Raw genomic sequence first — 113,839 nt, forward strand, 5'->3', positions numbered from 1 at the left:
ACACCTATAATGTGTTTGTTGGTCAGAAGCAGTTGATCGCTGGAATGGACAAAGCTTTAGTGGGCATGTGTGTTAATGAACGATGGATGATCAAAATCCCTCCACATCTTGCCTACGGAAAGGACGGTTATGGTAAAAACACAGCTCTCTGTTTACCACTTCATGCATGAATGTCTATCAGTGTAGGCGCCATCAGCACATTTAAAATTAAATAGGCACATACCACTAGGTAGTATGCTATGTGTTAAACTCACTGAGGCCTACAATGCCCATGATCCTCCTGAACTCCTGCTGAGTCAGAGGAGCATGCATGGCATCTCCATTTGGTGAGAGAGGAGGGGGGTGGGGATTGAACAGAAGAATGTTGAGCCGTGTCCACTTGTCAGAACTAGTTAGAATATAGTGTGTGTCTGCCCAATTCAGCTGCAAGAAAAACAAACAGATGTGTATAGTTAACTGCTCATATATACAACAGACTTACATCATAAGTAATCTCAGACACATTCATCTCATAATCAACTCTTTCAGTGAAATACACTTCCCTTGCACATTTTTATTGTGGTGAGTTGAGCAAACAACAACTAATAATGCAGCCTTTATAGTAAACACAAACAATAAAGCATTTATTGTCCTTTAGAGTAGCTGGTTTTAATCAGGCTTCAATGGGCAGATTTTAAAGCTCCCGAGCTGGTTTGGTTTTTATTTCTCAGAGTATTTTTATGTCATTCCTTGTCAGGTGACATCATCCCTGCAGATTCCATCCTTCACTTTGATGTGTTGATGTTGGACATTTGGAACAAAGAGGACAAGGTGCAGATAAAGACCTACCACAAGCCAGAGAGCTGTGTCCGCACTGTACAAGTGTCTGATTATGTCCGTTACCACTACAATGGTACACTGCTCGATGGCACGCTATTCGACTCCAGGTAAGATGAGTCATGTGGACCTAAAAAATAGATAGATAGATAGATAGATAGATAGATAGATAGATAGATAGATAGATAGATAGATAGATAGATAGATAGATAGATAGATAGATAGATAGATAGATATTGTTAGTAACTCACATTTAATATTGAATATCCCAACAACAATAGTTCCACAGCCGCTGTGTTACAATAGCGAGGGAATGATCAGATGTTTATGAACAAATCAGTTAGCCCAATGATTCAATGACTCCTTCAGTTGAAGTTATATTAATCAACGTTTATAACAAGTCCTTGTTCAAGACGCTCACACGTCGCCACCTACTGGTGTAACCATGTAACATCTAGGAAGAGCCACAAAGAAAGTCCTATCACTAATGACAGCCTGTAACAGAGGTTTATTTGTTTATTAAAATATAAAAACTATTAAATTAAAATAAAAATAGGATTAAAATAAATAAATAGGTTAAAGTAGATTACAATAAATTTATTTAAAAAATAGATTAAAATAACGCTTACATCTAACAGTAATATACAGAGTATAAAAAAATAATAATATAAGTTAGGAACAAAATTTATTTATAATATTTTTTTTTATAGAATTAAAAGAACATTTTTCTGAATTTTATGCATTTCCCGATGAGTAATTCTGAATCTTTCATTTGCAGTCACACACGTATGCGCACCTATGACACTTACGTGGGGATTGGCTGGCTCATTGCGGGAATGGACCAGGGGCTTTTGGGAATGTGTGTGGGAGAAAAACGCATCATCACCATGCCACCTTTCCTTGGCTATGGAGAGAATGGGGATGGTGAGAGTCATTTTATTAGTAATATATACTAACGGTGCATGCAACATAAGCATTACAACATCCAATTATCTCCACTCACAGGAAGTGACATCCCCGGTCAAGCCTCTCTGGTGTTTGATGTGATTCTGCTGGACCTTCATAACCCCAAAGATGAAGTCACAGTAGAAGTGCAAAGCCTTCCAGATCCCTGTCCACGCAAGAGTGAAGTAGGAGACTTCATGCGTTACCATTATAATGGATCCCTGCTGGACGGCACATTCTTTGACTCTAGGTAAAAACCCTTAATTTGAATAGAAACTGTTTTTAAAGTGATATACAGTGAACTTATGCTTTCATTTGTTTTTATGTTTCAGTTATTCAAGGAATCGCACATATGACACTTACATCGGTAAAGGCTATGTGATCGCAGGAATGGACCAAGGACTCCTGGGGGTGTGTGTTGGAGAGCACAGGAGGATTGTTATACCACCTCACCTGGCATATGGAGAAGAGGGAACAGGTGTGTGCTAATCATGCCTTTTATAGTCAAAATAACATTATCTTTGTATTAATCTCTTCTATCTCCTCATACAGGAACTAAGATCCCTGGCTCAGCTGTACTGGTGTTTGATGTCCACATTATTGATTTCCATAACCCATCTGATATAGTTGAGGTCACCGGTGTGAAGCCAGAGAATTGCACCCACAATGCAAAACGTGGGGACTTTGTCAAATACCACTACAACGCCACTCTCATGGATGGCACTCACATCGGCTCCACGTGCGTTGCATTCATTTGTGTATCATGTTGTTTTGGCATGTAGGCTAACTTAACATTATAAGTATTTGATCATGTTATTGCTAAGAAATGGGAATCAAAATGAATGGTTTATATTTTTAAAAAATGGTTTCTAACTAATTGGTGTTTTCCACTGCGTCTGTGTGTATCTGCAGGCACGCCTTTGGTAAGACATACGATGTGGTTCTAGGGGCCGGACAGGTGGTCATAGGCATGGAACAAGGGCTTATAGGAATGTGTGTTGGAGAGAAGCGCAAGCTAGTCATTCCACCTCACCTTGCCTACGGAGAGAGGGGAGTAGGTAAGACATCCTCTCACAAACACACACACACTTTAATATACATGAATATTCATTTGAAAGATTTACGTTAAATAATTATATAATGATAAATACATATCTACATACAATGTTAATGAAATATTTAAATATATTAATATATAAGCAAATATGTTTCACAAACTTTAAGTACACTACTTGCTTTACGGTTGACATATGGTTTACTAAAAGTAAAGGATTTTACTAAAAGTGAACAGTGAATCTTACTGATTAGTGAAGGACAGTTAGTGTAGGATTCGTCTGACTGATTCAAAATGGTTAACTACTAGTTTGTAATACACCTACCAGAGGGAGCCAGAGTTAATTCTTCTAAAAACTACTCGCCTAAACAAACGATTTTAGGTGCTGAGATATAGATTTTTTTTTTGCTGAACACATGTAGTTATATTAATGTAGTTCAAACCTCCATATTTCCAACAAAAAAGAGATTATTAAGTACTATTTCTTGCTCAGATGGCGAGGTCCCTGGCAGTGCTGTGCTGGTGTTTGATGTTGAGTTGGTGGACCTGGAGGACGGTCTTCCTGAAGGCTACATGTTTGTGTGGAACGGCGATGTCTCACCCAACCTATTCAGTGAGATGGACAAGAACAAAGACGCACAAGTGGACACTACAGAGGTATAATGTTTTATACCACGAGTGCGTGCTTAGCAATACATCTCCAAAATGTTTATTAAGTTAATTGCTCCACTGTCTGTCTCTTCCATACAGTTTTCAGATTACATCCTGCAGCAGGTAGAAGAGGGCAAAGGTCGCCTGGCTCCAGGTTTTGAGCCGCAACGCATCATACAGAACATGTACGATAACCAGGATCGCAACAAGGATGGACGAATCACAGAGGATGAGTTTAAACTCAAGGCAGATGAAGCAGGCCCTCATGATGAGTTATGAGGCTGGACTCAGGGATTAAGGGTTTTGATTGGTCGTTTTGTGGTTGAGTATTATAAATGGGAAGGGTATAAAGATACTGAATTTTTCAGTGGAGTGTAACTCAGTGATGTTGTTTATTTTAGATGTTTGTCTGAGAGGTGTGTGCATGTATGAGTGTGCATAACTGTGTTTATATATGATTTTTTCTTTTTTTTTGTATGGGTCTTTGAATGTTTGTAGGAGTCTGGAGTGATACAAATGTGCAAAACATTACTTTGTAAAAAAAAAAAATCCCTTAAATAAACACATTCCAATCCCCAAAGTATCGTTATTTTACTAAATCACAATTTTATTAGTACCTGGAAAACATTGCTTTTCACATGTGCATTTTACTATGACTGATGTTCTTTTACCTCAAGTGTTTCTTCAACCTAATCAAAGTCAACAGAAGTTAGGTAAAGACTCATAGCTTCCTCTTAAAAGTGAACAGCTGCAAAACAACATTTGTTACATAATTTAAGGTTTTAGCTTGTGGATTGACAAAATGCTACATGCTGATATTGATGAACTTTTGAACTTTAAATGTCTTCTTCATGATTGAGCAAGTCCATTCTGACATGTTTCTGATAATGTTCTTTCAGAATTAGCAAATAGGAATAGCACTAAAACAGTCACTATATGGCTCAATGAACAATGCTTGAGTATAAAACAAGAGTCATGAGTGTCTGTGTCTGTCTGTTTTTATAATCCTTTGAACGTGTGTCAGTGTGTTAAGTAGTTGTGAAATGATAGAGACTCCAAAGTGGCATTGATTGTAACCTATATAAGCAAAATACATACACAGATTAAACTTAAAAAAAGGAGTAAATTGAGAACAAAATACATAAGCATTGCTGTCCCCAATTTCAAAGTTAATTTACTGCTAGTTAACTTTTAGTGTTAAAAAGTCGAAGGCTTAACCCTGCGTTTTTTTAAAGTGAGAAATGCTATTACTATCACTACATTACATCACTTACAGTCCACATCTTCACACACCAAAATCCATTTAAACGTGAATTAAAAAAAAAGGTAATCATATGTGCCCCAAAATACATTTTTATTTGAAAAGCGATAAACCTGTATGTTCAAATACAGCCTGCTGACAAGAGAGAGATTACATTTTGGTCTGTAAAGATGAAATTTTGGTCTGTAAAGAAATATTCTATATTGGGTGAAACAAAAACTCATGTTTTTAGTTAAAGTAAAACAAATCTTTAAAAAAAGCATTAGAAATTTCTAATGATTAGAAAGCATTAGAAATCTCTAATGATGTTATTAATGTAACAGTACTTGTTCTTGTGGAATCAATAACAATAAAAAAATAAATATCAAAGAGTATCAGTGGGCTGTTCATATGCCTATGTCATTTTTCCTTGTTTTAGGGAATTTTCTTTTTAACCAGATGTGATCATTGTGCCTGTAATGGAAGGGGAACCTTTACTAGATCTGTGTCGCCTGACTGAGGTGGAGCAGAACGTAGTTCTCAATGTTCTGCAGTGAGATGCTGAACTACGCAATAAAGACGAAGGGAGAATACGGTCAGTCTTTGTACAATATTGAACCTATTTGGCAAAAATAAGTCATATGAGCAATGCAAGATGAACTGATTGTGTTTTCAGGAAGCTTCAGCAGACTGTGTTAGACCCTGTCCACCTGCGCTCTCCCTCTGGAGCGTGGTTTCATAAAGAGCGTGCTAAGAGATATCAGAAGGGTGGAACTGTTGTTCATGCCTCTATACGCCATAAGAAACGTGAAACAGATCACATGATCTCGTAGTGTAGTGTTTATGTATTTGTGTGTGATATACATTTGTTGTCTCTGCACTTAATACTCTGTTCTTTGTTTTATTTTTGTAGTTATACCTCTGACAGCAATATTTGATAAAGAAAATTGTAACTCTTCTCAATTACATGAGCAAAAAGAAGACAACAAAAGTACAGAGACAAAATTGCAGGAAAATATAAGTGTAAGCGAGGAGGACAAGGGTCAAGAACTGAAGGAAAGAGAAAAGGATGATGGGGAAAGGTTGGTGCAACTTTTGGTGACATCTCAATATAGGACTGAACAAGCTGAATGCATCTAAACAGTCTGTGTATTATTATGATGATACATACAAATCATGTGAATGAGAAACAGGAAATTTCATATATGTTTAAAATGCTGTTTAAACATGTAATATGGTTGAACTCTCTGGGTCTCATTCTCTAGTTTTGTACTCAAGTATATGTGCATAAAGCATGTGTATGAACATGTTAGCATGCAGATCATGGTTCATTAATATGTATGAAAACAGTAATCTTGAATGTTTTTTTTTCTCTGTGCAGATATCACTTGTAATCAATTATTAGTCTAAATATGATCCACTCTCTTATATTGTGATATTTCCTTTTAAGACCCATTCCTGTGGTAACAACAAAAATCCAGCACAAGACACATCTCAAAGGTCAACTTACATTTTAGATTATATTATTTATAGGCTACTGTATGTGAGACATTTCTAATGTTCTTGCTTTGAACAGAATAATGCAGCAGAAGAACAATATCTTAAAAGTAAAATAAAATATAATGACGGTTGTCAAAATATACATTAAATGATTCTGAACTCTACTCTTCTCACTTCACTTTTCCTTTGCGCCCCAGAAAGTGTTGGAGAGAGAATACAAAATCAAACTTACAGTACTCAACTATGAAATGTTGCCTGTAACAGTACAAAGTGCGGAGACTGGACCTCCAGGCTCGTGTGCTGAGTATGTCAGTGTGGCACATGAGGAGGAGGAACCTCTTCCTGGCAGAGGTGGAAGTGAGGCTAGGTCAGTGATAATCTGATATATTTAGTCAACTAAACCTGTGATAGTCAGATTCTCATCATGAGTCTTTCTCTTAATGTACTGTAGGTTAAGTTAAGTCCAGATGACATTATCAACAGAGGAACCATTCTGTTCTCAATTAAGTTTGTACCTCCAGGTTCAGAGGGTGAGTCTGAACAGGCACTTCATATTTACAATCTCTATATCTGCATTTATATGCAGGACGATTGATCAATTACATGTGGCTCATTATCAGTCTATCTTTGATCAGGTATCTCTGCTGATATAAAATATAAATATAATATTTTTTTTTGGAAACACACTCTTTTAAGTCTGCATGGTTGAAATCCCCAGCTAGACGAGAAAAGCATCAGCTAGTTAAAGCTAGTTGGCAAAAATCAGAGCCAGTCTGCAAATTGTGGACGGTTGGAGTTGACAAATTTGGGGTTTGAAAACTCAGGGGTTGAGTTTCAGTGTAAACAGAGCAAAAAAGAGAGTTTTGAAAACAATGGCGTGGCTGCCCATATTCGCTCTGTGTATCCTTGTCAACATGACATCATGCTCATTGCTGTACCTGCATGAATGGTCATGTGACATGCATTTTCAGTTGGGTAGTGTGGACAGAGTACATTTCAGAAATGCAGTGAAAACGCAAGTGTAGATGAGGATCTACTAGTGTAAACAGGGCCTTAGCTTCAAACTTTGATTCCATCGGGTCTGAGGATATCAAACACGTTTTTACATTTTAAGCCAATTCTAGAACACGTGGTGGTGTATGACGTGACCTAACTGACTCCATTCACCTCCAACTAGTCATGAAATCTGGGGGAGGGAATGAAAATTCATTGTCTAACAACTTAAAGTTGTTAAAAGTTTTTAAGAATAGTATTTTCTTCTTTCTTCTTTCTGCTTGTGGTCTCATGGTGAACAACAACATAAAAAAAAGCAATCTATCTATCTATCTATCTATCTATCTATCTATCTATCTATCTATCTATCTATCTATCTATCTATCTATCTATCTATATTATTTTTCTTTTTATTATTAAATAATGTTTTTTTGCAACCAGTGTTTATTTTTACTTGCATTAGAGTGAACTAAAAATAAATTTCTAAAATAATCGAGACATTCTTGTAATACATGTTAAATGTTATTGCATTTATTGTCTTCTTTCTTTAACTTTGCCTACATTTTTTCCGCTACGGCAGTATGCAGCGTTACTTCCCATCTCCCATTTCAGTTTCGTTTCCCCACTGGGTGTGCCTGAACATTTCGAGCATGGCGGAGAAGAGAACCAGTGGCTGTAAGGTTTCATTTATTTTACTCATCTCATGCTACATTGTACATCTACTCTTGCCTTTACGGTCTTGTATTACGTATATAAATATCGATTTGATGGTCAGGGTATATTCTGGCAAACCGTTTACCAATCTCAATCGGCAAAGCAATCCGTGGTAGGCTACACGCCTCTACCAACACACGATGGGTAACTCGCGAAGCACAAAGTTCCTCCGTGTTTTCTCAGCACTGTATCATAGAAAAGTAGAACATTTAAAATATTTCAAAGTTAAAGTTCATGCAAACAGATTTTAATAGACAAGTTTCAGTCAAATATTTATGGTTTATGCCTATAACAAAACCCAGTGTTAAAGCAGAGCGCAAACAATTATATCTGGAACATTAGAATACTGTAGTAGACTATCCAATATGCGCTCACTTCTGCGTATCCATCGCGGGCATAAAGAACACGATTTTTTTAACGATCACAGGTATATGATCATATGTATGTATATATATATATATATACATATATAAATATATATAAGTTATATAAATAAATTACAATATCGTATTTAAGATTTGGTTTTAGGACAGCTTTGATTAAAGGATTTGATCCACTTCAAACGTTGACTACTGTATACACAGACACACACACACACACACACACACACACACACACACACACACACACACACACACACACACACACACACACACACACACAAATAAAACAAGTAGTTAGAATATAAATATTTAGAATATATAAAGAAAGTGTTTTCTTTATGAAAAACAAGTAGCCTAGATAGAAAACGAACAGAGAGCAGGTAGAGGGTCAAGAGTTTTCTTTATTTAAATGCAAACATGTAAACAAATATGTACAGAATTATGTGAAGTTACATATTTACATTATTTTTACAGTTACATTGTGTGACATAGGTAAGTAGTAGTTTTCAGATGTGAATGGGTGGGGGGTATTTTCTTGACGTCATCAAACCAAAGTCACAGTAAGTGTATAGACTATAGAGTGATGTATCATTCCTCAATCCTGATATGAATCAGTCTTTGAAAGACCCATTATTATAGACAATTCAGTGACAAATTATTAAACACAGACACTTGAATTTATTCCTGAAAGAATCTGAATCTTGGACGAATAGATTGAATAAAAGGCTTCTTCATTAACACAGTGACACCGACACCTAGTGGCGATATTACTTTCATAAGTATCATAAAGTAGGCCTATCATTTCATTTCGTCATTACATATTTCTGTGTTAAAAATGTTGTATTAAAAATTAATCTCATTTCATTATACAGTAGTAATTGCTATGTAAAGGCATGTACAGCCGCCTGATCAGCATTAAACTGTAAACAGGCCTACTACATCTAAAATCAACTTCAGACGCAGCTTCTATCTCTGAAGGCTTAATTAATACTGATTTAATTATTACATGTATTTCAATTTAACATTATTATTTAAGAATTTAACATTAAGGATGACATAAATACAAACCCGATTCCCAAAAAGTTGGGATGCTGTACAAATTGTGAGTAAAAAAGGAATGGAATAATTTACAAATCTGATAAACTTATATTTTATTCACAGTAGAATATAGATAATATATCAAATGTTGAAAGTGAGACATTTTGAAATGTCATGCCCAATATTGGCTCCTTTTGGTTTCATGAGAGCTACACATTCCAAAAAAGTGGGGACAGGTAGCAATAAGAGGCCGGAAAAGTTAAATGTACATATAAGGAACAACTGGAGGACCAATTTGCAACTTATTAGGTCAATTGGCAACATGATTGGGTTATAAAAAGAGCCGCTCAGAGTGGCAGTGTCTCTCAGAAGTCAAGATGGGCAGAGGATCACCAATTCCCCCAATGCTGCGGCGAAAAATAGTGGAGCAATATCAGAAAGAAGTTTCTCAGAGAAAAATTGCAAAGAGTTTGAAGTTATCATCATCTACATTGTATAATATCATCCAAAGATTCAGAGAATCTGGAACAATCTCTGTGTGTAAGGGTCAATGCCACACACTCAATGCCTGTGATCCTCGGGCCCTTAGAGGGCACTGCATCACATACAGGAATCCTACTGTAATGGAAATCACAACATGGGCTCAGGAATACTTCCAGAAAACATTGTCGTGAACCCCACCGTTTATTCACAATGTCCCAATTGTTTTGGAATCGGGTTTTATATTTAGGCCATATTATTTTATATATACGACATTCTGTTTAAATGGTTAATAAAAATGATTTACCCCTAATAGGAAAGAACATTTCTGACACTGATAGAATCATTTCTGGTGAGTGCAGGTTTTAAGTAAATTAATTTCATTTTTCAGATTTCAAAATTAAATAAAAAAACGATTGGGATGAAACCCTGATTTTAAGCTGATTCTTCACAAAAACAACAGTTTTCTGTTGCTATTCATTTATTTTATGTGAGAATTAAGAATAAAAAAATTCTGCTGGCAGAATTTGGAAGAATACAAATCATTAAAGCACCAAAATCTGCATTTATCTTAAAGTAATTAGTTATTTTCCTATCAATACATAGCTGCTAAATATAATTTTTCACTTGCTGCCTTTCCAACCTAAGGAAATAGGGAGCAGAATTCTGCTTACTTGTTGCCAATTCAGACGAGATCTGATAAAGCCATGGATTTACAGTAGGCCTACTAAGTGTAGTTACTTCCAACCTTGATACTACATCAATAATTTGATAACTGAAGAACAGCACACAGCAGTGGATAAGCTGATGCTAGGTTTAGACATAACACAAGGAATAAATTAATTTGTTTTATTTGTACAGATTGCAATGTAACTGTAAAATAATGTAAATATGTAACTTCGTAGTTCTGTGCATACAGTATTTGTTTACATGTGCACTAGAACTGTTTGTAAGTGTGTATTGCTACTAGAACTTAAATTTCAAAGTACATCTGTGCAATAAAGGTGTTCTATTCTATAAATTCAGTATAATGAAAGTGTGTAATATATTTAACTGATACAGTAATTGTCAGGTAGAATGCTATTACAAACATTATTACAGTATGTCAACCATTGCCTTTTTAATTACATTGTATCTTTAAAATTGTTATATTGCAAAGCTAAATATATATATATTACATGCAGTACATGCATCTTCAAGAAACATCTAAAAACACATCTCTTTCATCTTTGACCCTCGAACTCTAACACTGTCTATTCTAATTATATTTTATCTATTTTTTTTATTTATTCTAACTGCTAGTTTTTCATCCAACACTAGCTTTCTGTATTCTTTTTCAATTCTTTCTATTTGTTTTTTTTTGTATTGTATGTATGTATTTATGGATGTGTGTTGTATATATATATATATATATATAGATAGATAGATAGATAGATAGAGATATATATAGTATTTAATAATTAATGATCTACTTAAAATGCCCCACATACTAAAACAAGTGGTGAGTGTGATTTCAAAAGACATTTAAACCATCTCTGAGTTTTATTATATCGTTATTGGACATACTGTAACTATGCCTGTGATCCTTAAAAAAATCGTGTTCTCTTACGAGAGTTCTCTCGTACTGCGTGTTAGCTAAGACGCTACGGGAAAAGTCTCTTTTCACGATACACTGAAGCAAAAAATTATCCTTAATTTTGAATTATTGTAAAGCGCATTTGCAGCATCACACAGCCATAGGCGAGACAGCTCGCTCGCTCATTGGCTGCTCTGCGGCAACTGCACAAGCCTATCAAGCGCAGGCTGATGCAACATCAGACCAATGAGGGCGCTCGCGCCCTCCATGCCACTTCCCGCCGAAACGGGTGTGGCCTAGCCCTATAAAGGGAGCTCGAAAAGGCTGACTCACCTGATTTTTCATCTCTTCAGTGAAGCTCACGCATCGTTGGATCACGAGAGGAAGCAAGCGTCGTCAGATAGCATCTCAGCGGGACAAGCCATTCCTGAAGCCGCTGGCCTACGCCGCCTTCCACTGCCATTCCTGCTGCCCGTTCCGGCGCCTATATCCTTTTTCGTATCCTCGTGTGTGTTCGCCCTGCGACACACACTCGTAAAAGAGCTGCGTCTTTTTAAAGATGCCCTCGTGCGGCTCGTGCAGAGCCCCGCTAAGCGAAGGAGACCGTCACGTCATCTGTGTCTCCTGCCTGGGTGAGGATCATGCAGCGCTCGCGCTCGCTGACGGCGGCTGCCCTCACTGCGAGCTACTGCCAATGGTGACTCTGAGGACTCGCTTGGCATTCTTCTCCGAGCCTGCATTGCCCGCTGCGCCGCAGCGCCGTAAAAAGCGCCGCTCCCAGCGGATTCCGGAACCGTCTCCAGCTCAACCGAGCTCGCCGGTTCACCCTGCTTCACTGGCCTCCCCTGCATCGCTTCCCGATGGTCAGCGCCCGCTGTCTGCTGCCGCGTCTTCCGAGGAAGTGGATCTCAGGGCCGCTTCGGAGGAAGAGGACACGTGCTCTCTGCTAGCTTCGGGCAGTGAAGGTTGGGTGTGGCCGAGCTCTCACCCAAGCGCGCCGCTGTTTCAGTTCCAGGAATTGTGACTGTCTCAGCGTTTTCTGCAACGCGCAAGCCTGTACAGTTGCCCGCTTGCCTGCACACAAAAGCCGTTATCACGGCTACCCAGATATTTCCCGAAAAGAGTGTAATTTCTGGTGTCCCGGCCACGGCCGATGGTGCTATAAATGTAGTGACGATGCCCACTGCTCAGTGCCCATCTCCACATATAAGCACAGCCCTTCACACAGGGCTTGCGCCCATAAAAGCGACTCAGGTCGTTCGCGCGCACTACATAGTAAACGTGCCCACTCCTCAGTGCCCACAAACACTATGTCACACACGACGTGTGGTTTCTGTAAAAACGAAACCCGTGCACATGCGTTCTGCCCAGGCAGACAGCGAGTCGAAAGCAGTAAATGTGCACGCTTACAGCCCACAATTACTCACAGACAGCACGAGTCCCACGGGACCCGCTCAGCCCTCCCTCACTCGGTTAAGCACCGTGGCGGGGTCGAGGAGGAGCGATCTGCCCGCTGTGATCAGCGCGCTCCCCGCCTCAAATGTCACAGGCATAACGCCCATGTTACAGCACATCGAAGCGCTGCCGTTGCCCAGCCAACAGAGCATGCTTCGCATCCAACCCTTAGCCATTCATGCAGAGGCATGGTCAGCGCTTCCAGGGGTTTCGGATTGGGTGCTAGACATTATAAAGAGAGGCTACTCGCTACAGTTTTTTCGACGCCCTCTGCGCTTTTTAGCGCGCGTTGAATCTACGGTCAAAACAGAAGTAGCACACCTACTTCGGGCCGAAATATCAAAACTGTTGAGCAAAGGCAAGCTCAAAGCGAAGGGGGGCTGTACAGCAGATACTTTCTAGTGCCCAAGAAAGACGGGGGTTTCAGGCCCATACTGGATCTAAGACAGCTGAACAAGGCATTGGTGAAACACAGTTTCAAAATGCTTACGACCAGGAAACTCCTCACGCATATTCGCAGAGGAGAAGGGTTCATGTCGATAGACCTGAAGGACGCGTATTTTCAAATACAGATAGCGTCACGTCACAGGCGATACTTGAGATTCGCCTTCGAGGGCCAGACATACCAGTATACAGTCCTGCCGTTCGGCTTGTCCACGGCTCCTCGTACGTTTACGAGGTGCATGGACGCAGCGCTTGCTTCTCTCAGACTCAGCGGCATGCGAGTGCTGAACTATTTGGACGACTGGCTGATTCTGGCGCAATCACGATCAGAGCTCGTGGAGCACAGGGCCATTTTACTCGATCACCTCGAGAAACTCTGTCTCAGTGTCAACTGGACGAAGAGTTCGCTGAACCCCAGTCAGACGATACTGTTCTTGGGAATAGCTCTGGACTCACGCTCCATGACGGCGCGGCTGTCGCCACAGTGCACGTTGAGCATTCAGCGAGCTCTTTCCGCTGCGGCGCAACCTTTTCGCTCAGAGAATTTCAGAAGATGCTAGGTCTCATGGCCTCAGCATCACCAGTTCTTCAGTTGGGCCTGCTCCGCATGTGCCCCTTGCAGTTCTGGCTGAGCGTGGATATCCGGTCAGTTGCTTCTCAAGGTCAATCAGAGCTGTGTCACAGCCTTGAAACCCTGAACAGCGAACGACTGGTACCAATCAGGTGTAAGCCTGGGCAGACCGTTCTTTGGCCTGTGGTCAGAACGGGAAAAGCTCCAACATATCAACTGTCTGGAAATGCTGGCAGTGGAAAACGCGCCGACGCGTTTTTGTCCCCGAATCAAGGGCCACCACGTCTTAGTCCGTTCGGACAACATGTCTGTGGTGTCCTACATAAATCGCCAGGGCAGTCTCAGGTCCCGAAACCTGTACAGGTTGGCGGAACGCCTCCTGGTTTGGGCTCAGCGCAACTTGTGCTCGCTGAGAGCAGTTCATGTGCCTGGGCTACAGAATCTGGGTCCGGACAGACTGTCCAGGAGCAACATTCCAACGGGCGAATGGTCTCTACACCCACAAACAGTCCAGCTGCTGTGGGAGAGATACGGCAGGGCGGAAGTGGACCTCTTCGCGTCCCACGAAAACGCTCACTGCCCCGCGTTCTTTTCCAAGAACGAGAGCGCGGTGTCACAAAGGTGGCCGTGCCGCCCGCTCTATGCCTTTCCAGGAAGCCTTTCGCAGGTGATAGAACGGGTGAGGGAAACGAAATGCTCAGTACTGCTGGTAGCCAGGCCCGGTTCTAGAACCAAATCACTGAGGGTGCTTCTGATTATAGTGAGGGTGCTGCTTACATAATCGTAGGAAATAGCTCAGTCATCAGTCAGAAACATATTATCTCAAAATTGGGGATGTTGTATACAACAATACTACTGTAATTGCTGTTATGTTAAACAATATACGATCTGGCAGTAAATTATAGAATAGCATGTAAACAAGCAGCAATCTACACTTTGCAAAACATTAAAACATGCCACACATAGCCTACCTATTGTGGTGATACCCTTGTTGTAACCAGCTTCAACTTCAATTGAACACTCTTAGAAAGCACTGCTGCAGTAACGTTATTACACCAAGGTATTGCTGCTATATTCTTTATGACAACTCCAATAACAACGATAAGCAGTTCAAAACAATTGACAGCAAAAGACCAAGAAGCTGCGCTAGATTAATGTTACACAACACACATAACGTTACACAAAATACTTATTGTTCATGCTACAATTATTAATAATAATACTTACAGGTTGTGATTCGGAGGAGGAGGAAGAAGCTAATCCAAATATATTCAGTACTGTAACCTTCCTTCAAACGGCTTGCGAATCCAGTCTTGAAAGCATTTATGTTGGAGAACATTATGTTGGAGAAACGTCATTAAAATGACGCGAGGTTCGAGCTAAACTTCTGTGTTAGTAAATATGAACTGTAGCCACTGACTCTTCACATGCTTGTCCCTGGGCAGTGGAAAAAAAAGGTCACAGAACACAGCGCGTCTTGTCGACATGATGTTTATCAGCTGAGGTATTTTGAATGTTTTTACGTTTTCTGAGCGGGAAGCACGCACGCAAGCAAAGTGGGCAATTAAAGAGACAGCTTCAACTTTTGCGTATCGCGATCACGAAAGAACAACTACAATGCATTAAACATGAAAGCATAACGAAATAATTTATTTAATATATATATATATATATTTGTTTAATTTTATTAATTTATTTATTTTGTGTAGGCTATCCTATTATAGGCAAGAGTGTGAAATCCGTCTGTGTTTTATTTTCGGCAAAATCTCGTTTATGTGTGCTATTAATAATTTTTCATCTGAGGGTGCTTTCACTTTTATTTGAGGGTGCTTAGCACCCTCAAGCACCCCCGTAGAACCGGGCCTGCTGGTAGCACCACTTTGGAAGAACCAACCATGGTTTCCAGATTTGATGCAGTTAGCAGACACTGCCCCGTGGCCAGTGCCGTTGAGGAGGGACCTCCTCTCGCAGGCCAGGGGCTCGATTTGGCACCCTCAACCGGAGTTGTGGTCCATCCATGTGTGGGCACTCAACGGTTACCCGCTGATCTCTCAGTGGGAGTGCTAAACACTATCGCTCAGGCTAGAGCTCCGTCGACTCGACGGCTGTATGCCTCGAAGTGGTCAGTATTCTCCAGCTGGTGCACAGCTCGGGGACGTTCACTCCTTAGTTGTGAGGTGACGGAGGTTCTCTCCTTCCTACAGGAGCTGTTGGATAAGGGCAGAGCCCGATCCACGCTCAAAGTTTACGTGGCAGCTATCGCAGCGTTTTCTGAGACAACGCTCGGTCAGTCAATAGGAAGGAACGACTTGGTCATCTGCTTCCTTAGAGGAGCTAGGAGGCTGAATCCTCCCAGACCTCCGTCAGTCCCTGTATGGGACCTCTTGACGGTTTTGGAGGCCATGAAGGGTTCTCCTTTCGAGCCTATCCAAACGATTAGCCTCAAATGTCTGTCATTCAAGACAGTGTTCTTGTTGGCAGTGTTCTTGTTGTTCTAGATATGGGACGGAGGGTTCCCCCCTCCTGTTCTAGGACTCTCTGTGAGTCCCTCTGGTGATTGTGCACTGTAAATCCTGGGCGTCGCTTCCAGGTTTATTGGTGTGTGATCTCAGCACGCACGGCGCTTTACATTGGGTTCCCGTAGCATCTTAGCTAAGACGCAGTACGAGAGAACTCTCGTAAGAGAACGTACTCGGTTACTAACGTAACCTCGGTTCTCTCTAGAAGAGGGAACGAGTACTGCGTTCTCTGCCATGCGTACGATTCACTCTGGTTCGCTTCAGCGATGAAATAAATCAGGTCAGTCAGCCTTTTCGAGCTCCCTTTATAGGGCTAGGCCACACCCGTTTCGGTGGGAAGTGGCATGGAGGGCGCGAGCGCCCTCATTGGTCTGATGTTGCATCAGCCTGCGCTCGATAGGCTTGTGCAGTTGCCGCAGAGCAGCCAATGAGCGAGCGAGCCGTCTCGCCTATGGCTGTGTGCTGCTGCAAATGCGCTTTACAATAATTCAAAATTAAGGATAATTTTTTGCTTCAGTGTATCGTGAAAAGAGACTTTTCCCGTAGCGTCTTAGCTAAGACGCAGTACTCGTTCCCTCTTCTAGAGAGAACCGAGGTTACGTTAGTAACCGATTACGTTCTTTATGCCCGCCATGGATACGCAGAAGTGAGCGCATATTGGATAGTCTACAGTATTCTAATGTTCCAGATATAATTGTTTGCGCTCTGCTTTGACACTGGGTTTTGTTATAGGCATACACCATAAATATTCGACTGAAACTTGTCTATTAAAATCTGTTTGCATGAACTTTAACTTTGAAATATTTTAAATGTTGCCCCGCCTTCTACTTTTCTATGATATAGTGCTGAGAAAACACGAGGAACTTTGTGTTTCGCGAGTTACCCATCGTGTGTTGGTAGAGGCGTGTAGCACAGATTGCTTTGACGATTGAGAAACGTGATTGGTAAACGGTTTGCCAGAATATACCCTGACCTTTGATGCTTACTGTATGTATATTACACCGTTAAAATATCATTTTATTTGACCGAAATTCCGGAATCGTCAGCAAGTTATGGTTTAGAGGATGAAGTCAGTGCAGTGAATGTTTTTTGCCACTGAATTGGACGCTCCATTTTATTCAAAGTTCGATAGATATTGATTAAATATTTCATAAACATTTTGGCTTTAATAAGATAGCACTTAAACGAAATGAGTTCGTTAGGACCCATAATTTCCTATTTCAATCTGAATGATCTGAATACTGGCTGAATAAATAAGCTTTCCATTGATGTATGGTTTGTTAGGATAGGACAATATTTGGCTAAAATACAAGTATTTGAAAATCTGGAATCTGAGGGTGCAAAAAATCTAAATATTGAGACTGCATTTAAAGTTGTCCAAATGAGGTCCTTAGTTACATGTTACTAATATAGCCTATTTACGTTATGAAATTTACAAAATGTATTCATAGAACATAATCTTTAATTAATATCTTAATGATTTTTGGCTTAAAAGAAAAATCTATAATTTTGACCCATACAATGTATTTTTGGCTATTGCTACAAATTTACCCGTGCTACTTATGACTGGTTTTGTGGTCCAGGGTCACATATATCTGCTTAATTGCACAGTAGGCCTACATCCCAGTCCATTTACACAACTACACCAGACAGACAGAGTGAGTCAGTGTACCTGCGAACCGTGACAGTCACTGTACCCTCCTCCTAGAAGCGCTCCCAGAAGAACTAACCTGTCGATTGTAATTATCAATAAGAGGGTGATCCAATATGTCCCTATCAGGAACCCAACTTCTCTCCTCTGGACCATAACCTTCCCAGTCCACCAGGTAACTGGAAACCAGGGCTTGAAAACGAAAAATTCAATCGGTTCACTCCGAGCAGAATCGATATTTTAACGTTTCTGTTCCTGCGTTCTTCTGATATTATTACCGTTCCAAAACCGGTTCGGGTGGAAGAAAAACCGGTTAATAAAGTAATTTTTTTAAAACAATATTCTTTGACTATACAAAGCATAATGGGTAATTTCGCGTTCCATGAAAAAGGTCTATAGAACATTAATTTTAAATCTTAAATTTCACTCCCTACAATAATAGTAATATAATAATAATAATAATAAAGTAAAGCGTTTTCTTTACTCAAAAAGAAAAGGAAAAAATAGAGATCTAACGTTAGTCAATAACCCGTTGCGGTTAGTCGAATGCAATGCATCATTTCTAGATTTTGGCCAAATGTAGGGTACTAAAAAAAAAAAAAAAAAAAAAAAAAATTCTATCACCACTTTAAAGACATCAAAGTATTTTAAGATATTTACAAATGTTTGCTGCATTGTTAAAAAAAAACTACAACAACAACACTTGTAGCCTAACATTGTGTTTTGAGAGTGAAAAAAAAACTTTAAGTCGCGGCTCACGTCGCATTTTATTAAATGCTTGTATACTAAATGCTTGTAGTCTAAATCAAAATGTTAACAAACATTATAAAAACAGTACTTTACATTAGTTTCTCTCCAAAACAAATCATCTAAAGGCTATAAAAACGTCAATCCAAAAACAAATGAATTTACTGTGAAGTTGATGCCTACCTCTCTCATTCAGCATGAATCCAGATGTTTCCATGTTCCCGATGAATCCGGATGCTAAAATATGATTTATTATATAGTATTTGTATTTTCATCAACATAAAACATTATTCTTCACATTGGCTTTATCATCACAGTGAGGCAGTCACGCTGAATGGAGTAGTGTAACTATTTATTTGTTTCTATTATTATTTTGTTTTGATAATGAACAGGCTTCAATAGCAAAATGATGTTGCGTCGGCATGATGGTCATACCAAAGCTGGTTGGTTATACAGATATTATTCAAAGCTTTCAAGCTTTTGCAAAATAATTAAAATAAAGAAAACTACTCTCTGCTGTTTAGTTTTCACATTGCACATTTTTTGTTTTCGTTTCGTTAATCTGTCAATATGATTTAAGTGAAATATATTTAGTGTATATGCCTATATTCCTCTTTATGTAAGCCTATAGGGGTTTGTTTTTCTATGTTCTTCCATTCACAGAAGCGCTGCAGGTGCATGTGATCTGTTGAATTCATCTCAAACTATCCTCAAATAAACTCAAACTCAAGATAAACTAAGGGCGGTGCATTGCCATTGCGACTTACCTATGATGAGATCACAGCTAAGCGACATTTCACTAGTTGGCTTCAGCGTCACATTTCCATATGCATACTACTGGAATTCGTGATTGGTTGACAGCAAATTTTTTAAATATTAAATGGAACGATAAAATAACAATATTAGCCGGTTAATGGCCATTTCAAATTTTCGATTCTGTTCGGAACTATAAAATTTGATTTCGTTTCTGGTTCTGTTACTGTCAAAATTTCGTTTTCGTTCCTTGAACCGGTTCAGAGCCTTGCTGGAAACTGCATCCTCTCTGTCTCGAGTCCAGAATACAATTGACTGAAATAGACAGGTTCCACATATATAAGGTGTGGTTGGGGGGGTAACTGGAGTGGGGGACTAATAGACGAATAAAAGGGAGTTTGAGGTGGACTGCCACAAAATTAAGGATCTTAGTGACAGTGAAAGGGCTGCTAAATTTGGGAGCAAGTTTACTACAAATGGAGCAGAATGGAATGTTCTTGGAAGAAAGCCACACTTTTTGACCCATTGCGTAGACAGGAGACTTTGACTGGGGGCGATCCTCCTCCAGAACTAGGAAACCTAAACTGCACTCAAATGGAGAGAGGCCTGTGGACAACACTGGCAACTAGTTATGTGCAAATTCAACCCATGAGAGTTGCTGACTCCAGGAGGATGGATTCTGAAACACCAAACATTGCAACACCCGCTCCAAGTCTTGGTTAGCCCACTCAGTCTGGCCGTTGCTCTATGGATGTAAACCAGAAGAAAGACTGACACTCGCCCCCAGCAACCAACCCAAAAAATTATTTCCAGAATTTTGAAAACAATTGGGGTCCTCTGTCAGAGATCATGTCTGTTGGCCATGAATGCAAAAGACGTGATCAATGACAGTACAAATAAACAACCTAGTGGGCAAACGGACAGAGGCGTTATCCCTTGCAAGGCTGTAAAACGGCTAAACATAAATCTTACTCGGTAGTATGCACTACCACATATTCTAATTATAGTAATGCCATTAAAGAAATAATTAAGAAACATTGGTGTATACTCTAGTGATTTGGTGGGCAAAACGATTTTTGCAGATCTGCTCCTTTTTTCTCACTACAGAGAGAGTAATATTAGGGACTTTCTTAGTCAGATCAGATACTTATGTATCGATGTATCTCTTCCGGTAGTTTAAAGTTAATTTAATTCTTAAAAATTCTAATGGACTTTTTTCCAGACAGACGAGAGCTTATTAATAGTGAATGTCTGACTGGTTTCTTTAGATTATTCTATGTGGCTTCTTCTAGCTGGGATCATACTGCTGGTGTGTGCTGCAGGTAAAGTGTTGTCTATGTAAAAGAGAAAACCGCACACAACAGGAAGGAAATGCAGAAGTATATTTTGCTTTGTGTTTTTTAGTTAGAAAGAAGTTGATTAAATGAATTGTGTGATTTCTATTTATTTTCTTCTTAAGATGCCAGACCAGTTGGCGGCAGAACAGTTCCCGATTTTGGAAAGATGTATCATGCCAAAGGTATTGTTGTCTAATTACATACAGTACATCTCAGTACAGGAGAGTTAATTTTACAGCTGCATATCACTTTTATGTAGGTGAACTCTCTCTGCCACATTCTGAGATAAAAGAACAGTTTGAAGCTTGGTACGACCTTGAAAGGAACAGAAGTCGAATCGACTATCATAATGGTCAGTGATCTTCTCAAGATAAAGTCACACAGTATTGAAATCAAAATAGATTTTGTATGTAGTTTTTCATCATTGATGCTGTCTATACAGGCAAAGTGTGTACCTATCTGATTGGAAATGACTTGGACTATGGTGCCATTTATAAGATCACACCAGTCACCAATGAAACCGAAATCCAAGCTATTAAGTTTTTCCAGCTTAATGGTACCAAGGAGAATCCAATACGTCCACAGGCAGCACTGCCTGATCTGGAGGGTTTTGAAGTATGTACTACTTAATGGCCTAGTTCACATAAAAATGAAAATGTCATGAAATCATGTCATTCATACCTAAATGACTTTCTTCTGTTGCAGTTTGAGAAGATGGAGAATTATAAAGATGTTCTGTGTGAAGTCTGGAAAAAAGTCACACAGGTTGGCCATAAGAAGAACACGTACCATCTGTGGGTCACACGTCCAGAGGGAAGTGAATCTCCAGCCACCCCACACCGCTTTGAGATGGTGGGCTTCAACACTCTTTTGGAGTCCCACAATGACAAATACACTATTGACTACAGTGACTTCAGCCCACAAACTGAGTCTGACATTTTCACACCACCTGGAGGTAACTGGAAAATAAACATTCAGTGAAATGCTTTTGGCTAACCACACATATTTCAAGATTTTAACTAAATTCAAATTATTGGGGTGTATAGCCTAATTTGAGGCTTTTCACAAATTAAATTTATTTAACTGCTCCTGATCGAGATGGAGCATCCCCAAACTCAAACATGTTTAATATTTATTACTGACTCGATGACATGATACCTGCGATAGCCAATGAGAGTGAGCAAGCAGAGTCACCTACTGGTTGTTGTGTGTTCCATAGCTAAAATTTGCCTAGCAAAAACATGCCACGAAAGTAGAGTACTGAGAAGAACATCACCCTGTTCTTTTTTTTTCTATTTTGTTTTTTGTTGTACAACAGAACATACGCCAGAAGAGCTAGCTGACAGCCTCAGTTGTCCTACATCTTTCTTCTCTAGTAACGTTTGATCTCACAAGTGTCTTTGAGATTTTGTGTCACAGTGAAATCATTCCTACAATCAACAAGTGTGTGGTCTTGCGGTCTGGCCAAATCATCTAGTGTGCACGTTTAGAGAATTATAAGGCTAAACATTTGTTGAAACTGTCTTCATTTCAGTGGTCTCCCATTGTTTTAAAATCGGTTAAGATTTGAAAATAATCTAGTGTGTTCCAAGCCTTTGTCTGCTTCTTTTGAACTTAGAGATCACCCAATCAGAGATTCATAGTAGGGATGGGCGAATCAATCCTGAATTATCGATATATAAATATTGATGCAAGTATCGAAAGTATCGATACTCAAAAAAAATATCGATACTCAGGTGTTTTTTTTTACCAGTGATTTTGTTTATTAAACAAAAAATAATGCCAACAATATGCCTTAAATTGGATGAATAACCTATGTTAGCAAATAATGTAAGGGAATGTGTGGAAGGGATTTTCCTGCTCATCTGAACACACGCAAATGTTGCAAGGCAATCAATTACAGAGAGCGTTCACTCACTTCTGACAGTGCATTTGAATAGAGCTGCGTTTCACAAGAGTAGCCTATAATAAAAAGCATTTATGTTTTTTGAAAAGGCAGCCCAGAATAATACAGAAAAAACATAGGCTTATGTTTGAGTTATTTCAAAATAAACCTATTGAAATTGAATATTGCTCATGTTCTATTCTGTATTGTTAATATAAATCATACACTCTCCGAATAAAAAGGTTGCATTTTGTGCATGCAACAGTATATTACTGGCAGTCCCTTATGACAATGAACCGTGGTAAAGTGAACATAGTTTAACTATAGTATTTGTAGATTTCCTTGGTTACCACTACAGTAAACATATTTTAACAATGTGTAAACAAATATATAACCTAATAGGTTGCAATTAAGGCGTATTGAATGTTAAAATGCATTCCAAAAATAAAGTTCAGTAGGTATTGTTACCCATTGTACTCATAATAATTAAATAAATTTCATAATCTAAAAATTCAGTTTAGAAGTATCGTATCAGTATCGATATTTACCATACTGGCCATTAAAAGTATCGGTATCATATCGAAAACAAAATATGTGGAATAGCCCATCCCTTATTCACAGAGGTATTATGTGTTTAGGAATGACCTGGGGAGAGTTTCCTGATCCTGTTGAGGAGCATCAAATATTGGCCAACCCCCTTCAAGACCATGTCAACACCTCCCCTGTTAGCCATGCCCATCGTCTGTTTGGCCCCTTTAAGGAGAAGTTTAATCGTCAGTATGAAAGTGAGAAGGAGCACGAGGAGCGTGAGAACTACTTTATACATTCTCTTCGGTGAGGAAAAACAACAAATATTGCAATGTAGAAGTACTAAACAATATGTGAACTTGTCAAATTTAAGATGCATTTTATTTTGCATCCTCTTCCTCCTCAGGTTTGTGCACTCTATGAACAGAGCTGGTCTTACATACAGTCTAGGTATCAATCACTTCTCTGATTGGTCAAAAGCAGAGTTGGCCAGGATGACCGGAGGTTTACGGATTCCAGATCAGCAAAAGGATGATACAGAATATTAGTTTGTCATGCAAATGTAACAGGAAGGGGGGGGGGGGGGGGGGGGGGGGGTCCTTATAATATGCATAAAACAAGTTGAAATCATCTTTTCTTCCCTCTAACTATTTTGGTTGGGACTTTTTTGTTTTCCCATTCAGAAATTGTTGGGACATTGTTATCTGCTAGTGCTATGAGCTCATGTTACTGGTTTCAGCAGACAAAAACTCAATTAAACAGTTTTGAAATCTGTGAGTAGTGAAAATGTATTTGATTAAGGACATTATTCCATTCAACGTGCACATTAAAAGCCGGAAAAAAACATGTAGCCTAATCAAAGCAGAAGATTTGTTCCGCTATGGCAGAATCAAACATTTCTGGATTACTTCCCATCAGTGGTGGACGAAGTACACAAATCAAGTACTTGAGTAAAAGTACAGATACGTATAGTAAAATATTACTCCAGTAAAAGTACTCCTTTTCCAATTTTACTCAAGTAAAAGTACAAAAGTACTAATTTTTTTTATGTACTTAAGTAAAAAAAATACTGAAAGATAGATGTTTGCAATTTTATATAGGCTACTTAATTTAATTTTATATTAGCACATATTTTTTTATAATCCTACTGCTCAAAATACCTGGGATTTTTTCCAAAATAACCACTACATGGAGTCAAGATATATTTTTGTTGTTGATATGGACTAAGCTGATGAGAGTGAAGTTTACACTGTGATGTACCTGAGAGAAAACAGAGATGACCATATGATTTTCACTAGTAAGAAAAAAGTATTTTAAAGTTTGTTGTTTTACAGAACATCACAGTTACATATGACATGATAATAAGGCCTGAAGTTAGGAAGAACATTTTAAAGAAAATATAATTATATTTTCATAATGATTTTTTCCGTCTCAAACCTTGTCTGTGGTGTAAAAACACCCCTGGCCAAACGGGGTGCATCTCTTCCCACTTTGATAATTACTGTAGTTACCATGTTCTGAACATCACATCCTTTCTTTTCTCCCCAGATGTAATCTATATATATATATATATATATATATATATGTATATATATATATATATATATATATATATATATATATATATATATATATATATAGGTGGTTGAATAAAAATATTTGGACATAATTTATAAAAATTACCTCAACTTAGCACCAGCAAGCTTGTTAGCTAGACAGTTAGCATCAGCTAACAATATTTACTTATTTTCAGTACGGTTATGAATAAACATTCATGTCTGTCTACTCGTCTAGTTAATCCAAACAATATAACCTTACTGTTGATAAACAATATAAAAACAGACATCACATAGGACATGGTAGCATTTTAATAAAACTGTTAATATTACGGCAGCGGGGAATTTGAACATGCATGAGTTATTTTATTTAATGTGTTAGTTTAATGGTTAATTAATTTTTTTTTAACCTAAAACACAGAGATGCTGATTGATGTGTCTGCATCTTCTGCACTCGAGCATTTCAGTGGGCTTAAATAGATCACTCTTTACAGCGGATTTAGTTCCCAAACAACTGACAATTTTGACCTAAATATGATTTTCAGTTACAATAATTAATCCTACATTTCGACATTGATAACTTACTTTTAGCAACATCAGACGCACGCGCACTCACAAGATCTCCCTACTTCTGTAGACTCGCACTAAACGGTTCATTTGAATTAGTGAGTGGTCGACTCCAGAACAGCTGCAATCCAGGCGGCAAGGAAGTCGACCGGAAGTTGAAGTCGGCCTGGTGCTGCCATCTTGTAGCAGAACTTCACTTGCGTTAGCATCCCACTGACTCCCATTCATTTTGGCGTCACTTTGACAGTGAATAACTTTACATCTGAGGCGTTTAAAGACTCCATTTGTCCATTATTTATTTCTAAAGATACACGACAATGTATAAAGGGCTCCATTACCTTCTATGTTACATTATGGCCCCGTAGAAACAGTTTTTGTAAAAATAGGCTAACGATTGCGTCATAACTACTCGACTCTCTGTCGCATTACCGTACAGACAGGAGGAGAAGCTCGCAGGCAATTAACTTAATATAGCGTACTGGCGTTACATTTTAAAATACTATACAAAATAATTAATCAGAATACTTACTCCTGCTCACTCACGCCAAAGAACTCCCCGCTCAAGCTCGCCGTCTCTGCAAGATTAACGATGGCAGTTTTCACGCACAGCCACTTTTGACAAAGATTTACATCTGTCAGACAGGTTGCTGACGTCATCAAGCTTAGTTTGAGTCTGCGCATCAGAAACGGAAGTGCTAAAAATTGCTAAAAATGGGCTTCACTTGTCTCAATTGAGTTTCAACGGGGGTCGCTGTGTCCATTTCTTTTACTGTCTATGCTGCAATCGGATAATTCTAATTCGTAAACGAATCGTTTGGTGCGATTTGCGATCCGATTTAAACGTTTATTTTGAAAAGACTCAGTTCGTTCATGATGAATCAGACACCGCTTCTGCGTGTCGGAGCACGTGATATAGGGAGTAACGATATGTTGTATGAAATGAAGTGAAGTTAAAAGTAGGCTACGATCTTATGCTTTGGAATGTAGTGAAGTAAAAGTAAAAGTTACTCAAAATAAAACTACTCTTAAAGTACAGATACTTGAAAAATTTACTTAAGTACATTAACGAAGTAAAGCTACTCCGTTACTGTCCACCACTGCTTCCCATCTCCCATTATAGATTTGTTTTCCCACTGGGTGTGCCTCTACATTTCAAGCATGGTTGAGAAGAGAGTTTTATGTTTTATTTTGTTTACCCATCTCATCTATATTGCTTTCTCTTGCCTTTACGGTCATGTTTTACGTATATAAATAACCACCTTATGCTTATTGTATATTACGCAGTGAAAATAGCATTTATTTGACCGAAACGATGGTAATTAGGGGGGAGGCAGCCGACTCATCTGTAACTGGTGTGAAGTGCATCTATTGATCCATCTGTAAAAATTTACTATGTACCTGTATATCCACCTTTTCCTTCAATGCAGAAGTAAGCCTATGGGTGAGAGTACCATAAATAACGAGGAGAATAACAATGTGCAGTAAACCGTAAAACTGTTTGCACTACAAACCACTTTGTTCATAATTAAGATAATACATTAAAATAATATAATAAGACACCAATTTTCAATAACAAGCAGCAAAACAAACTTTTTTAACCATTTCCAGCTCCCCACGTCACTCCTCCCTCCACTGATCAGAAACACAACTCAGCAGCTAAATTATTTCACTATGCTTGAAAAATCAGTTTTGTTCATAAATTATATTAAACGAAAAATACATGCATATTACTAGAAAATAGTTTTAACATGGTTTATTGGAACACTGCAATTAGCCCAAGTCCATATTAAATGATTAATTGACTCCTCTCAAAAACGTCTCTCTCTACTATGGCAAAGCTGAAGGTAGTCACATCAGAAACTATGCTGTAACTTGTCAGTTTTTCTTCATTCTTAAATGTATGCACGCGATCTGTAGGCTACTTATGTGCAAGCTTGTGTGCTCCGTCCATGTGCAGAAATGTAGCAGCAAATTAGTTTCATGCGGAGAATAACAAATTTACAAAATGCTTTAACCTCGCACACTCGTCCCTAAGTATGTTGTTTATTGTGTGAGTTGGCATAATTTGTGCTTGTGACGTAGCGGTAGTGGAGCATTCTCGGAGCGAATGAAAACCTCAACGGTCAGACTTTCAAAAAATCCGCTCATAGCTCCAGACAACATCACGTCACTCCGCTCACATTCTCTGTCTCGCACACTTCAGTGCACTTTGAATGGAACATATAGCCTACCGTATGTTTGCGTCAAAAGAGCTACATTCATATAATTAATTAATTAATATATTCATTTGAATAATTCCCTTAGCACTATTTTACAACCTCCCAGCTTTTCCGTCCTGTTTCAACTTAAAACGAAACTCTGCTGTGTGCACCTGAGACTGTTACTGAAAACTGTGCTTTATGCTGGACCATATTCATTTATCGCCAGTTGTTCAAATCGCGGTAATCTAATACAGTTTTAATTATAATAACGGTAATACTAACCGTGGGGAATTTTATCATGATTTATCGTCAAACTGGTAAGCATTACATCCCTACTGCAGTATCCAATCGACTGGGAAAGATATGGCCTAAAGGTCCTGGTCAAGCCCATCCAAATCGACCCACACCTCGTTCCCGTGGAAGGCCTCGGCGTAGATCTACCCCCTCGCTTCCAGAGCCACTCACAGGGGAAGTCCTCTGTCTTGAATCAGACCGATGGTCACCATAGGGCACCCTCACCCAAGTATTATTAACCTTCACCCCGGACTCCATTTCCCATAATCCTGTACTGGACTGATTACCTGCACAGGTGTTGCGCATTACTGGCCTATTTAACCAGCATTCTCACTCACACTCACTGCAAAGTCTTGTTTTGCCCCGGCTGACATTTCTGAGTATTTTCCCTGAGTTTATTCCTTTACATGACCCTGGACAGTTTGACTATTCTGATTCTCTGTCTCCTGCCCTTGTGATCTTGCCTACTGGAACTCTGAATGTTTGCTGGTTGCCCTGACTTCTGTCCGGTATAGTTTCTGTTCCCGTCTTGCCTCTGACATTCTGGCCACTGTTGATTAACTATTGACTGTTGTTGACCTTTATTTATTCAATAAAGTGCTGCAAATGGATCCACATGCTTCTGACCAATCATTACACATACATTTACACAAACTGACCATCAACTTTCAGACACCATCTATATTTTTAGCTCAGCTGTCAGGAATGGAACACATCTGTCCCTGCGTTAGCAGCATCACACGCATGCGCCGTGGTCTCTTGTGAAAGCATGGTGGAGACTGACACGGAACAGAAGAAATGGTTGAATGAGGTCATTATTTTTGTTTTCTTTGTGCACAAAGTATTCTCATAGCTCCATAACATTACGGTTGAACCACTGATTTCACTAGAGCCTAACCGATATTGTTTTTTTTGGGGGGGGGGTCAATACCGATATTAGGGAGTAAAAAAACATTTCAGATATCGATTATATCGGCCGATATTCTTTTTGTATATTATACTTGTTTAATGGATCACAAATCTCACAGTTTTTGACCCACGGATCGGATAATTTTTTCGGATCAGCAAGAAAACAAAAATATTTAAATTTAACTTGCTTTTTATTAATTAAAGCAAGTACTTCTTTGATACCACAGCAAATTCTACTTGATTAACTAAGAAAGTTTAAACATGATTAAAGAGACAAGTGAACAGCCAGTAAAAATGAGAACAAATACACAAATTAGAAGCATAGATAAATACAACACAATATGTTACAAATAAAATAAGGTTGGTAGTATTCAAATATAGAAATGTAATAATTAGGGAAAATAACACTGCATAGTGTTTGCTGTATAAATAAAATATAGACTTTTTATTATAGCTTTTTTGTTGTTTGATGGTCATTAATGACAGCAGCAGTATTTATAGACCGCTGTCCCTTTAAGACCTGATGCACTGATCTGATATAATGATTCACATCATATCCCATTTCTTTCGCAGTTGTTTTTATTCACTTGGGATATAACTGACTGCGTTTGAATGATTTAGACAGGGTCAATTTTCACAAAATCAGAACCCCGAAGGCATTTTGTGATTATTTATATTGTACAACATTTCTAATAGTATTAAGGGGTGCTGAATCCAAATCTGCTGTATATGAAGCTCAAAAATGTTCCAGAATGCCTCAAAATTAAGAAATTTTAAATGGCCGCCACCGCCAGGCTGGAATCTATTTTTCAGTGTATGTTTTTGACTAAACAAGGTACAAACATGAAATAAATGTGCTTTTGTAAGTTTTCAGATTTGAGATGTCATGTGAAGAAACTGCTTAGATATTGCAAAAATAGTTGTTTTTAACTATGAACTATTATTAACTTAATAAGTAAGTTATTATTATTAACATTATTATTACTATTTTTGTTGATATTATCAGGCTACATTTACTTACTTTGTATTTTGTTTTGAGGTCAAATGTACAAATAAATAAAGTTACAAAAAGTTACAACCTTTATTTAAATGTTTACAGGTTTTCACACATGGGGAATTTAACATCTTGTCCTGATTTAGATCAAGTGTCAATAATCAGCTTGAAAATCACACAAGTATAGAGAAAAAGGTGGTCATTAGTGATAAAGAAGTTGTCAACCAAATAAGATCCAAAAGCAGGAAGATCCATGGGTCATGGTGATATTTATTGAACAGTATGCCAGTAGAAGTTACAGTGACCGCTTATTCGCAGTCCTCTTCAATGTTCTGGCAAGTGTTGTCAAATTTCCTGCAGTTGCATGCATATATACATTCCATGCGACTCTTTCTGAATAATAGAAGATTAGAATAGATAGATTACAACCAGTACAAGTCCAGGTACATTTGAATACTCTACCAGTCTATCATATTTGTAGATTCTTGTACACAATTATCAACATCAGCAAATTTCCTATACACTTACCTGCAGCTGCAGTGTTGGCTGAGGCATCCCTTGGTACACCCACATGAGTTGAACTCCCTGCAGGCTTTAGGCATAGGTGGCAGAGACATTAGCTGTGGCACTAATTGACCTCCCTTGTGCATCCATCCCATTTCATCCACCGGAGGAAGATCAGGATGTGGCAGGTGAGCTTGGTTCCACTTTACTTCATCTGAGGTTGGAGGCAGAGTCTCTTGCAAAACAACTTCACTCTTGCTTTGGTGCATGTATCAACTTCGGGCACATCATACATCTTACAGATGAAATTTCTCTGTTGAATTCACAATATCTTCTGTGAGAGGACCCTTCCCAAGGCCAGTAAGATCAGTGTGATGTTGCTCGAACACCTGCCAGGCTGTTTTTCTTTCCATGACCGCTGAACTGAGACACACTATCACAGCCAGTGATAGCATGGAAGGCAAGGAGTGTGTCCACTTGATCATCAGAGAGTAACTTGCGAATGTCATGTTCTGGAAAATACTTTGGATCCTTTGATGTCCCAGCTTTCATGTAGAGATGGGTACATCCAATTCTGTCATGATGTGCTAGAAGTAGAAGAAGCACGTCTGTGTCACGCACTGACACCACTATTGTGTCCATAGGAGCCTGGATGCAGTGCAAAATCAGTCATGTATCAGCCTTCTCGTGGTCAGCACTCAGAGAGGAGATTTCAAGTTCTGGATCTGATGACTTGACAGTGGCCGCTTAAGCAAACCCACCTGATACTACAACCACTGGCTCATATTCTGGTGTTCTATCAGATGGTTTGGGAGTAGTTGAGCGAGATCTGCTTTGTTCTCTTCCAGTGCCATGAAGCTCGACCAGTCTGCTGGAAGTGAAACAGAGTCATTCACAATATCTCTGCGTACTGGTCGGTGGCGCTGTTTACGCTTTTTTCTTGTGCCTGTTTTGATGGATTCGTCATGGTACCTGTCGAAAACTACATCAACCCTCTGGTACTTCTCTGCCATATTCAACACTGTGTCAGCAAACTTGTTAGCATAGTTGCCGAATGTTGTGATGTCAGGCGGCTTCCCAAGTGCCATTACAAGTGCTTGGCCATCAATAATAAAGCAGCTGGGTTCCTGAAGGGGCACATCTGCAGGGGTTTGGATATGTTTTGTCAGTATATTTGCTAAAACAGATTTGTTGGTGGAATGTAGACTGCCGTTAGTTGCGGCCAGAGATGGTGGTATGGGCATGAGTTCATGCTGGAGAATATTTTCCAGGTCTACCTTGCGACCTGCTCTGTAAACTGTGATGAGCCTTTGTAGAATCTGCCTGTCCACTTTGCTGCTTGTAGGATTCTGCTGCTGAATTTCATTTCTTGTATGAGATGTAGTTTTTCTTTCTGATCTTCTTGGCAAAAGACACACTGCTTCCAATCGATTGGAGGTATTTTGCTCCGTAGAGTAACATTTTGCAGAGTTGGGGTGGATGAAGATGAACTTGGTTTGGTATCTTTTTTCAATTCTGCCTTCAATTTCCTTTCTATTTCACATTTATTCATGTATTTTGCTCGGCAGTCCTTATGCCATTAGAGTTGCTGAGGCAAGTCTCCTTGAAGTATCTCAGTAAGTCGATTGGTTGCATCTCAGAAATTGTCATGGTGTAATTTCATCCGGAGCTGTCTTACAGTGTCAGCTGAAGGGAGGCCGTCCTTACTAACTGTCATGAGATTTTTCTTATTGTCTTCCTGGCATATGAGGCATAACCGTGGCTGAGATGACATTAAGCTTTCTTGGGTATGGTCTATTTCTTCAGCCATGGTTTTTGTCACTAATTGACTAATTCAAACCTACAAGAAAGAGTCGGTTCCCAACCTGTCATTTTTCCTTTTTTATTCAAAAGCATTCACACATTTGTTAGCTATGGAATGAAATATCTGATAATCCGATTTTCAAATATATGCAATTGGAAGTGTTTGGTTGTTTAAACACCTTTATAAAAATCACGTTAGTTGAGCTGTATGTGCAATGGGCATGTTAGTTTGTGCCCCAGACGCAGTTCAGAGAATCAGATCTGTTGGATTTACAACACGTGAATTCATCCACTTCTCCCGAAATACATAAAAGTAAGTGGCAGGTGAACTGGGAGAAGAATAGATTAAACTTTGAAGTTACTTACACAATGTGTATCTGATATGAATAATTGTATTGTTTTTTTAGTACTTATGTGAATTTACATGTCTGAAACCTAAAATAAACATTATGTGGTTGAAAACACTGAAAAGTTTTGATATATGACAGCTCTGAGCGCGCCTGTCTCTGGCTCAGTGCAAGCCAACGTGCAAAAGCATTTTTGAATTTACTTGATCACGTGATGCACTAACCGTACTAATCACATTGGTGTGATAGTATGCTCCAGGGACCAGCCTAGACTGATCACACCGGTGTGATCATATGTGCGAAAGGGTTAAATGAAATAAATTTAAAGTCTTTCCTCCAATCAGTCAGTGTAAAAGTAAGTGTGTTAAGTTTACTGACTTTGATGTCATCTATAGCTAATCGCGCTAATAGGCTTTTTTTAGTGATCAAAAATGCTAAAATATATAATGCAATTATTTAAAATATAAACTATATACACTGGACATTACTTTACCTGTTAGCTGTCTTATAATTCCGATCAGCCGTTCTGAGTGTGAGAGTGGAGAGAGGCTAAGAAAGACTAAGCTCGGGGGAGGGGTGGGATGATATTGGGGAGGGCAAATGTTGGGGAGTGCATTACAACACATTTGACACATTTTACCTCAAAACAAAATGCAAACTAAGTAAAAGTAGCCTGATAATATTTTTAATAATAACTTACTTATTAATTAGTTAAAAATAATAATAGTTCATAGTTAAAAACAACTATTTTTGCAATATCTTAGCAGTTTCTTCACATGACATCTCAAATCTGAATATGGCATTGAATTGCCCATGTAGGAAAACTTACAAAAGCACATTTATTTCATGTTTGTACCTTGTTTAGTCAAAAAGATACACTGAAAAATTGATTCCAGCCTGGCGGTGGCGGCCATTTTGATTTGCTTAATTTTGAGGCATTTTGGGACATTCAGATTTGGATTCAGCACCCCTTAATACCCCTAGAAGTGTTGTATAATATAAATAATCACAAAATGCCTCCAGCAGTTTAAATAATCATATTTTCAGAAATTCTGCCTAGGCTAATTGTCGAGATGGGAATTATGTCATAATTTTATGTGTATGTGTCTGTTCAGACGATTCAAAAGAGGATTCAGTTCGGTGTTCGCGCGCTTCTGCAATGTTGCATTCTCATATCACTACAAGATTTTTTTTCTCGTTTTGGCACTCAATTTTGATGTAAAGTGATCCGCGTAGTTAGAAACGTGTGATATATGTGAACTTCTAGTTAGAAATGAAGTCAGTAACTTTAACCGCGATAAAGGAAAACAGCTGACCAGGGGCAGACTGGGACCAAAAAGTGGCCCTGGACTTTCTGGCCCACAGCAGCCCACCACATCAAAACGCAAACGCCCCTGTTTTGATGTAATTTATTTATTTGATATTTAAGTATACTGTTTGGGGATTTTAACCAATAGGGCAACTGATCCTCCATTGAAAAAAAAAAAAAAAAAAAGATAACCTGCGTGCTGCAGCTGTTCATTTAGCGACTCCTAGTGAGCGATACATGTTCATCACGAGACAAACATTCTCCTAGAACTCACACTTTGCATTCAGTTAACAGATGCATGAATATGCGGTAATATAAGTTCATGATCCGATTCGTGAACAGATTATTCTCTTGAGTAAATCTTTTAAAATAATCATTTATTTTGTTTAACGAAAACATTGTGGAAACCAGTGGTTCACAAACTGGATAGATCTGAGGTGCAGGGCTCGCAAAATCGCTAGCCCGACGTCCAGGGGCTATCGTGTTTTGCAGTCGGGCTCCAAAATGTATCACTGCTCTTCCCGACGGGCTATCGTGAATAGCGATTTAAAATTCGCGTTGTTCACTCGCTTGGAGGGGTGAAATGTATCGTAGTTGATCGTTTTCACTTGTTTCTAAATCTTGCTGATTCAACTTTTTTAAACAATTTGCGCGCGTTCGAAGCTTGCGCGCACTCGTTCAAAGCACGCGCTGTGAGCAGCATTTCAGACAATGCGCGTACAAAGAATTAATTCATCTTTTGGGTATCGTAACTTCTGAATGAACAAATACACACACAATTATTTCAAAATAATTGTCTCTGCAAGTATTCTCGTAAACACAGTCGGTTATGTTTTAAGTGAACGTATACAGTGGCCTGCTGCTCAGAGAAATTCGCTGTACCAGATGAATCTGTCTCTCTCTAAATTAGACGAAAACGCGCTTGTTGGCTGCGCGATCGACTCACTCATCCATTTGCGTAGAAAAGAGATGTAATATTATGATTTCCGTCAATTAAAAAAAAAAAAAATTATATATATATATATATATATATATATATATATATATATTTGTGTACCGGGTGGGCCGGCCCACATTGGCTAGCGGCCCACCGGGAAAAGTCCCGGTGCTCCAGATGGCCAGTCCGCCCCTGCGAGCTGACTACAGTCATGTGACGGCAATTTACACAGTTTGCTTTAATTCAGTCCCTCCTTCCCGTGTTTTTATTGTAACCTTCTTCTATCGTGCGTCGTCATTTGCGTAAACACTCACGTTAAAGCTCTGCGTGATTTGCTTGTTTTATTTTGGGATTTTTTTTCAGACGGACGAGAGTTTACTGAATGTCTGACTGGTTTCTTTAGATTATACTATGTGGCTTCTTCTAGCTGGGATCGTGTTGCTGGAGTGTGCTGCAGGTAAAGTGTTGTCTATGTAAAAGAGAGAACAGGAAGAAAACAAAAAAGCGTGTGATAATTGATCTCTTGATTTAACGGCTGGGACAGATTTCCTGTGTTGTAAACGTGTTGATGATGCATGCGATAGTATTGGCTCAGTACGTTAGGTTTTGCTTTAGTGCATTTATATTTAGATTAATTAAAGGACAAATTTAATTTGTTTTCTTCCCCAGATGCCACACCAACAATTCCTGATTTTGGAACGCTGTATCATGTTAAAGGTAATGTTTGTTTATATATATATATATATATATATATATATATATATATATATATATATACCCACGCACACAGTACATCTCAGTACAGTATACTTCTTTTTTAAAAAAGTTACTTATCCCTCTTTAATATAGGTCTGCTTTCTTTGCCTTATGCTGAAATAAAGGAGCCATTTGAAGCTTGGTATGACCTCAAGGGGAACAGAAGTCGAATCGATTATTATCATGGTCCGTGATCATGAAATAGTAAAAAGACCGGTTTTAAGCATGTTTGTATGTAGCTGTATGTAGTTTTATGTATGCTGTTTTCCTAATTGCTGTCTATAGGTACAGTGTGCACTTTTTTGATTGGAAATGACTTGGATTATGGTGCCATTTACAAGATCACACCAGTCACCACTGAGACTGAATTGAATACTTTGAAGTGTTTCCAGCTTAATGGTACCAAGGAGGTTCCTATACTTCCACAAACAGCACTGCCTGATCTGCAGGGCTTTGAAGTATGTACTATCTGTATGACTTATTAACTTCTGTGGAGCAAACCAAAGAAACAAGACTTAAGATGTTCATGAAGTTGTTTGATTTGCAGTTTGAAAAGATGGAGTATTACGCAGGCAATCTGTGTGAGGTCTGGAAAAACATCACACAGGTTGGCCATAAGAAGAACACGTATCGTCTGTGGGTCACGCGTCCAGAGGGAAATGATTCCCCAGCCACCCCACACCTCTATGAGGTGATGGGCTTCAACACTCTTTTGGGGTCCCACTACGATAAATACCTTATCGACTACAATGACTTCAGTCCTCGAATTGATTCAGACATTTTCAAACTGCCTAGAGGTAAATACAGTAAATGTATAACATATATTCTATTATTTGACATTTTTCTGACACTTACAAACCATCTAATCAAATGGTCACTTTTGTGCTTAGGAATGACCTGTGGTGACTTTCCTGGTGCTGGACTGGAGCATCATTTATTGGCCAACCCCATCCAAGACTTTGTCCAAACTTTCCCAGTTGGTCATGCCCACCGTATGTTTGGCCACTTTAAGGAGAAATATGAGCATCGTTATGAAAATGAAAAGGAGCATGAGGAGCGTGAACAAAACTTTGTACATAATATTCGGTGAGAAAAAAATAGAAACATTACTAGATATTTGGGGGTATGTATTAAAATAGGAAAAAATACCCTAATTATATTCTTGCACTTTTTTTATTATTATTAAAATTACAGTTTTTGGGGACTGTGTTTTGACTTATTGTGACTGACACTTTTCAGAAGTGTTTTTTATATGTATAAACACAGTAACTAGCCACATGTCCAACATTATTATTATTATTATTATTATTATTTGTATTTTTTACAGCCGCAAATGTATTTGATTTGAAAGAAAACCACCTATAACTCTGAAAAAAAAAAATAGGAAGAAAACTTAACTTGTATATATTAGTATGTATATGTATGTCAACTCCCTAGAAATAAATGGGAGTATGGAGCCATAATAAACTATACAAAATCAAATATTGTGAAGCAGTCTGTTAACTTGTCTGAAGTCATTCTATTCACATACATTCTTCCTCAGGTATGTGCACTCTATGAATAGAGCTGGTCTTTCATTCTCCCTCTCTGTCAATAACCTGGCTGATCGATCACAGGAAGAGGTGGCCATGATGAGAGGATATAAAAGGACTCATGTTCACAGAAACGCTCAGCCTTTTCCTTCTGAAATACGCTCTATAGCCGTCCCTGATTCAATAGACTGGAGGCTGTATGGTCTGTATATCTTGTTTCGAATTTGTTGGATTGCATGTGAAGTCCGAATCGTTCCATGCATGTTTAGCTATTCAGATAACAAACAGACATCTTATGTATTTGCAGGTGCTGTGACACCAGTGAAAGACCAGGGTGTGTGTGGATCCTGCTGGAGCTTTGCCACCACTGGAACACTAGAGGGAGCACTTCTCCTGAAGGTAAATCTAAACCCTGCTAGATTTGAACTAGTTACTTCACTGACATAGATTTGAACTAGTCCTAGTCTTTCTTTCTCTTTTAGACGGGACAGCTGACGCTATTGTCCCAGCAGATGCTGGTAGACTGCACATGGGGATTTGGGAACAATGGTTGTGATGGAGGAGAGGGATGGAGAGCTTTTGAGTGGATCATGAAACATGGTGGCATTTCTACCACCGAGAGCTATGGAGGATATATGGGCATGGTGTGTGTACATACACCACACATTTCCAGCTAACCCAAATGTTTATGATTGATTTAAATGGTTGTTTAAGTCCCAGCTCTGAAAGTTTTTCTGTAATTGACATCTATAATCAGAAACAATATTTTTGGATTGCATGAAAAGGTCTACCTATTATAATTTGCTTTCTAGAAAGTGGAAATTAAGTTTTTGATATACCAGATACTGGTGGTTAAAAAGGGATCACTAATCAGATCACGTTGTGTGTGTTTCAGAATGGTTTGTGTCATTACAATAAGTCCTCCATGGTGGCAAAGTTGAGCGGTTACACTAATGTGACCAGTGGTGATATTGTGGCACTGAAGGCCGCTATCTTTAAATTCGGCCCTGTAGCAGTCGGCGTTGATGCTGCTCATCGTTCCTTCGCCTTCTACAGCAATGGAGTCTACAATGAACCAGCATGCAGTGAGTCTTCACACATTCATAACGTCTCACTAACTTAAATCCTAATGTCACACTTAAACAGTCCTTTCCTCATCATGCCATATACTACATGCTAAGATTTAATGTACAATATTATATAATTTGCTTTGCATAATTTGCATCATTAAATGTACCTTACAAATAAAATGAGTAATATTTTTAATATACATAGTCTTTCCCCCAAAAAGGTGGTTTCCATCTGCAAAACTTTTTGGGAAATAATATTTAACTACAACTATGCATATTTATATACACCGATCAGCCATAACGTTATGACTGCTGATAGGTGAAGTGAATGACATTTGATTAATCTTTTCTTCATGACACCTACTAGTGGGTGGGATATATTAGGCAACAAGTGAACATTTTGTCCTTAACGTTGATGTGTTAGATGCAGGAAAAATGGGCAAGTGGAAGGATTTGAGTTTGACAAGGGCCAAATTGTGATGGCTAAAAGACTGGGTGCAGCTCTTGTGGGGTGTTCCCAGTCTGCAGTGGTCGGTATCTATCAAAAGTGGTCCAAGTAAGGAACAGTGTTGAACCAGCGACAAGTTCATGGGCAGTCAAGGCTTATTGATGCACGTGGGGAGCGAAGGCTGGCCCGTGTGGTCCGATCCAACAGACGAGCTACCGTAGGTCAAACAGTTCAAGAAGTTAATTCTGGTTCTGATGGAAAAGGGTCAGAATACACTTCATCGGCGTTTGTTGCTTATGGGGATGCATAGCTGCAGAGCAGTCAGGGTCCCCATGCTGACTGCTGTTCACCGCTGAAAGCGCCAACAGTGGGCACGTGAGCATCAGAACTGGACCACGGAGCAATGGAAGAAGGTGGTCTGGTCTGATAAATCATGTTTTCTTTTATATCATGTGGATGGCTGGGTGCATGTGTGTCACTTAACTGGGGAACACATGGCACAAGAATGCACTATGGGAAGTTGGCGGAAGCAGTGTCATGCTTTGGGCAATGTTCTGCTGGGAAATCTTAAGTCCTGCCATCCATGTGGATGATACTTTGACACGCCCGACCTTCCTAAGCATTGTTTCAGAACATGTTCACCCTTTCATGGAAACCGTATTCCCTGGTGGCTGTGGCCTCTTTCAAAAGGATAATACGCCCTGCCACAAAGCAAAAATGGTTCAGGAATGGTTTGAGGAGCACTACGAGTTTGAGGTGTTGACTTGGCCTCTAAATTCCCCAGATCTCAATCCAGTTGAGTGTCTGTGGGATTTTTCTGAACAAACACGTCAGATACATGAAGGCTTCACCTCGCAACTTCTAGGACTTACAGGATCTGCCTCTAACTTATTGGTGCCAGATACCACAGCACATCTTCAGGGGTCCAGCCAGTGGAGTCCATGCATCGACGGGTCAAGGCTGTTTTGGCTGCAAATGTTATATATATATCTATCTGATAACATTTTGCATGTTTTTATTTGTAAAACATTTTGGAAAATATGATATTTATATAGTGGATTGATATTATTTCATATTTCAAGTACATACTCATGCATTTTATTTTGAGTACAGCAATGTCTTACAGATTGCTTTATATTAAGTATGCAGTACTCCTTTCTATCGAAACCAATACGCAAGTCATACGTTTTATGTTTCTGCTTCCACAGAAAACGGGACTGATGACTTGGATCATGCTATGCTAGCAGTTGGTTATGGGATAATGGATAATGAACCCTATTGGCTAGTGAAAAACTCCTGGTCCACTTACTGGGGCAATGATGGTTATATTCTGATGTCCATGAAAGACAACAACTGTGGCGTGGCCACTGATGCTACTTATGTGACATTAGCCTAATATACTTTCATTCTTCAAAAAAAATCACACAATGCAATAGAAGAATAGTTTTCAACAATTTTATTGGAGATGCTGGCCAACTGATCAATGTTTTTATTGTGCATCAGTTGGAATGTTAATAAACGGAAAGTCTTAATAATAAAATGCTTGTTCATTGTAAAATCACATCAAGACTTGCATTCCATCACGAAGCAAAAGTAACACACACACACTCATACTTGTTCACAGGCAATGCTCAGTAACTAGCAGGCCTATATGACTGTTTCATTATACCTCAACTGTTTAATTCCTATATTGTCATCGTTTTAAGTTCAAGGACTGTGGTAAACGTCCAGCTTTCTTAATGGTGTTTCCATTGATGGTTCCCTCTTCTGGAAAAAAAAATCTTTATATTTCATCAGGTTACAAGACATCAGTCACTGACACTATCACATAGGCTACAATTAGTTGACTTTATTATTAGTCCAAATTCAACTTAAAATAAAAAGTATGCTACAACCAACTATACGTATTATGCCCAAAAATGTAATTATCTTTTTATTTTTTTTAAAAGATATATGAAAACATTTTAACATAGTTGCTACTGATGCCCCTTGCTATACTGTGAGGCCATGTATCTCAGAGAGCCGAGACAAAAACATTAAAACCAGTTATGAACAAGGCGTTTGTTGCATCCAGTGGGGACATAATTACGGGTTATAATGACAATACCAGCGGTTCTCAATTCCAGTCGTCATGCCCCCCAGCTCTGCATATTTTGCATATTTAAATTCACGTCTCGCACACTTCAATGCATTTTTTAATGGAAAATATACTTTTGCTTCGAATTGGAATCATGGTGGAATATCCTAGGATGTTCACTTCGCAGGTCACTTATGTTTGAATAAAACAAGTCTGAAGCAATAAGAGAAACATACAAAATGTGCAGAGCAGGGGGGTGTGAGGACTGCAATTGAGAACTGCTGACTTATATAATGTCTTTTTACGCATTTCGTTGCGTTGTGCCGTGTAAACAAAACCGTGTCTGCATTTGTGATTGGAGAAATGACAAACAACAAGCTCTGCTCTACACTGCTCAAAACTCGCGCTTGAATCGTCTGTATCAAATCCTTTAAATATGAAAACATACTTCCACACTGAGAGTCAGAACAGCCGGAATCATAGTCTTCTCTCCCAGGATCAGGAAACATTCCTCCATAAAATGTACTGCACAAATCTGAATATTTGGTTTGAACTGTTCTGGAACAGTGTTTTAAATACAACTTAACCACTGATTTCTAGTTGTGTCCTCTCTTGGAAGTCCAAACTAAGTTTTATTTTAAAAATGAAACACACAGCTTCTCCACAACATGGCGGTGGCGGCAACAGAGAGAATAAAAGTTACGTCTTCTTTCTTTGCGTAGAATGAGCCATTCTTTATACTTTTATAAAGAATATCTCTTTGGATTTGATACTTTAGTCTTTGCAACTTTACAGATCTTCTTTATGCACCAAGAGCTTGCAACACTCCAAAGAGAAATTAAAAATTGAAATTGCATCATGACACATTTAAAAAAAAAAAAAATCCATTTGTTTCTTAGTCAAGCACCCAGTTGAGATCGATGTGTGTATTTTTGTCTTCGCTTAATCCCAAGGTGTAAAAAAATAATATCATTAAATGTTTGAAATGGCTGATTAACAAAATGAAATGTAGAGCACCTGTATCCTAATGTTTTATTGTATTTGTTTATGACTTGCCAATGACTCCCAAGGTTCGATACAGCATTTATTCAGCAGCTTTTTTTCTTTTCTTTTTTTTTTAGCAGAATTTCTCTATTTACTGTAGATACAGTGAGACATGGAAGGTTTCAGGTGCCCCATGAACAGAAATGTCTTAGCAGAATTTCTCTATTTACTGTAGATACAGTGAGACATGGAAGGTTTCAGGTGCCCCATGAACAGAAATGTCTTAGCAGAATTTCTCTATTTACTGTAGATACAGTGAGACATGGAAGGTTTCAGGTGCCCCATGAACAGAAATGTCTTAGCAGAATTTCTCTATTTACTGTAGATACAGTGAGACATGGAAGGTTTCAGGTGCCCCATGAACAGAAATGTCTTATGTTAACATGATCATTCTGTGATTTTATCCAATTTAATTTAGTCTCTTTTGATGTGACTTTAGAATCAGTATTTATTTACATTTACATTTACATTTAATCATTTAGCAGACGCTTTTATCCAAAGCGACTTACAAATGAGAACAGTAGAAGCAGTCAGGTCAACAAGAGAACAACAACAGTATACAAGTGCCATGACAAGTCTCAGTCTAGTATAGAACGCATAGTATTTTTTTTTTTTTTTTTTTTATAATTAAAAGACAAGAAAAGGAAAAGTGCTAGTGTTAGTTGGTTAAGTGCAGGCGAAAGCAGGCGAATATTTCTATTTAATTGTTAGAAATAAAAAGTTATCTTTTCAATGTATTATTTCTGTCAACTAGAGCATCATCACCTCAGGTTACCTTTTGCATATTGCAGGAGAGTCATGTGTAACCTGCCATTTAGCAGAAACTTTTTCCTTTGAATTTTCTCTTAGGCTACTCTTTAACTACAAACCAGGCCTACAACTGACCAATGAACTGAAGCTTAATCTAGAGCTGTTCATTGACTTCAGTTCAGCATTCAACACAATCATCCCTCAACAGCTTATTTACAAACTGATCCAACTGGGGCTCAACACTTCGCTGTGCAACTGGCTGTTGGACTTTCTGACTGGAAGACCTCAGGCAGTATGGGTCAGCAGCAACGCATCCAGCACCATCACACTGAACACTGGGGCCCCCCAAGGATGTGTGCTGAGCCCCCTCCTCTTCACTCTGCTGACCCATGACTGCACACCATCACACAACTCTCACCTTTTATTAAGTTTGCAGATGACACGAATGTGGTGGGTCTCATTAGCAACAAAGATTAGACAAACTACAGGAGCGAGGTGAGCCGCCTGGCCGGGTGGTGCAGTGACAACAATCTCTCTCTGAATGTGGAGAAGACGAAGGAGATTGTTGTTTACTTCAGGAGAGCGCACACTCAGCACGTTCCTCTGACCATCAACGGTGCGACTGTGGAGAGAGTGAGCAGCACCAAGTTCCTGGGTGTGCACATCACACAGGACTAGTGTTGTCACGGTACCAAAATTTAAGTATTCGGTACCGATACCAGTGAAAATCCACGGTTCTCGGTACCATTTATTTAACTTTATTTTTAATTTGATCTAGATTTTTAGGCTTTAATGTTAATGTTATCTGTGTGCACCGGGGGTCTGAGAGTAAGGCAATTTAGATTTTCTGTATGTGTGTACTGTACATGTGGAAGATTTGACAATAAAGCAGACTTGACTTGACTTGACTTTAGTCTTGATGACAAGTTGTAGGTCAATCGAGAAGTCGAATACACAGAGAAGTCTAATTGACAAAAGAGTAAAATAACATTTTAGCTACATAAGGACAGCAGTTGTTTGATTTGTCAAGAAGTTAAACAATTAAATGTCAAAATATACCATAATGTTAACCAAGGACTTTACTATACTCAATAAAAAAATACATACATACATACATAGTCAGTTTTCAATTCCACAGTTCCAGAGTTGAAAATGCTCTTCACGGTTTTAGTTTATCAAATAGTTATATTTCTATTTGGAACTAATTTTAAATACTTATTTTTATTATTTATTTATTATTATTTGTTTTAATTATTTTTTACAGTTATTTTTGCTTAGATAAGTAATAGGTGAAATGTTAATTTGATATTTTTATTTATTGATTTAATATTTTTGATTTTAACTTTTTATGATTACTTTTTTTTTATTGCAGAATAGAACATGGTAAACGTGAGACACAACTTAACTATATACAAAACCATGGTTTGCATATGTAAAAAATGAAATAAATAACAAAGATAAATAAATAAATAATAGATAGATAGATAAAAATAAATAAATCTGGGGGGGGGGGGGGGGGTATCTGATTTCTCAACACAACACATTCTAAACCTTAATGAATTACTAGTAATAAACACAACACAATATCCCATAATGCCTAGCGCTTATTACATGGAGCGCATAGTGTTAGCGTCATTTCCGTCAGTTTTGAAAATGGAGGTGAATGGACTGAAGATGAATTTTTGGGAGAACGGACCGAAACCCGGTCAGTTTTATTCATTCCCGGGTAGCAGCAGTGCGGCTCCAGGATGTGGACCCATCAAACACACACTGTAAGTTCATCAAGACTTGTGAGTTTTGTGATTAGCAGTCAGTAAGTTTGTAGTTTCGATTTGCCTTTCTCTGCTGCATCATCATGGAGGAAAGTTGCTGTTTAAAATTCCCACGGGAAATTTTCTCCGATATACATATTAAAATATATTCGATTACTTTTCATATACTCTGTATATAATTGATCTCTTTCTTTTCCCGTTCTGTGAGTAATGAAAAAGAAAGCGTTCAATGGCCGGTGATAAGTTAGCTTGATAGCAATAATGCTAATTATTGCAAATATCAAAATATGGCAAATATCAAAACCAGTGCGTTTTAATAAGACTTATGTACAATATATATGAGGAAGTTTATATGAAGTACAATATATATGTCTTGACATAATTGTGGACATAAATGAGACTAATAAAGACAATTAAAATTCATAAATTTAATTTAAAAATCATACGTGGGATTAATAAATAGAAATGCAAGAACACATCAGATATTACAATATTCAAATGTGAACTTGTATTGCTTTCAGTTTCAAGCACTAATATGAAGGTACATTTTGTAAAAAAAATACTGATGGAGATGTCCATGCATATACTATGCCGTTTAAAACGTTGGGGTCGATCATAGACATTTTTGTATTATTATTATTATTATTATTATTTATTTATATATATATATATTCACTGGAAAAATGGTTTGCTTAAATATTTCACAATATTGCAATTTTACAGCATTTTTGATTAAATAAATGCTGCCTTGGTGAGCATAAGAGACATACAGACCCCAAACTTTTGAATGGTCGTGTATGCATATTTACATTTAAATTAGTCTTTTTTTTTTGTGTGTGTGTAATGCTTAATGTTTCTCAGCAACCCCATGGTAACGGGCACATCAGTGCTGGGTGTGAAGTTCACTGGAGGTGTGATCATTGCTGCTGACATGCTTGGCTCTTATGGCTCTCTGGCACGCTTCCGCAACATCTCCCGACTCATGAAGGTCAACAACAACACCATCCTGGGAGCCTCAGGAGACTATGCTGACTACCAGTACCTTAAACAGATCATTGAGCAGATGGTGTAAGTACACACACATTTGTTTATGATATGGTTGTAAGACTCTCTTTTGGTGCTTTTCCACTGCACTGTACAGTTTGGGATGGTTCACTTTTGGGGGGTTTCCACTGGGTACAGTACTTTTTTTAGTACCACCTCGGTTGAGGTTCCAAGTAAACCGTACCATTACCAAAATGTGATGGGTAAACTCTGCTGATCACTGATTGGCCAGAGAGAATCGTCACTACCTGCGAGAGCTTGATGAGGCGACACGGAATGAAAAAGTTTTTTATGAGTCGTGGCAGTAGAGGCGGCCCAACAATAACAACATGTGAATAATCCCCCCCACTCTAAACGATACTGAACCGCAGTGGAAACACAAACCGAGCCGTTCTGAGCCGAGTCGTACCAAGCAGTGGAAAAGCGCCAACAGTCAGCTTTGAGGCCTCAAATCAGTATATGCTAATAGGTAGAACTTGATCTATGTTTGCTTAGGATTGATGAAGAGCTACTTGGAGATGGACACAGCTACACCCCCAAAGCCATCCACTCTTGGCTCACGCGGGTCATGTACAACCGCCGCAGCAAGATGAACCCCTTGTGGAACACAGTGGTCATTGGTGGATTTTACAATGGAGAGAGGTATCCAGACAAGTACTTTTGATCCTACAAAGTAGTTTATTTGTGTTAGAATGAAAGTCAGCATTAAACAAAATTCACATTCCATTTTTTTTCTGTAATCAGATTTATTTAGGAGTGAAACATAGATAGGGAGAGAGGGACTTGGTTTTATCTTTTGGGTATCACTCTCAAATAACTGACTAAGTTGACTAAGCTTGTTAAGAGGTCAATTTACAATACACAAATTATTACATTTTGGTGAAACATTATAAAGCGCATTATTTTTCTTTGCAATTTCAGTTTCAATGCATCTTTATAGCATATTATGATGTTAATGTTCATAATAATATCCTAATATCGTCATGCCTTATAGTCACATTTAGCAGATTAGAGCTGAGCAGATAGAGAGAGGGAGCAGTGTGATACTACATTAATGTGACATATGTATGCAGGTAAAGTAGGATGTAATTATAATGTATTGTTGGACTATAATATAGGTTATATTTTCAAAAATATAACAATCAAGCAGTTGAGATTTTCTATATTGTACATAGCAGTTATTATAAGTGCAATGTATGTTTCTAGGTAATACATATTTATAGTGGATGTATAATTCATTACTAATTGTTTATTTGTTGAATCATTTGAGTTATTAATTTGGTTAAGATGACAATTATAAAACCTGCGAAAACCTGTTTTGTTCAGTTTACAACAATTATTATTCGGTGATGTGTCTCAATGACACAGTTGTATAGTAAATATGGTCCATTTTGTGACCTAATGAGGACTTTAAGTTTTCTGCTGTTATTTAACTTTCATTGAACACGGTTGTTTTTTTTCGCTCTCTTAAGCTTTCTTGGATATGTGGACAAGTTGGGAGTTGCATATGAAGCCCCAACAGTAGCAACAGGATTTGGTGCTTATTTGGCTCAGGTAAGGTTTTCTTTTTAGTTCATCAGATTATCTTAATTTTTAAGAACCTTATCATATGAAATCATCATATATGTTTGTGTTTTTGCAGCCTTTGATGAGGGAGGTCCTGGACAACAAGGTAGAAATCACAAAGGATGAGGCACGAGCTCTGATAGAGAGATGTCTGAAAGTTCTGTACTACCGTGATGCCCGCTCCTACAACAGGGTGAGACATGATCTTTCATCTCTATGTCCTTCAGATCCTTATTTCAGGTGCAACATTTCATTATATATATGTAAAAAAAAAAAAAACAGAAAATAATAGATTTTCTTGTGGCTTTCTGTAGCATGAAATTGCTATTGTAACAGCTGAAGGCGTTGAGATTTTAGGACCACTGTCATCTGAAACAAACTGGGACATTGCCCATCTGGTCAGGTAGGCTGAAAATCATGATTCATCTAAATAATTCCTCACCATTTATGGTTTAATAGACATTTTCAGAGATTAGTGTAATATAGGTTTCTGCATCATTACTCCAGTCTTCAGTTTCACACGATCCTAAAGAAATCATTCTAATATTCTGATTTGGTGCTCTAGAAACATTTGGTGCTCAGTGCACAATTCAGTTAAAACTGATTGCTGATTCATTGTATTGACCTAATAAATGCTCTTTGTTTTTATTGCAGTGGTTTTGAATGAGTCTTGTTCTGCTGCCCGTTTTGCCACATCATCTTTGGACATGCTCTTAGCACCACCAGATCACTATTGTATTGTCAAGACTACAGTTAGAATTGTTTCTTGCTATTTTGTTAGTACATAAATAAACTTCAACAAATTGTTTGCCACGTGCTCATTAATGTTCTTCTATAATTGGTCAGTCCAATGCATAACAATCTTCTGTGGTATAGGGTATCACATAATCATAATTTGCTTTATCCACCAGGTGTGTGCAAACACACAAGGAATTTTTTTTTTTTTTTGTAAGGTTCTCCTGGTACATACATACATACATGCATACATACTAGAGGTTGACCGATATTGGATTTTGCCGATACTGATAGCTAGGTTGGACCACACTGGCTGATACCGATTAATTAACCGATAGTTTTTAAAATGGATACTGAAGAAAAAAAAACTAAAATAGTGCTTTATTTACAAAAAAGTAGTAGTAGTAATAATAATAATAAATGTTGAAATTACCACTATGAAAACCTATGAAATCTGTTTAATTTGTTCTTAAATTCCATTTTATTTATTTCCAAATTCTGTTTAATTTTTCTGGATTCTGTTTGAGCCTTCACCATGAGTGTTATTGGTTTGTATTTTAATTTGTCTAATTAAACTTTCCTGATATGTCTATACTTGACACTAGATGAAATGATATCTTTTTACAGTGATTGTAAGCGGAAGGAACTAGCTCCTGAAAATAAAGATGATCTTGCTGCCCTGCAATTGTGGGAAAAAAGTGCAAAACTTATGGGCTATCATGAAGACAAATGAAAACACTCAAACAAGTTATATTCATAATACCTCATGCCTATATAGGAATGATTTGTATGCAGCTATCAACGCTCAGATCATCTTTTCCATCTTTGTTTATTTTTTCTATTGTAAATAATTATTTAATTTATGATTATTGATGATTAGTGGTTTAATAAGAAGAAGAAACCAAAATCTGGATGGTGTCTTTGTCTGGACCGGTACTGTAATCCCTGTTTTGTCCATATGAAAGATAGTTGGTTTCATCTGACATTTTGTCTGATTCGTTGAGTCATCATGACCGAATTAGGGTGACCACGGGACAGTCCCGGGAATGGCAGGAGTCCCACATCAATTGTAAATCAATATTTAAATTGTTTAAATATTACTTTTTTATTATTAAATTGTGATCACGGTACATACAAATTCAGTCCTATTAAAATATTTTATGACATGACACCCATATCTGGTAGGCACCCTGCTTAAAAAGACGGGGTTTATAATGTGCTAGATTACAGGCTTCTTTTAGCTTTGCCCTGCAGTTAGTTCATCATCCGCTTTCCAAATAATCTAAATCAATATTTAAATAGTATATTAAATTAGTCAATTTATCTCTCACACACGTGCTCCGCAATGTCCCGCAAATCACATCTACGACCTGCAAAAGAGCAATAATGAGGTGGTCGTCAGACTTACTGAATGAATATTTTAATACTGGTAATTTCTTTTGATGACTAATAAACGTTTGATGAAATCATATTATTGTAAAATTAATTTTTGCAAAATAAAATTCAAACAAATGAATGAATAAAAAAACTTAAGTAGCTGCTACACAGTGAGAGAATGTGGTAGTGATCTCCGTAAGCGAGTTCTTCTGAGTCGAGTAACGTTATTTCAGAAGAATCCGTTCATGAATCCGAACGAATTGGTCCGAGCACTGATTAATTTACTGAACCAGTGTTATTTAAATGTAATATTAATGATATTATAATATTAAATGTATTAAAAATTACCAACATTAAGAGTTATTAATAAAAGTTTAATAAAATTTGAACGTCAAGTAAAATACGGGTATTCATTGTTCATGGTGACGCCTCCCTCGCCCTCACCAATATGGCGTTTTATTTACTCCGCTTTACGTAGCAGCCTTGAATTATGGGATATATTTATGTTCTACGACCTGTTCGCAGATCGGTTCAACTCGTTAATTAAACCTGCAGGACTGGCGTACCGATTGAACTATAACTGTTCCCAAATCAGACGCGGACCGAACGTTCGACTACACCGGAAATAGTTGAAAGCGCAGTGAGTTGTCTCCCATTGTGTATACGTGAGCTTATTGATTAAAAGAGCCCTTTATCGCTCGTTAAACAACTTTAGAACGATCTAATCAGTTGACTCATTCTCACTGACATTTGGAACATAAATTTAAAGACAAAAATGAACGTGACTCTGGCTGTCAAGCAGTACATTTCCAAAATGATAGAGAGCAGCGGACCCGGGATGAAGGTGCTGCTGATGGACAAGGAAACAGTAAGCGAATTCAAATGAGAGGACAGTTAGATGCTTTGAAAGTTAAGACAACGCAGATGTTCTTTAAGCCACATATAGTCTAATTTCGTGTGCAGGATTTTGTTGATCTGTTACATATCACGTATCTTAACCAAATGCAACTGAACTGTTCATTTGTTTTTGAAGTATGGCTCTTTCTGAACTTATAATCATCAGTCTACCTAGAAAGGTGTTGAGACTGATCTGCCACCAGCTCAGACAGTGATTTAAAACATTACTTTTTTGTTCTCTTTTCCTCTGTTCATAAATAGACCAGTATCGTGAGTGTAGTGTACACACAGTCTGAGATCCTTCAGAAAGAAGTCTTCCTTTTTGAGCGCATCGACTCACAAAACAGGGACAATATGAAGCACCTCAAGGCAATCTGCTTTCTTCGGCCAACCAAGGTAAATATGCATAGATTTAGACTGATTATTCAAATTACGAAATCATTTATTTATACTTGAATGTCTCTGATTTCAGGAGAATGTAGGGCACCTGATTCAAGAGCTTCGTCGGCCCAAGTATAGTGTTTACTTCATCTGTGAGTGCCAGTAATATATCAAAAGACACACTGCATCAGTTTTATCTCTCATTCATATGAGTTTGCATATTTATAAGGGTGGTGAGAAGATGCAGATTTAACCAACTTTAGGACTAATGAATTATTTTGTGCAGATTTCAGTAACGTGATCAGTAAGAGTGAAATAAAGGCTTTGGCTGAGGCAGATGAACAGGAAGTAGTGGCAGAAGTGCAGGTGGGTGAAGGCTTCTTCATAATTAATATATAAATATATTTGTTCAAATAGAATTCATTATTCTTTTTTAACTACATCTCTGGTCTGTCTCTCTATCTATCCATCCAATCCAAAAAAATGAGTAAATTTAAATCAGTGTTCACATAATGTTATCAAACTTTATCAGTCTTGTTTCTCGTCAACCAACTAGATTTTGTGTTATTCTAGGAGTTCTATGGAGATTTCATTGCTGTGAACCCTCATCTCTTCTCCCTAAACCTTCAAGGAGTATCCAGGGTAAGAGAGAAAGTGGCCTTTTGCCACATTTGAGCAGCCTTAACACTTTTTTTTTAGGGAACTTAGTGCTTGCATTTTGTTGCTTTGAGTGGATTGACTTGCATTTAATTATTCCTGTATGTATGTAGCAAAAATACACAAAACCACACAAAACTTTACATAGTTGCTTAAAAATGTATTTTGTCATTATTTATTAATGGTAAAGGACAAGGTATGTATGATACTGAACAGAAAACTGGTGATCACAAGGTCTTAAAAACTAACTATCATTTTTTCTTCATATCTTTACTTTATGGCTATCTGACACAGAATTTTCTGTTTTAGGCTCACTGTGAATGTTTCTGTGAATGTTTATAGGGTCGCAGTTGGGAGCCCAGTGTATTGCCTCGTGTTACTCAGGGTCTGACATCAGTGTTGCTGGCCCTGAAGAAATGCCCCATGATCCGCTACCAGCTCTCTTCTGACATGTCCAAAAGGCTGGCAGAGTGCATCAAAGTAAGACTTTACTTAAAAATTCTATCAAAGATCTGTAATGTGCATTATTAGTCATTTGATTTAATTTATGCATGTTATATCATATATATATATGATAACACCGATACAAATGTATAAATATATGATCTGTTGTGTTTTCCACAGCAAATCATTACTAAGGAGTATGAACTGTTTGACTTCAGAAAAACAGAAGTTCCTCCTCTTCTCCTAATTTTAGACAGAAGTGATGATGCCATTACTCCCCTTCTCAATCAGGTAGAAAACACTGTCTTTTAGCAATGTTACATCTGAATTTGGTATTACACAACAAGTTCAGCATGCTGAATCCCAGTCCTGACCACCAGAGGGAGACCTGGTTTTATTCTGGATTATATTAAAAACTGCTAAAACAGTTTGCTTTAGTGGTAAACATTGCATTTAGTGTTAGACATTAATAGCATGCTTTTTATTATTTTTATTATTTTTCTCTACTGGGAGATTTACAGCAGCCAGCATGTCCTGCTTGCTTTTTCTGAAAACAGTATTACTGCAGCAAAATATATGTTACATAATGATTTAGTGTGCTGATATCGCAGCAAATTCTACACATGCATGCGTTTACTTCTTCTAGTGGACATATCAGGCCATGGTTCATGAGCTACTGGGCCTCAATAACAACCGCATAGACCTGTCAAAAGTTCCTGGAATCAGTAAGGAACTACGGGAGGTGGTCTTGTCTGCAGAAAATGATGAGTTTTATGCAAATGTGAGTAGCCTATTGTTTAAAATATTATTGTTAGGTAGATCACATTAAAGAGTAATACATCCTGAAATTACATGCTAATTAGATTTTATTTCCAAATAAATAAATATAAGTTAATAATGTAAAAAAAAGATTTAAAAGAAGAAAGACTGTATGTTGTTTTCTATTTCTTTCTCTTAATAAGAATTTATACCTGAATTTTGGTGAGATTGGAACAAACATCAAGAACCTGATGGAGGATTTCCAGAAGAAAAAGCCCAAGGACAAACAAAAATTAGAGTCCATATCTGACATGAAGGTAAGTGGACCACTGCTGAAGCCAGTTAATATTGTTCTTTGTAGGAGTGAACCATGAAGACCCCTGATCCAGAACTTTTATTATTATATTACACAGGTCAGTTTTTAATCACCATTTTCTGTCCCTTTTGTAGGCTTTCGTGGATAATTACCCACAGTTTAAGAAAATGTCAGGCACAGTCTCAAAACACGTAACTGTGGTTGGGGAGCTGTCTCGCCTGGTCAGTGAAAGACAGCTGATGGAGGTGTCAGAGGTGGAGCAGGAGCTGGCCTGCCAGAATGACCACTCCAGTGCACAACAGGTCAGAGTGCAGACATTGATGATAATATGAAATCTTTCTTGAGCACCAGATCAGCATATTAGAATGATTTCTGAAAGATCATGGGATACTGAAGACTGGAGTAATGACTGCTAAAAATTCAGATTTGCATTTTAAATGAAATTGTATTGCTTAAATGAATTTATCATGTAAATTACATTTGGAAAAAAAAAAATATTTTAATTGTTATAATATTTCTTAATATTACTGTTTTGTATTGTATTGTTCATCTAATAATTGCAGAATTGGTTAGTATAAGTAAGTCTTTTTGAAAATATATATCTAAAATCTTACCAAGGTTTTGAAAGGTAGTGAATGTCAATCCACAAAGTCCCTTGCGATTGTTTAAAATATTTTAAGATGAGATCTTGCACTATTGCAAAAGATTACTCATTCGTCTTTCTGCAGAACGTGAGGCGATTATTGCAGAATCCTCGGCTTTCTGAAATTGATGCTGTGCGGCTGGTGATGCTGTACGCGCTTCGCTATGAGAAACACAACAGCAGTATTCTCCCCAGCCTTATGGAGGAGCTCAACCGCAAAGGGGCGTTAGAGAGACACCGCAAGGTGAGAGCCATCGGATCTGTCCTGTAGCACAATGACAGATCCAGATGAATCTGATCAAATCTAGTCGTTTTATTACTAAAAAGGAAAGTGAGCTCAACTTGGCCTCCATCTGTGCTGCAGATGATACAAGCCGTGGTGGAATATGGTGGCAAACGAGTCAGAGGAAGTGACCTCATGGCTCCTACAGATGCTGTGGCCATAACCAAACAGTTTTTCAAAGGACTTAAGGTAGATCATCTGTTAACATGTCGTATTGCTGTAGGCACATACTCAGAACTTGTTTATGTATTTGAATAGGGAGTTGAGAATGTGTACGCGCAGCATCAGCCGCTACTACATGACACGCTGGATCAGCTGATCAAGGGTCGTTTGAAGGACAGCCAGTTCCCCTACCTCGGGCCAAGTTCTCTTAGAGACAGGTGACATGGAGACATTAATAGTCTGGCATGGACAATCATGCATTAATGATACATGGCCACACTTACAGACGTTTAATGTGAGCGTTTTGATGTTGCTTTAAAGGTGAAGTGTATGATTTCTATAATAACGGAATGACTGGTTTCAAACATCCTAAATTAGTTTTAAATAGTCTGTTTAATGTGCAATACAGAAACTTTTAGCTTGGATTGAAAAACATGGACTGCAGTTATATAAATGTACTCACTTCACACTGTCTCGACCCTTCAGACCTCAAGACATTATTGTCTTTATTATTGGTGGGGCCACTTACGAGGAGGCATTGACTGTTTATAACCTGAACCGCACAATGCCGGGGGTCCGCATCGTACTCGGGGGCACAACCATTCACAACACTAAGAGGTCAGTGTCTTTAAATGCTCTCAATGTAGTCGTCTCTTTTCACCATCTCACTATCCATTTGCCCTCTGGCACACAAGCCTTTATGCCTTATTCAAAAAGGATTCCAGTTACAGAGTGACATCAGCCCTAGAATGGCATTATGTAAAGAACATACAATTGTGCTGCTCGTATGACTTAACTGAATCATTCACTGATGATCTAGAATATATACATTAGATTACTTATTTAATATATTAATTAAATATTTTATATATACACTACTACTGAAAAGTTTTGGGTCAGCAAGATTTATGTTGAAAGAAATGAATACTTTTGTTTAGCAAGGATGTGTTAAACTAATCAAAAGTGACAGTAAAGATTTTGATAATGTTACAGAGGACAAGTAAATGCTGTTCTTTTGAAATTTTCCATTCATCGAAAAATCCTGAAAAAACCAAATCTACAAAATATATTGAGCAGCACAGCTGTTTTCAAGATTTCTAATAATAAGAAATGTTTCCTGAACACCAAATCAGCATATTAGAATGATTTCATGTGACACTGAACACTGGAGTAATGGCTGCTGAAAATTCAGCTTTGTCTTCATTTTAAAATATTTTCAAATAGAAAGCAGATATTTTAAATTGTAATAATATTTCACAATATTACTGTTTTTACTCTGATTCTTTTTAAATAAATGCAGCCTTGGTGAGCTGATGACTTTCAAAAACATAAAAATGTTATCATGCCAAACCTTTGATCCATCATTTTATAGTCACATATGATGATGTGTGAAATAAACACTGTATGAATCTTAATATTTTCAACCAAAAACATTTAGTTTAAGCTAAATGTATGAATAAAGCTTTAGCTTTTTTACATCTAATTTAACTACAGCTGTGTCTATTATATGCTATAGCCATTAGATACTGCTTAACTCACTTGAAACTTTATAAACTTCCTAAAGCAAAATATTTATTTTCAGTCTGTGAGGGTGAGCATGTTGCTTTCTGTACCAGGTAATGTATCAGTATTTGGATTGTCAAATTGTTCAATCAAACGTTCCAAACAAGACTAGAAAAATCAATAAAATCAGTTTGTTTCAAAATTCTAAAACATTCAGGTTTTAGAAAAAAAGGGATACAGCATATTCTTTATTGTTATTGTTACCCACAAGTGGGTTGTGTAAACCTGACAATGTCAAATACAGTGCTGACTGTACTCCTGTATTATAAGCCACATATGTTCCCCTGATACAGCTTTCTGGAGGAAGTGATGCTTTCAGTAGGTTCAGGTGGTGACAGAACACGAGGCGGAGGCCGTCAGCTGAGCCGACGTTGAGCTGTTATCAGCATATTAATGTGTGCTTACACTCGCAGCGCTGTCTGTCCTCTGAACCCTGAGCTGAGCATGTTTTTCTTCTGTTTCTTACCTGATATTCCTTGAAAATGTTTTGGATATTTAAGTTAAGGAAATTGTAGCATTGCACGATAAGGTTTAATTCATTAACATTATTGAACAATTAATAACAATTTGAACAGCATTTATTCATCTAAGTTCATGTTAATTGTAATAATGAATTGTTAAAAATGTATCAACATTAACCTAGATTAATAAATATTGTAATATCATTCATCTTTTTTAGTTCAACTTGTTAACTAATGTAAATGATTTGAAACGTATCGTAAAGTGTTATTAAAAAAATATAGAAGCCGAAGTGTTGATGATGTGTGAAACACTGTAAATGTGCATAACTTTTGTGATCATATGTAAATAATGTTTTAGATGACCCAAAAATGTTCACAGTGTCAGCATTTTGTATTTATTTGCTTGGTGTTGCAGCGTTTGATTGTTTCTGGACAGATGACTACTGTATGTTTCACTAAAAAATGTATATATACATATCTTATGAACAAAAATGTAACCGGCTGTTTTGTGTATATATCTAACTTGAATTACAATAATGTCAAAATTGTTGAATCAAATGATTCCAACAAGGCTAGAAAAATCTAACAAAATCCGTTTGTTTCAAAACTAAGCAAAATTCTAAAACATTTGGATTTTAGAAAAAAAATTGGTGCACCGTATTCTTTGTTATTATTACTAACATCCCTATCCAGCTAAATTAAAAGACATGCTGCAGATATCCAGACATGTATAAACTTGTCTTCTCGTAATTAGCAAGAGCTTATTAATTCAATCATTGCACAATAATATTAATATCTAATATCAAAGTCTTTTAACAACTTATATGGCCTTTCATTTATAAAATGTTTTATGGCAGTTCTTGGTAGATAAATTGCAACACACCATCTTTGTACAGGTGCATCTCAATAAATTTTAATGTTGTGGAAAAGTTCATTTATTTCAGTAATTTAACTCAAATTGTGAAACTCGTGTATTAAATTAATTCAGTGCACACAGACTGAAGTAGTTAAAGTCTTAGGTTCTTTTAATTGTGATGATTTTGGCTCACATTCTAACAAAAGCCCACCAAATTCACTATCTCAGCAAATTAGAATACTTCATAAGACCAATAATAAAAAAAAAAATTAGTGAATTGTTGGCCATCAGGAAAGTATGTTCATTTACTGTACATGTACTCAATACTTGGTAGAGGCTCTTTTTGCTTTAATTACTGCCTCAATTCAGCGTGGCATGGAGGTGATCAGTTTGTGGCACTGCTGAGGTGGTGTGGAAGCCCAGGTTTCTTTGACAGTGGCCTTCAGCTCATCTACATTTTTTGGTCACTTGTTTCTCATTTTTCTCTTGACAATAGCCCATAGATTCTTTATGGGGTTCAGGTCTGGTGAGTTTGGTGCTTTTGGCAGTTTGGGCAGGTGCCAAATCCTGCTGGAAAATGAAATCAGCATTTAAAAAAAAACAATGGACCGACACCAGCAGATGACATTGCACCCCAAATCATCGCCTCCTAAGTTTGTCTGTGATTCAGCAAATTCCTTGACACGTCTGTGTGTGGTGGCTCTTGATGCCTTGACCCCAGCCTCAGTCCATTCCTTGTGAAGTTCACTCAAATTCTAGAATCGATTTCGCTTGACAATCCTCATAAGGCTGTGGTTCTCTCAGTTGGTTGTGCATCTTTTTCTTCCACACTTTTTCCATCCACTCAACTTTCTGTTAACATGCTTGGATACAGCACTCTGTGAACAGCCAGCTTCTTTGGCAATGAATGTTTGTGGCTTATCCTCCTTGTGAAGGGTGTCAATGATTGTCTTCGGGACAACTGTCAGATCAGCAGTCTTCCCGATGGTGGTAACCTAGTGAACCAAACTGAGAGACCATTTTGTAGGCTCAGGAAACCGTTGCATGTGTTTTGAGTTGATTAGCTGATTGGCATGTCACCATATTCTAATTTGTTGAGTGAATTGGTGGGTTTTTGTTAAATGTGAGCCAAAATCATCACAATTAAAAGAACCAAAGACTTAAACTACTTCAGTCTGTGTGCATTGAATTTATTTAATACACAAATTTCACAATTTGAGATGAATTACTGAAATAAACGAACTTTTCCACGACATTCTAATTTATTGAGATGCACCTGTATAGTCTAAATTGGCTAACATTTTAGCTTTGTATAAAACCGCTTTATTTTTTATATCTTGGTGTCTGTTTTCATATGTCCTACTAATTTCTTTGCCCTTAAAGAAATGGACAACATACATGACAATATTTTACAGTGCTCTTCAATAAATGAACAGAAAAATTGGTATCAACAGATTGTTGGAGTTGTTTATCCAATAACCTCAGACCAACACATTTTCAAGTTTTTTTGTTATCACCAAAGCCTTCGTTCACAGTCATGTAATCCCTCAGAGATTATTTACTGAAGAAACTGTATTAAGTAGACTGAGTTTAGCCCTGAGGGCCCTGACCTCCAGAGCTTAACCCCCAAGACACATTCAAGTTGCTCCACTGTTAAGTCCCCTTCCTCAATCCTAAATCACATCCATTAATCCCCACCATCAACCAGAGTACCAGCAGACCTGAACCACTTAATGGCTTTACTGCATCAAGCACACAATTTGCTGTGTATGGATAAAGAGGAAAAAAAATAAAGAATAAAACGTTAAAGGTTGCTTATGATGAGTCAGTAAAGGGCCTGGTAGGTTTCCAGAGAGATTATATCACACCTGATCTGTTGAACTGAAATTCACATAAATACATTGGAACAAAAATCAGGTAAAAGATCCATTTGTTATTTACAGATTTGGGTAAAATAAATCTCTTAAACTATTCTAGGCAAATGTACAATGCTTTGTCAACTCGAGGGAAACATTTCTTGCTCTGTTTTAGAATAATGTGGTCAGTTTATGTAGACAGAGAAGAAGCATAGAAAACATTCTGAATATGTTTTTTTCAGACCTTAGAAGGGAATATCCAAATCCCATATGTGCTTGAGCTACATAAGATTATGTATTTTGTTTTTATTTGTAATATTCAAATCTATGCTCTCATTTGTTGTCATTTTTTACTTTTGCCACAACTGGCACACATTTCTATTTAGATTTACTGAAACAAAACTGCTGCGTGAGAGTTTAGTAAGGGTTTAGTAAAGAACTTGTCACATCTCTCTCAAGGTAGATCAGTGAAACGTGCATTTATTATGTATTTCAGCAGAATTTAAAGTTAATCAGTTATGTAGAAAAGTGATGCATAAAACATCAAAAAAAGATTAAATTTAATATTTTTAAACTCGCCCTGCCTGCAATTTAAGAAAAATATATTTTCCTCAATATGACAATGTTGTTTCATTGAGTTCACCTGCTACCTAACAGTTATTATAAAATAATGATTTTGACATTTTAATTAACAAAAATGTTCTAACATATGGATAAATATTAATATCTAAAAGTGTCAAACTATGGGCAACCTTTGTTTGTGATACAATAGCCCCACTTTCCTCCACACTGTTTCTGAATGCAAGTTATTCACTTCTAGCTTTGTACCAAAACATGAAACACATGGCCTATGAATTCATTAGGTTACAAATAAGCAGTTATATTGATTATCACTGAAAATAATATATTTTGCTATACACACTGATTTGCATTGTGTTTAGCTTGTCGAGGGGGAAAAAGCCACTGAAATTCAATATGCAGCGACAGCTGTGCTCGTTCAATAGATGGAGCAATCGAGCTCTACAACCGAGAGAAGCACAGCAGCTCAGGGACTCACCCAAGCCAATGGAGAGAGAGAGTCTGTGCCCGCGGTTTGCAAACCGTCAGTGTAGAAACTGGCAGTCAACCAGCACCTCATCCCAATAGCACCTGCACGCGGCAAATCACAGCTGAAGATAAACAAAAACATCTCCGTTTCTTCTAGAAAGCGGGACAGATCGCGGAATATACTTCGTAAAAGACACATTTTACGAACAGAATGAAGAAAAGCCATTTGGTCAAAAGGGTGAGAATTTCATCCGTCAATGATGGTGGAAATTTAGATTTTGAATGCTGATCATTTAAAAGTTAAATTGAACAGTGACTGAATGTACAGCACAATTGTTTGTGTTCTGTTTAACGTTAGTATTCTGTGCTTCCGTAAATTAATTTAACAATGACTCCTTTGTTATGAAACGCCGAATGTGAGACCGTTACACTTCATTATATGCTGTTGTCACTCATTTAATTGACACATCTTTTATTCTATTTAACAGAATATTTAATTAGCCACACCCTTAATTGACTATCTGACAGTAAATCTTTTTGGGATATATATACCCCTTATATCCCATATACCCCCTTAAATGATAGACGGCGGTAGAGTAAAATTTGACTTTTATTAGGATGCAATATATCAGGCCGTTTTAATATCACAGACTACAAAAACAGATTCATATTTATTTCTTTAATCAATTTTTTTATATTATTATTATTATTGTTACTAGTAAGTAATCCAATACTACTACTCTGTCTTTTTAAATGTAGGCTACTTTTAGTGCTTATTACAATAGTGAGTCCAATTTAATTAGACATTCGGCACTAGTCTATTTCTTAGTTACAAGTCACTCATTAGTTACTAGGGTATCTATTCCAGTTTTAGTAGTACTTATTAGATAATATTAACTATTCAAGACACTAATATGTAATCCAGCGTAATATGACACTAATATGAATTTCAATTGTGTAACATTTTTCACTAGTCACAATTGTTTTTTGCTTGCATATGACAGCAAATGGTTCAGTTAAAAATCTTTTCTAGATTAAAAATGTTACTAGTAAAACATTTTATATGCACTAATAAAGCTACTGACAAAACTAGTAACTAGTAAGAGTGCTAAGTGTTTGAATATGTCACGAGACCTACTAGGACTTATTAGTTAAAATACTAGTGAGAAATAGGCCAGTTAATATTGGAAGAGTTACTTATAGTTATATTAATAAAAATAAGTATTAATATAACAGATATGGAATAAATGTTATGATGATTTAGCACAGTGCAGTGTGACAGAGGTCTATTTGAACTCAAATTCTATATTGTAAGAAGGGCGACACATTAACCGGGTCATTGTTGACTTCAGGATCTCAACCAGCCATCATCCCAACCAGACAAAGTAGGCTGGATCCGCAGGTTCAGTGGCAAAGGAATATTTAGGGAAATATGGCGAAATCGCTTTGTGATGCTTAAAGGAGATCATCTGTACATCTTTGAAAAAGAGGTAAGTTATTAAGATTTTAGTGTCAAAACATGCATAATCATAATGATTTCATGCTTAAAATGATCCATCAAAACAATGAGGGACATTTTCCAAAAGTGTCAGATTTCCAAAAGTATACCATGTCAAATATAGTGATTATATAGTGAGTTATGAATGTTAATAATTAATGTTTGCCAAAACCTCCTGCCCTTGATTTAAAAGTAATCAAAGTAGTCCTTTTGACATGCTATCATTTTCTAAAGAGTATTATATAAACACTGAAAATTTAAACTAAGCTGTGGCCTCAAACCACAAACAGCATGTGAACCTGTGCTTGTGTCATGGACTTTGTGTCAGCGCCTGTACCAAAGATCCCTGAAGGTTCTGGAAGTTGCTTACAGATATTCAATTGAATTTAATTTCCTGTTCATTGTAGGAGCAACAAATCTTTGCAATTGAATCATTTAATCACTTGAAGCATGTGTAGAGGAATGGTTGTAATTTTCATGGAAGTGTAGCAGCTTGTTTCTGTCACTGCCTGTAGGCTTTCATCAGTTTCACAGAACCATCACATAACAGCATACCATGATGGAAAACTATACAGCTGTGCCCTGGTTTTTGACATAAGCGATATATGCCGCATATGCTTTATTCGCACAGCTGCTGTCTTTTGGATGACATTGTTATTTACACTAAAGGATTCAAGACCCAGCTGCTTCCAAGCATCCCCAGTGAGCGAGAGAGACACTAAATCCAGTGTCACACCATCATAAGATACTGGCCATGAAAAAAACACTCTCAGGCCATCCAAGATGTTGATGAGTTTGTTTTATTAATCAGAACAGATTTGGAGAAATTACATCTAGCTCACCAATGGATCCTTTTCAGTGAATAAGTGTTATAATGAGAGTCCAAACGGCTGATAAATACATCACAATAATTCTGACTCCAGTCCAGCAATTAATCTTATTAAAACAGTCTTATCGGTGCACATTTTCACTGGAGAAAGCAACATTTTGGATAGTCGGATGGAACCATCTAAACCAAATACGTTAACAAATTTATTGATGCGTTTGTTTCTAAAAACAGAGCTTTTCACTTAAAAAGATGTTAATTATCTTGAACTCAAGTTGTGTGGATTACTTGTGGGTCATTGGGATGTTTTTATCAGCTGTTTGGTCTCTCACTTTGATGGCTCCCATTCACTGCACAGGATCCATTGGTGAGCAAGTGATGTTCATCATATTTTCTTCATATTTTCACAGTGTATCCCCATTATTCAGTGGAATTTAAGTTGTAAAATGAGACCGAACAGATTATTAGCATTCTGTGTACCTACTTCAGCCTTGTGAATTCTTCCTCCGGTCAGGCAAGCAAGGTTATTTATATAAAACCAGAATACAATGGCAGCAGGTTGCATTAGTCTGAGTATGTGCACTACAGGTCTGTCCTCTAGTGACTGCTGCTTGCCTTAAGGCTGTGTGTATTGTGTGCCCTGGCTGTCTATAGTACTGATGGCATTATGAGCCGCTGAACTTGACTTTCCTTCAGTGCTCTAGGTAGACCTGTTCTTTCCAGAATAATGACACTTGACATAACTCTTCAATTGATCTCACTCATATAGCATAGTGAGGCACACCTCATGCAACATGAGTCGTAAAGGGTCCGATCCTTTCTGACTCCCAAGTGAATCATTTGAAGTGTAGATGTAGATATGTAGACAGCTGAGCATCTAGAACTGTGTTCAAATTGCTTCTTTTCAAGTTCTCTCTATATATGTGGTGTAAATAATTGATGCTCTAGTCTAGTATTCACTATATTCAGGCTGATCAGTCCTGGTTAAGAGTGCATCATGTGCAAATGGATCATATGTAAACGTGCTGAGGATTTACCCATAAACACTGTAGATTCACAGACATCTGTAGATGAGTCTGTTTTGCCCAAAACATCATATTTTCAAGATACTGTAGTGTTCAACAATAAGGATTTGTTTGTAGTGTCGTTCATAAAATGTATAGTATTATCACATTTTTAGCAGTGTTTTTACATCAGCTTGTACAGCTTTTACAGTTCACATTGCCTTGAAAACCAACTCTACTCTGAGGTAGCATCAGGATAATGTAATATTCATAGGAGTACTCTTTACAGAGGCTGCATTTTAGTCCTTACATCTTGTTGTGGATGGAGTTACCTTCTTCAGAATGAAGATGGTTGGTTAGTGGGTTATTTTTGGAGGTGGTTAATCCAGAGATCAGGATGGCCCCCTGCCGGGAACGTGCTGTGCCAACACTGGGGGAGTGAAATATTTATGTGGTGAAGAGAGGCCAGGCTTTTTTCCACCAGGGGTCTTTTGCCCCATATTAGCATTACTAGTACGCTCTTTCTCAGAGTGTGCGCTCACTCACATTAAAATGTGTGACCCCAGGAGGCCATCTGGAGGCATACGGTTACACAGATTTACCTACATTTCACTCATTATTGTAAAACTGGTTGATTTGTAAATTACTTTAGTAAACATGACCTAAATATGATATTGTAGAGTCATATAATGAACAGGCTGGTTTGCTTGTGCTTGCTGTTTGATCTATGATCACGGATCACTTTGATCTTTGCACTTTAATCTCAAGCTCACTGACATCAAATTCCTTTGTTACATATTTCCGTTGTATTGGTGAATGCTTGGTAACCATGACATTAAGTCTTTTTTTTTTTTTTTTTGCTCTGTGTGACATAACATAGTGCATGCCAATATCTAACATTGCGTTTTTGTGTTTGTCTCAGCAAAAACCCTTGTGACCCTCATTGTGGCTCTGTGGAATTTAAAGTCCTACTGTGGGTTTTTCTTCCCTCGGGTTCAGTGAAATTTAAATATTTTCGACAACAGTCAGCTATAATGAGGACTGACCTGTCTTAAAATGAGGCATTTTAACAGATGGGTCACTGGTTGAATTAACAGAGGAAGAGCTGAACTAACTGAAAACAGTTTGGGACATCTGTCTTGATTTCTGATGAAAAAGAACACCAGTCACAATTCTTTTCCTTTAATATTTGGCATGTGTGATGTTTGTTTTGTTCTTGACGTTTCATTTTTCATCAAATATAAGAAACCTTGGTGATCATAAGAACTGAAAAAAAAAACATTAAAAAATCTTACTGATCCAAAGTCACATTTTATTATGTTAAGCCACCATTAGACCTAAAATAATTTGCATAAATTAGCAATTATGAGCAATTAAGTTGTCAATGAGAGGTATAATTTGATATACAAAATATATTTAGTCGTATAGGCTATGTTCTATCTATTGTTCATATATCCTTAAATACGAGTACAAATTTTTTATGATTTAGTGTTCTGTCAGCATATATTGAGCCCATAATGATCTCACAGCAGTGTTCTGTTGAACTAATTAATGCTGTCCTTGGAGCTGTCCATAATTCACTGTTGTCTGCACAGTTGGCCTGGAAAAGGACTGCTGATGATTTCAATTATTGATAGCTATTGTTTGTAGCTTCAGGCCTGGTGATGGCCTGTGTCTGTGTGCTGATGCTGCTGTTCTTGTGTCCAGATGAAGAATGATGGGAAGACTCATGAAGTGTTTGACCTGGCACAGTACGAGCGCTCAGAGGAACTGCGAAATGTCAAGAGCCACAGTAAGAAGAATCACAGTAAATTTACCCTGCTCCGGTGCCAACATCCTGGAAACAAGGTAAGAACAAAACATTGTGATGTTATGGGTTAACAGTGTACAATTCATTCTGTGCCTCTTTTACTTTTGTGAGGTCTGATTTTAACCAGTTTCTTAATTTATTGCAAAGATGAATCTGTGTCAGTCAACATCAAAGTTCTTTTCGATGAAAATTTGAAAGGATCATATCCTGCATAACTTCACAAACATTAAGATTTTGCAATAAGGAACTGATTCCTTAAAGAAAAGATCAAGGAAAATTTGTCTTTTTATTTTTTCAAAGACCCTTAAAATTCATGTCTAAAAATTCTAAGTACCACCATCATTCATTTCAGAATCTTTGATAGTCAATATTTTCATATATTTTTACTCCATTAGAGCCCCAGTCTTGTATTTCTGGCCGTCAGTCCAGAGGAGAAGGAATCTTGGATCAATGTATTAAACACTGCTATTACCAGAACTAAGAATCGTGTGCTGGATGAGGTGACTACAGACATTTCATATATTCTTTATTTATTCTTTGCTGTTTAATGCTCTTCCTCCCACCTATATTTTAGCTTTCCACTCCTTCAGTCTCTTCCCACATTCTTCCCTTTCATTAGTCATTTTCCTGCCATTATTTTGGTTTTGAACTTTTAGAAAACTTTAAATGTAATTATTTCACAAAAGTAATAAATGTAGAAAATATTATTATATTATTATTATAATTTTTTTTCTTCAGATACCCATGAAAAACATTTCAGCTAAGCACTGTTAAACCAACTATATCATTATACTGTATTGTATATTATTATATGTTATTATTATACACAAAACTCTGTATATGTATATATATATATGTATATATAAGATTGGGTTCAGTAAGTTTTTTTATACATACACATTATAAAGCACAATAAAGTTTTCTAAACTATATTTTAAGTGTTCTGAAGCCATCTCACAGTTTAATGTGAGGTACAGGTAAATATTTAAGTCAAGTTCACATCAACTCTTCTCTTCGCTGCTGCTGTCAGTCATCCTCCACTCAGCATTCAAACTGCGTAACGCGTTCGGTAATGACAGTCAAGATGATGAAACTCTTTCCAAGATGATTAAATGTTCAGTATGCTGCAGTATATTTGATCTTTAAATAAAGATAAGTGGTTTTGCATAAAAGGAATTTATCTTGCTGGAGTTTTGTACTGTTTCTAAATAGTGTAAATTTCTCCCAGATATCTGGTTAGATTACAAGACTGGAGTAGAGAGCACTATGAATTATTTGTCACGAGCACAGTAACTGAAATTTAAACTGTTAAAAAGACAAGGCAAACGCACATATTTAATACACTACTTATCTATATCTCTTCACTTTGTTCTTTGAACCTCGTTGCGCATAAGCGTTTTGCGCCGCTCTGTATTTGGAGCATTTATTATTATAATACTTTTGCACAATTGCTCATTTTTCTAGAGTAACTTTTGCTACTGGATTATCCATTTACCTAGTTTATATCGGTATTGGCAGATACTCAGAATCTTTGGTATCGGATCATTATTGGTTTTGAAAAAGTGGTATTGAACCAGCCCCTAATTATTATATTTTATTATTGTACACACAACTTTGTATATATATATATATATATATATATATATATATAAAGATTGGGTTCAGTAAGATTTTTTATGTAAGAAATTTTTTTCATTAAGAATTTGTAACGAGTCAGCTGGAGGTAAGTTGAAGAACCCATGTGCAGTTTATTTAGACTTGACTAATGGACTGGCACACAAACTCACCAGATGCAGCAGATTACACTGAACAAAGCCAGACAATAAAACATGAGGGCTATATACAGTGGGTACGGAAAGTATTCAGACCCCCTTAAATTTTTCACTGTTATATTGCAGCCATTTGCTAAAATCATTAAAGTTCTTTTTTTTTCTCATTAAATGTACACACAGCACCCCATATTGACAGAGAAAACACAGAATTGTTGAAATTTTTGCACATTTATTAAAAAAGAGATACTGAAATATCACATGGTCCTAAGTATTCAGACCCTTTGCTCAGTATTTAGTAGAAGCACCCTTTTGATTGAATACAGCCATGAGTCTTTTTGGGAAAGATGCAACAATTTTTTCACACCTGGATTTGGGGATCCTCTGCCATTCCTCCTTGCAGATCCTCTACAGTTCTGTCAGGTTGGATGGTAAACGTTGGTGGACAGCCATTTTCAGGTCTCTCCAGATATGCTCAATTGGGTTTAAGTCAGGGCTCTGGCTGGGCCAGTCAAGAACAGTCACAGAGTTGTTGTGAAGCCACTCCTTTATTTTAGCTGTGTGCTTAGGGTCATTGTCTTGTTGGAAGGTAAACCTTCGGCCCAGTCTGAGGTCCTGAGCACTCTGGAGAAGGTTTTCGTCTAGGATATCCCTGTACATGGCTGCATTCATCTTTACCTCGATTGCAACCAGTCGTCCTGTCCCTGCAGCTGAAAAACACCCCCACAGCATGATGCTGCCACCACCATGCTTCACTGTTGTATTGCTTAGAATTAAGGCCAAAATGTTCTATCTTGGTCTCATCAGAACAGAGAATCCTTCAGGTGTTTTTTAGCAAACTCCATGGGGCTTTCATGCGTCTTGCACTGAGGAGAGGCTTCTGTCGGGCCACTCTGCCATAAAGCCCCGACTGGTGGAGGGCTGCAGTGATGGTTGACTTTCTACAACTTTCTCCCACCTCCCGACTGCATCTCTGGAGCTCAGCCACAGTGATCTGTGGGTTCTTCTTTACCTCTCTCACCAAGGCTCTTCTCCCCCGATAGCTCAGTTTGGCTGGACGGCCAGCTCTAGGAAGGGTTCTGGTCATCCCAAACTTCTTCCATTTAAGGATTATGGAGGCCACTGTGCTCTTAGGAACCTTAAGTGCAGCAGAATTTTTTTTGTAACCTTGGCCAGATCTGTGCCTTGCCACAATTCTGTCTCTGAGCTCTTCAGGCAGTTCCTTTGACCTCATGATTCTCATTTGCTCTGACATGCACTGTGAGCTGTAAGGTTTTATATAGACAAGTGTGTGGCTTTCCTAATCAAGTCCAATCAGTATAATCAAACACAGCTGGACTCAAATGTAGGTGTAGAACCATCTCAAGGATGATCAGAAGAAATGGACAGCACCTGAGTTAAATATATGAGTGTCACAGCAAAGGGTCTGAATACTTAGGACCATGTGATATTTCAGTTTTTCTTTTTTAATAAATCTGCAAAAATGTCAAAAATTCTATGTTTTTCTGTCAATATGGGGTGCTGTGTGTACATTTAATGAGGAAAAAAATGTACTTAAATGATTTTAGCAAATGGCTGCAATATAACAAAGAGTAAAACATTTAAGGGGGTCTGAATACGTTCCGTACCAAGTGTATACAAAGAGACTAATGACAAAAAAGGAACACCTGGAATAATCAAGACAACAAACCAGTAGGTGTGTTCAACTTGAAGCAGCGCTGAGCAGACCCTCAAATTAGATGTCCTACACAGATAGTTCAATGCAGCGCTGCTTCAAGACGAACACACCTAATGACAGAACAGAGAACCCAGATGACCAAATCAACCAATGACAACATGACACATTCACAAGGGGAACACATGGCAAGATCACATGAGAGAACAAGGGAAACACATGACAGGAACATGAAACATGGATAAATATCAAAATAAATGACATGGAAAACAATGAACATGAAACAAAACCCAAAACCAACATTACAGAAATGAAAGGTGGAATAGGTGATTGTCTTCAGAAACATTTTTGTTATGATTGGTTAAAGTCTCTTCACATCCCAATAGCAATCATTAAGTTAAGTGGTAAAAATGTGACACATGATGTATTGAAGTAATGCTGTCTCTGGTCATCTAGTCTGTGTGCATTCATATGTTCAGGAGGCGTGGCTTTGGACAGCTATTTGCGGGGAGGGTGGGATGTATGCCTTCAGTGCTATCAGGCTAAAGTTAGCATTTTCCAAGAAGTCCTACTGAACCTTTAACATTTGTATTCAGCAAGAATGTATTAAATTGATCAAGACTTACAGTAAAGATTTTCACATAAAAAAATTTGCTATTTCAAATACATGCTATTCTTTTGAGCTTTCTATTTATCAAAGCACAATGGTTTTAAAGATTGATAATAATAAGAAATGTTTCTTGATCACCAAATCAGCATATTAGATTTCTGATGGACCGTTTGACAATGAAGACTGAAGTATTGACTGCTGAAAGTTCAGCCACCATCAAAAGTAATAAATTACATTTTAAAACATATTAAAATAGAAAACTTTTTTCACAATATTACTATTTTTACTGTATATTTTATGCAGCCTTGAGCATAAGATACTTATTTTCAAAGTCTTCTTTATAAACCACAAACATTCAAATGAGCTTCTTGTATTTCACTGAAACTGAACAACTTTATTTGTAGGAAAATATTTCACAAGGTCTTGTTTTCACTTGTAAAATCACTGCATTTCATATACCAGAAACCACTGTGAATTTAACATCATCAGCATATAGCACATTCTATTTATAAATCTGCAAATTCATTTTCATACCAACAACTGCTGGATTAAACAGAGATTAAAGGGAGACTAATTAACACTCATATAGTTAATTTTTGTTGTGTAAATTAGAATCCAAATAAGGCCGCTGAAAAGGACTGTGTTAATATAGTAAAAGTGATCTCAGCTCCAGTTTTGTCTCGTTTTCTTCTGCAGGTGATGTTTGAGGAGAAGAGTCTTCTGGATCACCCTACACGCGATAGGGCCAAGATCCCACTTGGGCGCCGTTTGCCCACGCGGGGTCATCTCATGTCTGTGGTGGGTGGCTTTCTTGTTTTGACTTTGATTCAGATGACTGTTGTTGTATACTATTGTGCGCCAGTGGAAATGTACGGACTTCATGGCACTAGGTATAGTTTGGTGCAGTATTGATGAAACTTATATGCAGCTATTTATAACTTGCCTGCATAACAGATAATCCAGAAAACTCTACTGAAACTATTTAAAAGTATTTTTCCTTATTTAACAAGTTTTACACACAAACCTTTAATGTGAATGTGTACTGTATATGTGAGTGAGTGTGTTATCTTTCAGCTGTATCGCTCTGACTGGGATTCTGTTATTTGATTTATCTGCCGTTTTGCATCTAAATTGTCAAAATACGTTTTATGACCCCCCTAATAAACATTTGGATTTTTTTAATTTTATTTTTTAAAGAAATTAGTTTTTATTATTTGTCTTTATTCTGTAAGGATTCGTTAAACTCAAACAAATGCTGCTCTTTTGAACCTTTTATTAATCAAAGAGTCCTTTTTAATGTACTCAACCATTCAAAAGTTTGGGTATGTAATGTGTTTAAAGAAATTAATACTTTTATTCAGCAAAGAGCAAATATGCATTAAAGTTGATTAGAAGTGCCACTAAAGACTTAAATAATTTTACAAATGATTTTTATAAATAAATTATGTTCTTCAGATTTTTCTAAAAATATTATGCAGCACGACTTTTTTCAACATTGATAATAATATGTGATGATAATGTTTCTTGAGCAGCAAATCAGTAGAATGATTTCTGAAGGATTAGAATACAACTTTATCACAGGAATAAATTAAAATTTTGAATATATTTAAATAGTGAACATTTCTTTTAAATTGTAATATGTAACAGTATTTTTTGTTTACTGTATTTTTGAAATTCAGCCTTGCTGAGATACTTAAAAAAAAAACATGTAAAAAAAAAAAATCTTACTTATCCCAATCCTTTTACATTTACAGAAATTTGGTTTAATATTTTTACATTAATACATACATTTTTTGAATGAATCAGTTATAACGGACTTAGGGTTGCAAAATTCTGGGAAGTTTCAAGACTGCAAACTTTCCATGGGAATTAACAGGAATATATGGGAATTAATGGGAATAAACTGGAAATTAGCAAAATTGCAGGAACTGGAGACTTAAATGTAGTTGATAAAAAAAATCTTGCAGCATAATCTTGGTTAAAACAACCTGATTTAATGCAATTTCAGTTAAATTTCTACCCTACACACTGCTCAATCACATGCACACAGCACACTGCTTACTGCAGGGCTATTGAGGCCACACCCCCTACATGCACTGTGCTTTCCTATATAACATGAACAGATCATTTCTTGAATCCTGCACACAAAATATCAAAATGTCCATCTTGGTACGTATTTATGTAAATTACACTAATATAAAAAAAAAAAAAAAAAAAAAATATATATATATATATATATTTCTTGTGCTGTGTGTAATGTACTGTGCAACTAAATTATGCTATACCATTGTTAAAACAAACCAGACTGGAACAAACATTTAGGTGAGATAATAATAAAACAATTATTTTTATCAATTTATTTGATCAAAAACACTGAACACAATAGTTATATTGCACAGTATTTCTGGTATTACAATTTAAAATAATATTTTTTCAGTTTTAATATATTTTAAAATGTAATGTTTTTTCTGTGATGGTTTAATATTTTGAATTTTGAATATCCTCCAGTCTGCTTCTTTAACAGAAAATATATATATATGTTTCTTGCTTTCCTATTTTAGACCTCTGCCTCCTCTGATGGAATGCTGACACTGGACTTGGTGAATGAGGTGGACACTGGTTTGCTTGATGATGATCTCAGACTGGAAAAGCTGGCACCCAGCCATCGACGCGCTGGCACTGATGTGTCCAGGCCGTCGGCCTCTGTTACAGATGGCAAGGTGAAAACCAGCAGCTTGCCACGCAGGAGCGAGTTCTCTTGGAGCTGTGAAAACCACCCTTACACACCTCAAAATGAGAAGAAGTTAGCTCAGGGTCGTAACCGATGTGCTTCCATGGATGACACTCTGTCCCGAGGAGAGAGAAAACCAAATAAGAAGAATGGGCTCCAGGCAACGCTGTCCCAGAGTCCCACGAGCCACCTGCAGGATCTGATAAGCCAGCGGCTGCAGAAGACTCAAGAGCTGTTAGCTGAGATTCAGGAACAGGAACCCCATCGGAGCAGGATGGGATCTTACCCCTACTTAAGAGGCATTGACTCCCCTCGTCTGCGCAACCTCAAGGGCTCTGACTCACCTCACTCCAAGGGCTCAAGCTCACATAATTCACCCCACAACAAAGGCACAGACTCACCCTCAGTAAGGGCAAAAGATTCACCTGGTTCCAAAGGGAAAGAATCTGCACATGTGAAGTCCAAGGACTCGCCCCATTTTAAGTCATTCAAATCCCCTCATTACAAGAGCGCACTTCGCTCAAAGAGCATTGATTCACCTGATTCAAAAGAATCAAGTTCACCCCACTGGAAATGCATCGATCTGACGGACAATAAAGGTTCAGACTCACCTTTGTCCACTGGCTCAAACTCGCCCTATATGAAGTCTACAGACCCTGCTTTTTTTCAGATCTCTTACTCGCACCATTTGAGGAAGGGTACTGATTCTCCCCTCAGTGAAGCTGTGGACTGGGACAGCAGGAGGCCAGCAGCTGAGCGGCTCTTACAAGAGGCCATTTCATCCTGGCGAGAAGCGAGAGAGGTTCTGGCTGAGGTAAAGGAGCTACAAGCCAGACAGCAACGGGTAGGGCACCGAAAAACTGGAATACCCACAACACCCTCACAGAATCGCTAGCAGAAAAGCCCCTGACCGAATCTTCAGTCAGTCATTATGCTTTCTAATACTTGTGAGCCTTTACAATGAATGCAAGGAAGGGGAACAATAGATGGAACTTTCCAGTGCAAACCAGTGTTCTGTTTTATCTCAGTCTATTGTTTATATATTAACTGTTGTTCCTCTAACACCTCAACCCTTTGTCTTTGCACTTTGACTCTTTCAGGGCTGTACTTCTTCTATTTGCATCGGTACTGTATAATGTTACTCATGAATAAACTGGTTTATGATCTGCTTTTTGCAAAAAAAAAAAGCTCAGGTGAAAAAAAAATGTTTGCGAGGAGTGGAATGTTAAGCTTTGTGTGGGGAAAAAGTGTTTCAGGTAAAGGTTAAAAGTGGACTTAAGACCCAAATGCATTTTGAAAAGTCGATACTGCGCAGGTAGATTAATTATCATTTTTATTAGCATTTAAAAATATTTATATATTTTCCCCCAAAATTACTAAATGGACACATTTAAAAATGTTATTGATAGCGGTGGATAATGATACAATTTTCAATATACAAGCTTTTGATTCCATAAAGTTTTTGATTCGATATCAATTAATTTGGTCCATTTTGCTTGCAGATTATTATATTATTATTATATTATATATATACTGTTCCAATTCTTATGGAGGGCACTGTATATATATATATATATATATATATATATATATATATATATATATATATATATATATATATATATATATATATATATATATATATATATATAAATATATAAATTCTCTCTCTGCTAATGATGTAAATTGTACAGCAACTTAAGACTGATTCAATGGTTAAGTCTTTTTGAACTGTTTATTGAAAGAATGACTCATAAGAGTTATTTTTCGACTTGGGAATTTGGCTACACTGGTTAGAAAGATAAACGGAAAGATAAATCTTTTTTTTTTCAGTCACGCAAATGTATATGCCTAAGAAACAGGCTTTGCTTGGTGAATCTAGCAAGTAACCGCTCTTACACTTAAATTGCATCATTCTAAGTTAAATTTTTCATAAAGCAGGTTGGCCCCTCATTTTAGAGGCCTGGTGTTGTTTTGAATAATTACTGTACTGCATTCCATCAAAGAATACCTATGAATAGGCTACATTGTGATTTTTAAGAAGCTACTTATTAACATATTTTGTCTGTCTGGAGGAATAGTAATTATGAGGTCATAATTACAGACCTGATCATCATTTTCTGATATGGTTTTGTGCCATCTAAAATAACTTAGTCTATTATTGTAACAGAAAATGCTCTATGATTAAAGCTTTTATTAGGAAACGCAAGTATTAGATTATGACTGTTCTGAAAGCCCAGAGCTCATATTAGATAGACAAAATGAGCATAAATCATACACCACTAAATTAATGACTCAGCTATCCAAAGCAGGCTTGACGTCAGCATGCCAGGTTTAACATGAAAAGCTTATTCACATCAGTGAATATGGCTAATTAAACTGGTTTAAAGCCAAGTGAGGTGTAGTGTACAGCTTTTAACTTCATCTACCACCTGCTTCTCCTCACATGCTCTTTAACATTAAAGACATTTACTGATCCAGCATAACACAATTTCTATAAAAGTGACATATTATGATAATGTGACAAAACTAAAAAAAATTTTTTAATCTTTATTCACTGCTCTGTATACATTCAAACTACCAGTCAAAGTTTGAAATAATCATAAGTAACATTTTTTATGTTTCAGAAAGAAGTCTCTTATGCTCACCAAGCTGCATTTATTTGATTTAAAAAATACAATAAAAACAGAAAAATCATGAAACATTATTCAATTTTATCCTAAATATATTTAAAAATGAAATTTATTCAGCAAGGAAGCATTATTTAATAAAAAAAAATGACAGTAAAGACATTGATAATGTTACAAAGAAAAAAAGAGGACAGTTTCGAATAAATGCTGTTTTTAAACTTTCTATTCATCAAATAATCCTGAGAAGAAATGTATCACAGTCTCCACAAACATAAAGCAGTAAAAACAGTTTTCAGCACTGATAATAACCATTATTAATAAATGAGCACCAGTAATAATTAATAATAATTGAGCTCCAAATCAGAATATTGTAATGATTTCTAAAAGATTATTTGGCACTGTGTTTTTGATCTATTAATTGCAGGCTGTGTGTTATTAATTCAAAAACAATATTTTAAACCTTTGACCTGTAATTCATTATATTATTTTATATTATATTATATTATATATAGCAAATTAATGCAGCACATCCTTTACCACTTCTGTTCAGTGAAGCAGTAAATGCATTCAGTCTTGAGTAACAGCCTGTATACACTATACATGTTAGTATTCATAGTGTACTCATGTGAAACATCACTGACACACTTTAGGGTATGATACAAAAACGAGTCATCCTCTCGGCCCTACTCCAATCCAGGATGAATCCAGTTCATTATGTGGAGCTTGAAAGTCTTATCATCAATATCTGTGGTATGGCTGAATGCAAAATTAAACTTTTATAAAGGGAAACTAATGGTTAAAATTTCTCCAAAATCTACTCAATGACTCGCAATAGCTTGCAAACATTTCTAAAATGCATTTAGTATTCTTAATTTCATGTTGCAATATTACATTTCTTTTTTTTCTAATGCACTATATGAATTGCATCATAAAATTTTTTTTATGTTTGCCTTGTAACAATTAACAGGCAAATCTAATCAATGAGCACTACTTGAAACACATTTTCTAATGTGTGTGAACGGATTCTGCTGCATGACTAGAATAAATGATTTATATCCCACTCCCCTTTGTTTCTCAATTCTCACCATTCTTAAGAAGCTTGTGGGCCTGCGAGGATCAGCACTACATTTCCTCACAGAAAAACTGTTTAGTTTTGTAATCAAACAGAGATTATGTAGCATCCAACATGGCATGAAGGACTGGTGTACATTTAAAGGACTGCTTTGCTTTTTTATTGGGCTCATGCTAACATTGTTACAGAAGCATTCTGAAGGGTTATTCTGTATGAAGGGCTCGTACTTCAGCAGATGAGCAAATGATCAGCAACACCTGATTTACACTGAGGCAACCTCTTCATCTGAGCAATGAGAGCGTGTATGGTAGAAGAGAAGGGGGTGGGGTGTTGCTTTGTGACTCCTTAGCCTTGCAGCATTTGGTTTTGGTGCACATCTACTGATTCAAATAGATTACTAGAGACATGCCAGAGACGTTATTATTTGGTTTGAAGCCTGAAGCAAATGGTATAGTCTTGCTCACCCTAAAATTGTATTTCTGCTTAGGAGAAAGGCTTAGAAAGAATGGCTGTTGAATGTGACCTATATTCACAAATAGAACAGACACAGTGCCAGCACAGCGTGGGATTCATATGGTATTTGTTTGTGCATGCGTTTAATAAGTATGATGTATGCTCAGTTAATCAAATTAAACAAGTTCGCTTCATTAAGGTGGCTCGGATGAATTTAGTTTAATTTACATATTTAGGTATTAATATTTTTTCCAGATAACAGTGCATTAGAGCAGGGTCTCCCGAACTTGGGTTCATGAAGAAAGTCAAGGTAAACATGCATTTGGGAATGCGAAGTGTGCTAGGTTTACTTCATTTGCATAATTTCCAACATTTTGTGGACAGACGTTTACAGCATTACAAGCTTGAGGATTTGGAATATAATAAATAATAAAAATGACTAAATTAATGATTAAATATATTTTACAGTGCCATTGTAATTTACAAAAGTTATATAATTACAGGTAAAGTGGTTTGATTCTAACTGAAGGTCTAACTGTAAAAACAACACTTACTAATAAAAGATTAAAGATTATTGGTGTGTCATGTGACCATGATATCAGAAATCATGAACATGTGAATGTGTACTTTGAATCTGTAGCTTTCCAAGCTACAAGATATAAAATAGTTACACTACAGTCATTAAAGATACTTAAGGTGCAGTATGTGAAGAAAAAAAAAGTAAAATGTCATTTTAATTTGACTGTCCAAAGCAAAATATAGCCTAAGGGTCTGATTCACTAAAATTAATCCGACTTTTCATTGCTACAAAGAGAGATGAAGGTTTAGGTAAGTACATTTGATTACAAAAGCGATTTAAAAACTATGACTAATGTAACATGAATACATTATCAGGCACATCCATGTGCCAGTAACTCCTAGCAGAATACATTCAGCTAAAAATATATGTCTCGGTCACTGGTTTTATTTCCAGTTCCAAATTGCATCTCTGTTTCCACCTTTCAACAATAACATTGCTTCCTCCTTTTGAGAGCGGATTTTCCCCAGTGCGAGTGTTGTGTGGATGCTAGCAACAGAGCTAAAAATACATGCAGTTTTAATAATACCACATGATAAAACACAAACATGCTATATAGCGCTCTGGGAGAGCAAAGGCCTAAACCTAATGTGTCATTTCTCTCAGACCAGCGCACAGTGCACATGGCCACTTATAAAAATAACATGACAACAGAGAGCTTTTAGAGAGATGCTGGGCTTTGCATATTTAAGGGATGAGCCACGCCACATGTAAACACTTGGACAGTCAACTCTGGGAGGTTAATGCAAAAGTTACTCTTTTCATGATACTAGTGTATCAGTCTTAATATAAAATATTTAGTTTAACATGCATTTTAAAATTTCAGTTTCTAGTTTGCTTTTTTCTTATTTTGCATTAATGAACAACCAGTCTTACCTGTACTTTTGTGCTGTACATCCTCTTTAACAAACCATTTCCTCTTAAATACTTCCTTCAACCTTTTTGTTGGTCAGATAAAAAGTAAAGGGGATTCAGCTGTAATTGCAGGTTGCTTCTGTCCCAATCACTTGAACCCTGGGTTTATAACAGATGGTGCTGTGTGCCCTCTCATGTTTAATTAATGAAGCACACTGTAAAGATAATTATAGCTTTGTAAAATGAATAAAGACCCTAAATTAGTGATCATGTTAATGGGTATGCCGCTAGTTTAGTGTCTCCATCCAAATACGCTTTGTTTGTCTCGGTTCAATGATGTCAATGACCTCCATTTAATGTAGAGTGCTGGCAGTTTGCAAAATCAGTAAAAATGACTTCAACCCCCATGATTTTGATGAAATAATGATTGATTGCTCTGAGGTTAAAGCAAACTACATGTCGTTATGTGAGGTCTACAGATGCCTTATGTGGTTTGATTTCAGAGTAACAGCTGTTTATTGTCATCTGCATTCTTCTGGGCCTAAGCAGTATTTCATTTCAAAATCATATTTAGGTATATAAACATGCTTATCAAAAAGATTTCCCAGTCACCTGACTAAACATTAATGTTTTTATTGCTGCTGGCTGCTGTACAGCAAAACAGATAAAAACATTAAAAATCATATCATAGTGGTCCAAATGTTTCAAGCTCTATACAAGAAAATAACTATCGACTGATAAAATTTAATCAGTTTCACATTTTAAACAAGGAATGAATGTGTCTCTATTGATCATAAATACAACAGAACACCTCAACTGACAAAGCCAAGTTAAAAGCATTATACAGGAACTTGGATTGCATTTTTTTAAATGTCCATTTACTGTCTGAACAAACCAATTCACTATTATAAATCTGAATTTTTTATTCTAAATATGAGAGCGAGAGGACCTTTAAGGATGAACTGATTCACTGTAATGATTCAGACTTTTCAGTGCTACAAATGTGAGGGTTAGAAAAATGCTTTAAAGTCAGCATAGAATGGAAATTCATCACTTTTTATTTTCTAAATGCATATTACATATCTTACTATGAATGATTCATTAATTTTTTACCTTGTAATTTTTATATCAAAATGTCATAATTACATCTTTCTCTAAAAAGGACAAACCTTTTTTTTTTTTTTTACGAATCAAAGTCTGCCCCAGAATACAGATTATACCGTTATTTTGCCATAAATATGCTTCTCGAAGTACAGATTGGAGTGATTACATTTCTGTGCAGTGTATTTGCATGCCACTTTTCTTTTATTCATTCACCTCTGGCCCCTTGCAGATTTCATGATTTTATTAAATATCTGATGTAAGGTGCATAAAAAGATTTGTTAATATAAAAGTTTCCCCTGGGAGCAGTGGAGATGTTGTATCATATAACAAAAGCTGCTCATCGTAACTGCTCATCAGATCTTGGCCATTCACTGCATTGACTCCATTTAAGGCTTAAAGAAGCTCGGACATCCTGATTGGATGTTCCAACTCATCAGCTGCTGTGGGGGTTGAGGAGGTCTGCACATGGATGAGCTGTAAGCTGTGTGTGTGTGTGTGTGTGTGTGTGTGTTATACAATGTACATCACAAACAAACTCTGCTTTTAGACATAAAACATCACTGTCCTCTGTGCCAATAACTATGTTCACAGAGATATATTAACATGGCTAAAGCTTCTTAAAGCCTCCTGGGTTATTGGTATATTATCATAATTTGGGGATGATTATGTGCCCAAGACAAAACACGCAATACTAGTAAATTAGCTCCCCCAAGTGGTCTTAAGGCCATGTTACAGTGACAGAATAAGATTTGAGTTCATTTTGGATGTCGGTTCAGAAGAATAAAGTTTCAAGTTCATTTAACTCTTTGACACTTAGTGTGGCATGTTGTCATATTATTTGGGGTAAGTTGTCACAATGGAGCCTGTCATTGGGCTTTTCCCAATAGTAAAAAAATACAATTAATGGAACAAAAAACATTTTGGACCAACAAGAATTGAAATACGTTGTCTGAATGTATAGCATTTAAAGTATTTGACTGTTTGGCTAAATCTGTTATTTATGAAAAATATATTTCTGAGAAGAAGAAAAAAAGAAGCTCTTCTGTGAATATCTCTTAAAAGATAAATAAACGTTCAAGGGTGTTAAACTTAACAATTTATCACGTTGAATTGGTGATTTTTTTTTTTTTTTTTTTGTGCGTGTGTGTGCCAAAAATAGAAAATGAAAGCAATAAAGGAAACGAATAAAGACAAATATTTCAACAAAGTTCATGTTACATTCTGATCTCAAATAAAATAGTTATTTCTTTCTTTCTTAGTAGCCATTGAAATAAAAGATCGTTGCATTTACTGCCATTGATTATATGGATTTAAATTCACATACAAATGAATATGTTCTATAAATATTTGATTTTGTCAAAGTACAGTTAGTATTGTTTAATAGCTATATATATATATTTCTCATAATTAGTAATAGTCACCTTGTGAAACACTCACTTATAAAATCAATGATTTATTAATACGCATCACAGTGACTCCACCCTTCCATTGTTGTAGCTGGATTTCTATTGGCCGGATAGTGATCGCTATACTCCTGATTAATTAATGATAACTCTTAGTAACTCCGTCTGTTGATCACATGCCACACCCCTTCCCACTATGCTCCGCTGATTAAAGATTGTGTAACTCATAAATAATAAATAATCTGTACTATGCTTTACAGATGGCAGTCTAGTATAAAATTAAACTCTGCAGGCTTGTGGGGCTCAAACTAAAAGAAAAAGTCAAGTTACACTTGAGCTGGGATTTCTGAAATTATTTTTTATTTTAATTTAGTTGACTTCATTTTTCCTTTTGCAAGAACACAAAATTAAAAGATATATATAAAAACTAAACCACAAGAACATTATGGTGAAAGGTTTCTCCTTTATTTTCCACATCAAACTTACACCAGGTTGCATTCATTGCAAGGGTTTTATAACTCTTTCAAATTTATCTAAAAATGATTGAAAGATCACTGCAGTTTTTATCAGAACACATTTTTCTATCAACTCCGGAGACATTAAAAACAGTGCTGCTTCTCCCATATTTGAGGCTTCCAGACAATTCATGGGTCTCCGTTTGAAAAAAAAAATCCCAAATTGTGTAATCAAATTACAGAAATGTTTAGCAGACAAAGCTACATCATTTGAACAACATCCCATGTCATTTTTATAATTTAAAAGAACAATTCACTCATTCATTACAACTAACTCACATGGAGCTCATTATCAGATAAAGGAGCTTGCAAACTAAAAAAAAAAAAAAACCTAAACAACCCATTAAAACAAAACACCAAAATCCAACAAAACTAAAATCCTTTTAGAGAGAGGTTTACAGCACATAAAACTCGATACAACATACACACAACAACCAACTTGGAATTTAAACAGGTGTCCTTTGACATGTGCTTTGTATTAAAAGAACTGACCAAACAGATTAGTTAAAAAAAGGAAAATAAAACACCCTATTGAAATAGATTCTATATACATATTGCCATACGAACATTAGATTAAAAGGTATTACTCTGTAAAATACCTCAACAAAAGGTAGAAACTAACCTGTTTCCACAGCAAGACAAAAAGGTAGAAAGGTATTCAAGGGTACGGTTTAATCTTACAAAGCTGTTTAACCCGAACATCATGAGAAATTTCCAGCAATGGCATTTCCCTTGAAAATGAACAAATCTCAAATTTTAACGTCTAAGATCACATCTAGTCAAAAATAAGTGACTTCTGCATAAAATGGGAGAAAGGGCGAACTGCTCATATGTTACACATGATTGATCTCTTTATTAAAAAACTACTTTGAGATTAAAATTTAAATTCGATTTTGCCAACCTACAGCTTGACTCTCCCATCTTTGCTGTATTTACATACATCACACTTTAAAATTCACATGATCCCATACCATCTGGTCTGCCTACATGAGCCTGATCTACAAGAAAAGCTGAATCAAGCGGAGACCATCCCATATAAAGAGTGTGACACAAGATCCTTGGCAGCACTTGGTTGATGGTGGAACAAAGGGGTTGACGGTTGGAGATGATTGGCTTGCTGCTCCGTGTTGGGCTGAGAATGAGACCTGGAGAGGTAGATGAGGAGCAGAAAACACTCTGCCTCCTCACAGAGGTCTTGGGGATCTGCGGTTTGGACAAATGTATGCTGAGGTCTCCTCTCAGTGGTGAATCCTAGTGCTGTCTTGAATGGGCTTGTCCAAAAGCTTATTTACATTAAAGAAATCTCACGCCCCCTTGCCACCTCCCCACACCCAACCCCTGATGTCACCAAATTATGCATTGGGAATAAACTTGGAATGGCTATAAATGAATTATCAATAAACCCCTTTTATATAGTGTAATATATAATGTATTTATAAAAGAAAACACTTAGCCTCTACAGTGATTTATCTATGGTTTTACAAAGAGAAAAACAATCTGCAAGATCACGGTCTTTTTCAGGGTTGATCTACACCTTGGATATTGTTTCCAAGAAGTCAAACAAAGGGTTAGTCGTCGTCCTCATCGTCATCTTCGCCTTCATCTTCTGCGTCCCTCTTTCGCTTCTCTCCTCGAACATCAGCCTCCTCTTCTGCACAAAATAAAAAGTTCAGTCATTGAAAAATCACATAAAAGTGACAATTTCACAATGATTGGTTGCGTAATTAATGCTTACCCTCTCCTTCTTCCTCTTCTACATAATCACCATCATCTTCTTCATCCTGTTACGGAAGGAACCCATCATTATCAAGAAGTGACATCTGGAAAACTGGTTGTGAATGTTAAAAACAGGTGAAAGATACATCACCTGAATGTTCTCCTTCATTAGATAGGACAGCCCAACTTCTCCACCCTCTGAGCCTTCCTCATCCTCCTCCTCTTCCTCATAATCTCCCAGCTGTCCTGCTACTTCCTCGCCATCCTCATCATCATCTGCATAAAAGTAATAGAAATAATGACTTGATGTAACATACTTTTATCTCATTTACTTTGCACCATATGTATGGTTTTTACAATTATCTATGCATCCATTGGACGAGGACCATAACTGTCTGCACCAAAAAAAGGACTCGACTGTATAACCAAACTCAATCGTTATTTGTGGTTCTTACCATCATCATCATCAGCCTCAGAGTCTGGAGCTTCATTGTCTTCTGCATCAAAGCCATCCAGGTATGTGACCTGAGGCAGCAGCTCAAAGATGCTTTCCCTGTATTCCTCCAACGTGGTGATCTCACAGTTGAACAGATCCAAACTCTTCAGATTCTTTAAGTTTTGCTGAGGGAAGAGCATGACATGCATCAATCAAGACTGATAAACGATGCTTAGGATAATGACTGTCTGACTCTGGAATAACTGTACCCTCGCTAAAGAAAAGGACTGACGAATAGCATGTACAAAATATATTTAGTCAGAAATATGTTGAGGTGTTGTAAATCTGTATCCGTGTTTTTACCAGGGCCTCCAATGTGCGGAGTTCTTTGATTTTGTTGCCACTCAAATTAAGGTAAGTCAGGTTGGTGCATTTCTCTGCAAGTGTCTCTAGTGACCCGGAGATGTTATTATCGCTCAGCTCCAACTGTAAAAGAGAGAATTGCTTTTAAAATAAACAATATATAAAGGAAAGGTTGAAACAAATATTAACAAGATAATTAAAGCAACTTATACACTCAAACTACTTTTGCTGTTACAGCATAATTAGACATACACTAAGTAATACTAATCAACACAAATGTATATACATATTTATGTGCTTATAAAACTATTTTACAATTACAATTATTCAACATGGATTTTTTGCTAACGTCACACTTTGGGCATTGTCCATCCATTTTAGCAGACTTTAATAATACAAAGTGTCTACATCAATATGCAAACAGTGTTACAGTATCCATTTTCTGCATGGCTGGAACATTAAAGTTAAAGCACAAGCGGTCTTGTTAAAGGCACTTTGCCTAGCGTACTGAACAGAATGCTTGATCTTTTGACTCACCTTCCTCAATTTTGGTAGTGTGGGTAGTTTGGCCAGGGAGGTGAGACCCACGTTGACCATGCTGAGGAACTCCAGCTCCTTAAACTCATCTGTCAGGCCTTCGATCTCACCATCACTTGAGCGGCAATTATCTACCACCAGCTCTGCTACCTGCAGGAGAGATGAACATAATAGGTCACTGGTAAACAAAGAATCGTACTATGGACATGATGTACCACAAGGATGAAAGTTGCAACATCTGACAACTGCTGATGTAACTGACAGCAGCTTTCCATCTAGTGGCAGCCCATTCAATTCCCAAAATGTTAAGATTTATTACACACTGAGGTGGAGTCGTCCACTAATGAGTCTGACGCACCTAGTTGGACCAAACGTTACTGCAAAAACGATGTGCATTTTCAAAAAGGTTTCTCAAAGCACTCACCCCTTTGCTATTGGATCGGGCAAACATAGTCCCGCCTTCAAACACACACAATTGGTTGAACCAGTTTTGCTATTTTTTATTAATCTCATTAATAATATAAATTAGGGACACCAGAGAAAAACTATTCATCTTTAAGGCAGAGGTGTCAAGTAACGAAGTACAAATACTTTGTTACATTACTTATGTATAAATTTTGGGTATCTATACTTTACTTGAGTAATTATTTTTCAGCCGACTTTTTACTTCTACTCCTTACATTTTCACACAAGTATCTGTACTTACTACTCCTTAAATTTTAAAAATAGGTTCGTTACTGCAATTTCATTTCGGCTTGTTTTGGCATCATAAAAAAAAAAAAAAAAACTATCCAGATAAGTCGCGCCATCCGGATGGAGTGAATTTGATTGTGGTTGGATGAGAAGTATAAACGTATACCATTCCGACACCCTATTGGTTTGTACGCGATCCATCGCACCTGCACATGACACAAATCACATCACACTCCAGCCAGGACATAGACAGTTTTGGGTTCGTTTATTCAATCCGCAGACCGTGAGCGGAGCAGCATGAGCTCAAACAGAGACAGAGGACAAAAGATGTGTGTGTTTATCGATAGATTGTTAGAATATCCGTATCTGTGCTGTTCTTTGTCACAGTTTGGCCAGTTATTTCTATATTATGCTGTAGTGTGTCAGTATAAAATATCAGTTTACATTTCCAAACATTCATTTTGCCGTTGTCAGACTGCTTGTGCATTAAAAATCGCACTAGATTATTATTAAAATTAATGGCAAACTAATTCCTACTGACTAACCACAGCAAAAGATATAAATAACTGGCGTAAAACCCTTTTTTGGGGTGAAAATACTAATATGCCCAAGACTTTTGCACAGTAATGTATTTTAAAAACGACATTGTTGCTACTTTATAAAGAATGAGCATACAGTGATTCACAGAAGTGATTAAAGACAGTGACAGACAGCACTCATTTTACAGAGATACAGTAGAAACATTATGTGTGGTTTTGTATTAAATAATGACCCAGATTGTGAAATACATTTATTAGCCTTAGATTAAGGGAAGCACAACTTGGGAAAAAAGAGCATCTAAGGTAAAAGCTATGGATTTATTTTAAATATTTGTAATGTTCTTTAATATTGTGGTTCTTTTTTTTGAAAGTATCGGTTCAGGTACCGTTTAGGCGCCGGTACCGTTTTAAAAGTATCGAAAAGGCTCTGGACCGTACTTAAAAGTTATTATTTCTCACTGGCTCATTTACCAAATGGGTGCTTTCTCTTCGTCCTCCACAAATTAAGCTACTGTAGGTAGTTCGGTAGCGAGACGTTTTAATAAATTATCGTTTGCGATTGACGGCGCGATTGACAATGTTGTGATAAGTAGGCTATGCCAACTTTGTAACTCGTTCCCCCCCGAACACTGGACATAGCAGACGTATGTAGCGAATACAGGAAGCTTTCAATCAAGAAGGTATCAGGATTATGAGTTATTTTTCATTTTTAGTTTTTGATTAATCACTTGGATTAATAATTCATTTTGACAGCACTATAATGTTTATTGTATATAGACATCCATACAAGAGTAATTGTTACTAAGCCTGCACCAATGTTCTTGTCCATTGCCCTCGCAGATTCCTGCAGCTAAGCTTGGATGTACATTTACATTCCATTAAAGGTTATTGATGACATGCCTCTGAAGTTTGACTTTTTGCACCATAACAATACTTATAGGCAACTAGTCATCATATCTAGTTCTTTAATGTATCTGCATTGTACTAAAGTGTGTTCTTTTTCAATGGGCATATATGCGGCTGAAAGAGGTAGCCTAGTGCATCCCAAAATTTTTCAACATTAACATTTTAATATAACATTATAGTCATTATGGCCTATGGCCTTTAGAAAAATGTTTTTTTGAGGTAGTGCACAATAGGCCCCTGTGGCGCGGCCTAAGCTTTTATTCTTAATGGCATTTTTTTTCCTTACATTACTTTTACTCTTATACTTTAAGTAGTTTTTTAAACCAGTATTTTTACACTTTTACTTGAGTAAAAAGCTTGAGTTGATACTTCAATTTCTCACAAAAGTCTTTTTAAACCCTAGTATCTATACTTCTACTTGAGTAATGAATGCCAATACTTTTGACACCACTGCTTTAAGGATATTGTAAACATGCATTGATGTTTATCTGCCTAAAAGAGTTAAATTATTAAGTTTAGAAACTTTTTTAAAAAAGTGTTTACAATAAATAAAAAAACTGTTTATGGGCTTTAAGTAACGTGTTGGTCTTAAAACGCACTCACAGAAGTGCAATGCAGACATTAAATTTAAATATTCAATAACTTGTCGCCCTTGTGGATAGATACGACATTTTTAAGCACATGATGTGTTTGTAATGTAGCCTTGGTAATGTTTCCATTCCTCTCATCACTTAGGATTTGCAATGAATTTACAATTAACGTTTCACAAGAAGATTTTCAGGACGCTCGCTTCTATGCGCGGGATGCATTAATATTTTGCTACAATTCTTGTACTGGTGACGCAAGATACACCCGAGTTAAAAGCCACGTATCTTTTATAAAAGTCCGCTAAGACAGAGCATTAACTCGATCTCGGGTAAAAGATCCCATCTAGAGCTGAAGATCTTTGCCCGAACCCGACGGGACCCGACGGGTTCGGGCTTAATTTATATCATCTTACGCGGGCTCGGGTCGGGCTCGCGCTCCGGTTTGCGAGGTTTCGATTAGCGCGAGAAAGATGCGAAAATGGATGCTGAGTAGGTGTAACGGAGGCTTGCCTCTGGTGATTAGTGAGCGTTCCTGCGCTCACTGATGGTGCGTCATTATTCACTCATTATTCTCATTATAAACATGGTCAAAACTTTTCCACACCTCAGACTTTGCTTTAGTTGCTGGTGCAGCCAAAACAAAGTCTGAGGTGTGGAAAAGTTTTGACCATGTTTATAATGAGAATAATGAGTGAATAATGACGCACCATCAGTGAGCGCAGGAACGCGCTGAAGACATCTACAGTGGATTCAATAATTTTCCTCCACAAAAACATGTAGGCTTAGCCTAATCTCTGTGAGTAAAGGTTTGTCAAATGATAACTAAATATTCATTGAGTCTTAAATGCATAATGTGGACAGAGTATTTACGCTAATGTTGGCATTATTCTTTTACTAAATATCATCTGCTAGTGCGAAGCAAATCCGGCGGAGCCTTTATCTTAATTTCGTTATTGCCAAATACCCATCTTAATTTAAAATTTATCTTAATTTAATTTGTTAAAAATGACTCGTTTTTATTGGTGCGTTGGTCTATTTATAGGCTAAATGAGCCTATGTCTAGAATGCTGAGCTGTTACGATGTCACAAGAGGACTTATTTTATTTCTTTATTCCAACTTCCAAGTGATCTAGTCTACGTTATGAATAAATTATGTTAAAACATGTATATGACTCCATGACTCATAATGACTAATTCTTGACAAAAGGCAAAAGAGCTGTGTGCATGCGCATATTTGAATGTCGGGCTGTAAACGGGTTCTGGCTTTAAAAAAAACTGTCAATCAAAATGTACTTGTCGGGCTCGGACCGAAACCTGTCGGGCTCGGGTCCTGTCGGGCCTAACTTTTAAGGCCCGATTACAGCTCTAATCCCATCCCTCAGAAACCCACATTTAAAAGAAGCGTGCCTCTCTACATCGCTTCAGACAAGCCTACAATAATCTACTGAAATCGGAGGGAGGGGGCTCGCCCCTTCACCATCTGCCACATTCCTTCAATAAATAAAACACTTATGGGTGTGCTTCATAAAGCTGAAGCCATATTGTTTAACGTCAGTGATAAATAATGTTACAGAAGGTTACATAATTAAGCCATTAACGTAACAACGGAGGAAAATGGCAACTTGTTTTTTTAAACGGTCCGCATCCGTCGAGCGACTGTTTCTGGCTCTACGCGCCAATTAGTCCGTTCAGCACCGCACGTAAGGACAGTGAATCAGAAATCACTCGACTCGGGTTAATAAAAACACAGTAAAAGCCACAAAACACCGTCATTTGCGTCTCAAATATTGATGCAACAAAATGACTTCCACTCGCCGCCCGTAAACACGGAGCTTTTACACACACACACACACACACACTCCTCACCACACACACTGCGAGGCGCTGTAGAAGCCATGAACACTTAATTATACAGTTTGACCCGACATTCGCTTGATATGTGCTTGTGCTCTCTAACCCTGAACTTAAATGGCTTTGAGGGTCTTAGGAGGAAGACCGAAGGAAAGCGCCCTGAATGTGTAATATCGAAGAGTTGGAGAGTAAGATGTCCGCCTTTGGAAGACGAAACTGCTCGTTTTATTTGCTTAGAGAACCCATTGTAAGGTACGCATAAGTGATGTTTACCTACAATAAACTTTTTATACGACAAGACGTTCAGTCGCGTTATGTTTTGCTCGGTATTTTGGATTTACGGACGCTCGCTCGGACTGAGATCGGATAACAACACTGACGTTTTGCTTTAACTGCTTCCCGTTGAAAGAGAGAATATTGTCGCATCGGGCGACTATTACGTCGTAACAGAATTGGACGTCACTTGTTGAGTAATAAAATAGTTTCTGAACCATCAAATAAAAAAATGGGTCTTAAAAATTAAAGTACTTTATTCTGAGGTTTCGTTGGGACGCCCACAACGACAACAAGTCTAATGCAATGGCGAAGGAGACGTTAACGTAACGAGTTCACAAAAGATTCACTAATGGTTTCGCGCACTCACATAACGATGACTACTTGTTTTTAAATAATCGTGTATAGATGTGTACATGCATTCATTCATGGCTAAAATTATCCTTTTAAACGCCCATGTGGTCTTACAGTCGTGCTGCCATTTAGCGGAGTCTATAACGTGCAGGATAACGTTAGACAGGTTTCGAACTAACATTATTTCACGTTTCCGTGAAAAATAAATAATTAAAGCGCTCACCTCCGCTGGGGATCTGTTCCTCAGTTCTAAACTGATCCTCTTCTTCATCTCCATTTTGTTTGTGATTGCTGCAGTGGTTTAGATCGTTTAAAGAAATGAAAATCCAGAAACTCCGGAGCACGGACCTACAGCTCGGCTTTCTTCAATGGCTGCCGTATTCCAACTGATCCTCCATGATACCTCGCACCCAACCCCCTTTCTGAGGTCCCGCCCGCTCTGCGCTATGATTGGAGTGTTGTTATTTTTGAACGCGTGAGTGGTGGATCACACTTATCAACATAAGCGGTCTTTGTAAACACACGTGATTGGTTGGAAATACGCGCGCAGTAGATTTTAGACGGGTCGTTCAGAACGTCAGTATGAAGTAGAGGTCTTCACGGGTCCACTTGGATCCGAAAACCCGAGGTCCGACCCGAGACCCGAGCGGGTTCGGGTCCAAAACTCCAACGAGTACCTCGGACACGGGTCGGATTCGGTATTAGTGGTCTCGGGTAATTTAAAATAAATATGCCTTTTCCAAATGGACCCGAGAAGACCCGAATTCTTTTAAACTATGTTGGGCATTTAACAAAATTGCATTATTTAAAACAACTATGACACCGTTCTCTCATTTTTTCTAAGTGTGAGAGCAAATCAGCGCTTCTACGTGCAACGGGCTATAAGCACGGTTGCCTCGCAACGCATTTATTTACTCAGTTCCACATTAACCAACCCCCCTCCCTTTGCCAAGAACTAGTGCGCCATCATGTGGATGGATGTTTGACTAAATGCAAGTACCGGTATTTGAATTGTCGTTAAGCCAGGCCTGTCAATCAATTTGAAAAATACGCGACACTGTCAGAAAAGCATGGAGGCGATAACAGACATTGCGAAAAAGGTGAGGGAAAACGAATATGTAGAACAGAAACATCCAGGGTCGTCATCGGTGTTTAGTCAAAATCAATGACTGGGAGACTTTGTATATTTTATTGAAAATCTGTTATTCTGTAATCTGAAAAGTTATATTTGAGAAACAGCCATCGGTAAATTTGATCCTGTGGTGGTTCTAATGTTAATCATCGTATGGTCCGGTAAATAACATTATGCCAACTTTTAAAGGACGTAATGGGTTACATGTGTGATTGACATTTCAGCACTTCAGCGCGTAGGCTACTCCTACTGCCGCGTCTATGTTAAGTGCATTTTTGAGAAACGCATGGTTGCAGGCTGTGCACATGTAAATGCCGTTTACGTTCGGGTCCAGTCGGGTTCTAAAGGAAATGCCGTCAGGTCGGGTCGGACTCGGGTCTAATTTTATCGGGTCTGTCTCGGGTCGGGTTTTTCTTTAAAAATAAATAATGTATGCATGTCGGGTTCGGGTAAGTAGTGATTCGGGTCGATTCGGGTCGGGTACAGTTTTTAGGACCCGAGAAGACCTCTAGTATGAAGCTCTCAAACTGTTAATCCGCCTATTCTTTGTTCTCATTGGAAGCGTCCAGTAAATCGAAATCAATTTGGAGACCAGATTAAAATTTTTCATTTTAAAGTCTAAAGTGAACACTAACGTATTAGACAAAAATAAATATAACAAATGTTTTATCTGGGTAGGACTATACAATTTCTTTGCGAACAAATACAACGTATTACATTGTTTTAAACAAGTTATCTCATAATACTCTAAAACATCTTCCATACAATAATTCTACAAAATGGCTGACCATAAACCCAGACAGTCATGGTGGCTTAAAAGGCTGCGCGCACACCACGCCATCTGTCCAATGTAATGTGCTTCTCCACAAGAACTCACACAGGCCCATTTGGTGTAGAGCACCGTCAGGCTATTCGCTATTATTATAAATTGATAAAAAAAAATGTATCTAAATGACCTTCAAAAAATGTCTAAATTAATTTAAAAATAGCTTACAGACCACTGTCCCCACCTTAGAAGGAAATAAACTGATGCAAAATTTTCAACGATGTGCATTAGTGCAGTACACCAAGGTGACCGCTAGGGCTTCATGGCACACTGACCCTGAAATGAACGAGACCCCACAACAGATCTCCTAAAGCTGATTTATCTATGCTGCCAGAGAAGTGAATAATATCTTGTATAAAACAGTCATTAGGATTACGTTTGTTTGTCACATGTGATGAGAATATCTCAAACAGTAGCACAAATTAACTTTTTTTTTCTCTAAAGAAACTAGATTTTTAGAGGCATTTTTTCTGTACAGGGGAATATTTTCTAACTAAACAAAATACTGCATTTATATAATATATCAAATATATATTTTTTTATCCTTAATTCCTAGGGCCATTTATATTATTTTTGCAGGGTTTTTTCCTCCCTGCCTCCAAATACTAATTAACACAGCAGATGAAAAACCTAACGTATCAGGTTGATAGATAAGCTGTGTAACGTGATAACACATAACATCATGTGATTAAGATATCCCTCAGCTGTTGCTGTTGTTTTTGACAGCTCATGGCTCAGCCCAGTATTAAGATGTTGAAGCGCATTTAAGACATACTGCAGACAGGAAACAGGAAATGCTCTAGCAAAGTGGAAACGGATAAGATGCAGAAAAAGTCTGCTCGGAATGACACAAATCAACGCTGTATTTATATATTAATTGGATTTGTTTATTAAAAGTTAATTTAATAAGGTTTGATTTATATAAGGTTTTGATTATACTAATATTTATACTATTTTAGACAGAGCTTGAAAGTTAAGTGTTTTATCATGCATTAGAACTTTCTCAGGAGGCAAATTAGATAAATGCTAAGCAACAACGTAGGTAAATCTCCACTAGATGGCAGACAGTGTAAAGACACGGCCAAAACCAGTTAGGACTGGTTAGGATTGCTTGTGTACCCAGGCGGGAAGGAAGTCGACCGGAAGTTGAAGTTGGCCGCGTGCCGCCATCTTGTAGCAGAACTTCACTTGCGTTAGCACCCCATTGACTCCCATTCATTTTGGCGTCACTTTGACAGCGAATAACTTTACATCTGAGGCGTTTAAAGACTCCATTTGTCCATTATTTATTTCTAAAGATACACAACAATGTATAAAGGGATCCATTACCTTCTATGTTACATTATGGCCCCATAGAAACAGTTTTTGTAAAAATAGGCTAACGATTGCATCATAACCACTCGACTCTCTGTTGCACAGTAGAGAAATTACCGTACGGACAGGAGGAGAAGCTCGCAGGCAATCGGGGAGACGTCAAGAGAGAAGCCCATAGATACAAGCCCTGGCGTACATTTTAAAATACTATACAAAATAATTAATCAGAATACTTACTCCTGCTCACTCACGCCAAAGAACTCCCCGCTCAAGCTCGCCGTCTCTGCAAGATTAACGATGGCAGTTTGCACGCACAGCTACTAGAAGATTTACATCTGTCAGACAGGTTGCTGACGTCATCAAGCTTAGTTTGAGTCTGCGCGTCAGAAACGGAAGTTCTAAAAATCGCTAAAAATGGGCTTTACTTGTCTCAATTGAGTTCCAATGGGGTCGCTGTGTCCATTTCTTTTACTGTCTATGTGTGTATCTAGTGACCTTATAGGAAGCGGTCGCTAGCGGCTAGATAGTACACTAGAGCTTTGCACAGACATGTTTAAATGTACACTGCAAATCATACTTCACATTTTAACATGTTAATAGAATTGTTAATAGAATTTTGTTTTTTTCAGTTGTAAGACTGAGACTTGTGTTGGACCAAGTTAACTGATGACTAGTAAAATTCATTGTGCTTGAACCCTGAAACTTCTCTTGACCTTGTTTGAGGGCCATTGTCAGGTCTTCTCAATGTTTCCTGCAGCCTTTGTCCTCTGGACCGGCTGCATGGTGGCCTGCTGTGGGGTAGACAGATGGAAGAAAGGGTTTCACATTCAGACAAGAATAATGGGAGACACACACTAGTGTATTCTCATGCAAAAAAACACAATGAGCCAAAGGCAATCAGGCAGCCTTGGGAATCCCTAACAAGTGTGTTAACCTGGAGTGATTGAAAGAAATACACCGCCAAACACAAAAGACAGATGCAAGAGGCTCAAGACAGACAATTAGACTACAAGTGTGAGGACTGTTTAGAACGATTAGTCAGTCATTAAAATGGAGAACATTAAATGTTCTGATCTAAATGCTGTCTCGTGCACTCTTGTCAAATAAAATATGCAGATTAAAGTTTGTTGTAAAGGGTATTATTAGATTCAGATTATTTATTTGAATTACTTGAACTTGTATAAACAGGTCACACAAACAATGTTGCCCTAATAAAACTAGCAAAACAATTATACGAAGTTCTGGACTTAAAGTACAAAAAGGATGTGAGAGTTGTTAATTAGATCCAGGTGTAACAGCTAGCTCACATGAACAAGGTCAAGTGTGCGTGGTTTTGTGGGATTTGAGGATGTTGGCTCAAGTGGTTTGGGATATGGATACCAAATCCTGGGAAAATGCTGTCTTATTTAGGACAACCCAGTGTACATCACAAGCACAGATGGAAAAAGTGACAAAAGGTTTTCTTATAATGAAAACAGAAACTCATAATGTGCTAAGATTAACTGTAAAACGAGTTGTATTGGTAAACAAGAAGACATTATCACATTATTTTCAGACATGAAAATGAGCCAGCGAGCTTGTACTATTTTTTTTTGTTGTAAGCTGTTGGATTCAACACTGTTCATTAATCATTGTACAAATGCTACAGCCCAAGAGGCAGACTTATTTTATGTGGCTGCAAGTCTTCTATGCTTTGTGAATGAACATATTACATTATAAAATGAGGGCCTGTTTCTAAAACACTGTGTTAACAAAGGGTTTATTTGTGCATATGCCTCAGTTTCACACCCTGTAGTATATCATGTAAAGGCTCTGAGGGTGTGTTTGTGAGTGTGTCAGGGAGCATGGCGTATAACACAATGCCTGACAGTTGGTTTGTTTTTTTCTTCTTCTTGTGAGTTAAATTTAAAGAACTTTGGAGAAAAGAACAAACACACTTTCTACTGTATGCAAATGCAAATGTCCTTTATTAAAAACACTCACAAACGTTTTTCTACCACTGGCTTGTACATTGTGGGACCTCACAGCCAGAGCAGCAGATCCATCCCCGCTCCCACGGGGGGTCCCCAGTGACCCCCGAGACTCCTATTCTCTCTGTTCTCACGTACACTGATCTCATTTGATAAGATGGTCAGCCGTGCCCATGCTGAGATATCACTACACTTCATTACACTTCACTACACTACACTTCACTACAGTAGACTAGACTACACTTCACTTCATTACACTACACTACACTACCTTTCACAACACTTCACTTCATTACACTACACTACACTACACTTCATTACACTACACTTCACTTCACAACACTTCATTACACTTCATTACACTACACTTCATTACACTACACTACACTACACTACATGACATTACACTACACTTCACTTCACCACACTACATTTCACTACACTACACTACACTACATTTCACTACACTACACTACACTTCATTACACTTAACTTCAATTCACGACATGACACGACACGACACTACACTTCATTACACTACACCGCACTACACTACACGACACTACATCACACTGCATTTCACTACACTACATTACACTATACTTCACTACACTAGACTACACTTCACTTCATTACACTTCACTACACGACATTAGATCACATTACATTTCAATACACTACACTACACTTCACTTCACTTCACTTCACTACACTACATCACACTACACTACACTACACTACACTACACTACACTACATCACACTACACTACACTTCATTACACTACACTACACTTCACTACACTAAACTACACTTCACTTCATTACACTTCACTTCACTACACGACACTAGATCACGCTACATTTCAATACACTACATTACACTACACTTCACTACACTTCACTTCATTACACTACACTACACTACACTTCACTTCATTACACTTCACTTCACTTCACTACACGACACTAGATCACACTACATTTCAATACACTACACTACACTACACTTCACTACACTTCACTTCATTACACTACACTACATCACACTACATTTCACTACACTAGACTAGACTACACTTCATTACACTACACTACACTACAATTCACGACACGACACTACACTACACTACACTACAATTCACGACACTACACTACACTACACTAGACTACACTTCACTTCATTACACTTCACTACACTTCATTAGACTTCACTACACTACACTTCACTTCATTACACTTCACTTCACTTCACTTCACTTCACTTCACTTCACTACACTACACTACACTACACTACACTACACTACACTACACTACACAACACTAGACTACTGTACACTTCACTTCATTAGACTTCACTACACTACACTACACTTCACTTCACTACACTACACTACACTACACTACACTACACTACACTACACTACACTACACTACACTTCATTAGACTTCACTACACTACACTACACTACACTACACTTCACTTCACTACACTACACTACACTACACTACACTACACTACACTACACTACACTACACTACACTACACTACACTACACTACACTACACTTCATTACACTACACTACACTACACTACACTTCACTTCACTTCACTACACTACACTACACTACACTACACTACACTACACTAGACTACTGTACACTTCACTTCATTACACTTCACTTCATTACACTTCATTACACTTCACTACACTTCATTAGACTTCACTACACTACACTACACTACACTACACTACACTACACTATACTACACTACACTTCACTACACTACACTACACTACACTACACTTCACTTCATTACACTACTGTACACTTCACTTCACCACACTACACTTCATTAGACTTCACTTCATTTCACTACAGTACACTGCAGTACACTACACTACACTTCAATTCATTATACTTCACAACACTACACAACACGGCACAACACTACACTACTAAAATAAAATAATAATTCAATTCAACAATTAAACTTTTAGCTTCATAAATATTGTACTTTTACAACATATTTTTACTAATATTAATATTAATTTTATTTTATTAGAATTTTCCTTAAGATATTTCTATGTATTTAATGCAAAAATGAAACATCTAGCTTCAAAAATATTGTTTTTTTTTGTTTAGAACCATGTAATTAAATTTTTCTTCAAAATGTCTTTTTCTTCTTCAACTTCACAATGACTGATGCACACTCTTTCTCCTCCTTCTCCCCACTCTCAGAGATGGATGTTTCCAAACTTCTCCTGTCCAATCATCCTACTACTTGTCCACTTGATCCGATCCCCACTCACCTCCTTCAAGCGATCTCTTCTTCAGTCATACCTTCGCTTACTCACAGTTATCAACTCCTCTCTTCACTCTGGAACATTTCCCTCAGCATTCAAGCAGGCTCGGGTAAGCCCACTGCTCAAGAAACCATCTCTAAATCCAGCGCTTCTTGAAAACTACAGACCGGTATCCCTTCTTCCATTCATTGCAAAGACACTTGAGCGAGCTGTGTTCAACCAGCTTTCTATGTTCCTTGTACAGAACAACCTCCTGGACAAAAGTGGCCACTCAACTGAGACGGCTCTGCTCTCGGTTACTGAAGCCCTGTGACTAGCAAGAGCAGCTTCAAAATCCTCAGTACTCATCAAGTCCTACCTCTCTGACAGATCCTTCAGTGTGCCTTGGAGGGGTGATGTTTCTAAGTCACAACACCTTGCTACTGGGGTTCCTCAAGGCTCAGTACTTGGACCACTTCTCTTCTCCACCTACAAGACGTCATTAGGATCTGTCATTCAGAAGCATGGCTTTTCTTACCACTGCTTCGCTGATGACACCCAACTCTACTTCTCATTCCAACCAGATGACCCGACGGTAGCTGCTCGCATTTCAGCCTGTCTGAGTGACATTTCTAGCAGGATGAATGACCATCACCTTCAGCTTAACCTTACGAAGACAGAACTCCTGGTGATTCCAGCTCACCCAATGCTTCATCACAACTTCTCTATACAGCTGGGTTTGTCAACCATTACTCCTTCGAGGAGAGCCAGAAACCTAGGAGCTGTGATGGATCATCAGTTAAGCTTCACAGACCACATTGCTACAACGACCCGGTCCTGCAGGTTTGCCTTATACAACATTAGGAAGATTAGACCCTTCCTGTCAGAGCAAGCCATCCAACTTCTTGTCCAAGCTCTTGTTCTCTCCAGACTGGACTATTGTAATGCTCTCCTGGCGGGCCTTCCTGCATGTACTGTCAAGCCTCTGCAAGAGTGCATCCAGAATGCAGCAGCAAGGGTTGTCTTCAATGAGCCAAAAAAAGCTCACGTTACTCCTCTCCTCATCAGGTTACACTGGCTACCAGTAGCCGCTCGCATCAAATTCAAGGTACTGATGCTAGCCTACAAGACGACCACTGGCACGGCACCAACATACCTAAACTCACTGGTTAAATCTTAAGTGCCCTCCAGAAGTTTGTGCTCTGCAAGTGAACGATGCCTTGTGGTGCCATCCCAAAGAAGTTCAAAATCACTCTCACTGACCTTTTCTTGGACTGTGCCCAGCTGGTGGAATGACCTCCCAATCTCAATTCGTACAGCTGATTCTTTACTCATTTTCAAGAAACATCTAAAGACTCATCTTTTTCGACAGCACTTAATCAACTAATACTAGCAATTTTTCTTTTCTTGTCTTTCCATTTATTAAAAAAAAAAAAACCTGGCTATGCGTTCTATACTAGACTAACTGAGACTTGTCATGGCACTTGTATACTGTTGTTGTTCTATTGTTGACCTGACTGCTTCTATTGTTCTCATTTGTAAGTCGCTTTGGATAAAAGCGTCTGCTAAATGATTAAATGTAAATGTAAAATATTTTGAGATCAAGCGATAATTGGCATACCACCTGCAGTATTACTCTGGCCCACATATTTTTCTGTCATCAAAAAAATTTCTTAAATAATAGCTTTAAAAACAATCACAACTGAAGGGCAATACAATTTTCTTTTATCTTTTAAAATTGGAATCTTGCCCACTAACAACATGGCCATTTCCTACTATATGACCCATGTGGGCACTGACAGTTTCCTTGCAGTCAGTCTGAGGTTTTGCTCTGTTTTCAATGGGAGGCATCTCAAATTTGAGCACAAGCTCAGGGTGTGTATGCAGCCCACGGGCACAACTAAGATTGAAATAAGAGGACTAGGTTTTTTAAAGCAGGAAAATAGATCTTAAATGTATGAAGGAGGCTCTTGTCTTGTATCACGTATGCGCAGCTCACCCACACAGTCCCACGGTCCAATTCACACAGCTGGGGGTTGTGAAGAGGGTTTAAAAAAGCCAAATCTGGCTGACTCAGAGCGACGACTGGGGAACAGGTCACATCAGTGCTACAAGACAGGAAAGAAGGCTGAAAGACCAAGAATATTCGTTCATTTATGTAATTCATGAACAAACACACCCTGCGCTCTGTTCTTTCCTGCTATTGAAGTCCACCTTTATGTACCTTGAGCCTCTTCTCAGGCCCATGCTGAGTAGAAAGGATGGGCAGGTCAAAGCCCCCTGCCTCCTCAATGCAGAACTCAAAAACATCTGGCACATGGCATAGCAGCAGGGTTTTTATTACTGTGGGCAGAAATTTTTAATCTGTTGTCCAAGGACCTCCAACTTTCTTTTTGCTAATATGTTTTATTTAGCTTCCTCACTAAAGCTGGTTTGGAACAATATTTATGAAGAAGATCATCATATAAATGGGGGCAGTAAAAGCTTTATAAACCCTGCTGTAAGGTACTAAAATACTGCTATGGTACTACCATGGTACAAACCATAATATTATGATGAAATCATATACAGAAAACTAGAATCAAACCTAACATGCTGTGTTTTCTAAGCATTTTCTAAAGTTTCCTGCTAAGGCGTTGCATTACATGCTTTTGTTAACTGATCTTAAAACATGGTTTCCGAACCATTAACCGCACAGCTGGCTTCAGAGTTTATCACTATTCAAGATCAGCTGACAAACAGCAGATACAACATCAGAATCACACAGCTGCCTACGAACAACTTCACCGACCTTTCCATGGGCTCTGTGACCCACATCTCAAGTCCCGGGTCAGACTTTTCATCACATTGCCTGTCATAAAGTCACATTTAATAATCACAAATAATATTCTTACATTAATGAGAATTATGACAGCTATAGTCCAAATACACTTTCAGGGTTGTGGCAGTCACTTTAGTATTGTTTAAAGGTGGTGCTATAGTTAACAGATGAATGAGGCAACTAAAACTTTGGAGTTCCCACCCCCTACTACTCCTTCCTCCCACCCCTTCTCCTGGCGTTTCCTCTCCTCACACTCTCTCAAATGCTGCAGTCATTCGAGGCACAGCGTGGAGGCTGCACATACACACACCAACACGTTTAGAGCAACATGGCAAGACCTCACCACTGTGTGAGAATATCAGTGTGTTTGGCAGGAGCTCTTCTACTGCTGCCGCTCTGCTTGGGTGAGTGTGTGTGAGCGTAAGAGTGAGGCTGAGACTGACTGTGACTATAATGGGAGAACTTGCTAAATGTTGATGTTTTGAATGAGGCACAGATCTAGTGTGAGATTCTAAAAAATAAAAAAAAAGGTTCCTAGGGGACATTATATATAAAATAAACAAAAATTAAAAATTAAAACATTTGCATTTGAAAAAATATTTGCATTTGATGTTGCATTTGAGGCTGACAACACTGTAAAAAGTGGGAACTTGCAGTTGATTTTGGGATGGTTTACCCAAAACTTTACTCACCTCATGTTGTTCCAAACCTGTATGAATTTATTTCATTTTATGGAACACAAAATAATATATTATCTATAGAAAAAAAAAATGAATTCTTTTTGTTCATACAATGAAAGTCAGTGGGGTCCAAAAGAACACTGGGCCCCACTGACTTTCACTGTGCGAGACATTTTTCAGAACTTATCCTTTATGTTCTGAAGAAAGAAAGGCATAGTTTATTTGTTTTGCGGGGGTAACCTAACACATTTAGGCTGATACAGGTTAATTAGCTTACCTATTTTTTCCACTGTATTGACACACAAAAAAGGTTTGAGCCTGCAGAGATCCACTGAAAGGAAAAGTGTGTGTAGTGAGAATCTGGTTTTGATTTGTGTCTTTGGAGTGAACAAGAAGACTTCTATATTTTCAGAAAGTTAACTATCTTGGTTATTGATCTGAAGGTACGCTGAAATTGTGGCAATTTAGATGTGGTAAAAATATTATTATCTCAATCTAAATATAGGTTAACAAGGTTAAATTTAAGAGTTAAATTGGGCAGATAAAGCTCCTTAAGGTAAAAATTAGATGTATATGTATGTTTTTTAAATAATAATAATTTAAAAGAAAGAAGAGGAAAACAACTTGCCCACAAAACAAGCATTTTGTCTGAAAAAAGAATTGTGCAACATTACTAGGAACAAAAGAAGCAACAATAAAATTCAGCATGGAACTTTTTAAATCAGCATAATCCTGCTCATTTGTAAAATTTAGCTCTTCAAGCTCAGTTGGAGACAACTTGGTTCGGAAATACCATGTGAAAAATTCAGTGCATTCTTATAGAGTTGTGACAATTCAGTGCAACCTCTTCGGCATGACGGACAGCCTCAGGGGGTCTTAACAATCACAAGGTCAAAGTAATTCCACCGAGTTCCCTACACAGCTGTTTTCTGTTGGCCCACACTCACAGCTCTGACTTCCTTGTCTTTTTTGTTCATTGACTACCAACAGAAACAAGCAGCCATTTGCTCTTTTGTGTTGAGGAAGTGACTTCAATGTGGTGCAGAACTACAATAAATGATAATTAGGAGTAGAAGATTTGAATGATATTCTTAGCAAGAATTAAAACTTCACAGTAAAGATTTAGTCCCAAACTACACTACCTCACTATTCCTTGTGAACACCAGTGGGATTAATGAATTTGTTTTCTGCTTTTAGTGTGCAGAAAATTTACGTTGAAATGTGTCATTAAGATGGGGCACTTGGCAGACTGAAATCATTTTGGGAGTGTAGTTTTACCTTTAGGGTGTTTTCATAACTTTAGGTTAATGTTTGTTTTGACGTTTCTTTAGGATAAAATGGGGTCTTTGAATGGCTGATGGTGGTAGACGGGAGTTGAAGGGTCAAGTTCCGCCTGACTAAATTTCCCAATGCCTCACAAGAAACTATGTTTATCAGTGATTGCTACAAAATGTCAATCTCAACTTTAAAGCACTATATACTTATTTTAAATAATGTTTCAAGGTCTGTTCTCGAGCTTTCGTGTTTCAGCTTGATTGATTGGTGTGACCAGATTGGGTTTTAAAGGCCAGACAGTATGTTGTACCTCTAAACTTTTTTGCTCCTTTCTCAGTGGCAATGCCACAAGGAGAATAAGTGAGAGGGATAAAGACCAAATAATGGTGTGCAAAACTAGTAAAACTAGCGAAAACTACATGTTTGAGCTGTAGGTTCATAGCTCAGCTTCGGTAACTTTCCTTACTAAAGGAAAACCTGAAAGAAAACTCATTTAGTAGGGCATGTGAACCCTAAATCCACCATGTCAATCTGCAGACAAAACACGACACTGTTATTTTTGTTTCTTTATTTGGCAGAGCTATCTGATTAAGGGGCACGATAATTTTGGGATGAGAACCCATAGCGTGAGTTGTGGAATAGCGTGGGACTCAATTCGCAGTATTCAGATGGCACTTAATAGACAGTTACTGCTTTACTCTGGGGATGATGATAAATAAACAATACATTGCATGCTCATCACAAACCTGGCCAGACATCCCACTCACTGATAGCTAAAAGCGTTTAGCCTCATGTTGTTTATGGTACTACATGTTTATTGGTGTTGATCCAGGTATTAACCAGGCCTTGTTTCCCACGAATCTCAAGAGAAAAGATTATGCTAACAGATAATTAATAGTCCATAGACAACAGTCTCCAAAGAAGTAGGACTTCATTTAAGTTTGATTATGATTTGTTTGAAAAGGTCATGAAGAACTTGTCATGGATGATGCACCATAATAAAGAAGTACTCAGAGCTTTCTTCTTGTTGCTTGCTCCTTTAGGGATGATTGTATCGATAAAGCAAGGCAAGTCTGGGAAAGGTTTGAGTCCTGGCAAGTGGTACTGGCAAACATCCATAATCCAAAAGCCAAGTACATTTAGGTTTACTTGTTCCACGGTGCTGTCTCACACTCCAGTACACTAAAAAATAATGCAATAAAAAATACTTCCATGAGGTCAAAACTGAGATTAAACATTTAAAGTAAATTTTAGTCATACATTATAATGAATTAATGTAATAAATTAACAGAATAATCCCAATAGTTTAAAAAATAAATTCCTTAGTAGGGCTTCCCACTTTAAATAAATAACTTCTAAGATACTAAGTCGTGCCTATAAGATAAGTCAAAATTATGACATACAAATTTGACATTTTAATGCCATACTAATTACTTTTTATCCCATAATTTCATCTTTTTATGTAAAATAATGCTTCCTTTTGAGTGAACATTTATCTGTTGCAATGGCTATTAGAAAAAGACAATTATCATTAAATAGCCACATAATAATGCTTTTTAGTTGTGAATACTATTTAACCTCACTGAATACGTTTAAGGGTTAGAGCAGGTAGAAATAGCTCCTTAGGGAAAACAGTGCAGGTGTCCACTTTATACAGTGTTTACAAGTGTAAATAACAATGTAAAAGAGCGTTTACAACTGGAAATATGTTAGGTTTATTTGCTCTGACATCTGATATTTACCTTTCTTCCAAAAAAGTAAATGGAGTCAGACAAATCCAGATAAGCATAAGGCATATGAGGTGCGCTTCTTGGGCTCAACTCCCAGGTGTAGTCTGGATATCGTTCACATTCCCAGAAGAAATAATACTGACACTGATCACCTTGGTCTTTACTACACAGCTGTATAAATGAATAACATGTAAAAGGACAAATCTGACAGATTCTTTTTTTCAGCCTAAGGAAGTAGATTCTCAGGTCAGTTCCCATCCTCTGTACTTTAAAACCGAGTTCTGTGGAGGGTCAGCACTTAAGGGACTCCTGTGTGTCCAGGGGCTTTAAGTCCCATAAATACACAATGACCTAACAGTTTAGAAGATTTTCATAAGATCCTGAGGAATAATCACCAAGAGACTGATGGTTTTTTTTTGAGCCAGCAATGATCCTGAAATGGATGCTCCATTCCTTTTTCAAGCATTCCCACACAAAACACTTTTTAGATCTTATTAATTTCTTTTTGAAAATATCTGTTATATGACATACAATACTGTTCAAAGGTGTGGGATCAGAATGATTGTTTTTCTGTTTTTCTTTCTTTCTTTCTTTCTTTCTTTCTTTCTTTCTTTTTTTTGTGTGCATCATTTGTAAACACTTTATTTTTTGAAAATTAAAAAAACTAATACTTGCATTCAGCAAAGATGCATTCAATTGATCAAAAGTGACAGTAAAGACTTCTATAATTTACAAAAAATGATTATAATTTAATAAAAATGTACAAAATGCTATTCTTTTTAACTTTTTATCAAAAATCCTGAAAAACATTATTACAGCTTCCACAAAAAATATCAATATCAAACTGATTTCAACATTAATAATGATAAGAAATGTTTTCTCAAGCAGCAAATCAGCATTAGATTTCTGCATATGATTTCTGAAGGATAATGTGATTCTGAAGACTGAGATATTCAGCTTTACTGTCAAAGGATTCAGTTACATTTTAAAATATAATAAAATAGAAAAGGTATTTTTTGGTATTTTTTTAGTAACAATATTTCACAATACTAGTTTATCAAAATATACAGCCTTTGTAAGCATGACTTCTGTCAAAAACTTCTCACAGAACCCACATTTTTAAACAGTGATGCAGCCGAACTAGTAAGACTAAGTTATTAAATGTAAATAAACCCTGAGAAAAAGTTGCAGAAAAATGTTAGCCAAATGTCTTCTCGATCTCATGAGCCTGATAGAACTGGCTCCCTAGATGTTACATTCCAGTGATCTCACAGTATCATTTATCGCATTCATCAGGAAAAGACAGGACTTAGGAAGAAAGAATGTTATGGTGGATAGTCTCGCATAACTGACAAATGGCAATCGTATGTCTGAAGCACTACAAAGATCTCAAGTTACTGACACTGCTTCTTTTCAATGGGAAACAATGTCCTCTACGGTTCAGCGAGGTGACTGAGCTGTGATGCAGTAAAGATGGCCAGATAATGTTCAAAGCATTAATTGAATTTGTGAAATGGAGACAAATTATATTTGATGGCTAACATGCTGTGACAGTCACTGTCTGACTGGTGGGAATGTAACATTATCAGAAGGACAGACATGTTGACTGATCTGTGCAGAAACTGACTTCCACGTTGCTTTTCATATAAAATTTAAGGTTTTCCATAAATTATAGCTAAATTGAATCTGTTTTGTCTTTGCAGGTGTCGAGTATGACCTATATGACTATGATTTAACTCAAACCCCGGAGTATGATTACAATTCAACATTCGAATATCTGTTCTTCAGTAGGTTTTCAAATGTTTCACATTTTTATATCATTTCACATTTTGTTATCAAACACTACATTTTTACATTTACATTAGGTTTTTTTACATTTGATTATTTTGTTCCTCAGACTTGATTAGACTATAAGAGCTGATGGCAGTTTGAATGACAGTGGGGCAAGTGGGCCAGAGACCCCCTAGTTATCTCTACCATCAGACCCCAGAGTGTCAGTTATTATTACAGCAGGACATCGACACCTCCATGACACTGAACAGGAATTAATGGTTTAAAATAAATCTTAGTCATACACGAATTATGCAATATATTGGTATGATGTCTTTTGTAGATAGACTTCTTGAAAATCAATCTTTGTCATCAATCTTTATGAAAATTCTTTATGAAACCCATACATTTATTCAGCAATAAATTTCTTTTTAAAATAATATTTAACAATATTACTGTTTTTACTGTCTTCTTTTTAATCAAATAAATGAGCATAAGAGACTTCTTTCAAAAAAATCAGACTAACCCCAGATTTTTGGACAGTACAGTAGTGTATGTGTTCATTTACTTGCATGAAGCTTAACCATTGCTCATTTTTATGACCCACCATATCTGTATCTGTGTCACTAGGCAATGTCAGCAGTGAAGAACTAGAGAAGTTTTCAATGGGAGAAGAGATGGATAGCGGAGGAGAAAAAAGCTTTACAGAAATAAAAAAAGAAACAGATGGAGGTGTGCATGAAGAAAATCCCACTGAGCCCACAATCTTTTATACAGATCAGGTATTTCTAGATCCACTTCTGTACTTCTTGTCACATTATAATAAAGAATATACAAAACACTCACATGTGTCGCAGCCAATATAGTCCTGAGTAATGTGTTTCCTGAGAAACAATGTCCTTGTGTGGATTATGAAAGGGGGCTGGATTACTTTACCATTTTTGTGGGCAGACAGAACTCCTCCACACAGGACTTCGAAACGCTGAGGTCAGATGTTCAGCATCTTAAACCATGTATTTGCAAAACGACAAACAAATGATACATCTACTCAATAAATACAGAAGTGTTATCTTAAGTAAAATATGAGAGAAATATGTCACTGACCTGTTCATACACCCAAGGAAAAGAAACAAAAGTTGTGAAATCCTGACTTGCTTAACTCTCAAAATATCTGGACAATTTCAAGAGCATAACATTTCCATAAAACATAGTTATGCTACGTGGGAATTAGAAATTAAATACCCATCTCTGTATTTAATGCCAGCACTCTATGCTGTGAAAATATCAATGGAGGAGATCATATTCATGTTTAATGAATGCAATAAAACTCTGCTATAGGGGAAATGTCATTTTTTATTAGATTAGCAGTGGTGTGAGTCTGATGAGACACAGACCTGCTGACATGGCAAACTGGGAGTGAACATAAATGTAAACAGGTGTCCCTATTATTTGAAAAACATGAATTCTTTTGAAAGCTCCATCTGCTTCTTATCCTCATGTGTTCTGAAGTTAAACAATGGCTCTGCTCTGCATTAAATGAAGGCAGCTGCAAATAGAGGAAATATAGAGGGGAAGATGATCCCAGAAGAGTCATACTCGACCTATTTAAGCATGCACATTTAATTAAACAAGCTACTAATTATACAAAGTCATTTGAATTCATGTGAGAATGCAAACGCATTTCATTTGCAACATCTGCTTTAAAAGCACAATGGAAAATTTCTCAGACAATAAAACACTTTGTTCCACTGCACCTCATATTGGAGAACTACAGAACACAACAGCACATGATCTGCTTGAACCAATGAATGTGTCAATTAGTATTGAATGTACAAACTTCATAGTTGGAAGAACATAAGAGAAGAAAAAATCTAAATGTTGTTAAAGTCATATAAGAAAATAAGAAGTGTACTACCGAATGCGAAGCATTACAAAAGTGTTATCCAACTCACTTATGTTCCTTTTTCAGACTTCCTCTCATCACAGATCTCTATATATTGTGTATTAAAGAGACATTTCACCTAGAAATTCAACTTCATTTATTCCCCCTCATGTTGTTCCAACCCCATATGACTTTTTTTCTTCTGAGGAACATAGAAGAAGAAATTTTGAAGATTGCTGGTAACCAAAGAGTTTCAGTTCCTATTGATTTTCAGAGTTTGGACAAAAATACTTTTGCAAGTATATTACAAAATAATGGAAGTCAATATGAACAGAAACTGTTTGGATATCAACATTTGTAAATTGTCTTCTTATTTATTGACTATCCCTTTGATACAATTCAGTAAACAGTTTATATATATATATATATATATATATATCATTCACAAGCTTAAACCACAATCTACCAAAATTGCAACTTTGTTTGGCACCTGTATACTGACACTATACCTTTTTTATATTCCTGTTATCATTATTATTTTAGGCATCTCAGTCAACGCATGCATGTTGCCTTCTTACTTTGGTTCTGATGGTTCAGCAGCTGCTCAGATTACTATAGCAGATACACTGCACATTACAGGACCCTGTAACACAATCTGAACAGGTGAGTAAAATGTTTGTTTGTTTATTAAGTTTTTTACGCCATGTTAGCATCATGGCTATTTACATGGCAAACAAGTTCAGTATCATCCATAAGATTTACATTATATGAAACATTTCAACTTAACATAAGATAGAAAATCTAAAATACATTTAGGTGGTACATTTTCAAATATTCCATGCAAGCATGTTTCTAAATAAAATCGTTTTCTAGCAGCATCATAAAAATTACAATTCAACAAAATATGCTTAATAGTCAAAGGAGCTTTACATGAAAGACATAAAGGAGGTACTTCGCCTATTAATAAAAACCCATGGGTAAGTCTTGAATGCCCCGGTCTACACCTAGTAAACACAACTTGATCATGTCTTGATTTAAAATTACAGAAGCTACTTCTGTGAGTATAATGTACCTGAATCTAATGTAGAAGTAAGCGTTCATTTGACTACTTGTGGGAAATTCATTCACAGAATAAATTAATCAGGGATGTGCTCATAATAAAATTCTGGCCCATACTGATAAATATTAGCCTATACACTGTATCTACACTAAAAGGATAGGCTTGTTAAACCACTACAATCTATTTGTATGTTAAAAGTGTATCTCAGCAAGATGAAGGCTATGGCATGACAAACAAATAGCTATCCTATTTAAAATTCTGCCATTTGTTGTGTCTGAACTAGAAAAAGTGAACTTAGTTCTAAGTTATCTGAATCTTAATAAATAAATAAAAACACAGACAAATAAAAAAACGATATAATAAAAATAATGTTAATGTTATGTGTATAATAATTGCTGATTTTTTTATCATAAAGTTCTTTAAAATAATAATAATACGTTTTCTTTTGACTGTACAGACTACGTAGCCTACTAGAATAGCATTGGCCTATATGTGAATGAATTTATGGTAATGGACTGCTGACACAGTGGTGAACCGTTGTGTGATTCTCTTTGGAGCCTGCAGAGGGCGCACAAACATTGGTGGTGTAACAGGAGCAACACAGGGCAGGAGCAATGTCCTGTGATTTGAAATGATTGTCTGGAAGCCTCAGAAATGATTAAAATGATTAGACCTCTTGACACTCATTAAGCTACAGTACATTGCTTTATGTGCTCTCTGCACTCCACCTAATACAACTGCACTCATCATGAGATATATATCTAGCCAATAAACAAGCGATAACATCTTTTAATATTTTAGACTCTGTGGTTTTCTGTTTCTTCAATTATTCTAGAAATCCACGAAGAAGAAGAGCAGATGGACAGATAACCTGGACGAAAGACATGTGGACATCCAGTACATACAGACACACACACGCTCATGCATACACACTCAAAGAGCTCAAGCAAAAACAGCAGCAGATTCATGACAAACGATGGCAACACACGGCTTGCAAGCTGTAAATGAAAAGACACATTGTTTGCTATTCTTTGTCACTGAAAAACAGGCGCACAGAGGTCTCATAGACTGGATCAGTGGAATGGAATATGAATGTGAAATGGGGCTAAACTAAATGACGGGTTCTTTTGTAGGGAATTCTTTCAGGTTGTGACTCACAGGAGGTGATTTGAAGAGCCTGAATAACAAAGAAACTGAGAAAAACAAGATACTTTTTTTTTTTAATGAACAGATGTGCAGGCTGTCCACTGCCATGTAAAACAATGTAATTTTTTTGGCAAAAATCAAAAGAATTTTAATAAATTTGTCTTTTATGAAACCTTGTCAGTTTAAGCATATTTTTATCTATAATTTGCACATCCTTTGATTGTCAGGGCAAAAATAAATGTGTCAAAGATGTAACTGAGAAACAAGCAAATCAGTCATCAGTGTTTCATAATGTAAGATTTTAATATGTCAATTTTATCTTAAAGCAAAGCTTTACACAAACTGACCTAGATTTATGTTATGCTTGGGTAACAGTAGAAACATTCGAAAGTTTTACAGTTAGATTGAGTTTTTCTAGTTATTTAAAGCATCATGATCTCTTGCAGATATTACATATAGGCACTTTCTTCGCCACTGCACTTCTAAGCCTCACTATTTCTTTAGTAATCCAAAATAAGCACATTTTTTATTTTGTTTGAATTTATTATTATTCAAGTATTTTTTTTAAGTAACAATGGTGATTTGCACTAAAATGCACATTCTTATCAATACTGAATAAATATTTTTTTCAATTAATACACTGAAGTCTTAAATTCTCTAATGACTGAGAACAAACAGTAATTCAAAACATGCTGAAAAAAAGATATTCATGATTCAGGATATTATGTCTGGTAAACCTGATCAATTTTCAAATGCAGTCAGTTTGTTCTGTATTCAAAGCCATGCATACATCCCTTTATCAGAAAGGAGACAAACACAATTCTGGGTCACGTTCTTAGAGATCATCAGTGGTTAGTCAGCATCACCCAATTCAAAGCACTTGAAAACATGCAGCAAATGTGTCAGGAATAGCCCTTCTGTATCAACAGCACACATCATGTTTCGCCCTCTTCTCTGCACGTATTCATTATACTGCTGACAGTGGGTGTCAATCAGATCATTAAAACAGGAGAAAAACTCATGTAGCCTTTAAATGCATCAGCAACAATCTGTAAAATATTCATGATTTAGCTGTTACTCTGCTATAAAGTCTGTAGAAGCCTGAGTCAATAGGTCAATGGGTGAAAACACAGACAAGAGGCATCTGGGGGTGTTTATAAACAAACAGAGTAAGGTCAGAAATGTTGTAACGTGGCTCAGTGCAGATAATGTCAGGCAATATCTAAAATGGATTCTTATCACAATTCTTCAGACAGTTTATGTTCTGTACTTCACATTTTAAAGTGGCTAACTGAGATGTGCTCTGAGCTCTTCTCCGGAAAATCTCACAGGCTGAATCTGATGTTTTAGTCAGCCGATATGTTCTCTTTTTAAAGACGGGCTCTTAAAGGATAAGGAATAAGGAATAGATCAGACTGACTTTCAGACAGGTCACCAGACTAAAATTGCTCAGATAAATTTGTCGTTTTTTCCCTGCTGAAAAAAAACCAATAGAAACCGTCACATAATTTCTAATGCTTTACCCTACAAATCCCATTCCAAACAATCAACTGTTAACCATTGCAACTATTGCCTGTAGTGTTTTGGAGCATATTCCATTTTATTTAGTGGTTTTAAAATGTCAATAGAAGGCAACACATTACCAGTAGACCCACAGGGATCATTACAGCTTCCATTAAAACCAATGCAATTGCCATTTTAACAATTTAAACCAAATTCTGAAGGTTTCTACAGTTCTTTCTCTGACTTGCTCACCAAACATGTTGCTCATTGTTAAAATATACTTAAAATGACAATCACATGAGATGAAAACTCCAGATATGTAAGTCTAGAGACAGAAATCATCCCCTAATGGGTGCCACCATTTTGAAATGACATAATCAGTTGCATTGTGCAATTGACTAACTAACTAACTCTTAATTAAAATAGCAACAATACAAACTTCATAAAGTATTTTCAGTTAGGTGCATCAACAGCATAAATGTAAAGGTGCATCTAATATATATATATATAAATAAAACCAAGCAACTTAACGACACAATCTGCATACCTCAGACACAACAGCATTATCTAGAGTGATGACCATGTGTGCTATTCACCAATTCAAACATAATGAAAAATAAAATAAAGATTCTGTTGAATCATTAAATCACAGTGTATTGAGGTTGGTCTCAAACTTAGAAAACAGGTTCTGTGAGTCTTTAACTTCACTATCATTTAATAGAAAACTGAATTTAAATAGAAATTATCTATAAAGATCTAATAACGCCCTTTTTTTATCTCTGTCATGTTACTTTTTGAAATGTAATTTGTGAATCAGTGGGTTTATACAGCTTGGCTGTTTCATCCAGTATAACGGATCATTTGCACTCAGTGTTGGGGAGTAACTAGTTACATGTAACGGCGTTACGTAATTTAATTACAAAATAAATGTAACAGTAATCAGTTACAGTTACTAAGAAAAAATGAGTAATTAAATTACAGTTACTTATGAAAATTGTAACGATTACAAAGAGGATTACATTTGAATATTTACAAACATCCACATACAGCTTATTTCTTTCCTAAATTGCTCTAAGACATATGGCCCATAATCTCCGAGACGCGGAAAACACATTCGTAGAATCGAGTATAAAAATGGAATTCAGCCTATAACGCGGACGCAATATGCCACATTTTGGACGAATAAATCAAAAGTAGGTCAGTACACTTGAATCAAAACCCGATATGGACTGATGTCTGTGAATATTAAGCCGCAAAAAGACTGAATATGAATCCTGCACGTTCTGCGTGTCTGTGGAAATCAGGCGCTGACTGGACATCGGAAGAACCGGGACTATTCCCGGTGGCCTGGCAGACGATTTGGACTTCTACTTTAATATTGTTATTGTATAATTGCAGGCCGAATATACTAAAGCGATAATTTCCGAATCCGCCATTCGATAATTAAATCTCTAATAAATCATGAATCGGTTAGTCGTGACTGGCAATGGTTGGGCTCGCGCGCTCTCCGCGCCTCCGCCGAACGGTTTGGATCAGACTCCGAGTAATCAATGCGAGAGAGAGAGACCGGAGTGAACTGTGTAAGCGCACAGCTGGAGCAGAGAAGCGACACTTCTGTTCAGGGTTTCAGGTGCAGGTCAGTTTCATCTGTAAAGATGCTAATGTAGTTTTGTCTTTGTTTACTTAGTCAAGCAGCAACAGCACATTGCTCACACTCACTCAAAATACTGTATAAACGACGTCATTATTATCAATTGTAATGTTACAGTAGTAAGTTAGCAGACAAATCATCATATTTTATCATAGGTTTAGGGGCAGCTAGTGGATACAAAAGCACAAACCTTAGGATAATTAATATAGCCTATGGTATGGCACTAACCGTGGTTTAACTATGGAATTTGTAGTAAAAATAAATACAAGTGGTAATTCATTTGCCAAAAAAACAAAATTGCACTTACAAAACATGGTAAAAGTCAAATAAAAATCTTCAGTATTAAAGTCATGAGAGAGATGGGTGGATAATGGAAGTGAAGGTGCAGTTCAGGAGAGAACTCAAATCTTTTTTCAGGTCCAAAAAAAAAATAGGGCTGTCCATGTTTCAGATTGGGTTGTGGGTGTATGAGTGTGAGATTTCCCAGCCTATTTTTTTCCCCAGTCCGCCCCTCATGGAAATTAATCTCTAGAACAGTCACTTCATGAGCATTTTTTACTTATTTTGAGAAACTATCATCATATCATATACAAAGAGACAGCAGTGTTTCAAAAAGACATCAATGTTTCAGGAGTTTAGTACACAAAATAGGACACATGCTTATTAGATAACCGTATTTGAGTTGATGTATATGCTTTTATTTTTTTATTAACTATTTTTCCCCAAACCATTGTTAGATGCAGTTAGATGCCTGTAGTTATGCAAAGATTTGGTTTCAAAAACAGTATCTATAAACTATTTCTTTTGATTTTAAATCTGCTTTGAACTTCAGATCAATCTCTAAGTAAAAGGCAGTACTAAAGTCTGATTGTGTGGTGGATGTGTTCAAATGTGATCATCTTAATTCAGGTGATGAAGGATGGTGAAAGTCTGACAGTATTGAGCACTACTGTAAGGTTAAACCTGCATGGTGTAAAATGGTTGAAGATGATTAACAGTTGCAAATTAACATTCATTAGACATTTATAAAAGTAATCAAAATGTACTCAAAAGTAATTAGTTACATTACTTTATTAAAGTAATTAAAAAAGTTACACTTCTATTACATTTTAAATAGGGTAACTTGTAATCTGTAACCTATTACATTTCCAAACTAACCTTCCCAACACTGTTTGCACTCATGGTCATGCTCCAATAATGATTCATTTCAGTCATGTTCTCTGTTTTCCTGCCCCATTGTGTTTCCATATCAACACTTTCATATCAGTTTTGACAATCATAAGGTAAAGACCAGTTGAGGAAGGCGCATAAAAGGAAAGATGAGGCGAGTCTTTCTTCATCTCTCACTGTGCACAGTCAGACCACTATCAGTTTTGTTCTAAACAGACCAAAGCCATCAGGAGCCAACAGAATCAGAAAGGTTATTTGCCACTGTAATTGATCAACGCAAGCAGACAGCTGGCGAGACCTGGCCACAGTTACAATGTATCACTTCAACTGATGATGTCACAATGCCTTTAAAACTGTTGAGGTCTGTCTGTTGAATCTATTTGATGGGTTCTGTGATGGTGTTTGCATTGTGATTCATATCATTTGATGGCAAAATTATTGTGTGACTTTTAACAGGACGCTTTCTTAGCATGTCATATTTGATTTTATCAGACCATCAGTGTCTGAAATGTTTACTCCACATTAGTTAAAATTGTGGCTTACTCTAAGCTAATTTGAAGCTCTGGTCTGGAGGTTCTTTTTTTATTATCGGATGTTAATTTTTTTCACCTTTCTGAAATCACATCACAAAGAGAGCAAGTGAATGGATTTTAGTGCATTACATATATACATCAAAAGTCTTAATTTCTGTGGGAGGTTAAAGATGAAAGATAAAAGCAGTCAGATCTGCTAAAAGAACAATTCACCCAAAAAAATCTGCTTAAATTGTACTCGCCTTCCGAAATGCATATTAGTTTGTTGCTTCATCAAAGCAGATTTGGAGAAATTTATCATTACAGCACTTGCTCACCAATGGATCCTCTGCAGTAAATGGGTGCCATCAGAATGAGAGAGTCCAAACCTCCGATACAATCATCACAATAATTCACAAGTAATCAAATAATGTCTTTTGAAGTTAAACGCTATGTGTTTGTAATCAACAAATCCAGTCCATGATCCATAATAATGCTAGCTCCAGTGAAAAAGTCCATCTTCTGTTGTCTTTTCACCTCAAAATCCATCAACATATTGTTTAGAACTGTTTGGACTAAGAACAGTGATTGACCTATGCATATTTCATTATTTCTTTAAGGTGACAGAACTGATAAATTTGAACTCTTGACTAAGTGAAGTTAATTCCCTATACACTATTGGTATAGATGTCTTGAAGATCTAGTATGGATGACATGGAAATGGATAACATTTGTATCTTTCCTTTAATGGCTCCCGCTCTTCTGTTTTCACAAGAATGTGAGCTTTGGCTTGAGAAGAGCTGAGCTTTAATTATGAGCTGTTGAGAAGATGAGTGACGCCTTCAGAAGAGAGAAATGAGACACAGTGAGGTGGTGACAATGTCAGACATCTAACCACACCTAATCAGAATGTAAGACATTGCCGAGAAGCTTTCTTCATCCTGTCATGGTCTGCTCAGGACATTGTGGGAAAATCACCCAGAGTGAAATAATGAGTATGAATAAGGAGAATTCTTAGAATACTTCGAAATGAACTGTGAGATTAAAAATGACCTGTAATTTTTGCACCATATTGCTATTTCAATGTAATTATTAGCATATTTGTCAGGTAATTGTTTTAACAGAG

The 113,839-nt window shown here is 37.2% G+C and overlaps 7 protein-coding genes across 7 annotated transcripts in view; 6 read left to right on the top strand and 1 right to left on the bottom strand.

Annotated features, from left to right (window-relative positions):
* Positions 1-4,046, top strand: part of LOC132104250 (peptidyl-prolyl cis-trans isomerase FKBP9-like) — a 5,542-nt gene extending 1,496 nt beyond the window's left edge. The window contains exons 2-10 of the mRNA XM_059509570.1: positions 1-132; positions 737-926; positions 1,595-1,740; positions 1,822-2,011; positions 2,094-2,239; positions 2,314-2,500; positions 2,674-2,819; positions 3,309-3,472; positions 3,566-4,046. The exon at positions 1-132 is cut by the window's left edge and continues 14 nt beyond it. Of these exons, the coding sequence (XP_059365553.1) occupies positions 1-132; positions 737-926; positions 1,595-1,740; positions 1,822-2,011; positions 2,094-2,239; positions 2,314-2,500; positions 2,674-2,819; positions 3,309-3,472; positions 3,566-3,745 (1,481 nt within the window). The 3' untranslated portion in view covers positions 3,746-4,046. The remainder of the gene's footprint in view (positions 133-736; positions 927-1,594; positions 1,741-1,821; positions 2,012-2,093; positions 2,240-2,313; positions 2,501-2,673; positions 2,820-3,308; positions 3,473-3,565) is intronic.
* Positions 4,047-7,792: 3,746 nt separating this feature from the next.
* Positions 7,793-24,054, top strand: LOC132104253 (counting factor associated protein D-like). Its single transcript, XM_059509574.1, has 7 exons — positions 7,793-7,874; positions 20,990-21,049; positions 21,127-21,219; positions 21,310-21,482; positions 21,573-21,822; positions 23,391-23,586; positions 23,687-24,054. The coding sequence occupies exons 1-7, from the start codon at positions 7,850-7,852 to the stop codon at positions 23,826-23,828; spliced, it is 939 nt and encodes a 312-aa protein (XP_059365557.1). The 5' UTR covers positions 7,793-7,849; the 3' UTR covers positions 23,829-24,054.
* A 10,929-nt stretch (positions 24,055-34,983) lies between these two features.
* Positions 34,984-40,047, top strand: LOC132104252 (digestive cysteine proteinase 1-like). Its single transcript, XM_059509572.1, has 11 exons — positions 34,984-35,158; positions 35,371-35,418; positions 35,551-35,643; positions 35,743-35,915; positions 36,005-36,254; positions 36,348-36,543; positions 37,001-37,191; positions 37,297-37,388; positions 37,472-37,633; positions 37,885-38,074; positions 39,716-40,047. Exons 1-11 carry the CDS (start codon positions 35,113-35,115, stop codon positions 39,901-39,903), a joined length of 1,629 nt encoding a protein of 542 aa, XP_059365555.1. The 5' UTR covers positions 34,984-35,112; the 3' UTR covers positions 39,904-40,047.
* Positions 40,048-43,999: 3,952 nt separating this feature from the next.
* Positions 44,000-47,568, top strand: LOC132104700 (proteasome subunit beta type-4-like). Its single transcript, XM_059510261.1, has 7 exons — positions 44,000-44,150; positions 45,012-45,218; positions 45,690-45,836; positions 46,667-46,748; positions 46,837-46,953; positions 47,075-47,163; positions 47,415-47,568. Exons 1-7 carry the CDS (start codon positions 44,032-44,034, stop codon positions 47,425-47,427), a joined length of 774 nt encoding a protein of 257 aa, XP_059366244.1. The 5' UTR covers positions 44,000-44,031; the 3' UTR covers positions 47,428-47,568.
* A 1,907-nt stretch (positions 47,569-49,475) lies between these two features.
* On the top strand, positions 49,476-56,434 carry LOC132104254 (vacuolar protein sorting-associated protein 45-like). Its single transcript, XM_059509575.1, has 15 exons — positions 49,476-49,740; positions 50,031-50,165; positions 50,242-50,302; positions 50,437-50,516; positions 50,724-50,792; positions 51,150-51,287; positions 51,432-51,542; positions 51,898-52,032; positions 52,214-52,327; positions 52,461-52,628; positions 53,055-53,213; positions 53,334-53,441; positions 53,511-53,632; positions 53,901-54,032; positions 55,271-56,434. The coding sequence occupies exons 1-15, from the start codon at positions 49,648-49,650 to the stop codon at positions 55,350-55,352; spliced, it is 1,707 nt and encodes a 568-aa protein (XP_059365558.1). The 5' UTR covers positions 49,476-49,647; the 3' UTR covers positions 55,353-56,434.
* Positions 56,435-59,154: 2,720 nt separating this feature from the next.
* Positions 59,155-72,471, top strand: LOC132104877 (pleckstrin homology domain-containing family O member 1-A-like). Its single transcript, XM_059510398.1, has 6 exons — positions 59,155-59,241; positions 60,550-60,687; positions 64,233-64,373; positions 64,731-64,835; positions 69,086-69,187; positions 70,951-72,471. The coding sequence occupies exons 1-6, from the start codon at positions 59,155-59,157 to the stop codon at positions 72,013-72,015; spliced, it is 1,638 nt and encodes a 545-aa protein (XP_059366381.1). The 3' UTR covers positions 72,016-72,471.
* A 7,186-nt stretch (positions 72,472-79,657) lies between these two features.
* On the bottom strand, positions 79,658-88,388 carry LOC132104255 (acidic leucine-rich nuclear phosphoprotein 32 family member E-like). The gene is made up of 7 exons (XM_059509576.1): positions 88,208-88,388; positions 82,782-82,931; positions 82,245-82,367; positions 81,901-82,066; positions 81,597-81,721; positions 81,465-81,510; positions 79,658-81,380 (listed from the first exon to the last, which is right to left on the bottom strand). The coding sequence occupies exons 1-7, from the start codon at positions 88,259-88,261 to the stop codon at positions 81,298-81,300; spliced, it is 747 nt and encodes a 248-aa protein (XP_059365559.1). The 5' UTR covers positions 88,262-88,388; the 3' UTR covers positions 79,658-81,297.
* Between the last annotated feature and the right edge of the window lie 25,451 nt (positions 88,389-113,839).

This window comes from Carassius carassius, chromosome 25 (genome assembly GCF_963082965.1).
Source record: "Carassius carassius chromosome 25, fCarCar2.1, whole genome shotgun sequence".
Classification (NCBI taxonomy): Eukaryota; Metazoa; Chordata; class Actinopteri; order Cypriniformes; family Cyprinidae; genus Carassius; species Carassius carassius.

Bases quoted from the DNA above. Each gene is read 5' to 3' on its own strand.
- LOC132104253 (XM_059509574.1), top strand. From the start codon at position 7,850: ATGGCGGAGAAGAGAACCAGTGGCT. The intron at 21,050-21,126 runs GTATTGTTGTCT...ACTTTTATGTAG, and splicing joins AAAGATGTATCATGCCAAAG to GTGAACTCTCTCTGCCACAT. The intron at 21,823-23,390 runs GTAACTGGAAAA...TTATGTGTTTAG, and splicing joins CATTTTCACACCACCTGGAG to GAATGACCTGGGGAGAGTTT.
- LOC132104252 (XM_059509572.1), top strand. From the start codon at position 35,113: ATGTGGCTTCTTCTAGCTGGGATCGTGTTGCTGGAGTGTGCTGCAG. The intron at 35,916-36,004 runs GTATGTACTATC...TTTGATTTGCAG, and splicing joins CTGATCTGCAGGGCTTTGAA to TTTGAAAAGATGGAGTATTA. The intron at 36,255-36,347 runs GTAAATACAGTA...TTTTGTGCTTAG, and splicing joins CATTTTCAAACTGCCTAGAG to GAATGACCTGTGGTGACTTT.
- LOC132104700 (XM_059510261.1), top strand. From the start codon at position 44,032: ATGGAGGTGAATGGACTGAAGATGAATTTTTGGGAGAACGGACCGAAA. The intron at 45,837-46,666 runs GTATCCAGACAA...CGCTCTCTTAAG, and splicing joins GGATTTTACAATGGAGAGAG to CTTTCTTGGATATGTGGACA. The intron at 46,749-46,836 runs GTAAGGTTTTCT...GTGTTTTTGCAG, and splicing joins TTGGTGCTTATTTGGCTCAG to CCTTTGATGAGGGAGGTCCT.
- LOC132104254 (XM_059509575.1), top strand. From the start codon at position 49,648: ATGAACGTGACTCTGGCTGTCAAGCAGTACATTTCCAAAATGATAGAG. The intron at 50,303-50,436 runs GTGAGTGCCAGT...TATTTTGTGCAG, and splicing joins GTATAGTGTTTACTTCATCT to ATTTCAGTAACGTGATCAGT. The intron at 51,288-51,431 runs GTAAGACTTTAC...TGTTTTCCACAG, and splicing joins GGCTGGCAGAGTGCATCAAA to CAAATCATTACTAAGGAGTA.
- LOC132104877 (XM_059510398.1), top strand. From the start codon at position 59,155: ATGGAGCAATCGAGCTCTACAACCGAGAGAAGCACAGCAGCTCAGGGA. The intron at 64,374-64,730 runs GTAAGAACAAAA...TTACTCCATTAG, and splicing joins GCCAACATCCTGGAAACAAG to AGCCCCAGTCTTGTATTTCT. The intron at 69,188-70,950 runs GTGGGTGGCTTT...TTCCTATTTTAG, and splicing joins GGGGTCATCTCATGTCTGTG to ACCTCTGCCTCCTCTGATGG.
- LOC132104255 (XM_059509576.1), bottom strand. From the start codon at position 88,261: ATGGAGATGAAGAAGAGGATCAGTTTAGAACTGAGGAACAGATCCCCA. The intron at 82,932-88,207 runs GTGAGCGCTTTA...TCTCTCCTGCAG, and splicing joins GGAACAGATCCCCAGCGGAG to GTAGCAGAGCTGGTGGTAGA. The intron at 81,722-81,900 runs GTAAGAACCACA...ACTTTTATGCAG, and splicing joins TGAGGCTGATGATGATGATG to ATGATGATGAGGATGGCGAG.